At 46.5% G+C, this 144179-nt stretch overlaps 1 long non-coding RNA gene across 2 annotated transcripts; it reads left to right on the forward strand.

Moving 5' to 3' along the window:
- Nucleotides 1-13960: 13960 nt before the first annotated feature.
- On the forward strand, nucleotides 13961-97887 carry LOC136793491 (uncharacterized). Of its 2 annotated transcripts, XR_010838780.1 has the most exons (5): nucleotides 13976-14139; nucleotides 15268-15365; nucleotides 22399-22475; nucleotides 94232-94324; nucleotides 97817-97887. It is a non-coding gene; the product is annotated as an uncharacterized lncRNA (long non-coding RNA). The 2 variants fall into 2 exon arrangements; XR_010838779.1 differs by lacking the exon at nucleotides 22399-22475 and having other exon boundaries at nucleotides 13961-14139.
- Nucleotides 97888-144179: the final 46292 nt, after the last annotated feature.

Genomic DNA, 144179 nt, shown 5'->3' on the forward strand with positions numbered 1-144179 from the left:
AGTCTCTCATCTTTGGACACCCACATCAGGAAACTGAACAATATCGTTGTCATTAAACATTTCAACAGGCAAAACAGAAATGTTACCAGTGTCTCTGGCCATCTGATGGTCAGGATCCTCATGTGATCCAAGAATTTCTTAGAGTGCAGCCCAGTCTGCGGCCAGGCCAGACAAGAAGTGGCCTGATTCCAGCCTCCCAGGCTTCCAGAAGGAGGCGGCCACACAGGAGGCCCAGGCAGGACAGTTCTGCATGGTGCGGGCCAGGAGAGCCTGTCTGTCCATTCCACTGGCCGATTCCGCGTGGGGTGCTCAGGGCTGCTGAGAGCCCCGCGCTCAAGTCCTGCCTCCCTGAAGCATGTGCGTGTGCGTGTGCGTGTGCGTGTGTGTGTGTGTGTGTGTGTGTGTGTGTGTGTGTAGAGGGGGCAGTGGCTGACGGCTCCCACGGCTCCCGTCCCGGGCACCGTGCTGTCTTCGACGGGAGGCACGGGGAGAGGTAGGGGCACAGAAGCCGTTGGAGAGGAGAACCCACCGTGGAAACGCTTGCACACTGGCTGGCCCCACCCGGGGACCCGAGAGCCCATCGTGGGCCAAATGTCCCCCCCAGCCCCCACCCCCGAGGGCAGGGCACCTGCTCTTTCAACAGCACAGGGTCTCACATGAAGTAGACTCAGTGGGGACTTCACCCCTCCCACTCCTAATGCTCAGTTTGGGGAGAATGAACCCCCTTGACTGGGCGATGGGATCCTGTGATGAAACATGTGGTGCCCCATCCAAGTCGGGGTCTGGCTGACAGATGGGAACACAGGAGCCACGTGCATGGCCTGGAGGCTAGGCCAACAGGACGAGCACCTCCAGCCTTGGTCTAGCTCTCCAACTGTGACATTGTAGTTTATAGGGGACCTGGGGCAGGTGACTGAATGTAATGGGGGCCTCAGGTGGACCCTGAATGGGACTTAGAGAAGGTGGGAAGGATGTCACTCAGACAGTGACAGTCATTGGAAGACAGACCCTGTGTCAGGACATCCTGCTTCATCCATTTAAATCCCTGACAGCTCTGATCTTTATGTGGAAAAGCAGGAATGTTAGAGCAGATGCGTGCGGACATATCTGGGGCACAATTCAGTCTGCAACCAACTTCCAAGTGGTTGCAGAAAACACACAGGTGTGCACACAGGTAGACACAGCACACACACAAACATACGCACGTGCACAGCACAAATATATTCACACACTAGCATATGAACACACACGCACGCATGTACCCATGCACACACTAACGTGTGCCAGTGCACATACCTATGCACATGCACAGCATATGTAGGCAAACAGGCACATGCTCACACGTAGCACACACACAGGGAATAAAGTGAATCCGTAAAGCATTAATTCCTGAACACAGGTGAAGCTGACATGTATTTTCCCTTTTTCTTAGCTTTGATGTTGTTCACAGTAAAAAGTTTAAGAAAAGAGTTAATGGCAGATGACTTTAGATTCAAAGGACTTTCTGACGTTATTCCACAATTATTATGACATGAGAAATGAATGTAGATATTACACGTGTCCACTAATGGATGAATGGAGAAGAAAAACACGGTCCATCGATACAAGGGAATGTTGTTCAGCCTAAAAAGGAAGGCAATTCTGACACAGCCTTCAGCAGGGATGAGCCTCGAGGGCATTATGCTCAGTGATGTAAGCTAGACACAAAACAACACGCAGTGCTGGCTTCATTCACACGAGGCCCCTAGAGCAGTCAGAAACATAGAGACAGAAAGTAGCATGTTGAGTGCCAGGGGCTGAGGGAGGGAGCATGGGGAGTGCGTGTTTAATGGGGACTGTTTCAATGTTGCAAGATGAGAAAGTTCTGGAGGACGATGGCGGTAAGGTTTGCACAACAGCACCAATTACTTCTTGACCCTGAAATGGCATTTAAAAATGGTTAAGATACTAAATTTTATGTTATGTGTATTGAACCACAATTTTTAAAACTTTTTAAAAACGAACAGGAAATAGTGTATGAATACTACTAGATGCACAACTTCACTAACCACCGAGGGATTAAAACCATAAGAAAAATACTGTGCATACACCTATCAGAATGCAGACATGAAAGACATAGTATCAATTATCAGCAGGCTGTGGGGCAATGGAAAGCCTGGCACGCAGCGGGCCGATGCAACCGCTTCTGAAACAATCGGGCCTCAAAGAGCGAAGTCCGCGCACGCACGCAGACCCGCAGGGCTCCTCCCAGCTGAACACAAACCTACCGGCACTGCACCAGGACACACGGACATGGACTCCGCAGCCACAGGAGCCAAACTGGAAAGAACATGAAGGCCATCACAAGCGGATGCAGAAATGAACCATGCACGCTCCTATGAAGGAATATTCCACAGCAATGGAGTACATTTTGTTTAAAGTTCGTAAAACTATAAAAATTATTTTTTAAAAATCTCTATTCACAAGGTGAAGGAATCCCATGGACACGATGCTGCGCCATCAAGAGCAATAAGGCAGCATGCAGGGTACACGCATTTACCGACTTTGGAACTAGGCAAAGCTGGGCTGCGTTGCGCAGAGATGCGTCCCTGGGCGAAAACTCTGAGGACAAGTCACTGGCACAAAATCAGGAGAACAGCTCCCTCACGGTGGGGAGGAGGCTGTGACGAGGGAAGGGCACTCCTGGGTGTCCACTCATCGTGTTCTGTTCCTTGATCTTTATGATTATTCTTTACATGTCTATAACCTAAACCTTAATATGTACTTACAGCTTATCATTTTTGTTTAGTAAAAAGGGAGTCTCCCCAACAAAGTAGAAGGAGACCTGCTCCTCCCAGGGAAGAAAAGGAATAGTTTCTACCAGTGAAATCTAGATACCATGGCTGCTTCGACCATCAAGGCTGACAGCAACTCCCGTGAGAGGGACACCGGGGCCACGACCCTCAGAAGGACGCTCGGGGGCCTCAGTCCTGGGTCACTGCCTCTGAGGAGTCCGCGACACCTGTGCAAAAAAAAAAAGTCATTCGCCATTAACTCTTTTCTTAAAGTTTTTATTGTGAAAAACATCAAAGCTAAGAAAAAGGGAAAAATACATGTCAGCTTCACTTGCTTTCAGGAATTAATGCTTTATGGATTCACTTTATTCCCTGTGTGTGCGCTACGTGTGTGCATGTGCCTGTATGCGTACATGTGCTGTGCATGTGCATAGGTATGTGCACCGGCACACGTTAGTGTGTGCGTGGGTACACGCGAGCGTGTGTGTTCATAGGCTAGTGTGTGAATATATTTGTGCTGTGAGCATGCGTATGTTTGTGTGTGTGCTGTGTCTACCTTTGCGCACACCTGTGTGTTTTCTGGAACCACTTGCAAGTTGATTGCAGACTGAATTGTGCCCCAGATATGTCCGCACGCACCTGCTCTAACAATCCTGCGTAGCCACGTAAAGTTCAGAGATCGCAGGGATTTAAATGGATGGAGCAGGATGTCCTCACACAGCGTCTGTCTTCCAGTGACTGTCACTGTCTGAGTGACATCCTTCACACGTTCTCTTTAAGCCCCATTCAGGGTCCAGTTTAGACCCCATTACATTCAGTCACCTGCCTCAGGTCCCTTAATGCTACAATGTCACAGTTGGAGAGCTAGACCAAGGCTGGAGGTGCTTGTCCTGTTGGCCTGGCCTCCAGGCCCTGCACGTGGCTCCTGTGTTCCCATCTCTCAGGCAGGCCCTGACTTGGATGGGGCACCACATGTTTCTTCACAGGGTCCCATCGCCCAGTCAAGGGGGTTCATTCTCCCCAAACTGAGCATCAGGAGTGGGGGAGTGGGTGACATTCCCCACTGAGTCTCCTTCATGTGAGACCCTGTGCTGTTGAAAGAGCAGGCGCCCTGCCTTTGGGGGTGCGGGGCTGGGGGGTGGCATGTGGCCCACGATGGGTAGGCTGGTCCCCGGGTGGGGCGAGCCAGTGTGCAAGGAGCTCCGTGGTGGGTTCTCCTCTCCAATGGCTTCTGTGCCCCTACCTCTCCCCGTACCTACCCTCGAAGACAGCACGGTGCCCGGGACGGGAGCCGTGGGAGCCGTCAGCCACTGCCCCCTCTACACACACACACATACACACACACACACACACGCACACGCACATGCTGCAGGGAAGCAGGGCCTGAGCGCGGGGCTCTCAGCGGCCCTGAGCACCCCGCCCGGAATCGGCCAGTGGAATGGACAGACAGGCTCTCCTGGCCCGCACCATGCAGAACTGTCCTGCCTGGGCCTCCTGTGCGGCCGCCTCCTTCTGGAAGCCTGGGAGGCTGGAATCAGGCCACTTCTTGTCTGGCCTGGCCGCAGACTGGGCTGCACTCTAAGAAGTTCTTGCATCACATGTGGATCCTGACCACCAGGTGGCCAGAGACACTGGTAACATTTCTGTTTTGCCTGTTGAAATGTTTAATGACAATGATATCGTTCAGTTTCCTGATGTGGGTGTCCAAAGATGAGAGACCCATATGTGTGATCTGTACCTCCTATGAGCTCAGCCCTAAGCTAGTTGAAACATGATCAAGTTCTGTCTACACGGTAAATTTAGACCTCTCCATGTGCTGACTACTGTTTATGTTTAGAGCTGACCATGTGTTGTCTATAATAAGAAGATTTAGACCTGACCATGTTCCGTGTACGCTAAGAGTATGGAGAGATGGGAAGAGAGCCGGCCTGGCCTCAGTACTGGGAAGCTCCGTGCCTGCATTTGAAAGTCAGTGCTTAGATGTCTGGGTCTGGAGCCGAGGTGGGCTTGTCTAGGTAACACCCTCTCTTCTGAGTGTGGTGACCTGGTCCTCCCAAGGGCAGTGCTATGGGCAGGGCCTTTGTCTTTATTCCTGCAAGGTTCACCTTCCTTGGGGCTCGTGGATAATCCTCAGGAGGGCTACCTGCTGATTATTCCAATTTACCAGCACGTGCATGGTGCGAAGGGAGGCAGGTTTAGCTGGTGAATTGATTGCAGGGCACGCAGATCGGGCAAAAGGCCGATGGGTAACAGCTGAGGCTGCTGCTGAGCTCTCCTTCCTGTCTGCCGTCCCTAGTCAGCAGCGTCCAGAGCTGCCCTTCGGCTTTCAGCCCTGCTGTCCTGTGAGTTTTCTCAACAAGTAAGTGAGACAAGAAAGTGAGACTGTGCCTGCCAGAACCAAGTAATATGTTCAACTCTAGCATGAAAGCTTTAAAAAGAGGTAAAATCACACAGAACCAAAGTGAAAAGAGGAGGACTTCTGTGGGACAAGTGTGGGGACAGGAGACCCACCTTACACTTTTTCTCATCCCAGCAGAGCCCAGGAACCCAGGTTGTTTCTACATTAGGGGAGCAAGCAGCAGAGCCATGGTGCCCTGACCAAGGGGACATGTGACCCCAGGTGCACGGTCTGGTGAGGTGAGGTCACCCTGGAGGATGTGCACGTGTGACCCCAGTTGGGGACGTCTGCAGAGGGCGGTTCACCCTGGGACTGTGGACATGTGACCCAGGTGGAGTGGTCTGAGGAGGTGGGGTCACGTGTTGAGAGAGAACGTGTGACTTTAGGTGCAGGGTCTGGGGAGGTGGGTCACCCTGGTGAGTGTGGATGTGCTACACCAGCTATAGGGTACGGGCACTGTATGGGTCTCACCACATCTGCATGGGTCAGGATCACATGTATGGGGAGACCCCTATGTGCTCTTTGCCTGCAGTGTGTCTTTACCCCTTTGACATTTCCAACCTCTGCGTTAAGGGTGTTGCCCTGATTAACCGGTGGTTCCTTTTCTTCCCTTAATCTTGTCGCATTCATATGAGGTCATGCATGTTTGAGTGGGGTGCTGCTCTGTGTGCTGCTGAGTGACAATGTTCGGTGGTGTCATATGAATATCATAGCATATCATATGTCTAATCTATGGGGGTCACCACTGCCTGGGTCTCCCTGGACAGAGGTGAGGTGAGCACAGACTAGGCCCCCGTGAGAACGGTCTCCCATGTGCCATGTGAGGGCACCGTGATGGCCCCTAAGGTAGGGGAATGTGTTTGGGTCTCCGACATTTGTGATGAACGGGAGTCGAAATGGACTCTGATTTTAAAAGACATTATTTTATGAATTTAAGTGAAATAAAACACACGTCACATACCCTTTACCATCGTCACCATTTTAAGTGCACGTTTCTGAGGCATCAGATCTATTCACTTTCTCGTGGAGCCATCACCACCACGCCTAGAACTTTTCATCTTGCAAAACCAACATTCCACAACCATGAAAGTCTCCCTCCCCATCCCCTCACACTGGCCCTGGCACCGATGTCCCCTTCAGTCCCTGAGTTGTGGACTCCAGGGCCCCCACTGGAGCACAATCCTGCAGTGTTTGCTGACGGGTCATTTTGGAAGAGCTGACTTTCAGTCTGAGGCTCTGCCTGTTTGCATCTGAAGAATCTGCATTTCAGGAGGGGATGTATGAGGAAGGGGCGTAGGAGGGACAAAGGTGTCCGGGATGCAGTTGAGTCAGGACCTGATCAGCTGCCTTTTGTGTCCTCTGGTCGCATCTCTTGGTCTGGGCCTCATCTGCATCATCACTGTCCCCGCTGGCACCCCTGGGTGTTGTTGTCTGAGTGAGATTCCCCTGGTGCCCCTGCTCTCCTCCCCTCCTCCTGCTGGTTGGGGAGCGAACTGCTTGCTGGGTGGTCTCTACTCCTGAGGCAAGAAGGACCCTGTAGCATGGACCTGCAGAGTGTGGGTGTGGTCCCCACAGCATGGTGCCCACATAGGACACAACATCGGGGCGTGACAAGTGCTAGGTTGCCTCATCACTGACAGGGAATGTTGCCAAGATCCTGCTCGGGAGGGTGTGGTGTGGGTGGCCTGGGACCCCAGACGTCCATTAAACCAATAATGGCCCATTCCTATCCTGGAGCTTGGAGAGTGCATCCCCATGGGCTCCAGATTCACCCCTCATCTCAGCCATATCCCTCTGGCCCGTCTTTGAACTCAGGAAAATGAGCTCTCTTGTCTACAACATAGGCCTGGTCCTGTTGGTATTAGGATTCTTTAATTTAGGCGTCCTGGGATAGCAGCCCTTTTTAGGCCTGAGAAGGAACAAGCTCAGGAGTGTACAACAATTTCAGATGAAACTAATATTCTATGACTCTCTCTAACTCCGTGGTTGTTGACTTCTATTAGTCATTATTCTCCTGGTTTTAGCCCTGATGTGGGGATTACAGAGGAGCCAACATTTAAATCTTCATAATCTGTGTATTTGTAGCTTCAGTATCATTACTGACCCATCGATTTTATGGTTTGGGAAGAGTTATTGATTTCATGTATCATGTAAAGGATTCACAATGATGATAGAGCAATTAAGATTACAATAATGGCTGGTAAACTGTTCACATTTTCTCTACCTGTGCATCTATTATATGTATATGAGTTAGTTTAGTTGTCAATGTTAGAGAAATAATATAGAGAACTAGTTTCAAAAATCACTATTAATGTGTGATGATGAGAATGTAAATGTTCTTCCATAATCGGTGATGTTATATCTTGAGATCCTAGATGAAATTGATATGCCTTCGTGATATACAGGATTTTAGCCTCTGATTTAAGTTTGACAAAGCTACATCACTTTTTACTTTTCTCTCATTTATTGAGAAAGACATAATTGTTATGGTGTTGGCTTGAAAGTGGTTGAAAAGGACTTGAGACCTTCCTTATTTTATATTTACATAGGTAGGATCTTGAAACATAGGATATGGTGGAGGACATTTATGTAACAATTCTAGGTTAGGAGTATCCGTTTCTAGTGCTTAGCCTTCTTGTTTAGATGCAAATGCTTTTCAAAGTATGAAGATTATGATTAGCATTACTGCTGCTATTGAGATGAGTGAGCCAAAAGACACAATATTTCATGTTGTGTGTGCCTCCGAGTAGTGAGACTAAAGTAATGACATTCCTGAGAGGCCAGAAAGTGCTGCGGGAAGTCATATTTACTACTACAAATATACGCGTGAAGTGACTTTTTGCTCATGCTGAGTTCACTGTGTAACCTGAGAATAGTGGGAATCCGTGTAGGAAGCCTCCCGTAATAGTGAAGCCCGCTCCCATGGACATTAGGTCATGGAAGTGTGCTGCTACATAGTATGTATCCTGGAGGATAGTGTCCGGGGATGAGTTCACTAAGATGATTCCTGTGAAACCTCCTACTGTAAAAAGAAAAACTAAAGCCTAAAACTCATAATATATTGGAGGTCATATAATATTACCTCCGTGAACAGTTGCTAACCAGGGACTTCCCTGGTGGTGCAGTGGTTAAGAATTTGCCTGCCAATGCAGGGGACACGGGTTCGAGCCATCGTGTGGGAATATTCCACCTGCCGTGGAGCAAAAAGCCCATGTGCCACAACTACTGAGCCTGCCCTCTAGAGCGTGAAAGCCATGCTCTGCAATAAAGAAAGCCTTTTCAGTGAAAAGGCAATGCACCGCAGCGTAGAGTCGCTACTGCTCACTGCAACCAGAGAAAGCACACTCCTGTAGGGATAGAAGCAATTATGGTAGCTTTTGCAAAGTATGCTCCTGAGTGGACAGCTCTCCCTATGGTAAATATATGATGGGCCCACAAGAGAAATCCTAAAAAGCCAGTGGGCATGACTCATACTATTCCTAAATAGCTGAAAGGCACCTTTTGTCCTAAATAGTGTGTAATGATGTGTGAATTTATAACAAACCCTGGTAGACCATGAATACAGACTTCAGGGTGACCAAAGAATCAAAATAGGTGTTGGTATAGGATTCGGCCTCCTCCTGCAGGGTCAGAGAAAGTAGTGTTGAGATTTCTATCTCTTAAGAGTATGGCAATTCTGGCTGCTCGGACTGAGAGTGGTAATTATAGTAATATGGCTATAGTTGGTGAAGATTAAACAAATAATGGTGTTTGGTATTGGGTTATGACTGCTGGTTTTGTATGAAAGACTATAGTAATAAAAGCAATAGCACCAAGAATTGAGGAGACACCTGATAAATGTAAGGAGGAAATGGTTATGTCGACAGAGGCTCCTGCGTGGGCCAGGTTGCAGGCTAGAGCTGAATACACGGTCCACTGGTACCAGAACAAGCTTCTACTATTGGTGACATGAGTAGGAGTAAGAACGATGGGGGAAGTAGTCAAAAATTTACATGGTTTACTCGGGGAAATGCTACCTCAGGTGTGCGAGTTATTAGTGGCCCAAGTGAGTTTTCAAACCCTGCAATATAAGGGGTACAACAATAAAGAAAATTATTACAAGTGCAGGGACTGTTATGACCACGTTACAGATTTGTGCATCTCCAAGTAGCGCTCCAGGTTAGCATAGCTCAGCCTGGATTAATATTCTTAAGGTGCTGCCTGCTACTCCAGCTCAAGCACCAAATAGTAATTATAAGATGCCGATATCTTTGTGATTTGTTGAAAATAATCAACAGTGTATGAACAGAGGTAAAATGACTGAGCTAGCATTCGACTGTAAATCTGAAGACAGAGATTGAGCCCTCTTTCTCACAAACCCTGTGGTGAATCAACAAATTGAATTGTAATTTCAGAGAAGCAGCTTCAATTCTGCCAGAGATTTTCCTGCCTTTTTTCTTTTTTTCTTTCTCAAATGAAGAAGAAGCAGATTGAAGCCAGTTGACTAGAGGATTTGCCTGTTAACTAAAGTTTCCTGGGGTTAAAACTCATCAGTCTCGTAAAGATTTGGCTTAACTACAATGTTTGCTTTACATTCAATTGATGTAGGATGAAGTCTTTCAATCCTTATTTTTAGAAATTAAGTAAATTTTACTTGTTTTGGGTTATGAAAGCTCTTGGTCTGAACTAACCTAAATTCCTAGTCCAGCACGGATGGAATGGGTGTTATGTGGAATAATTGTCTGGGTTTTATGATTAGTAATGATAGGAAGGTTATTTCTTTGAATGTTCAATGTGATTTGTTTTTGTGTTGTTTCATGAAGGGAATACAGTTAGTGATGTGGAGTATGTTAGCTGCAAGTAGAAATATATGCTGAGCACTGCTGTGATGGCTATTAATGTTGGTAGAATGATGTTGTCATTTTCGTTATCTCTTGGATAAGTATTCATTTGGGTAAAAACCCTGATAGTGATGGACTATGTCCTAATGATACTATAATGGTGAGGAAAAGGATTGTGATGGGAGGTGTTTTACCTCATGTGTGTGATAATGACACTCTTGTAGTACAGGCTCTGGGCATAAATAATAAGAAGAGAGTACTGTTATGATATAAATTAGTATGTTTAGGATTGTTATAATCGGAATATACTTTATAACGGCTGTTATTCATCCTATATGGGCACTTGATGAGGAGGGTGTAATTTTTTCCAGGTGAGTCTGACTAAATCTCCCTCAGCCTCCAGCTATGATTTATAATATCACTATGATTAATAGTATATTTAGGTTGATGGATGGTGACATGTGGTATAAAACTGACAGGGGTGCACTTTTGTCATATTAATAGCATCAGGCCTGCTGTTCATGGGACGCCTTGTGTGACGTGAGGCACTCAGAAGTGAAATGGGGAAAGTCCTACTTTTGTGACAAGGGCGATTGTCATGAGGGTGGATGCTGCTGGATGAAAGATTTTTGTTATTCATTGTGTTCCATGACCAGAGTATATTAGATTAATGATACTAGCCATTATAAGTAGTATTGGTGTGGTGGATTGTTTTAGGAAATATTTGTTGGATGCTTCTGTAGCTTATGGGTTTGTGTTTTTTATTAGAATGGGGATACCATTAACCAGTGTGAGCTTCTTATACAATTATATTTCCTGTGATAATGGTCAGTAGAATGATAGTAAAAACAATGAGAGTTTATTAGTACAGGAAGGATCTACGACAACATGTTGGGGGTATGGGCCTGAAGCTTACCTAGTGAACCTTAGTATATAGCATGTGCTGTAATGTGGTAACATGGAGAATATAAAATTCTTAGGAAGAATTCAATTCCAGGAATAAGAGCATTGAAACCTCTATAATTTACTCTATCACAGTAACTCTTTTGTCAGACATATTTCTTAAGTTTGTGGTGGGTTGCTGGTATGATGACAGGTGGTGAAAACTCTCATATACATCGGGCTAATGTTAGTAGAAAAAAAATTTTTATACGAGATGTAGACGTTGATCATATCAAAATTGTGGGTAGGATGCTCAAATTCATAGAAAGGAGATTGTTAGATGTGTTTTAATGATGACTTGGGGTGTATATAATTCTGGCACCTAGGGATTGTCGAATGCTCCTACAAATGGATTGTTGTGGAAATGTTTATTATAAGGAAATTGACATATTGTCTAGCAAGGAAGAGGTGAATGGGCCTGCTACATCTTCTACATTGAAGTCATATACAGGTTTTGATTCTACTTCTGTTGAATCAAGTGGGGCTTCATTGAATTTCTGCTACTGCGGAGATAATAAAATTCTGAGTAGGGGTCAGAAGAAAATAGTCATAGGTGTTCCTGTGTAATAATTACTGTTGAAAGTGTAAATGATCCATTTATCAGTAAGATTGAGGATAGAATAACTGCTACATTACTTCATATGAGATTGTCTATGCTACTGTCCCTAGAGCTCCAGTGAGTGAGTATGGTGAATGTGAAGCTCATCCAGAACTGAGGATGGAATAAATGGCTAGGTGTGATATGGCTAATATAAAGAGTATGCCTACATTTATATTAATTAGTGGCTAAGATATGGGAAGAGGAATTCATGTTGTGAGAGCCAGGGTTAAGGCTAGCATTGGGGCAATAATATATAAATTGATGCTGTTGATGGACATAGTGGGTCTTTAATAAGTAATTTGAATGCCTCAGCAATGGGTTGTAATAATCCATGTGGGCAGATGATTTTTGGCCCTTTCTGGATTTGTATATAGCTTAGGATTTTCCATTTAGTTAATATGAGGAATGCTATGGTGAATTAAATTGGGTAACTTGTGAAAGAGTGTTGATTATAAACATATTCTTAGGAAGAGGACTTGAACCAGTGCAGATAAAAGTTTCAGTTTTACATAATTACCGGGCTCTGCCACCGTAACAAACCCTGCTCTACAGTAGGGTATGTATAAATTAATTGAATGTAGATTATGTCATCATTTAGTTTGAAGACATTGTGTAAAGTAAGCCGTATTGCTCTTGTCCTTTCATACTGGAAGAAATCTGCAATAGACAGAAACCAAGCAGGATGGCTCCAGTCTGAACTCAGATCATGTGAGACTTTAATCATTGAACAAAGAGACAATTAATAGCAGTTATACCATTGAAATGTCGTGATCCAGCATCAAGGTCAAAAACCATATTGCCGATATGAACTCTAGAATACAATTACACTCTTATCCCTAGTAAAACTTGTTCCATTGATCAGTGTTTGAGAAGAACAGGTGATAAAGAATTTTGACTAGCTGGTCTAAATTGTAATCACTCAGAGGTGATTTTATTCTCTAAAAATAAATGGCACACGGGCTCAAGGTGCACCAGCTTCAGTAGTTGTGGCACGCAGGCTCAGTAGTTGTGGCCCACTGGGTTAGTTGCTCCGTTGCACGTGGGATCTTCCCAGACTAGGGATCGAACCCGTGTCCCCTGAATTGGCAGGCGCAGTCTTAACCACTGCATCACCAGGGAAGTCCCAGAATCGCCGTCTCCCTTTTAATACACCTTAAGCCCAAAGAATCCATGGAAGATTGTTACAGATAATAAGAGAATAAAATATTGTAAGGACTATAACAGAAGCATATAGTACACTGTTCATATAGACACATCCCAAGCAGTTACAAAGTATATTATAAAGAAGGCTGCAATTTTCAAAGAATAACATAAATTATACCCACAAACTCCCAATATTTCCTGAATCGTTGCAATCTGAAACCCTATTGTAGGAAGCAGAACATTCCAGGAGACATTCTACAAATCAAGGCCTCTAAACCCTGTGGGTGGATAAGGAATTCTGGAAGGAAGGTATCCTCACTCAAGGAGAGCATGATCCTATACTTTTGTCACATCACATCCCTGTACAATTCCCATTGATCTCGGTCCAGGCATTCCCAGTTCTCTTGAGAGAAATCTATGGGCACATCCTGGGATGTCAGCAGTCCCTGAAATTAAAAGTACACATGACATGTGGCCACGGGAAGAGTTCATAATGTGACGCAAGAAGAAAAGAGCAAATTAAGAGAACTGGTTTTAATTTAGAAGAGTGTCTTCAATCATCCACTAATATATATATATATACATATATATTTTTTTTCACAAAGTAACTTTCTCTATTTCTAACTACAAAAAAGAGTATGTCATGTGATCCATAAAACCAGTATAGAGACTATAGTCATCTGGAAAGGAAATGATAAAATGGTGGTTTCAACACGGACATATGCATTTTTGAGTGTTTTATTTATATCAAACTGGATAAAATGTGCGTATTTCTCAGACAGAAGAGAAATGTCGAGGTAGAAATGTACCTTTCAACTATTCATGGGTCCACAAGTACACTGGAGAGAGTGTAAAATTGCAGATTCTGATACAGTAGGGCCGGTGGGCCTGAGTTCTATTTTTTAAACGAGCTCATTTTTAACTAGTGATGCCACAGTCTCTGATTCATTAACGACAATTGTGAATAGCAGAGACATAATAAGGAAAGGTAAACATTCATAGTTAACTTCTAACTTCAAGTGTGTTATGGATTTCCCACGTTTAATAGGATAGTAAGCACAGCAGCAACCACCGTTTGTGAACATTCACTGTAGACCGTGTGTATCTTTCTGACTTTTTGTGTAGGATTGCAGGAAAAAGGCCTGTGCTGCGGCCACAGTGGGCGAGGCCCTCAGGCCGGGCCGCCCCTCCAGGACCCCCGACGGGGCCCTGAGCTCCTGGCGGCTCCTCCCCCGGCGCCCCGCCCCCTCCCAGGAGGCCTCGGGGCAGAACGGCCCCACCCACTGCGTCCAGAACGGAGCCCGCGTTTCCTCAGAGCTGGAGTTCCCGGCTCGGGGTCTCTTCAGTCCGCCGTCACGGAGCTGCCCTGGAGCCCCAGGGGAGGGCGGCCTCACTGACGCTGCCGGCTGCGGAGGGGCCCCGGCGGCCGAAGCCGCGACAGTCGTGGGGACGGCGGGCCGGGTAAGTGGGTCTGGTGCCCGGGCGGCCGCGCAAGAGCAGCTTCTGAGGGGAAGGGTTTCGCGGCCACCCGCCGCTGCTGTGCAGAACGAGCAGCCTCGGGGTCTGGTCCCGGGGAACTTCGGCCCCTCCTCTCGTCCCTGCCCTCGGCCTGGCTCGCGGGGCCCGGGGGGCGTGGGGAGAGGGCGGCTGAACGTCCTGAGGGGACACGGGGCGAGGGAGGCGCAGGGTCCGGCCGCAGCGTCAGCGACCCTCCTCCCGACGGCGGGGAAAGCGGCCGAAAGTTCCTCCCGAGGCTCCCAGGCCTCTTGTTCAGCCGAGGCCCTGTGCGCCCCTTCCTCCGTGAGCTAAAGCACCCGGGGGGGGGGGAGGGGACAGGGCGGGGGGCTGGCGGAGGTGATGGGGGACGTGAAAAGGTGATTGTCAGCTAAGGAGAACCTGCTCTCCCAGGTTCTACAGGAATGCAGGGCTTTCCTTATGCGAAGATGCTGGAGTCAGGCTCACGAATTCCTTCCTTTGATATGCACCTCAGCTCTCTGGGGCCTGCATCCTGTATTTGCATATCCTGAGTTCCTCAGCCTGCCCGCTCACATTGGAGAGGATGACTGTGGCATCTTTTGTTTACTGAGGTGGCAAGAAATATTCCATTTCTCACAGGCTTGAGGGGCAGACAGTGAAGAAGCGTCGGAGAGTCTCACTTGGCATGTACTTTGGTTTACATATAGATAATAGTTATACTTACTTAACTGTGCTAATAGAGGCTCTGGAGTACAATCAACTTGTACTACTGCCCTCTATGTATTAATTTCATCAATATCATAAGATAAATGCCTGTAGAATTGACTTAATCCAGTTAAATAGCATAATGATTTTTAAAGGAAACATAATAGAAATATAACAACAAAACCTTTACCACTACAGGCTGGGTCTGGAACAAGGTAAATAAATGTTCCATTGTTAAAATATTGAAAGAGTATTCAATAGAAATATCAAGAAAAATGACAAATAATAAGGGCAGCAGAATGTTGAAATGTTCTATCTTTCTATCACTTTAAAGTGGCAGAAAATCATTTATGAGCAGGCACTGGGGCAGAAGATGCCTGATTTTATATCTTTGTCATATTTGTGCAGTTGTTTCAACAAGTAACTTAAAGACACAATGGAAAAGCCAGGAGGTTTGTGCCTGAGATCATGTTGATGTGAAACCCGGGATGGCCGCCTTGTGCCAGGTGAGTTAAGTTTACCTCGCAGGTAGACCCCAGAGCTCCTGAGAAACAAGGGCTGGAATTTTTCTTCTGCGATGAATAGGAGCTGTTGAGTCCAGTTCATTGAGCAAGGAGTAGGTCTTGTCTATTACATATTTGGTTTTTGGAACGGTATCTGTGCTAATTTCAAACTCTTGTTTTATGAAAACCCCCCCTCACCTTTCCCCTGAAGCAGGCATAAGTGTGTTTTCTAAAAGCGTGACTCTGTTCTGTTTTAATTCAGTTCTTTGTAGCCATGTTTACATTCCCTCTATAAGTGATATGTTTTGATAAATTTCTTTTTCTGTGTGACCTTTTTCACTTTGAATTATCGTACCTAAATCCACTCATTATGCTGCTACTAGCCTTATGACATTGATTTCATGGCTGAGTGATATTCCATTGTACATAAGTTTCACAACTTCTGTATCCATTTTTCTCTTTCCTGGGATATGGAACGGGTACCGAAGTCGAGGTTCTTGTAAACAGAGCAGCCCTAAGCTTTGGGGTGCCTGTGTCTTGTTGATTTTTAGTCTTCCCAAGATATACGCCCATGAGTGGAAGTGCCCTATGCTCTGTAGCTCTGTTGTTTAGATGTTTTAGGAAACACCATACACTTTTGTAGAGTGTCTGCGGCAATTTTCATCCCGCCCGTCAGCATAACAAGGTTTCCTGTTCTCCATGGCCTGTCCTGCATTTGTGGTTTTTTACACTTTTTTCAGATGGCCGTTTTGACCGGGGGGAAGTGAGACTTCTTTGTAGTGCTGATTTGCTCTCCCAGCTTGCTTGGTTGGCCAAAACGTGTGTATGCTTTTTTACCTGAATATATTCAGGAAGGAACACATACTCCCTTTTTGGCCAACTGCATCATTGTCCAAGTTCTGCCGCTTTTCATGTGCTTTCAAGGAAACTCCAATCTACCTCTTGAAATCTGTTTCCTGCAATTCTGCCTTGCTTTCAAATCCTCTTCGTTGCCTTAACTCAATGTATTTTTGGATGGTAGTTGTCATTTATCACTGTGCAGGTTTGTGAGTTGCAGTGCCCCTGAGCTCCATGTTTCAACTGCCCTTTTTGTGAGCTGGCCCAGAAAACCACAGCATCGCCTCAGGCCCTATCCTGGTTTCGGGGCGTCAGGCTGAGCCTTTGGTGAATTCTTCTTCGTGATGGGAAATGAGAGTAACATGTGCCCGACCAAACACCTCCAGCGAGTCTCTCATTGGTTCCCCCTTTTCCCGTTCATCCTCGGCACATATTGCAAACTGTTCGAAACAGGAGGTTAAAGGTGCTGATTCTCCAAGTGGGGAGATTGTTAGTAAAGCGGCTGGAATGGTGAACCCGAGCACCAGGAGATGAAAAATGAGGTGCACTGTCGAAACCTTTCATGATCACACGGTGTATCATCCTCTGGGCTTCCCATGCAGCTTTTAGCTGTAGGAAGGTTGCGTTGCACCTGGAGAGTTGGGACCCATGGAATGGGTAGCACACAGTATTACTTTAAAGGGTCTGCATTTGCTCACTCAACCTCACCAATCCTCTCAGTCCCAAGAGTGTCCAACCTTATGTCTCATCCTGCTGTGTGTCTAGGTGTGTTCAATCCATGTTGCATCATAGCCCCTGAGCAAAAGTTATAAGGGTTTTTATGTCTGTCACTGTCTTTTTCTACTATTGTTATATTGGTTACAGCTGATTTTCAACGCTGTTTGTTGCTGTTCTACATCCACTTGATTCACATAGAAACAGACATCAATAAATTCTTTTTCAGATTCTTAACAGTCGTATAGAATTTTTTCTGGTGACTTGAGTGTGCTGAGTGCAGTTCTTTGAGGTTCTGTGTAGGCCTCGTCTATTATCAATTTGGTATTTGGAACGGTATCTTTGCTAATTTCAACCTCCTGGATAATGCCTCACCCCTCCCCACCTTTCCCCTTTGGCAGCCTTATGTGTGTTTTCTACATATTTGACTATGTTTCTGTTTTGTAATTTGTTTCATGTGTAGCCATTGTTGATTCTACCTTTAAGTTATATCTTACGATATGTGTCTTTTTCTTTCTGACTTATGTTACCTAGAATGATCTTACATAACTCCTCCTGAGTTGATGCAACTGGCCTTATTTCATTGATTTCCTGGCTGAGTTATATTCCACTCTACATATGTACCACATCTCTTTTATCCATTTTTTCCTTCCAGGTATATTTAGGTTTTATCCAAGTCGAGGCTCTTTTAAACAGAGAGGCGGTAAACGTTGGGGTGCCTGTATCCTGACGATTTTTGTTTTTCCCAAGATATTCGCCCATGAGTGCAAGTGCCCTATGCTCTGTAGCTCATCTGTTTAGATGTTTTAGTAAACACAGTACACTTCTTCAGTGTGCCCGTTGGCAATTTACATTTCCACTATCAGCCTCACAGGGCTCCCTTCACTCCTCGCCCTGTCCTGCATTTCTGGTGTTTACACTTTATGAGGATGGCTCTTCTGACTGATGCGAAGTGTGATACTTTTTGTAGTATTGATTTGCAATGCCCACTGTTTGGTTGGCTAAAAAGGGTGTATGCCCTTTTCTTTAATATATTCAGGAAAAAAGCATACGCCCTTTTTGGCTAACTGCACCGTTGGCGATGTTCAGCCCCGTTTTTGTGCTTTCATGATGAGTCCTTTTTACCTCTTCAAATCCCTTTCCTGCCATTCTCCCTTGTTTACAATTCCTTTTCGGTGACTTCCCTCAAGACATTTTTCAATGATAGATATTTTCAACTCTGCAGTTTCGTGAATTTTAGTGATCCCGAGTTCCATTTTTCAACTTGTGTTTTTTGGAACTGGCCACAAAATAGTGGGATTTCCTCAAACCGTATTCTTTTTCCATGGGCAATCTTAGCCTTTGGTCATTTCGTCTTCCTGATTGGAAATGAGAGTGACATGTGCCTGTCCGAACACCTAGGACTTTTCTCTCATTGTTTCTCATCCTTCCGCTTCATCCTCTGGACAAATTCCAAACTGTGCGCAACAGGAGGTTGAAGGTGCTGACATCCCCAAGTGGGGAGATTGTTAGGAAAGACGCTGGAGGGGTGAACCCGACTCCCTGGAGATGAGGAGATGAGATGCCTTTTCCAAACTCTTCCCGATCAAATGGTGTACCACCTTCTGGGTGTCAGAGTCATGTTTTAGCTGTAGGAAGGGTCCCGTGCATGGTAAGAGAACACCAGGGATGTTTCCAAATCAGTGTCTCCCTGAACCCTAAACTGGGGAATTTTACGCTATGGCTACACGTATGTTCATTAAGGGCCTTGGGCAGTAGGCAGAGTCCGAACTTAAGATGATTAAAGTCTTCAGGGTCAGAAGCGCTGACCATCGGCCTCCCTTAGGGTACATTGTATCTGTCATTGATAGATGATGTCAATAAAAATATCTATTCGTTTTCAGATTATTTCCGCTTCTAGGTTATTACAAAATATTGAGTGTAGTTCCCTGTGCTGTACAGTAGTTCTGTGTTGATGATCTATTTATACATAGCAGTGTGTACGTGTTAATCCCAAACTGTTCATTTATCCCTCCCTGCACCTTTCCCCTTTGGTAATAATAAATTATAAGATTTTATGCTTCTCAGAAATGGGGGAGCTGAAAGAGAGGTATCATTTTCAATGGAAAAGCATTCAAAACTATATTGAAGCTTCAGTCAAGATTATTCGATGTACATCCTTGGAAAGAAATCACTTCATTTCTCCAATGTTGACCTGACAAATAAGACAATCCCCTTCACTGAACTTGCCTATACTAAAGTGATGGAAATATCAAATGGAAGTGTTGGAAACATCTTATTTTACCCGAGCCTTATACACGGCTCTAGGTTAATTACAGTTTGGCTCACACATCTGTTCATTGAAGTTACAATGTTCTCAATTTCTGTCACTGATCCTGCAGAGTGGGCCCCAACAAGGGTCCCCTGCCCCGTGTCATTGGAGCCAAGAGAACGAGACTGAGTTTGGTTCAGAAGCAAAGGAAACTTTAGATTCTGATCAGAGAACGGGGAGAGGTGAGAGCGTGCGCTCCCCCGAGGGCTGTGGGCGGGGCTGCTGTGTGGGGATCCCGGCAGCGTCAGCGGGACAGAAGGGGCGGAGTCTCGAGGGCCGGGTTGGCTGGAGCTCAGGCTCCATGTCGCGGAGTCTGCATGGGGCCCCGCGAGCTGAGGTGTCGGCCCAGCCATTTTGCACCAGGAAATAGGTTCTGAAGTGCCGGGTGTGGGACCTCTGCATGTGGAAACCTAGGAGCAAGTGAAATTAGACAAAGCACAAAGGAATCAACGTTAGACTTTACTTTATTGCCCGGATTCTATTTTTATCTCCCAGGATTTTTTCATGGGCTCTGCCGGTGACAAACCCCTCCTCTGCCTTTTGTCCCATTCCTCATTGTTGGGGCGCTGAGGGTGCAGACCCCGCTTCTGTAACTGCTTCGTGCTGAGTCGGGAGGCCTCATACTCGGGGGGAGGGGCAGAACTTCTCCCCAGCAGCCTCCAGGTGAGGTTGACTGTCCCCAGGGCTCTTCCCTCACTGCTCGTCCGCCTGAGCCCCAGCATTTGAAGTGTTATAGATTCTAATGACCTTTAAGGGTGCAGGAAAGAGATGCGCAGAGACGCTGGGGGGGCCGGTTTTACCCCGCCCACATTTGTTCGGCCACCTTAGGCAGACGGTTTCTGCCAGCCTAGATGCTCTGACCAGTAGTCTGCGCTTTCTTCAATTAGGCCCCTGAATTAACGTACAAACAGCACCAGGTGTCAGAACCCTGCCTGCTCAACTCCCACACAGTCCAGGGCCGGTGGTGATCCAGACCCATGACGGCCACTGAGTCAACGGCCTTTTCAAGTAGCCAGGAGTGCAGCCGGTCTCATCGGCCGCCGCCGTCACCGCGGTGTCTGTAGGCGTTTCTATGGTGACAGCGTTATTTAGGGTTCCCCCGCCAAGCTTATGAGCTCCGCTCTGGGTGCAGTAAGTCCTGCAAGCAGTAGTCTGCTCTTTTGGGGCACGCTCTTGTTGTTTTCTGAGAGAAGATCCACGTCAAGTGATGGTCACACGGGTCATCATGGGGACCCGTTGCCCCCAGTTGTCCCTCTGGAGGTTGGAGTTGGAGGGCTTCCTCACTCGAGGTCAGTGTGCCCACGGAGCGATGCCTGCAACTTCAGGGCATGGTGGGTGGTTAGGATCACCGTGTGCGGTCCTTTCCCCTTAGGAGGGAGTTGGCCTTGCGGGCTGCGGATTCCAGGTTTTTAGATACCCCCAGTATCTTGGCTGGATGGGGCGGCGGGCCAAGCCCTTGGTGACCGTACTTTCTCCTACCTGGAGGGCATTCTTGCATTGTTCCATTTCAAGAGGTCCCAGTTTTTGCACTAATACTCCAAGGGCGATTCACTTTCTACCCAGAATGTAAAGGTCAAAGGGTTTAGCTAAATTAGGGAGGTCCAGGGCAAGGGTCTGAATTAACTGCTCTTTCCATTCTTGAAAGACCGCTTCTGGATTCTATTCGAACAGATCATCTTTTCCTTTCAATGTTTCCTATAGAGGCCCAGCTATTAGACTGTAGTTAGGGATCCAGATGCAGCAAACCCCGACCTCCCTAGGAACCCTTAAGCTGTCTTCTAGGTTTAGAAGGGGTAAGGCTGCAAATGACTTCTTCCCTTTCCTGGGATGGGCTTCTCTGACCTTCTGTGAGAATGAAGCCCAGGCAGGTCACCTTAGTCTGTGATATTTGAGCCTTTGTCTTGGACACCTTCTATCCTTTATTGGCTAGGTAGTTCAGAGGCCTCCTTAGTAGGGCTGGGGATCAGAATGTCGTCTGCATATTGAAGGAGGGTTCCCTTCTCCAGAGGTAGATCTTTGAGGTTTTAGTTAAGTTTCCCCAAAGGTGGTGCGGGAAGTTTTGAACCCTTGGGGGAGGACGGCCCAGCAGTACTGTCTTCCTTGTATGTTGAGCCCTGCCAGTCACAAGCCAAAATCTCTGTGACCTCTGGGACTAATGGAATACAGAAGAAAGCATCATGTACGTCTCATACAGAATACTATGTCCTGGGGGATGGTACAATGACCAGCAGGGTGTAGGAATTAGGAACTATTGGATGCATATCCTCAGTGGCTTCACTGACTGTCCCGACATCTTTACCAGTTCCCCAGTAGCCCACGGGGCTCTCGTGGTCAGGCCCCTCGCAGGATATACAGCTCACCTGGGCAGGTACCCAGCAGCCCACGGGGCTCTCGTGGTCAGGCCCCTCCCAGGATATGGAGCTCACCTGTGCAGCTACCCAGCAGCCCACGGGGCTCTCGTGGTCAGGCCCCTCCTTGGATACGGAACACCCTTGTGCAGGTACCACGGCAGGGCTGGGCACACAGGAACCGTGCGCATAGCCCTCATTGCAGAGCACCCCCATCTCACCTGTCCCTCAGAGCTGACACAGAGCACCTCAGAGCAGGACTTGAACTAACAAACAGCAGCTCCGACAGGTCTGTGACCCTGGGCTTCACTCTGTGTGGCCTCCCTCCGCCTGGTCTTCCAGAGACTTCCACTGCAGCCGGGGCACCAGGTCTCTGTCTCCACCCACCACCCCTCCTCTCCCTGACTCCTGGGTTCCTCTTATTAGGAGAGGGTCTTCTTGAAGTTGTCTCCCACTCATGGGCCAGATAAAATGGTTAGAAAACAAGCCAGGGCTGCAGCCCCTTGTCTATCCTGACCCTCAGGACCTACACGTGTTCCTTGGAACTGACCGGTGCAGCAAGGTCCATTTTATGCAACTGTGAGCCCCTGAGGGGCGAGGAGTGGCTGACCTGGGCAGTCTGACCCGGCCGGCCAGTCCTCCCCAGGTGTGCCTGGGCTGAGGTCAATATAAACACCGCTCCAGGCAGCAAGAGCCCCTGCAGCTGTGCCTGACGCCATATTCTCTGCCCCATCGGCAGTCTCGGGGCTGGGCTGGTGGGAGGGAGTAGGGCCCACGGCTCTGTGCGTGGCCCGGTGCGAGTGGGGCTCTGGTGGACTTTCTGCAGGAGTTGCCGCGCTGCCACCTGCTAAAGAAGAGGATGTGTCACCCATACCTGCCGCTGGAATTTCTCCCCGGGCAGAGGTGAGGACGGAGAAAAGCGGTGGGGGCCGGGACAGGAGGGGTACATTGGGCAGGGAGATGGAAAGCTTCCAGAAGAGCGCCCGGGGCCAGGACCATGCTGGCTGGCCTGCAGGCCCCAAGTCGGCCTCCGTGCTGGTGTGGCTCCATGGCCCTTCCTCTAGGCTTTCAAGTCCTTGCACACATTCAGGTGTTTTAGCTGGGAAGGGTGGGAACAGTTCAGCAGCAGCTGGCCTTGGGGTCAGCTCATGTTTACTCAGGGACGCCTTGACATGGTCCCCCAGCTTTGCAATGAGGACGTTCCTTGCGGGGGGGCTGCTGGCTGCATGAGAGATGATTCCCCACCTCTGACCAACTTCAGAATTGTTTACCACTGGAGCAAGGGTTTTCCTGATAGGGTTTTCCTCTGTGTAACTAGTGGGTTCTTAATTGGCAGCGTGAACGGTGATATCAGAGGTCCCGAATCAGGATGGAAATACTTATCCCCAACTTGTACAGGCAGGCATAAAAACCTGGGGAGGCCGTGTGCAGCCGGCACCCTTAGGGATTGGCTTCCGACTGACCCCTCAACGTTCTGGTGTCCAGCCACTGCTTTAGAATTTCTGGGGCCCAGTGCTGACTCTAAGGGTTCTGTAACCCAGCCTCTGTTGGTCTTTAATGAGACCCGCACTTCCAGGGTCCCACAGAGCAGGGTCCGTGTGACTGTTCTGTGGCTTCTGTAACAAATGACCACAAGCTGGGTGGTTTAAAACAAGAGGAATTCATCCTCCCCCAGTCCTGGAGACCAGACATCTGAGATCAAGGTGTTCCAGGATGGACGTCCCTCCAGAGGCTCCAGGATAGGGCTCTTCCTGCCTTTTCCAGCTTTGGGGGGCTCCAGGCATCCCCAGGCTTGCGGCTGCAGCCCTCCTGTCTCTGCCTTCACGTGGCTTCTCCTCTATGTTTGTGTTTCTCCTCTTTTGTCTCATAAGGACTCTCTCAATTGGATTGGGGGCCACGCTAACCCCAGATGGCCTCACCTTGAGACCCTTAACTACATATACAAAGACGCTTTTCCCAGATATGGTCCGGTTCCTGTGTTCTGGGGGGAACATATTTTGGGACCAGCATTCAACCCATTACCTGTGTATAAAATAACCCTAATTTTAGATTACCAAGGTCCCGTATAGATAGCAGCCAGCAGCCATGTGGGTGGGGGTCTGGGGAGAATGAGGACCCTGGAATCACCTGGAAAGGATGAAGTCCTGGCTGCATTAGGTGAGCTCTTCCACCACGGGGCCCGTGGAAACAGCCACTCCACTCTGTCCGTGGAAAGGGACCCAGTGCCGAGTCCAGAAATGGTGATATTGCAAAGCTGGCTCTTCTGGGATGTCATCATCAGTAGCATCATGTAACCAGTAACTACGGGCTTGGAGGAGTCACCCTGTGGCACGTGATGACAGCACTGTCACTTTAGGCTCATCAAGCTTAGAATAGGAATGTTTGAAGGAGAAGAGTTTGGGAGATTGCGAAGCTTGGTTGTTAAGGAAACTGAGCAGGTTTGTCAAGGTTGTCAAGGAAACTTCTCGTTTAAACTGAAGGCAGGGCTGGGAGAGCTGAAATCCAGGGATCTTTTAAAGGGGCTGCTCTGAAACACCATCACCTGAGAGGTGGTCTCAGCGTGAGCTGGTGTTTGAGAAACGTGTGATGAGATGAAGCCTGACTTTCTGTGACAGCTGGGGAGGGGTTTGTAAAGCAACTTAGCGTTTAAGGCCAAGTTTGTTGCTGGAACATAGTGTCTCCCAAGACTGGGCTGAAGCTCAAGATGTCTCTGTCCCCTTCCTGTGAGAGTCCAGGGCAGGTGGGTGTCAGTTCCCAGGCTCTGCCCCCACTTTGTTTCTCCTCCCTGCTTCCAGGTGAGTGTTTCAACCAGCGGGGTGGGGTGACCACAGGGACATCGTGCCCTCCGTCCTAGGATGCAGGCTGGCCAAGGCCCTCACCACCTCCACCCCTTCCCCTTGGTAACACGAGACACTGTGCCCCAGCTGTAAGGGGTGGGAAGGCTGGGATGTGCAGGGTAGCTGTGCACAGGAAAAAGGGAAATGGGTTCTGATGGGCAGCTGTGCGGCTCTGTTGTGAGGGTCGCCCAGACACTAGCGCACAGATTCTGGGTTCTGTGAAGCTTCGATGCTCTGTGGTTCTGGAAATCCTATAGGAGATGGTCCACAGCAGGTGAAGCTAATGCTCGCAGTGGAGGTGGTGAAGCCAAAGGTCTGCAGTTCAGACTAAAGGTGCCGATGTACATGCAGGACAAAACCATCTCAGGTGAATGGACTTCAGGCACGTTTAACATGAATGCAGTCGTGTTAATGCCTAGCATCTTCTATCTTGTGCCTCCTCAGGGACCCCCTCCTCAGTGCCTGGGGCTCCTGTAACTCACGTACAAGGGGATGGAGAGCGGGGTCTGTCCAGTCTGAGCCCTGAGTTACCCTGTGAGTCTGCTCGGGACCACCGTAACAAATACCACAGACTGCGCAGCTTGAATAACAGGCCTATCTCCCAGTCCTGGATGCTGTCGGAGATCAAGGTGTCTGCACACTGGCTTCTCCTGAGGCCTCGCTCCTTGGTGCTTAGACAGCCACCTTCTCCCCAGGTCCTCACATGGTCTCCCCCTGTGCCTATCTGTGTCCTAATCTCTTCTTTTTTTTTTTTTTTTTTTTTTTTTTTTCGGTATGCGGGCCTCTCACTGTTGTGGCCTCTCCCGTTGCGGAGCACAGGCTCCGGACGCACAGGCTCAGCGGCCATGGCTCACGGGCTTAGTTGCTCCGCGGCATGTGGGATCTTCCCGGACCAGGGCACGAACCCGTGTCTCCTGCATCGGCAGGCAGATTCTCAACCATTGCGCCACCAGGGAAGCCCCCCTAATCTCTTCTTGTAGGACATCAATCCTATTGGATTAGGATCCACCCTAGTGACGTCATTTTTACTTTGATCATCTCTTTAAAAATCCCATCTCCAAATACAGACACATCCTGGGGTCCTGGGGGTTAGGCATTCAGCATGTGGATTTGGGGAGACATGACTGAGCCTATAGCATCCTCCTTAGGAAGCAAGTGTGCCTCGGTCCTTCCTTCCCTCAAGTCATACGAGGTGAGCTAATGGCTCAAGGAGAGGCCACTCGTGCAGAGTTTGTGTCCCAGCTGGGGAACCCTTCTCTGCTCTCTTTGATCAGGCAGTGGCAGTGCCAGCCCCCTCCTGAGGTGAGCAGTTCTGGGGTTTCCTGCCGTGTCACCTGGCCTGCTGAGGTGCTCAGTGTCTGGGAACCCAGGAGTCAGCAGCCTAGTGGGGCTGCCGGGGACTCTCAGGGCCTTGGCAGATACCCTAGCGAAAGTGGGGAAACTTTGGGGGATTACAGGAGGGAGAGAGTCACAGTCTCGTTTATGCTTCAGAAAGACCACGTTGGGGTGGGATGTGAGACGCACCGTGGGGCAGGGAGGTTTGTCAGGTCTGATGGAGGAACCAGGCACAAGATCGGGCTTGGGCCACGGCTGTGGGCGTAGAGGGGAATTAGTGTGGGAACTGGCCACAGGCTGTTGTCGAAATATCGGTTTCCCTGTGCACCAAGGCCGAACAGAAATACGGAGACAGGGGTTTTGGAGGAAGAGACAGATGGCTTTATTTTTCTGCCAGGCAGCAGGGAAGACACAGCTGGCTAGCACCTCAAGAACTGGGCACCCCTCTTTGAGAATCAGGGAAGATTTTATATGTGGGGCTTCTGCAGTCCAGGGTAGAGGATAAGGATCAAAGTAGTGAAGGTCTTGCATTCCTCCTTTCCTTTGCATTATTTCAAAACAGTCATCGCTGGCATCAGGTCGCCGGTAATTGGGGTCCAGCAGACTGGTAATTGCGTCCGTTTGCCTCTGGTTTATTGGCCAGTGACCTTGTTTCTGAAATGAAAAACTAGGGGGTGATTTGTTATGAGGAGCGTATAGAATCTAAGTGCGTTACATAATAAGGTTAGGGAGTGAGAAGCAGGGGCTGTAACACACACAGTGAGGGGTGATGGGTGCCGAAGGTAAATTCCATAGTGTCGGAGTGAGGTTAGCTTTGTAGAGTACAAATCTAGTTACTACAAATGAATGACAAAGTGAAACAAGGAGTGATGAGCTCTTTCAGGCCAGGTTACGTTTCTTCTCTAGTCTTTTCGCTGTCCCCTTGTTCTCAGGGCAGGGAAACTTCGTTTCTGTTTTTGCTGCAACAAGACTGTGGAGGAGGAGCTGACAGTCACTGGGGCACAAGGCGAGTGGGAGCCTGGGAGGCCCCAGTGTTACCGAACCGAACGTGGGTCCGCTCGCCCGAGGGCAGCAGAGCCAGTCTACTGACACCGGGGGTGGTGGAGGAAGGTGCAGCCTAAATTGTCAAAGTGCGGATACAAGGAGGCCAGGTGGCCTGTGCTCTAAAACCCCGAGCTCCCTGAAGGATTTCAGCAAAGCAATTTTCAAGGCCAAGTGAAGGAGGGGGGTCGCAGGGTATGTGATCAGCTGGTGCACAATTCTCTGATTGATGGTGAGGTAACGGGCGGTTAACGTTATAAATTCTTAAGCACCAGGAGCTCCGGGGTTACCTGTTCCTGATCATCAAGTAGTTAATTTCTTCCACTTGGTGGTGGAGGAAGCATGCATCGGGCACTGTTATCCAGGTACTTCAGAGAGGAGCTACAGCAGAGGGTGTGGGGGAGGGCTCTGTCCTGCGAAGGCCCCACAGGGTCCTGCTCGGTTACACCTGGTGCCTGGGCTCAGCAACCTGGGAAGGTGGGGCTGCTCCTGGGTGTGGGGAGCTGCAGGATCCCAGTCCTCTGAAACCCTGCTAAGCCCCCAAGGTGAGATGGGTGTGCAGTGACTGGACGGAGGCGTCTGGCCTGGGAGAGGGGTCCGGGCTGGAAATGTCACTGGAATCATGGCAGGGAGGGAGAGGAAAGGCAAAGTGGGGGCAGATGGGTCACAGCAGACTAATGCAGGTGACTGCGGTCTTGTTGGAAGCAACTCAGAGCCAGAAAGGAGTGGCCGTCAGGGGCTCAGCTCCATTCTCTTGTTCCTTTGTAAAACCACTGTGTCAGAGTTTGAGACGCCGCCAGGAGACGTCTGGGCCCAGTGCTGCCATGGCTTCATCAAAGGGCCCAGGGGGAACACAGAACCACTGCAGGCCCCGCCCATGTCCTCCCTGGGAATGAGTCCCATCGGGGCTCCTGGGCTCACAGACTTCAGGGCACCTCTGTCCTCAGGACTGGTCTTCCTCCTTCCTCTCACCTGCTGGTCAGAGGCCCAGGAACCCTCAACCTGGCTCCACCCCCAGGGCCTGGATTCAGAGGCCCAGGAGCCCCCAACTTGGCTCCACCCCCAGAGCCTGGATTCAGTGTCCCAGGAATCCCCAAACTGTCTCCACCCAGGGCCTAGATTCTGGGACAGCTTAGGGGTAAGCAAGACCCTCACGCTCCTTTATTTGCTTAGGGGTGAGAATGTCTTAAACGCTGCAGTTGACTGATTACGGAGTGCTGAGTGTTTCCAGCAGGTGTGGATGGAAAGATGGGGTGCGAAGTTCCTATGTCTGCAGGGTCTTCCCGGCGTGAAGATCTGTGTGTTCCCCCCGGCCAGTCGGCATCCTCCCAGGAAGCCCAGATCCAGGATTACGAGGGCAGAGGCTCTCCCCTTGCGTACCTGTAACTTCGCACTCCCACAGCAAGGAGCCTGGCTCCCACCATCTGCCATTTATCTATGCATTGCTCCTTTCCACATTACATGTGCAGAGGTTTCAGAATTGTTAGCTACTACACCCTGGAAAGAACTTCATAAAACAAAGCCCACTGTATATATACGGGCCATTTTGCCTTTAGCCTACAGATTCCATTCATTTCCAAAGGTAACTTAAGTCAGCAGCTTTTACCCCATCCCCTACAGTGAGTTGTTTCCATATATTTCTAATACAGTTAGATTCTGTCACATGACGTATTCCATCGTGCAACATCCTACACCCTAAATAACTAAATTTGAGTAGATTATGATTGGCCCCTTGGGCTACACACATCTATGGGCTTAGACAAATGCATAGTGACAGGTATCCATCCTAGAGTATCACATGGACTACTTCAAACCCCCCACCCCATGATCTGCTTATCATCTATGTAGCTTTGCCTTTCCCGGGATGTCATCAATGGGGTCATACTGTGTGCAGCCTGCTCAGGCTGGATTTTTCACTTAGCAGTACACGCTGAAGGTTTATCCATGTCTTTCCATAGGTGGATGGTGCATTCCTTTCTGCTGAGTAGTATTCCACTGCATGTGTATGGGAGGAAAAACAATTTTCCCTCTACTTTTCTAGGTTCTTGGTTGAGGCCCCCCCCCGCCCCTGTAATAAAAGACAGATTACCAGGAGAAAAGCAGAAGTTTAATAACATGTATACCTTCTGAATAGAGGGGGGATACCACGGAAAACTGAGTCACTCCCCAAACCATCCCCTTCAATACCGTCTTCAGCTAAAAACAGAAAAGATGCTGGGGAAGGGGGGAAGGCCAGTTATGGAAGGTTATCATGCAAAGCACAGTAAACAAGGGTATGGCTGTGTGCACATTTAAGTCAGGACTTCCCCATTGAAAAGAGTTACTTAAGATTTAATTATCCTTCTATGTTTGGTGCAAAGAGGGACATACCCTTATAAATGGAGATTTCTCTATTGTAAATGCCCTTCATAAAACGGCAATCTCAGTTTTCTGAGATTTTTTTAAAAAATAAATTTATTATTTTATTTTTGGCTTCATTGGGTCTTCGTTGCTGCGTGCAGTCTTTTCTCTGGGTGTTGGCGAGCAGGGGCTTCTCATTGTGGTGGCTTTTCTTGTCACGGAGCACAGGCTCTAGGCATGCAGGCTTCAGTAGTTGTGGCACACGGGCTCAGTAGTTGTGGCTCGCGGGCTCTAGAGCACAGGCTCAGTAGTTGTGGTGCACAGGCTTAGTTGCTCTGCGGCATGTGGGATCTTCCCGGACCGGGCCTCGAACCTGTGTCCCCTGAATCGGCAGGTGGACTCTTACTCACTGAGCCACCAGGGAAGCCCTATTCTTTTTAAAGCAGACCAATAACCCTTATGCCAGAGAGACATATTTTGAGGTGGCATATTCTACTCGCCTTGACATGGATGTATCCCAATTTGCTTATGCATTCATCTTTTGAAGGATATCCTGATTTCAAGTTTTTAGCCATTATGGAAGTGCTGCTGTGCATAATTGCATCCTTGTTTGCATTTGGACATAGATTTTCAAAGCAGTTGCCTAAATACTGGAAGTATGATTGTTGGATCCCAACGTGAGACTTGTTTAGCTTTGGAAAAAACTGCCAAATTGTCTTACAAAGTGGCTGCACAGGCATCCCCCCAGCTATGAGGGAGAGTTCCTTTTGTTCCTCACCCTCTAGCAATTGGTATTGTCATATTTTTGGAGCTTAGCAGTCCCAATTGGTGTGCTATGGTGTCTCATGATTTTAATTTGTAGTTCCCTAATGGTATATGATGTTGAGCTTTTTTCTGTATGACTTTTACTATCTGTAACTTTTTTGGCAGGATGTCTGTTCAGATCACGCTGTTCATGTTCATGCTGGGAGGAGCCCTGTCTCCTCGGGACCTGCTGGGGCTTTGGCTTCAGGAACACGCGGGGCTGAGTCCACGCTGATGGCCTGGCTTCGGTACAACCCGGGGTCAAGTCCACACTAACGGAAACCGGGTCTCCTCAGGACCCGCCGAGGCTTCAGCTCTGGGACACTGGGGGGTCCAGTTCAGGCTGACATGAGCCTGATCTCCTCAGGACCTGCTAGGAGGTGATGCCGCTGAGGGAGAAGGTGAGGAAAAGTGGGGAGAAGGTTCCTGTGCAGGGCTGACCGCTGTGGGTGTCTGTCTCCAGAGGACCCAGGAGAGGAAGGGCTTGATGTGGAAAACTGGGTTTTTGGCCCATTTTGTGTGGGGTGTAGACAGTTGAATGTTGTTCTTTGGCGTGTAGTGTCTGGTTTTCCCAGCACCGTTTATTGAGGGGCCTGTCCTTTCCCTGGTGTATGTTCTTGGCTCCTTTCTTGTGAATTAACTGATCACATACCTGTAGGTTGATTCCTGGGCTCTCTGCTCTATTCCTCTGGTCTGTGTGCCTGTTTTTCTGCCAATGCCACAATTTTGGGGGACTAGCTTCATAATGAAGTGTGAAGTCAGGGAACGAGATGCCTCCACACATTCCCCTGCCTCAGGGTCGCTTTGGTTCTTCTGGGTCCTTTGTGGTTCCACACACAACCTAAGATGGTTCGTCCTGTTTCTATGGAAAATGTCATTGGACTTTTGGTAAGGATTGCGTTGAATGTGTACATTAACAGGATCTTAGCTGGAGAAACTGTCAGGGCATGACTTAAGAGCAGCATCAGGGCCTTTGTTGGGTCAACATTATGGTCTCAGTGAAAGATATGATCAGAACCTGAGTTACTAAGAACATCAAGGCTTCATTTAGGAAAAGCTTCAGGGCCTGAGTTAGGCACAGCCTCAGGACTTCACTTAAGGACACTGACAGGGCTTTCTTTGGGACAGAGTCAGGAACGTGCATAGAAATGTGGCAGGAAATTATCTCAGGAGAGTGTCCAGATTTTAGTTATTGATTTCAACAGGTCCCATGTTAGGGACAGATTCCGGGCCTTAGTGAGAGCGAGTGTGAAGGACTTATTTAGGGTTAGTCAGGGCTTAGTTAGGGAGACTATTAGGGTTTCAGTTAGGATAAGATGCAGGATATTAGCTTGGGACAGAGTCAGGTTGCGGGCCAGGGATAGCGTCACGAAATGACCCAGGAGAAGCGTGAAGACCTTCGTTATTGAGAGCCTCAGGGCCGTAGTTAGGACCAGCGTGAGGGCCTAAATCAGGACCACTGCCAGGGCTTCCTATACAGACACCGTCAGAGCATAAGGAAGGTACAGCCAAAGGGCCTAAGTGAGGCTTATGTTTAGGGCCTGAGTTCGGGACACTGTCAGGGCATGACTTAGGAGCAGCAGAAGGTCCTCTGTGGGATCAGCGTCAGGTTCTTCATTAAAGACATTATCAGGGCCTCTGTTAGGGAGAGCCTCAGGGCCTCATTTATGGACAGCATCAAGGCTAACTTTGGGTAAGTTTCAGGACCTTGGTAAGACCTGGGTCAAGATATTAACTCAGGATAGTATCAGGACTCTAGATATTGGCGGCACTAGTGCCTTAGTTAGACACAGTGTCAGGGCCTGAGTTAGGAGTAGCATTATAGCCTTTGTTAGGTATAGTGTCAGGGACTGAGCTAGGAGGAGCCTCCAGGCCTAAGTTTGGGACAGATTCACAGCCTCCGGACTAATTTCAGGGCGTTATTTAGGGACAGCATCAGGGATTTAGTTAGCATAACAGGAGGAATTCCTACAAGCACCCTTTAAGCCAACACACTCAGATGCAGAAGTAAACCATGCACGCTGGTATAAAGGAATATTCCACAGAAGTTGAGTACATTTTGTTTAAGGTGCGTAAGAGTTTAAACATTATTTTTTTCAGAAAACTATATTCAGAAGATGAAGGAATTTCATCCTAAAGAATCTCTTTAGCTAAATTTAACATTAGCAAATGAGAAGTTTACGTTCAGGTCTAGGGCTAGTGTCAGGTAATGACCTAGGTTTGGAAACAAGCCCTTAGTTACGTAGAGAATCAGGGACTAATTTAGGACCTGTGCCAGGGCTTCGGGTAGGGACAGTGTCAGAGCCTGATATAGGGAGAATGTGAGAGCCTGAGTGAGGCCTAGCGTCAGGCACCTAGATGCAGACACTGTCAGGGCATGACTTAGGAGCAGCATCAGGGCGTTTGTGGAGTCAGCATTCAGATCATAGTGAAAGACATGAGCAGGGCTTGAGTGAGTCACAGAATCAAGGCCTCGGTTAAGGAATGCTTCAGGGCCTGAGTTAGGCACAGCCTCACGTCTTCAGTTAAGGAGAGCGACAGGGCTCTCTTTGGGACAGTGTCAGAACCTTGGATAGAAATGTGTCAGCATATTAGCTCAGGATAGTGTCCGGATTTTAGTTATTGATTGCAGCAGGACCCATGTTAGGGACAGATTCCAGGCCTTAGTGAGAGATAGTGTCAAGACCTTAGTTACTGAGAGCATCAGGGCCTTCTTTAGAAGCAATGTTAGGGCTTCGTGTAAAAATAGCATCACGGACTGGCTTCGGGCGAGCGACAGAGCCTGAGTGAGGCCTAGCGTCATTCCTGTAGGTGGGGACACTGTCAGGGCGTGACACAGGAGCAGCATCAGTGCCGTTGTTGGATCAGCATTATGGTCTTCGTTAAAGACATGAGCAGGCCTTCTGTTAGGGACAGCGTCACGGCTTACTTAGCGATATTTTCAGGACCTTAGTAAGAGATGGGATAGTAAATTAGCTGAGGATAGTGTGAGGACTTTAGATATTGATGGCATCAGGGACTTAGTTAGGGACAGTGTCAGGCTGTGAGTTAGGCCTAACATCCAGGCCTTAGTTAGGGACAGTGTCACGGCATGGGGACTCAATTCAGGTCCTGACATGGGCACAGCATAAAGGCTTCAGTTAGCATAAGAGGCAGGACATTAGCTAGGGACAGGGTTAGGGTAAAGTCTAGGGATTGTGTCAGCAAATGACCTCGGGATAGTGTCAAGACCTTAGTTACTGAGAACCTGAGGGCCTTATTTAGGACCAGCATCAGGGCCGGAATTGGGCAAGAAACAGGGCCTGAGTGAGGCCCAGCTTCAGGCCCCTAGCTGGAGACAGTGTCAGGGCATGACGTCGAAGCAGCATCAGGGCCTTTGTTGGGTCAGAATTCGGGTCATAGTTAAAGATATGAGCAGGGCCTGAGTGAGTCAGAGAATCGAGGCCTCCGTTAGGGAAAGCTTCAGGGTCTGAGTTAGGCACAGCCTCTCGTCTTCATTTAAGGACAGCGACAGGCCTTTCTTTGGGACTGTGTCAGGTCCGTGGATAGAAATGTGTCAGGATATTAGCTCAGGATAGTGTCGGGATTTTCATTATTGACTGGAGCACGGCCCATGTCAGGGACCAATTCTGGGCCTTAATGAGAGATAAGGTGAAAGTCTTAGTTAGGATCCGTGAGCGCCTTAGTTAGGGAGAGTATTAGGGTTTCAATTAGGATAAGATGCAGGACATTACCTTGGGACAGACTCATGATCCGAGCCAGGGATAGTGTCAGCCAATGACCTGGGTTGGTGTCAAGACCTTAGTTACTTAGAGAATCGGGGCCTAATTTAGGACCTGTGTCAGGGCTTCGGGTAGGGACAGCATCAGAGCCTGACTTAGGGAGAACGTCTAGGCCTGAGTGAGGCCTAGTGCCAGCCCACTAGCTGGAGATTCAGTCAGGGCATGACGTAGGAACAGCATCAGGGCCTTTGCTGGGTCAGCATTCGGGTCATAGTGAAAGACATGAGCAGGGCCTGTGTTAGTCACAGAATCAAGGCCTCAGTTAGGGAAAGTTTCAGGGCTTGAGTTAGGCACAGCCTCAGGTCTTCACTTAAGGACTGCAACAGGCTTTCTTTTGGAAAGTATCAGGACAGTGGATAGAAATGAGTCAGGGTAATAGCTCAGGACAGTGTCCGGATTTTAGTTATTGATTGCAGCAGGGACCATTAGGGATAGATTCTGGGTGTTGGTGACAGATAGTGTGAAGGCCTTTGTTAGGTTTAGTCGGGGCTTAGTTAGGGAGAGTACTAGGGTTTCATTTAGGATAAGATGCAGGACATGAGCTTGGGACAGAGTCAGGTTCCGGGCCAGGGATAGCGTCGCGAAATGACCCAGGAAAACCGTGAACACCTTCGTTATTGAGAGCATCAGGGCCTTACTTCGGACCAGCGTGAGGGCCTAAATCAGGACCACTGCCAGGGCTTCCTATACAGACAGCGTCAGAGCATAAGGAAGGTACAGCCAAAGGGCCTAAGTGAGGCTTATGTTTAGGGCCTGAGTTCGGGACACTGTCAGGGCATGACTTAGGAGCAGCAGAAGGGCCTCTGTGGGATCAGTGTCAGGTTCTTCATTAAAGACATTATCAGGGTCTCTGTTAGGGAGAGCCTCAGGGCCTTATTTATGGACAGCATCAAGGCTTACTTTTAGTCAGTTTCAGGACCTTGGTAAGACCTGGGTCAGGATATTAACTCAGGATAGTATCAGGATTTTAGATATTGGCGGCAGCTGGGCTTTAGTTAGAAACAGTGTCAGGGCCTGAGTTAGGACTAGCATTATAGCCTTTGTTAGGTATAGTCAGGGCCTTTTCTAGGGACAATGTCAGGTTCCGGGCCTTAGTGAGAAGTCGTGTCAAGGCCTTAGGCAGGATTATTCAGGGCCCTAGTTACGGAGAGTGTTAGGGTTTCATTTAGGATAAGATGCAGGACATGAGCTTGGGACAGAGTCAGGTTCCGGGCCAGGGATAGTGTCAGGAAACGACCAAGAGAAAGCGTTAAAACCTTAGTTATTGAGAGCATCGGGGCCTGACTTAGGACCAGAGTCAGGCCCTAAATCACGACCACTGCCCTGGCTTCATATAAGGACAGTATCAGAGCCTAAGTAAGGTACAGCCCAAGTGCCTAAGTGAGGCCTATCTTTAGGATCTGAGTTAGGGAAAGTGTCAGGGCATGACTTAGGAGCAGCACAAGGGCCTCTGTGGGATCAGCCTGAGGGTCTTCATTAAAGACATTATCAGGGCCTCTGTTAGGGAGAGCCTCAGGACCTCATTTTCGGACAGCATCAAGGCTTACTTTGGGTCAGTTTCAGGACCTTGGTAAGACCTGGGTCAGGATATTAACTCAGGATAGTATCAGGACTTTAGATATTGGCGGCAGTAGGGCCTTAGTTAGAGTCAGTGTCAGGGTCTGAGTTAGGAATATCATTATGGCCTTTGTCAGGTATAGTGTCAGGGAGTGAGCTAGGAGTAGTGTCAGGGTCCGAGTTACGTGTAATGTCAGGGTCTTGGTTAGGGACAGTGTCAGCGCCTGGGTTAGCACGAGTCTCCAGGCCGTAGTTAGGGAGCGGTTCACAGCATCGGGAGTAATTTCAGCGCCTTATTTATGTTCAGCATCAGGGATGATTTAGTTAGCATAAGAGGAACCATTCCTGCAAGAACCCTGAAGGCCAACACACAAGAATGTAAGAGTGAACCATGCACGCTGCTATGAAGGAATATTCCACAGCAGTTGAGTACACTTTGTTTAAGGTTAACAAGAGTTTAAAAATTATTGTTTTAAGAAACCAATATTCATATGATGAAAGAATTTCATCGTAAAGAATCTCTTTCCCTAAACTTGACATTAGCTAAAGTCAAGATTAGATTAAGGTCTAGGGGTAGTGTCAGTTAATGACCTGGATTTGGTGTCAAGACCTTAGTTACTTAGAGAATCAAGGCCTAAAATTTAGGACCTGCGTCAAGATTTTCGGTAGGGACAGATTCAGACCTGACTTATGGAGAACGTCAAGGCCTGAGTGAGGCGTAGCGTCAGCCCCCTAGCTGCAGACACAGTCAGGGTACGACTTAGGAGCAGCATAAACACCTTGGTTGGGTCAGCGAAAGGTCATAGTGAAAGACATGAGCAGGCCTTGAGTGAGTCACAGAATCAAGGCCTCCGTTAGGGAAAGCTTCAGGGCCTGAGTTAGGCACAGTGTCAGGTCTTCACTTAAAGACACCGACAGGTTTGGGACAGTGTCAGGATCGTGCATAGAAATGTGTCAGGAAATTATCTCAGGACAGTGTCCGCATTTTAGTTATTGATTGCAACAGGTGCCATATTAGGGACAGATTCCGGGCTTTAGTGAGAGATAGTGTCAAGGCCTTTGTTCGGATTGGTCAGGGCTTAGTTAGGGATACTATTAGGGTTTCATTTAGGATAAGATGCAGGACATGAGCTTGGGACAGAGTCAGGTTCCGGGCCAGGGATAGCGTCACGAAATGACCCAGGAAAAGCGTGAAGACCTTCGTTATTGAGAGCCTCGGGGCCTTACTTAGGACCAGCGTAAGGGCCTAAATCAGGACCACTGCCAGGGCTTCCTATACAGACAGCGTCATAGCATAAGGAAGGTACAGCCAAAGGGCCTAAGTGAGGCTTATGTTTAAGGCCTGAGTTCGGGACACTGTCAGGGCATGACTTAGGAGCAGCAGAAGGGCCTCTGTGGGATCAGCGTGAGGGTCTTCACTAAAGACATTATCAGGGCCTCTGTTAGGGAGAGCCTCAGGGCCTCATTTTCAGACAGCATCAAGGCTTACTTTGGGTCAGTTTCAGGACCTTGGTAAGACCTGGGTCAGGATATTAACTCAGGATAGCATCAGGACTTTAGATATTGGCGGCAGTAGGGCCTTAGTTAGAATCAGTGTCAGGGTCTGAGTTAGGAATATCATTATGGGCTTTGTTAGGTAATAGTGTCAGGGACTGAGCTAGGAGTAGTGTCAGGGTCCGAGTTACGTGTAATGTCAGGGTCTTGGTTTGGGACAGTGTCAGGGCCTGGTTTAGCACGAGTCTCCAGGCCGTAGTTAGGGACAGGTTCAGAGCATCGGGAGTAATTTCAGCGCCTTATTTATGTTCAGCATCAGGGATGATTTAGTTAGCATAAGAGGAGCCATTTCTGCAAGAACACTGAAGGCCAACACACAAGAATGTAAAAGTAAACCATGCACGCTGCTATGAAGGACTATTCCACAGCAGTTGAGTACACTTTGTTTAAGGTTAACAAGAGTTTAAAAATTATTGTTTTAAGAAACCAATATTCATATGATGAAAGAATTTCATCGTAAAGAATCTCTTTCCTGGGGATTCCCTGGTGGCGCAGTGGTTGAGAGTCCGCCTGCCGATGCAGGGGACACGGGTTCGTGCCCCGGTCCGGGAAGATCCCACATGCCGCGGAGCGGCTGGGCCCGTGAGCCATGGTCGCTGAGCCTGCGCGTCCGGAGCCTGTGCTCCGCAAAGGGAGAGGCCACAACAGAGAGAGGCCCGCGTACCACAAAAAAAAAAAAAAAAAAAAGAATCTCTTTCCCTAAACTTGACATTAGCTAAATTGAAGATTAGATTAAGGTCTAGGGGTAGTGTCAGTTAATGACCTAGATTTGGTGTCAAGACCTTAGTTACTTAGAGAATCAAGGCCTAAAATTTAGGACCTGCGTCAAGATTTTCGGTAGGGACAGATTCAGACCTGACTTATGGAGAACGTCAAGGCCTGAGTGAGGCCTAGCGTCAGCCCCCTAGCTGCAGACACAGTCAGGGTACGACTTAGGAGCAGCATAAACACCTTGGTTGGGTCAGCGAAAGTTCATAGTGAAAGACATGAGAAGGCCTTTAGTGAGTCACAGAATCAAGGCCTCCGTTAGGGAAAGCTTCAGGGCCTGAGTTAGGCACAGTGTCAGGTCTTCACTTAAAGACACCGACAGGTTTGGGACAGTGTCAGGATCGTGCATAGAAATGTGTCAGGAAATTATCTCAGGACAGTGTCCGGATTTTAGTTATTGATTGCAACAGGTGCCATGTTAGGGACAGATTCCGGGCTTTAGTGAGAGATAGTGTCAAGGCCTTTGTTCGGATTGGTCAGGGCTTAGTTAGGGATACTATTAGGGTTTCATTTAGGATAAGATGCAGGACATGAGCTTGGGACAGAGTCAGGTTCCGGGCCAGGGATAGCGTCACGAAATGACTCAGGAAAAGCTTGAAGACCTTCGTTATTGAGAGCCTCAGGGCCTTACTTAGGAACAGCGTGAGGGCCTAAATCAGGACCACTGCCAGGGCTTCCTATACAGACAGCGTCAGAGCATAAGGAAGGTACAGCCAAAGGGCCTAAGTGAGGCTTGTCTTTAGGGCCTGAGTTCGGGACACTGTCAGGGCATGACTTAGGAGCAGCAGAAGGGCCTCTGTGGGATCAGCGTGAGGGTCTTCACTAAAGACATTATCAGGGCCTCTGTTAGGGAGAGCCTCAGGGCCTCATTTTCAGACACCATCAAGGCTTACTTTGGGTCAGTTTCAGGACCTTGGTAAGACCTGGGTCAGGATATTAACTCAGGATAGTATCAGGATTTTAGATATTGGCGGCAGCTGGGCTGTAGTTAGAAACAGTGTCAGGGCCTGAGTTAGGACTAGCATTATAGCCTTTGTTAGGTATAGTGTCAGGGACTGAGCTAGGAGTTGTGTCAGGGCCTGAGCTAGGATGAGCCTCCAGGCCTCAGTTTGGGAAGGGTTCACAGCCTTGGGAGGAGTTTCCTGAATTTAATTAGGGAAAACATCAGGGATTTAGCATAATAAGAGTTAGTTCGTTAGCATAAGAGGAGGTATTCCTACAAGCACCCTGAAAGCCAACACAGGCAAATGCAGAAGTAAACCAGGCAGGCTGGTATAAAGGAATATTCCACAGAAGTTGAGTACATTTTGTTTAAGTTCAGTAAGAGTTTAAACATTATTTTTTTCAGAAAACTCTATTCAGAAGATGAAAGAATTTCATCCTAAAGAATCTCTTTAGCTAAATTTAACATTAGCAAAAGAGAAGTTTACGTTCAGGTCTAGGGCTAGTGTCAGGTAATGACCTAGGTTTGGAATCAAGCCCTTAGTTACTTATAGAATCAGGGCCTAATTTAGGATCTGTGCCAGGGCTTCGGGTAGGGACAGTGTCAGAGCCTGGTATAGGGAGAAAGTGAGGGCCTGAGTGAGGCCTAGCATCAGGCCCCTAGATGCAGACACTGTCAGGGCATGACTTAGGAGCAGCATCAGGGCGTTTGTGGAGTCAGCATTCGGGTCATAGTGAAAGACATGAGCAGGGCTTGAGTGAGTCACAGAATCAAGGCCTGGGTTAAGGAAAGCTTCAGGGCCTGAGTTAGGCACAGCCTCACGTCTTCAGTTAAGGAGAGCGACAGGGCTCTCTTTGGGACAGTGTCAGAACCTTGGATAGAAATGTGTCAGCATATTAGCTCAGGATAGTGTCCGGATTTTAGTTATTGATTGCAGCAGGACCCATGTTAGGGACAGATTCCAGGCCTTAGTGAGAGATAGTGTCAAGACCTTAGTTACTGAGAGCATCAGGGCCTTCTTTAGAAGCAATGTTAGGGCTTCATGTAAAAATCGCATCCCGGACTGGCTTGGGGTGAGCGACAGGGCCTGAGTGAGGCCTAGCGTCATTCCTGTAGGTGGGGACACTGTCAGGGCGTGACACAGGAGCAGCATCAGTGCCGTTGTTGGATCAGCATTATGGTCTTCGTTAAAGACATGAGCAGGCCTTCTGTTAGGGACAGCGTCACGGCTTACTTAGCGACATTTTCAGGACCTTAGTAAGAGATGGGATAGTAAATTAGCTGAGGATAGTGTGAGGACTTTAGATATTGATGGCATCAGGGCCTTAGTTAGGGACAGTGTCAGGCCTTGAGTTAGGCCTAACATCCAGGCCTTAGTTAGGGACAGTGTCAGGGCATGGGGACTCAATTCAGGTCCTGACATGGGCACAGCATAAGGGTTTCAGTTAGCATAAGAGGCAGGACATTAGCTAGGGACAGGGTTAGGGTAAAGTCTAGGGATTGTGTCAGCAAATGACCTCGGGATAGTGTCAAGACCTTAGTTACTGAGAACCTGAGGGCCTTATTTAGGACCAGCATCAGGGCCGGAATTGGGCAAGAAACAGGGCCTGAGTGAGGCCCAGCTTCAGGCCCCTAGCTGGAGACAGTGTCAGGGCATGACGTCGAAGCAGCATCCGGGCCTTTGTTGGGTCAGCATTCGGGTCATAGTTAAGGACATGAGCAGGGCCTGAGTGAGTCAGAGAATCGAGGCCTCCGTTAGGGAAAGCTTCAGGGCCTGAGTTAGGCACAGCCTCAGGTCTTCATTTAAGGACAGCGACAGGCCTTTCTTTGGGACTGTGTCAGGTCCGTGGATAGAAATGTGTCAGCATATTAGCTCAGGATAGTGTCCGGATTTTCATTATTGATTGCAGCAGGGCCCATGTTAGGGATAGATTCTGGGCCTTAGTGAGAGATAGGGTCAATGCCTTAATTAGGATTAGTCCGGGCCTTAGTTAGGGAGAGTATTAGGGTTTCAATTAGGATAAGATGCAGGACATTACCTTGGGACAGAGTCATGATCCGAGCCAGGGATAGTGTCAGAAAATGACCTGGGTTGGTGTCAAGACCTTAGTTATTTAGAGAATCAGGGCCTAATTTAGGACCTGTGTCAGGGCTTCGGGTAGGGACATCGTCAGAGCCTGACTTAGGGAGAACGTCTAGGCCTGAGTGAGGCCTAGTGCCAGCCCACCTGCTGGAGACACAGTCAGGGCATGACGTAGGAACAGCATCAGGGCCTTTGTGGGGTCAGCATGCAGGTCATAGTGAAAGACATGAACAGGGCCTGTGTTAGTCACAGAATCAAGGCCTCAGTTAGGGAAAGCTTCAGGGCCTGAGTTAGGAACAGCCTCAGGTCTTCACTTAAGGACGGCAACAGGCTTTCTTTTGGAAAGTATCAGGACAGTGGCTAGAAATGTGTCAGGATATTAGCTCAGGACAGTGTCCTTTTTTTAGTTATTAATTGCAGCAGGGACCATTAGGGACAGATTCCGGGCGCTCGTGAGAGATAGTGTGAAGGTTAGGTTTCTTCAGGGCTTAGTTAGGGAGAGTATTAGGGTTTCATTTAGGATAAGATGCAGGACATGAGCTTGGAACAGAGTCAGGTTCCGGGCCAGGGATAGCGTCACGAAATGACCCAGGAAAAGCGTGAAGACCTTCGTTATTGAGAGCCTCAGGGCCTTACTTAGGACCAGCGTAAGGGCCTAAATCAGGACCACTGCCAGGGCTTCCTATACAGACAGCGTCAGAGCATAAGGAAGGTACAGCCAAAGGGCCTAAGTGAGGCTTATGTTTAGGGCCTGAGTTCGGGACACTGTCAGGGCATGACATAGGAGCAGCAGAAGGGCCTCTGTGGGATCAGCGTGAGGGTCTTCACTAAAGACATTATCAGGGCCTCTGTTAGGGAGAGCCTCAGGGCCTCATTTTCAGACAGCATCAAGGTTTACTTTGGATCAGTTTCAGGACCTTGGTAAGACCTGGGTCAGGATATTAACTCAGGATAGCATCAGGACTTTAGATATTGGCGGCAGTAGGGCCTTAGTTAGAGTCAGTGTCAGGGTCTGAGTTAGGAATATCATTATGGCCTTTGTTAGGTAATAGTGTCAGGGAGTGAGCTAGGAGTAGTGTCGGGGTCCGAGTTACGTGTAATATCAGGGTCTTGGTTTGGGACAGTGTCAGGGCCTGGTTTAGCACGAGTCTCCAGGCCGTAGTTAGGGACAGGTTCAGAGCATCAGGAGTAATTTCAGCGCCTTATTTATGTTCAGCATCAGGGATTATTTAGTTAGCATAAGAGGAGCCATTCCTGCAAGAACACTGAAGGCCAACACACAAGAATGTAAAAGTAAACCATGCACGCTGCTATGAAGGACTATTCCACAGCAGTTGAGTACACTTTGTTTAAGGTTAACAAGAGTTTAAAAATTATTGTTTTAAGAAACCAATATTCATATGATGAAAGAATTTCATCGTAAAGAATCTCTTTCCCTAAACTTGACATTAGCTAAAGTCAAGATTAGATTAAGGTCTAGGGGTAGTGTCAGTTAATGACCTAGATTTGGTGTCAAGACCTTAGTTACTTAGAGAATCAAGGCCTAAAATTTAGGACCTGCGTCAAGATTTTCGGTAGGGACAGCGTCAGACCTGACTTATGGAGAACGTCAGGGCCTGAGTGAGGCCTAGCGTCAGCCCCCTAGCTGCAGACACAGTCAGGGTACGACTTAGGAGCAGCATAAACACCTTGGTTGGGTCAGCGAAAGGTCATAGTGAAAGACATGAGCAGGCCTTGAGTGAGTCACAGAATCAAGGCCTCACTTAGGGAAAGCTTCAGGGCCTGAGTTAGGCACAGCGTCAGGTCTTCACTTACAGACACCGACCGGTTTGGGACAGTGTCAGGATCGTGCATAGAAATGTGTCAGGAAATTACCTCAGGACAGTGTCCGGATTTTAGTTATTGATTGCAACAGGTGCCATGTTAGGGACAGATTCCGGGCTTTAGTGAGAGATAGTGTCAAGGCCTTTGTTCGGATTGGTCAGGGCTTAGTTAGGGATACTATTAGGGTTTCATTTAGGATAAGATGCAGGACATGAGCTTGGGACAGAGTCAGGTTCCAGGCCAGGGATAGCGTCACGAAAAGACCCAGGAAAAGCGTGAAGACCTTCGTTATTGAGAGCCTCAGGGCCTTACTTAGGACCAGCGTGAGGGCCTAAATCAGGACCACTGCCAGGGCTTCCTATACAGACAGCGTCAGAGCATAAGGAAGGTACAGCCAAAGGGCCTAAGTGAGGCTTATCTTTAGGGCCTGAGTTCGGGACACTGTCAGGGCATGACTTAGGAGCAGCAGAAGGGCCTCTGTGGGATCAGCGTGAGGGTCTTCACTAAAGACATTATCAGGGCCTCTGTTAGGGAGAGCCTCAGGGCCTCATTTTCAGACAGCATCAAGGCTTACTTTGGGTCAGTTTCAGGACCTTGGTAAGACCTGGGTCAGGATATTAACTCAGGATAATATCAGGATTTTAAATATTGGCGGCAGCTGGGCTTTAGTTAGAAACAGTGTCAGGGCCTGAGTTAGGACTAGCATTATAGCCTTTGTTAGGTATAGTCAGGGCCTTTTCTAGGGACAATGTCAGGTTCCGGGCCTTAGTGAGAAGTCGTGTCAAGGCCTTAGGCAGGATTATTCAGGGCCCTAGTTACGGAGAGTGTTAGGGTTTCATTTAGGATAAGATGCAGGACATGAGCTTGGGACAGAGTCAGGTTCCGGGCCAGGGATAGTGTCAGGAAACGACCAAGAGAAAGCGTTAAAGCCTTAGTTATTGAGAGCATCGGGGCCTGACTTAGGACCAGAGTCAGGCCCTAAATCACGACCACTGCCCTGGCTTCATATAAGGACAGCATCAGAGCCTAAGTAAGGTACAGCCCAAGTGCCTAAGTGAGGCCTATCTTTAGGATCTGAGTTAGGGAAAGTGTCAGGGCATGACTTAGGAGCAGCAGAAGGGCCTCTGTGGGATCAGCCTGAGGGTCTTCATTAAAGACATTATCAGGGCCTCTGTTAGGGAGAGCCTCAGGACCTCATTTTCGGACAGCATCAAGGCTTACTTTGGGTCAGTTTCAGGACCTTGGTAAGACCTGGGTCAGGATATTAACTCAGGATAGTATCAGGACTTTAGATATTGGCGGCAGTAGGGCCTTAGTTAGAGTCAGTGTCAGGGTCTGAGTTAGGAATATCATTATGGCCTTTGTCAGGTATAGTGTCAGGGAGTGAGCTAGGAGTAGTGTCAGGGTCCGAGTTACGTGTAATGTCAGGGTCTTGGTTAGGGACAGTGTCAGGGCCTGGGTTAGCACGAGTCTCCAGGCCGTAGTTAGGGAGCGGTTCACAGCATCGGGAGTAATTTCAGCGCCTTATTTATGTTCAGCATCAGGGATGATTTAGTTAGCATAAGAGGAACCATTCCTGCAAGAACCCTGAAGGCCAACACACAAGAATGTAAGAGTGAACCATGCACGCTGCTATGAAGGAATATTCCACAGCAGTTGAGTACACTTTGTTTAAGGTTAACAAGAGTTTAAAAATTATTGTTTTAAGAAACCAATATTCATATGATGAAAGAATTTCATCGTAAAGAATCTCTTTCCCTAAACTTGACATTAGCTAAAGTCAAGATTAGATTAAGGTCTAGGGGTAGTGTCAGTTAATGACCTGGATTTGGTGTCAAGACCTTAGTTACTTAGAGAATCAAGGCCTAAAATTTAGGACCTGCGTCAAGATTTTCGGTAGGGACAGATTCAGACCTGACTTATGGAGAACGTCAAGGCCTGAGTGAGGCCTAGCGTCAGCCCCCTAGCTGCAGACACAGTCAGGGTACGACTTAGGAGCAGCAGAAACACCTTGGTTGGGTCAGCGAAAGGTCATAGTGAAAGACATGAGCAGGCCTTGAGTGAGTCACAGAATCAAGGCCTCACTTAAGGAAAGCTTCAGGGCCTGAGTTAGGCACAGTGTCAGGTCTTCACTTAAAGACACCGACAGGTTTGGGACAGTGTCAGGATCGTGCATAGAAATGTGTCAGGAAATTATCTCAGGACAGTGTCCGGATTTTAGTTATTGATTGCAACAGGTGCCATGTTAGGGACAGATTCCGGGCTTTAGTGAGAGATAGTGTCAAGGCCTTTGTTCGGATTGGTCAGGGCTTAGTTAGGGATACTATTAGGGTTTCATTTAGGATAAGATGCAGGACATGAGCTTGGGACAGAGTCAGGTTCCGGGCCAGGGATAGCGTCATGAAATGACCCAGGAAAAGCGTGAAGACCTTCGTTATTGAGAGCCTCAGGGCCTTACTTAGGACCAGCGTGAGGGCCTAAATCAGGACCACTGCCAGGGCTTCCTATACAGACAGCGTCAGAGCATAAGGAAGGTACAGCCAAAGGGCCTAAGTGAGGCTTATCTTTAGGGCCTGAGTTCGGGACACTGTCAGGGCATGACTTAGGAGCAGCAGAAGGGCCTCTGTGGGATCAGCGTCAGGTTCTTCATTAAAGACATTATCAGGGCCTCTGTTAGGGAGAGCCTCAGGGCCTCATTTATGGACAGCATCAAGGCTTACTTTGGGTCAGTTTCAGGACCTTGGTAAGACCTGGGTCAGGATATTAACTCAGGATAGTATCAGGATTTTAGATATTGGCGGCAGCTGGGCTGTAGTTACAAACAGTGTCAGGGCCTGAGTTAGGACTAGCATTATAGCCTTTGTTAGGTATAGTGTCAGGGACTGAGCTAGGAGTTGTGTCAGGGCCTGAGCTAGGATGAGCCTCCAGGCCTCAGTTTGGGAGGGGTTCACAGCCTTGGGAGGAGTTTCCTTAATTTAACTAGGGAAAACATCAGGGATTTAGCATAATAAGAGTTAGTTCGTTAGCATAAGAGGAGGTATTCCTACAAGCACCCTGAAAGCCAACACAGGCAAATGCAGAAGTAAACCAGGCAGGCTGGTATAAAGGAATATTCCACAGAAGTTGAGTACATTTTGTTTAAGTTCAGTAAGAGTTTAAACATTATTTTTTTCAGAAAACTCTATTCAGAAGATGAAAGAATTTCATCCTAAAGAATCTCTTTAGCTAAATTTAACATTAGCAAAAGAGAAGTTTACGTTCAGGTCTAGGGCTAGTGTCAGGTAATGACCTAGGTTTGGAATCAAGCCCTTAGTTACTTATAGAATCAGGGCCTAATTTAGGATCTGTGCCAGGGCTTCGGGTAGGGACAGTGTCAGAGCCTGGTATAGGGAGAAAGTGAGGGCCTGAGTGAGGCCTAGCATCAGGCCCCTAGATGCAGACACTGTCAGGGCATGACTTAGGAGCAGCATCAGGGCGTTTGTGGAGTCAGCATTCGGGTCATAGTGAAAGACATGAGCAGGGCTTGAGTGAGTCACAGAATCAAGGCCTGGGTTAAGGAAAGCTTCAGGGCCTGAGTTAGGCACAGCCTCACGTCTTCAGTTAAGGAGAGCGACAGGGCTCTCTTTGGGACAGTGTCAGAACCTTGGATAGAAATGTGTCAGCATATTAGCTCAGGATAGTGTCCGGATTTTAGTTATTGATTGCAGCAGGACCCATGTTAGGGACAGATTCCAGGCCTTAGTGAGAGATAGTGTCAAGACCTTAGTTACTGAGAGCATCAGGGCCTTCTTTAGAAGCAATGTTAGGGCTTCATGTAAAAATCGCATCCCGGACTGGCTTGGGGTGAGCGACAGGGCCTGAGTGAGGCCTAGCGTCATTCCTGTAGGTGGGGACACTGTCAGGGCGTGACACAGGAGCAGCATCAGTGCCGTTGTTGGATCAGCATTATGGTCTTCGTTAAAGACATGAGCAGGCCTTCTGTTAGGGACAGCGTCACGGCTTACTTAGCGACATTTTCAGGACCTTAGTAAGAGATGGGATAGTAAATTAGCTGAGGATAGTGTGAGGACTTTAGATATTGATGGCATCAGGGCCTTAGTTAGGGACAGTGTCAGGCCTTGAGTTAGGCCTAACATCCAGGCCTTAGTTAGGGACAGTGTCAGGGCATGGGGACTCAATTCAGGTCCTGACATGGGCACAGCATAAGGGTTTCAGTTAGCATAAGAGGCAGGACATTAGCTAGGGACAGGGTTAGGGTAAAGTCTAGGGATTGTGTCAGCAAATGACCTCGGGATAGTGTCAAGACCTTAGTTACTGAGAACCTGAGGGCCTTATTTAGGACCAGCATCAGGGCCGGAATTGGGCAAGAAACAGGGCCTGAGTGAGGCCCAGCTTCAGGCCCCTAGCTGGAGACAGTGTCAGGGCATGACGTCGAAGCAGCATCCGGGCCTTTGTTGGGTCAGCATTCGGGTCATAGTTAAGGACATGAGCAGGGCCTGAGTGAGTCAGAGAATCGAGGCCTCCGTTAGGGAAAGCTTCAGGGCCTGAGTTAGGCACAGCCTCAGGTCTTCATTTAAGGACAGTGACAGGCCTTTCTTTGGGACTGTGTCAGGTCCGTGGATAGAAATGTGTCAGCATATTAGCTCAGGATAGTGTCCGGATTTTCATTATTGATTGCAGCAGGGCCCATGTTAGGGATAGATTCTGGGCCTTAGTGAGAGATAGGGTCAATGCCTTAATTAGGATTAGTCCGGGCCTTAGTTAGGGAGAGTATTAGGGTTTCAATTAGGATAAGATGCAGGACATTACCTTGGGACAGAGTCATGATCCGAGCCAGGGATAGTGTCAGAAAATGACCTGGGTTGGTGTCAAGACCTTAGTTATTTAGAGAATCAGGGCCTAATTTAGGACCTGTGTCAGGGCTTCGGGTAGGGACATCGTCAGAGCCTGACTTAGGGAGAACGTCTAGGCCTGAGTGAGGCCTAGTGCCAGCCCACCTGCTGGAGACACAGTCAGGGCATGACGTAGGAACAGCATCAGGGCCTTTGTGGGGTCAGCATGCAGGTCATAGTGAAAGACATGAACAGGGCCTGTGTTAGTCACAGAATCAAGGCCTCAGTTAGGGAAAGCTTCAGGGCCTGAGTTAGGAACAGCCTCAGGTCTTCACTTAAGGACGGCAACAGGCTTTCTTTTGGAAAGTATCAGGACAGTGGCTAGAAATGTGTCAGGATATTAGCTCAGGACAGTGTCCTTTTTTTAGTTATTAATTGCAGCAGGGACCATTAGGGACAGATTCCGGGCGCTCGTGAGAGATAGTGTGAAGGCCTTTGTTAGGTTTCTTCAGGGCTTAGTTAGGGAGAGTATTAGGGTTTCATTTAGGATAAGATGCAGGACATGAGCTTGGAACAGAGTCAGGTTCCGGGCCAGGGATAGCGTCACGAAATGACCCAGGAAAAGCGTGAAGACCTTCGTTATTGAGAGCCTCAGGGCCTTACTTAGGACCAGCGTAAGGGCCTAAATCAGGACCACTGCCAGGGCTTCCTATACAGACAGCGTCAGAGCATAAGGAAGGTACAGCCAAAGGGCCTAAGTGAGGCTTATGTTTAGGGCCTGAGTTCGGGACACTGTCAGGGCATGACATAGGAGCAGCAGAAGGGCCTCTGTGGGATCAGCGTGAGGGTCTTCACTAAAGACATTATCAGGGCCTCTGTTAGGGAGAGCCTCAGGGCCTCATTTTCAGACAGCATCAAGGTTTACTTTGGGTCAGTTTCAGGACCTTGGTAAGACCTGGGTCAGGATATTAACTCAGGATAGCATCAGGACTTTAGATATTGGCGGCAGTAGGGCCTTAGTTAGAGTCAGTGTCAGGGTCTGAGTTAGGAATATCATTATGGCCTTTGTTAGGTAATAGTGTCAGGGAGTGAGCTAGGAGTAGTGTCGGGGTCCGAGTTACGTGTAATATCAGGGTCTTGGTTTGGGACAGTGTCAGGGCCTGGTTTAGCACGAGTCTCCAGGCCGTAGTTAGGGACAGGTTCAGAGCATCAGGAGTAATTTCAGCGCCTTATTTATGTTCAGCATCAGGGATTATTTAGTTAGCATAAGAGGAGCCATTCCTGCAAGAACACTGAAGGCCAACACACAAGAATGTAAAAGTAAACCATGCACGCTGCTATGAAGGACTATTCCACAGCAGTTGAGTACACTTTGTTTAAGGTTAACAAGAGTTTAAAAATTATTGTTTTAAGAAACCAATATTCATATGATGAAAGAATTTCATCGTAAAGAATCTCTTTCCCTAAACTTGACATTAGCTAAAGTCAAGTTTAGATTAAGGTCTAGGGGTAGTGTCAGTTAATGACCTAGATTTGGTGTCAAGACCTTAGTTACTTAGAGAATCAAGGCCTAAAATTTAGGACCTGCGTCAAGATTTTCGGTAGGGACAGCGTCAGACCTGACTTATGGAGAACGTCAGGGCCTGAGTGAGGCCTAGCGTCAGCCCCCTAGCTGCAGACACAGTCAGGGTACGACTTAGGAGCAGCATAAACACCTTGGTTGGGTCAGCGAAAGGTCATAGTGAAAGACATGAGCAGGCCTTGAGTGAGTCACAGAATCAAGGCCTCACTTAGGGAAAGCTTCAGGGCCTGAGTTAGGCACAGCGTCAGGTCTTCACTTACAGACACCGACCGGTTTGGGACAGTGTCAGGATCGTGCATAGAAATGTGTCAGGAAATTATCTCAGGACAGTGTCCGGATTTTAGTTATTGATTGCAACAGGTGCCATGTTAGGGACAGATTCCGGGCTTTAGTGAGAGATAGTGTCAAGGCCTTTGTTCGGATTGGTCAGGGCTTAGTTAGGGATACTATTAGGGTTTCATTTAGGATAAGATGCAGGACATGAGCTTGGGACAGAGTCAGGTTCCAGGCCAGGGATAGCGTCACGAAAAGACCCAGGAAAAGCGTGAAGACCTTCGTTATTGAGAGCCTCAGGGCCTTACTTAGGACCAGCGTGAGGGCCTAAATCAGGACCACTGCCAGGGCTTCCTATACAGACAGCGTCAGAGCATAAGGAAGGTACAGCCAAAGGGCCTAAGTGAGGCTTATCTTTAGGGCCTGAGTTCGGGACACTGTCAGGGCATGACTTAGGAGCAGCAGAAGGGCCTCTGTGGGATCAGCGTGAGGGTCTTCACTAAAGACATTATCAGGGCCTCTGTTAGGGAGAGCCTCAGGGCCTCATTTTCAGACAGCATCAAGGCTTACTTTGGGTCAGTTTCAGGACCTTGGTAAGACCTGGGTCAGGATATTAACTCAGGATAATATCAGGATTTTAGATATTGGCGGCAGCTGGGCTTTAGTTAGAAACAGTGTCAGGGCCTGAGTTAGGACTAGCATTATAGCCTTTGTTAGGTATAGTCAGGGCCTTTTCTAGGGACAATGTCAGGTTCCGGGCCTTAGTGAGAAGTCGTGTCAAGGCCTTAGGCAGGATTATTCAGGGCCCTAGTTACGGAGAGTGTTAGGGTTTCATTTAGGATAAGATGCAGGACATGAGCTTGGGACAGAGTCAGGTTCCGGGCCAGGGATAGTGTCAGGAAACGACCAAGAGAAAGCGTTAAAACCTTAGTTATTGAGAGCATCGGGACCTGACTTAGGACCAGAGTCAGGCCCTAAATCACGACCACTGCCCTGGCTTCATATAAGGACAGCATCAGAGCCTAAGTAAGGTACAGCCCAAGTGCCTAAGTGAGGCCTATCTTTAGGATCTGAGTTAGGGAAAGTGTCAGGGCATGACTTAGGAGCAGCAGAAGGGCCTCTGTGGGATCAGCCTGAGGGTCTTCATTAAAGACATTATCAGGGCCTCTGTTAGGGAGAGCCTCAGGACCTCATTTTCGGACAGCATCAAGGCTTACTTTGGGTCAGTTTCAGGACCTTGGTAAGACCTGGGTCAGGATATTAACTCAGGATAGTATCAGGACTTTAGATATTGGCGGCAGTAGGGCCTTAGTTAGAGTCAGTGTCAGGGTCTGAGTTAGGAATATCATGATGGCCTTTGTTAGGTATAGTGTCAGGGAGTGAGCTAGGAGTAGTGTCAGGGTCCGAGTTACGTGTAATGTCAGGGTCTTGGTTAGGGACAGTGTCAGCGCCTGGGTTAGCACGAGTCTCCAGGCCGTAGTTAGGGAGCGGTTCACAGCATCGGGAGTAATTTCAGCGCCTTATTTATGTTCAGCATCAGGGATGATTTAGTTAGCATAAGAGGAGCCATTCCTGCAAGAACCCTGAAGGCCAACACACAAGAATGTAAAAGTGAACCATGCACGCTGCTATGAAGGAATATTCCACAGCAGTTGAGTACACTTTGTTTAAGGTTAACAAGAGTTTAAAAATTATTGTTTTAAGAAACCAATATTCATATGATGAAAGAATTTCATCGTAAAGAATCTCTTTCCCTAAACTTGACATTAGCTAAAGTCAAGATTAGATTAAGGTCTAGGGGTAGTGTCAGTTAATGACCTGGATTTGGTGTCAAGACCTTAGTTACTTAGAGAATCAAGGCCTAAACTTTAGGACCTGCGTCAAGATTTTCGGTAGGGACAGATTCAGACCTGACTTATGGAGAACGTCAAGGCCTGAGTGAGGCCTAGCGTCAGCCCCCTAGCTGCAGACACAGTCAGGGTACGACTTAGGAGCAGCAGAAACACCTTCGTTGGGTCAGCGAAAGGTCATAGTGAAAGTCATGAGCAGGCCTTGAGTGAGTCACAGAATCAAGGCCTCACTTAGGGAAAGCTTCAGGGCCTGAGTTAGGCACAGCGTCAGGTCTTCATTTAATTACACCGACAGGTTTGGGACAGTGTCAGGATCGTGCATAGAAATGTGTCAGGAAATTACCTCAGGACAGTTTCCGGATTTTAGTTATTGATTGCAACAGGTCCCATGTTAGGGACAGATTCCGGGCTTTAGTGAGAGATAGTATCAAGGCCTTTGTTCGGATTAGTCAGGGCTTAGTTAGGGATACTATTAGGGTTTCATTTAGGATAAGATGCAGGACATGAGCTTGGGACAGACTCATGGTCCGAGCCAGGGATAGTGTCAGAAAATGACCTGGGTTGGTGTCATGACCTTAGTTATTTAGAGAATCAGGGCCTAATTTAGGACCTGTGTCAGGGCTTCGGGTAGGGACAGCGTCAGAGCCTGACTTAGGGAGAACGTCTAGGCCTGAGTGAGGCCTAGTGCCAGCCCACCTGCTGGAGACACAGTCAGGGCATGACGTAGGAACAGCATCAGGGCCTTTGTGGGGTCAGCATGCAGGTCATAGTGAAAGACATGAACAGGGCCTGTGTTAGTCACAGAATCAAGGCCTCAGTTAGGGAAAGCTTCAGGGCCTGAGTTAGGCACAGCCTCAGGTCTTCACTTAAGGACGGCAACAGGCTTTCTTTTGGAAAGTATCAGAACAGTGGATAGAAATGAGTCAGGATATTAGCTCAGGACAGTGTCCGGGTTTTAGTTATTGATTGCAACAGGTCCCATGTTAGGGACAGATTCCGGGCTTTAGTGAGAGATAGTGTCAAGGCCTTTGTTCGGATTAGTCAGGGCTTAGTTAGGGATACTATTAGGGTTTCATTTAGGATAAGATGCAGGACATGAGCTTGGGACAGAGTCAGGTTCCGGGCCAGGGATAGCGTCACGAAATGACCCAGGAAAAGCGTGAAGACCTTCGTTATTGAGAGCCTCAGGGCCTTACTTAGGACCAGCGTGAGGGCCTAAATCAGGACCACTGCCAGGGCTTCCTATACAGACAGCGTCAGAGCATAAGGAAGGTACAGCCAAAGGGCCTAAGTGAGGCTTATGTTTAGGGCCTGAGTTCGGGACACTGTCAGGGCATGACTTAGGAGCAGCAGAAGGGCCTCTGTGGGATCAGCGTGAGGGTCTTCACTAAAGACATTATCAGGGCCTCTGTTAGGGAGAGCCTCAGGGCCTCATTTTCAGACAGCATCAAGGCTTACTTTGGGTCAGTTTCAGGACCTTGGTAAGACCTGGGTCAGGATATTAACTCAGGATAGCATCAGGACTTTAGATATTGGCGGCAGTAGGGCCTTAGTTAGAGTCAGTGTCAGGGTCTGAGTTAGGAATATCATTATGGGCTTTGTTAGGTAATAGTGTCAGGGACTGAGCTAGGAGTAGTGTCAGGGTCCGAGTTACGTGTAATGTCAGGGTCTTGGTTTGGGACAGTGTCAGGGCCTGGTTTAGCACGAGTCTCCAGGCCGTAGTTAGGGACAGGTTCAGAGCATCGGGAGTAATTTCAGCACCTTATTTATGTTCAGCATCAGGGATGATTTAGTTAGCATAAGAGGAGCCATTCCTGCAAGAACCCTGAAGGCCAACACACAAGAATGTAAAAGTGAACCATGCACGCTGCTATGAAGGAATATTCCACAGCAGTTGAGTACACTTTGTTTAAGGTTAACAAGAGTTTAAAATTTATTTTTTTAAGAAACCAATATTCATATGATGAAAGAATTTCGTCATAAAGAATCTCTTTCCCTAAACTTGACATTAGCTAAAGTCAAGATTAGATTAAGGTCTAGGGGTAGTGTCAGTTAATGACCTAGATTTAGTGTCAAGACCTTAGTTACTTAGAGAATCAAGGCCTAAAATTTAGGACCTGCGTCAAGATTTTCGGTAGGGACAGCGTCAGACCTGACTTATGGAGAACGTCAGGGCCTGAGTGAGGCCTAGCGTCAGCCCCCTAGCTGCAGACACAGTCAGGGTACGACTTAGGAGCAGCATAAACACCTTGGTTGGGTCAGCGAAAGGTCATAGTGAAAGACATGAGCAGGCCTTGAGTGAGTCACAGAATCAAGGCCTCACTTAGGGAAAGCTTCAGGGCCTGAGTTAGGCACAGCGTCAGGTCTTCACTTACAGACACCGACCGGTTTGGGACAGTGTCAGGATCGTGCATAGAAATGTGTCAGGAAATTATCTCAGGACAGTGTCCGGATTTTAGTTATTGATTGCAACAGGTGCCATGTTAGGGACAGATTCCGGGCTTTAGTGAGAGATAGTGTCAAGGCCTTTGTTCGGATTGGTCAGGGCTTAGTTAGGCATACTATTAGGGTTTCATTTAGGATAAGATGCAGGACATGAGCTTGGGACAGAGTCAGGTTCCGGGCCAGGGATAGCGTCACGAAATGACCCAGGAAAAGCGTGAAGACCTTCGTTATTGAGAGCCTCAGGGCCTTACTTAGGACCAGCGTGAGGGCCTAAATCAGGACCACTGCCAGGGCTTCCTATACAGACAGCGTCAGAGCATAAGGAAGGTACAGCCAAAGGGCCTAAGTGAGGCTTATGTTTAGGGCCTGAGTTCGGGACACTGTCAGGGCATGACTTAGGAGTAGCAGAAGGGCCTCTGTGGGATCAGCGTCAGGTTCTTCATTAAAGACATTATCAGGGCCTCTGTTAGGGAGAGCCTCAGGGCCTCATTTATGGACAGCATCAAGGCTTACTTTGGGTCAGTTTCAGGACCTTGGTAAGACCTGGGTCAGGATATTAACTCAGGATAGTATCAGGATTTTAGATATTGGCGGCAGCTGGGCTTTAGTTAGAAACAGTGTCAGGGCCTGAGTTAGGACTAGCATTATAGCCTTTGTTAGGTATAGTGTCAGGGACTGAGCTAGGAGTTGTGTGAGGGCCTTTGCTAGGGACAGTGTCAGGGCCTGAGCTAGGATGAGCCTCCAGGCCTCAGTTTGGGACAGGTTCACAGCCTTGAGACTAATTTCAGGACGTTATTTAGGGACAGCATCAGGGATTTAGTTAGCATAACAGTAGGCATTCCTACAAGCACCCTTTAAGCCAACACACGCAGATGCAGAAGGAAACCATACACGCTGGTATAAAGGAATATTCCGCAGAAGTTGAGTACATTTTGTTTAAGGTCAGTAAGAGTTTAAACATTATTTTTTTCAGAAAACTCTATTCAGAAGATGAAAGAATTTCATCCTAAAGAATCTCTTTAGATAAATTTGACATTAGCAACGGACAAGGTTACATTCAGGTCTAGGGCTAGTGTCAGGTAATAACCTAGGTTTGGAATCAAGCCCTTAGGTACTTAGAGAATCAGGGCCTAATTTAAGACCTGTGCCAGGGCTTCGGGTAGGGACAGCGTCAGAGCCTGATATAGGGAGAAGGTGAGGGCCTGAGTGAGGCCCCTAGATGCAGACACTGTCAGGGCATGACTTAGGAGCAGCGTTCAGGGCGTTTGTGGAGTCAGCATTCGGGTCATAGTGAAAGACATGAGCAGGGCCTGAGTGAGTCAGAGAATCGAGGCCTCAGTTAGGGAAATCTTGAGGTCCTGAGTTAGGCACAGCCTCTCGTCTTCAGTTAAGGACAGCGACAGGCCTTTCTTTGGGACTGTGTCTGGTGGGTGGATAGAAATGTGTCAGGATATTAGCTCAGGATAGTGTCCGGATTTTCATTATTGACTGCAGAAGGTCCCATGTTAGGGACAGATTCTGGGCCTTAGTGAGAGATAGGGTGAAAGTCTTAGTTAGGATCAGTGAGCGACTTAGTTAGGGAGAGTATTAGGGTTTCAATTAGGATAAGATGCAGGACATTAGCTTGGGACAGAGTCACGATCCGAGCCAGGGATAGTGTCAGCCAATGACCTGGGTTGGTGTCAAGACCTCAGTTACTTAGAGAATCAGGGCCTAATTTAGGACCTGTGTCAGGGTTTCGGGTAGGGACAGCGTCAGAGCCTGACTTAGGGAGAACATCTAGGCCTGAGTGCGGCCTAGTGTCAGCCAGTCACTAGCTGGAGACACAGGGCATGACGTAGGAATAGCATCAGGGCCTTTGTTGGGTCAGCATTCGGGTCATAGTGAAAGAAATGAGCAGGGCCTGTGTTAGTCACAGAATCAAGGCCTCAGTTAGGGAAAGTTTCAGGGCCTGAGTTAGGCACAGCCTCAGGTCTTCACCTAAGGACGGCAACAGGCTTTCTTTTGGAAAGTATCAGGACAGTGGATAGAAAGGAGTCAGGGTAATAGCTCAGGACAGTGTCCGGATTTTAGTTATTGATTGCAGCAGGGACCATTAGGGATATATTCTGGGTGTTGGTGAGAGATAGTGTGAAGGCCCTTGTTAGGTTTAATCAGGGCTTAGTTAGGGATACTATTAGGGTTTCATTTAGGATAAGATGCAGGACATGAGCTTGGGACAGAGTCAGGTTCCGGGCCAGGGATAGCGTCGCGAAATGACCCAGGAAATGCGTGAAGACCTTCGTTATTGAGAGCATCAGGGCCTTACTTAGGACCAGCATCAGGGCCTAAATCAGGACCACTGCCAGGTCTTCCTATACAGACAGCGTCAGAGCATAAGGAAGGTATAGCCCAAGTGCCTAAGTGAGGTCTATCTTTAGGATCTGAGTTAGGGAAAGAGTCAGGGCATGACTTAGGAGCAGCAGAAGGGCCTCTGTGGGATCAGCCTGAGGGTCTTCATTAAAGACATTATCAGGGCCTCTGTTAGGGAGAGCCTCAGGACCTCATTTTCGGACAGCATCAAGGCTTACTTTGGGTCAGTTTCAGGACCTTGGTAAGACCTGGGTCAGGATATTAACTCAGGATAGTATCAGGACTTTAGATATTGGCGGCAGTAGGGCCTTAGTTAGAGTCAGTGTCAGGGTCTGAGTTAGGAATATCATGATGGCCTTTGTTAGGTATAGTGTCAGGGAGTGAGCTAGGAGTAGTGTCAGGGTCCGAGTTACGTGTAATGTCAGGGTCTTGGTTAGGGACAGTGTCAGCGCCTGGGTTAGCACGAGTCTCCAGGCCGTAGTTAGGGAGCGGTTCACAGCATCGGGAGTAATTTCAGCGCCTTATTTATGTTCAGCATCAGGGATGATTTAGTTAGCATAAGAGGAGCCATTCCTGCAAGAACCCTGAAGGCCAACACACAAGAATGTAAAAGTGAACCATGCACGCTGCTATGAAGGAATATTCCACAGCAGTTGAGTACACTTTGTTTAAGGTTAACAAGAGTTTAAAAATTATTGTTTTAAGAAACCAATATTCATATGATGAAAGAATTTCATCGTAAAGAATCTCTTTCCCTAAACTTGACATTAGCTAAAGTCAAGATTAGATTAAGGTCTAGGGGTAGTGTCAGTTAATGACCTGGATTTGGTGTCAAGACCTTAGTTACTTAGAGAATCAAGGCCTAAACTTTAGGACCTGCGTCAAGATTTTCGGTAGGGACAGATTCAGACCTGACTTATGGAGAACGTCAAGGCCTGAGTGAGGCCTAGCGTCAGCCCCCTAGCTGCAGACACAGTCAGGGTACGACTTAGGAGCAGCAGAAACACCTTCGTTGGGTCAGCGAAAGGTCATAGTGAAAGTCATGAGCAGGCCTTGAGTGAGTCACAGAATCAAGGCCTCACTTAGGGAAAGCTTCAGGGCCTGAGTTAGGCACAGCGTCAGGTCTTCATTTAATTACACCGACAGGTTTGGGACAGTGTCAGGATCGTGCATAGAAATGTGTCAGGAAATTACCTCAGGACAGTTTCCGGATTTTAGTTATTGATTGCAACAGGTCCCATGTTAGGGACAGATTCCGGGCTTTAGTGAGAGATAGTATCAAGGCCTTTGTTCGGATTAGTCAGGGCTTAGTTAGGGATACTATTAGGGTTTCATTTAGGATAAGATGCAGGACATGAGCTTGGGACAGACTCATGGTCCGAGCCAGGGATAGTGTCAGAAAATGACCTGGGTTGGTGTCATGACCTTAGTTATTTAGAGAATCAGGGCCTAATTTAGGACCAGTGTCAGGGCTTCGGGTAGGGACAGCGTCAGAGCCTGACTTAGGGAGAACGTCTAGGCCTGAGTGAGGCCTAGTGCCAGCCCACCTGCTGGAGACACAGTCAGGGCATGACGTAGGAACAGCATCAGGGCCTTTGTGGGGTCAGCATGCAGGTCATAGTGAAAGACATGAACAGGGCCTGTGTTAGTCACAGAATCAAGGCCTCAGTTAGGGAAAGCTTCAGGGCCTGAGTTAGGCACAGCCTCAGGTCTTCACTTAAGGACGGCAACAGGCTTTCTTTTGGAAAGTATCAGAACAGTGGATAGAAATGAGTCAGGATATTAGCTCAGGACAGTGTCCGGGTTTTAGTTATTGATTGCAACAGGTCCCATGTTAGGGACAGATTCCGGGCTTTAGTGAGAGATAGTGTCAAGGCCTTTGTTCGGATTAGTCAGGGCTTAGTTAGGGATACTATTAGGGTTTCATTTAGGATAAGATGCAGGACATGAGCTTGGGACAGAGTCAGGTTCCGGGCCAGGGATAGCGTCACGAAATGACCCAGGAAAAGCGTGAAGACCTTCGTTATTGAGAGCCTCAGGGCCTTACTTAGGACCAGCGTGAGGGCCTAAATCAGGACCACTGCCAGGGCTTCCTATACAGACAGCGTCAGAGCATAAGGAAGGTACAGCCAAAGGGCCTAAGTGAGGCTTATGTTTAGGGCCTGAGTTCGGGACACTGTCAGGGCATGACTTAGGAGCAGCAGAAGGGCCTCTGTGGGATCAGCGTGAGGGTCTTCACTAAAGACATTATCAGGGCCTCTGTTAGGGAGAGCCTCAGGGCCTCATTTTCAGACAGCATCAAGGCTTACTTTGGGTCAGTTTCAGGACCTTGGTAAGACCTGGGTCAGGATATTAACTCAGGATAGCATCAGGACTTTAGATATTGGCGGCAGTAGGGCCTTAGTTAGAGTCAGTGTCAGGGTCTGAGTTAGGAATATCATTATGGGCTTTGTTAGGTAATAGTGTCAGGGACTGAGCTAGGAGTAGTGTCAGGGTCCGAGTTACGTGTAATGTCAGGGTCTTGGTTTGGGACAGTGTCAGGGCCTGGTTTAGCACGAGTCTCCAGGCCGTAGTTAGGGACAGGTTCAGAGCATCGGGAGTAATTTCAGCGCCTTATTTATGTTCAGCATCAGGGATGATTTAGTTAGCATAAGAGGAGCCATTCCTGCAAGAACCCTGAAGGCCAACACACAAGAATGTAAAAGTGAACCATGCACGCTGCTATGAAGGAATATTCCACAGCAGTTGAGTACACTTTGTTTAAGGTTAACAAGAGTTTAAAATTTATTTTTTTAAGAAACCAATATTCATATGATGAAAGAATTTCGTCATAAAGAATCTCTTTCCCTAAACTTGACATTAGCTAAAGTCAAGATTAGATTAAGGTCTAGGGGTAGTGTCAGTTAATGACCTAGATTTAGTGTCAAGACCTTAGTTACTTAGAGAATCAAGGCCTAAAATTTAGGACCTGCGTCAAGATTTTCGGTAGGGACAGCGTCAGACCTGACTTATGGAGAACGTCAGGGCCTGAGTGAGGCCTATCGTCAGCCCCGTAGCTGTAGACACAGTCAGGGCATGACTTAGGAGCAGCATAAACACCTTGGTTGGGTCAGCGAAAGGTCATAGTGAAAGACATGAGCAGGCCTTGAGTGAGTCACAGAATCAAGGCCTCCGTTAGGGAAAGCTTCAGGGCCTGAGTTAGGTACAGTGTCTGGTCTTCACTTAAAGACACCGACCGGTTTGGGACAGTGTCAGGATCGTGCATAGAAATGTGTCAGGAAATTATCTCAGGACAGTGTCCGGATTTTAGTTATTGATTGCAACAGGTGCCATGTTAGGGACAGATTCCGGGCTTTAGTGAGAGATAGTGTCAAGGCCTTTGTTCGGATTGGTCAGGGCTTAGTTAGGCATACTGTTAGGGTTTCATTTAGGATAAGATGCAGGACATGAGCTTGGGACAGAGTCAGGTTCCGGGCCAGGGATAGCGTCACGAAATGACCCAGGAAAAGCGTGAAGACCTTCGTTATTGAGAGCCTCAGGGCCTTACTTAGGACCAGCGTGAGGGCCTAAATCAGGACCACTGCCAGGGCTTCCTATACAGACAGCGTCAGAGCATAAGGAAGGTACAGCCAAAGGGCCTAAGTGAGGCTTATCTTTAGGGCCTGAGTTCGGGACACTGTCAGGGCATGACTTAGGAGTAGCAGAAGGGCCTCTGTGGGATCAGCGTCAGGTTCTTCATTAAAGACATTATCAGGGCCTCTGTTAGGGAGAGCCTCAGGGCCTCATTTATGGACAGCATCAAGGCTTACTTTGGGTCAGTTTCAGGACCTTGGTAAGACCTGGGTCAGGATATTAACTCAGGATAGTATCAGGATTTTAGATATTGGCGGCAGCTGGGCTTTAGTTAGAAACAGTGTCAGGGCCTGAGTTAGGACTAGCATTATAGCCTTTGTTAGGTATAGTGTCAGGGACTGAGCTAGGAGTTGTGTGAGGGCCTTTGCTAGGGACAGTGTCAGGGCCTGAGCTAGGATGAGCCTCCAGGCCTCAGTTTGGGACAGGTTCACAGCCTTGAGACTAATTTCAGGACGTTATTTAGGGACAGCATCAGGGATTTAGTTAGCATAACAGTAGGCATTCCTACAAGCACCCTTTAAGCCAACACACGCAGATGCAGAAGGAAACCATACACGCTGGTATAAAGGAATATTCCGCAGAAGTTGAGTACATTTTGTTTAAGGTCAGTAAGAGTTTAAACATTATTTTTTTCAGAAAACTCTATTCAGAAGATGAAAGAATTTCATCCTAAAGAATCTCTTTAGATAAATTTGACATTAGCAACGGACAAGGTTACATTCAGGTCTAGGGCTAGTGTCAGGTAATAACCTAGGTTTGGAATCAAGCCCTTAGGTACTTAGAGAATCAGGGCCTAATTTAAGACCTGTGCCAGGGCTTCGGGTAGGGACAGCGTCAGAGCCTGATATAGGGAGAAGGTGAGGGCCTGAGTGAGGCCCCTAGATGCAGACACTGTCAGGGCATGACTTAGGAGCAGCATTCAGGGCGTTTGTGGAGTCAGCATTCGGGTCATAGTGAAAGACATGAGCAGGGCCTGAGTGAGTCAGAGAATCGAGGCCTCAGTTAGGGAAATCTTGAGGTCCTGAGTTAGGCACAGCCTCTCGTCTTCAGTTAAGGACAGCGACAGGCCTTTCTTTGGGACTGTGTCTGGTGGGTGGATAGAAATGTGTCAGGATATTAGCTCAGGATAGTGTCCGGATTTTCATTATTGACTGCAGAAGGTCCCATGTTAGGGACAGATTCTGGGCCTTAGTGAGAGATAGGGTGAAAGTCTTAGTTAGGATCAGTGAGCGACTTAGTTAGGGAGAGTATTAGGGTTTCAATTAGGATAAGATGCAGGACATTAGCTTGGGACAGAGTCACGATCCGAGCCAGGGATAGTGTCAGCCAATGACCTGGGTTGGTGTCAAGACCTCAGTTACTTAGAGAATCAGGGCCTAATTTAGGACCTGTGTCAGGGTTTCGGGTAGGGACAGCGTCAGAGCCTGACTTAGGGAGAACATCTAGGCCTGAGTGCGGCCTAGTGTCAGCCAGTCACTAGCTGGAGACACAGGGCATGACGTAGGAATAGCATCAGGGCCTTTGTTGGGTCAGCATTCGGGTCATAGTGAAAGAAATGAGCAGGGCCTGTGTTAGTCACAGAATCAAGGCCTCAGTTAGGGAAAGTTTCAGGGCCTGAGTTAGGCACAGCCTCAGGTCTTCACCTAAGGACGGCAACAGGCTTTCTTTTGGAAAGTATCAGGACAGTGGATAGAAAGGAGTCAGGGTAATAGCTCAGGACAGTGTCCGGATTTTAGTTATTGATTGCAGCAGGGACCATTAGGGATATATTCTGGGTGTTGGTGAGAGATAGTGTGAAGGCCCTTGTTAGGTTTAATCAGGGCTTAGTTAGGGATACTATTAGGGTTTCATTTAGGATAAGATGCAGGACATGAGCTTGGGACAGAGTCAGGTTCCGGGCCAGGGATAGCGTCGCGAAATGACCCAGGAAATGCGTGAAGACCTTCGTTATTGAGAGCATCAGGGCCTTACTTAGGACCAGCATCAGGGCCTGAATCAGGACCACTGCCAGGTCTTCCTATACAGACAGCGTCAGAGCATAAGGAAGGTATAGCCCAAGTGCCTAAGTGAGGTCTATCTTTAGGATCTGAGTTAGGGAAAGAGTCAGGGCATGACTTAGGAGCAGCAGAAGGGCCTCTGTGGGATCAGCCTGAGGGTCTTCATTAAAGACATTATCAGGGCCTCTGTTAGGGAGAGCCTCAGGACCTCATTTTCGGACAGCATCAAGGCTTACTTTGGGTCAGTTTCAGGACCTTGGTAAGACCTGGGTCAGGATATTAACTCAGGATAGTATCAGGACTTTAGATATTGGCGGCAGTAGGGCCTTAGTTAGAGTCAGTGTCAGGGTCTGAGTTAGGAATATCATGATGGCCTTTGTTAGGTATAGTGTCAGGGAGTGAGCTAGGAGTAGTGTCAGGGTCCGAGTTACGTGTAATGTCAGGGTCTTGGTTAGGGACAGTGTCAGCGCCTGGGTTAGCACGAGTCTCCAGGCCGTAGTTAGGGAGCGGTTCACAGCATCGGGAGTAATTTCAGCGCCTTATTTATGTTCAGCATCAGGGATGATTTAGTTAGCATAAGAGGAGCCATTCCTGCAAGAACCCTGAAGGCCAACACACAAGAATGTAAAAGTGAACCATGCACGCTGCTATGAAGGAATATTCCACAGCAGTTGAGTACACTTTGTTTAAGGTTAACAAGAGTTTAAAAATTATTGTTTTAAGAAACCAATATTCATATGATGAAAGAATTTCATCGTAAAGAATCTCTTTCCCTAAACTTGACATTAGCTAAAGTCAAGATTAGATTAAGGTCTAGGGGTAGTGTCAGTTAATGACCTGGATTTGGTGTCAAGACCTTAGTTACTTAGAGAATCAAGGCCTAAACTTTAGGACCTGCGTCAAGATTTTCGGTAGGGACAGATTCAGACCTGACTTATGGAGAACGTCAAGGCCTGAGTGAGGCCTAGCGTCAGCCCCCTAGCTGCAGACACAGTCAGGGTACGACTTAGGAGCAGCAGAAACACCTTCGTTGGGTCAGCGAAAGGTCATAGTGAAAGTCATGAGCAGGCCTTGAGTGAGTCACAGAATCAAGGCCTCACTTAGGGAAAGCTTCAGGGCCTGAGTTAGGCACAGCGTCAGGTCTTCATTTAATTACACCGACAGGTTTGGGACAGTGTCAGGATCGTGCATAGAAATGTGTCAGGAAATTACCTCAGGACAGTTTCCGGATTTTAGTTATTGATTGCAACAGGTCCCATGTTAGGGACAGATTCCGGGCTTTAGTGAGAGATAGTATCAAGGCCTTTGTTCGGATTAGTCAGGGCTTAGTTAGGGATACTATTAGGGTTTCATTTAGGATAAGATGCAGGACATGAGCTTGGGACAGACTCATGGTCCGAGCCAGGGATAGTGTCAGAAAATGACCTGGGTTGGTGTCATGACCTTAGTTATTTAGAGAATCAGGGCCTAATTTAGGACCTGTGTCAGGGCTTCGGGTAGGGACAGCGTCAGAGCCTGACTTAGGGAGAACGTCTAGGCCTGAGTGAGGCCTAGTGCCAGCCCACCTGCTGGAGACACAGTCAGGGCATGACGTAGGAACAGCATCAGGGCCTTTGTGGGGTCAGCATGCAGGTCATAGTGAAAGACATGAACAGGGCCTGTGTTAGTCACAGAATCAAGGCCTCAGTTAGGGAAAGCTTCAGGGCCTGAGTTAGGCACAGCCTCAGGTCTTCACTTAAGGACGGCAACAGGCTTTCTTTTGGAAAGTATCAGAACAGTGGATAGAAATGAGTCAGGATATTAGCTCAGGACAGTGTCCGGGTTTTAGTTATTGATTGCAACAGGTCCCATGTTAGGGACAGATTCCGGGCTTTAGTGAGAGATAGTGTCAAGGCCTTTGTTCGGATTAGTCAGGGCTTAGTTAGGGATACTATTAGGGTTTCATTTAGGATAAGATGCAGGACATGAGCTTGGGACAGAGTCAGGTTCCGGGCCAGGGATAGCGTCACGAAATGACCCAGGAAAAGCGTGAAGACCTTCGTTATTGAGAGCCTCAGGGCCTTACTTAGGACCAGCGTGAGGGCCTAAATCAGGACCACTGCCAGGGCTTCCTATACAGACAGCGTCAGAGCATAAGGAAGGTACAGCCAAAGGGCCTAAGTGAGGCTTATGTTTAGGGCCTGAGTTCGGGACACTGTCAGGGCATGACTTAGGAGCAGCAGAAGGGCCTCTGTGGGATCAGCGTGAGGGTCTTCACTAAAGACATTATCAGGGCCTCTGTTAGGGAGAGCCTCAGGGCCTCATTTTCAGACAGCATCAAGGCTTACTTTGGGTCAGTTTCAGGACCTTGGTAAGACCTGGGTCAGGATATTAACTCAGGATAGCATCAGGACTTTAGATATTGGCGGCAGTAGGGCCTTAGTTAGAGTCAGTGTCAGGGTCTGAGTTAGGAATATCATTATGGGCTTTGTTAGGTAATAGTGTCAGGGACTGAGCTAGGAGTAGTGTCAGGGTCCGAGTTACGTGTAATGTCAGGGTCTTGGTTTGGGACAGTGTCAGGGCCTGGTTTAGCACGAGTCTCCAGGCCGTAGTTAGGGACAGGTTCAGAGCATCGGGAGTAATTTCAGCACCTTATTTATGTTCAGCATCAGGGATGATTTAGTTAGCATAAGAGGAGCCATTCCTGCAAGAACCCTGAAGGCCAACACACAAGAATGTAAAAGTGAACCATGCACGCTGCTATGAAGGAATATTCCACAGCAGTTGAGTACACTTTGTTTAAGGTTAACAAGAGTTTAAAATTTATTTTTTTAAGAAACCAATATTCATATGATGAAAGAATTTCGTCATAAAGAATCTCTTTCCCTAAACTTGACATTAGCTAAAGTCAAGATTAGATTAAGGTCTAGGGGTAGTGTCAGTTAATGACCTAGATTTAGTGTCAAGACCTTAGTTACTTAGAGAATCAAGGCCTAAAATTTAGGACCTGCGTCAAGATTTTCGGTAGGGACAGCGTCAGACCTGACTTATGGAGAACGTCAGGGCCTGAGTGAGGCCTAGCGTCAGCCCCCTAGCTGCAGACACAGTCAGGGTACGACTTAGGAGCAGCATAAACACCTTGGTTGGGTCAGCGAAAGGTCATAGTGAAAGACATGAGCAGGCCTTGAGTGAGTCACAGAATCAAGGCCTCACTTAGGGAAAGCTTCAGGGCCTGAGTTAGGCACAGCGTCAGGTCTTCACTTACAGACACCGACCGGTTTGGGACAGTGTCAGGATCGTGCATAGAAATGTGTCAGGAAATTATCTCAGGACAGTGTCCGGATTTTAGTTATTGATTGCAACAGGTGCCATGTTAGGGACAGATTCCGGGCTTTAGTGAGAGATAGTGTCAAGGCCTTTGTTCGGATTGGTCAGGGCTTAGTTAGGCATACTATTAGGGTTTCATTTAGGATAAGATGCAGGACATGAGCTTGGGACAGAGTCAGGTTCCGGGCCAGGGATAGCGTCACGAAATGACCCAGGAAAAGCGTGAAGACCTTCGTTATTGAGAGCCTCAGGGCCTTACTTAGGACCAGCGTGAGGGCCTAAATCAGGACCACTGCCAGGGCTTCCTATACAGACAGCGTCAGAGCATAAGGAAGGTACAGCCAAAGGGCCTAAGTGAGGCTTATCTTTAGGGCCTGAGTTCGGGACACTGTCAGGGCATGACTTAGGAGTAGCAGAAGGGCCTCTGTGGGATCAGCGTCAGGTTCTTCATTAAAGACATTATCAGGGCCTCTGTTAGGGAGAGCCTCAGGGCCTCATTTATGGACAGCATCAAGGCTTACTTTGGGTCAGTTTCAGGACCTTGGTAAGACCTGGGTCAGGATATTAACTCAGGATAGTATCAGGATTTTAGATATTGGCGGCAGCTGGGCTTTAGTTAGAAACAGTGTCAGGGCCTGAGTTAGGACTAGCATTATAGCCTTTGTTAGGTATAGTGTCAGGGACTGAGCTAGGAGTTGTGTGAGGGCCTTTGCTAGGGACAGTGTCAGGGCCTGAGCTAGGATGAGCCTCCAGGCCTCAGTTTGGGACAGGTTCACAGCCTTGAGACTAATTTCAGGACGTTATTTAGGGACAGCATCAGGGATTTAGTTAGCATAACAGTAGGCATTCCTACAAGCACCCTTTAAGCCAACACACGCAGATGCAGAAGGAAACCATACACGCTGGTATAAAGGAATATTCCGCAGAAGTTGAGTACATTTTGTTTAAGGTCAGTAAGAGTTTAAACATTATTTTTTTCAGAAAACTCTATTCAGAAGATGAAAGAATTTCATCCTAAAGAATCTCTTTAGATAAATTTGACATTAGCAACGGACAAGGTTACATTCAGGTCTAGGGCTAGTGTCAGGTAATAACCTAGGTTTGGAATCAAGCCCTTAGGTACTTAGAGAATCAGGGCCTAATTTAAGACCTGTGCCAGGGCTTCGGGTAGGGACAGCGTCAGAGCCTGATATAGGGAGAAGGTGAGGGCCTGAGTGAGGCCCCTAGATGCAGACACTGTCAGGGCATGACTTAGGAGCAGCATTCAGGGCGTTTGTGGAGTCAGCATTCGGGTCATAGTGAAAGACATGAGCAGGGCCTGAGTGAGTCAGAGAATCGAGGCCTCAGTTAGGGAAATCTTGAGGTCCTGAGTTAGGCACAGCCTCTCGTCTTCAGTTAAGGACAGCGACAGGCCTTTCTTTGGGACTGTGTCTGGTGGGTGGATAGAAATGTGTCAGGATATTAGCTCAGGATAGTGTCCGGATTTTCATTATTGACTGCAGAAGGTCCCATGTTAGGGACAGATTCTGGGCCTTAGTGAGAGATAGGGTGAAAGTCTTAGTTAGGATCAGTGAGCGACTTAGTTAGGGAGAGTATTAGGGTTTCAATTAGGATAAGATGCAGGACATTAGCTTGGGACAGAGTCACGATCCGAGCCAGGGATAGTGTCAGCCAATGACCTGGGTTGGTGTCAAGACCTCAGTTACTTAGAGAATCAGGGCCTAATTTAGGACCTGTGTCAGGGTTTCGGGTAGGGACAGCGTCAGAGCCTGACTTAGGGAGAACATCTAGGCCTGAGTGCGGCCTAGTGTCAGCCAGTCACTAGCTGGAGACACAGGGCATGACGTAGGAATAGCATCAGGGCCTTTGTTGGGTCAGCATTCGGGTCATAGTGAAAGAAATGAGCAGGGCCTGTGTTAGTCACAGAATCAAGGCCTCAGTTAGGGAAAGTTTCAGGGCCTGAGTTAGGCACAGCCTCAGGTCTTCACCTAAGGACGGCAACAGGCTTTCTTTTGGAAAGTATCAGGACAGTGGATAGAAAGGAGTCAGGGTAATAGCTCAGGACAGTGTCCGGATTTTAGTTATTGATTGCAGCAGGGACCATTAGGGATATATTCTGGGTGTTGGTGAGAGATAGTGTGAAGGCCCTTGTTAGGTTTAATCAGGGCTTAGTTAGGGATACTATTAGGGTTTCATTTAGGATAAGATGCAGGACATGAGCTTGGGACAGAGTCAGGTTCCGGGCCAGGGATAGCGTCGCGAAATGACCCAGGAAATGCGTGAAGACCTTCGTTATTGAGAGCATCAGGGCCTTACTTAGGACCAGCATCAGGGCCTAAATCAGGACCACTGCCAGGTCTTCCTATACAGACAGCGTCAGAGCATAAGGAAGGTATAGCCCAAGTGCCTAAGTGAGGTCTATCTTTAGGATCTGAGTTAGGGAAAGAGTCAGGGCATGACTTAGGAGCAGCAGAAGGGCCTCTGTGGGATCAGCCTGAGGGTCTTCATTAAAGACATTATCAGGGCCTCTGTTAGGGAGAGCCTCAGGACCTCATTTTCGGACAGCATCAAGGCTTACTTTGGGTCAGTTTCAGGACCTTGGTAAGACCTGGGTCAGGATATTAACTCAGGATAGTATCAGGACTTTAGATATTGGCGGCAGTAGGGCCTTAGTTAGAGTCAGTGTCAGGGTCTGAGTTAGGAATATCATGATGGCCTTTGTTAGGTATAGTGTCAGGGAGTGAGCTAGGAGTAGTGTCAGGGTCCGAGTTACGTGTAATGTCAGGGTCTTGGTTAGGGACAGTGTCAGCGCCTGGGTTAGCACGAGTCTCCAGGCCGTAGTTAGGGAGCGGTTCACAGCATCGGGAGTAATTTCAGCGCCTTATTTATGTTCAGCATCAGGGATGATTTAGTTAGCATAAGAGGAGCCATTCCTGCAAGAACCCTGAAGGCCAACACACAAGAATGTAAAAGTGAACCATGCACGCTGCTATGAAGGAATATTCCACAGCAGTTGAGTACACTTTGTTTAAGGTTAACAAGAGTTTAAAAATTATTGTTTTAAGAAACCAATATTCATATGATGAAAGAATTTCATCGTAAAGAATCTCTTTCCCTAAACTTGACATTAGCTAAAGTCAAGATTAGATTAAGGTCTAGGGGTAGTGTCAGTTAATGACCTGGATTTGGTGTCAAGACCTTAGTTACTTAGAGAATCAAGGCCTAAACTTTAGGACCTGCGTCAAGATTTTCGGTAGGGACAGATTCAGACCTGACTTATGGAGAACGTCAAGGCCTGAGTGAGGCCTAGCGTCAGCCCCCTAGCTGCAGACACAGTCAGGGTACGACTTAGGAGCAGCAGAAACACCTTGGTTGGGTCAGCGAAAGGTCATAGTGAAAGTCATGAGCAGGCCTTGAGTGAGTCACAGAATCAAGGCCTCACTTAGGGAAAGCTTCAGGGCCTGAGTTAGGCACAGCGTCAGGTCTTCATTTAATTACACCGACAGGTTTGGGACAGTGTCAGGATCGTGCATAGAAATGTGTCAGGAAATTACCTCAGGACAGTTTCCGGATTTTAGTTATTGATTGCAACAGGTCCCATGTTAGGGACAGATTCCGGGCTTTAGTGAGAGATAGTATCAAGGCCTTTGTTCGGATTAGTCAGGGCTTAGTTAGGGATACTATTAGGGTTTCATTTAGGATAAGATGCAGGACATGAGCTTGGGACAGACTCATGGTCCGAGCCAGGGATAGTGTCAGAAAATGACCTGGGTTGGTGTCATGACCTTAGTTATTTAGAGAATCAGGGCCTAATTTAGGACCTGTGTCAGGGCTTCGGGTAGGGACAGCGTCAGAGCCTGACTTAGGGAGAACGTCTAGGCCTGAGTGAGGCCTAGTGCCAGCCCACCTGCTGGAGACACAGTCAGGGCATGACGTAGGAACAGCATCAGGGCCTTTGTGGGGTCAGCATGCAGGTCATAGTGAAAGACATGAACAGGGCCTGTGTTAGTCACAGAATCAAGGCCTCAGTTAGGGAAAGCTTCAGGGCCTGAGTTAGGCACAGCCTCAGGTCTTCACTTAAGGACGGCAACAGGCTTTCTTTTGGAAAGTATCAGAACAGTGGATAGAAATGAGTCAGGATATTAGCTCAGGACAGTGTCCGGGTTTTAGTTATTGATTGCAACAGGTCCCATGTTAGGGACAGATTCCGGGCTTTAGTGAGAGATAGTGTCAAGGCCTTTGTTCGGATTAGTCAGGGCTTAGTTAGGGATACTATTAGGGTTTCATTTAGGATAAGATGCAGGACATGAGCTTGGGACAGAGTCAGGTTCCGGGCCAGGGATAGCGTCACGAAATGACCCAGGAAAAGCGTGAAGACCTTCGTTATTGAGAGCCTCAGGGCCTTACTTAGGACCAGCGTGAGGGCCTAAATCAGGACCACTGCCAGGGCTTCCTATACAGACAGCGTCAGAGCATAAGGAAGGTACAGCCAAAGGGCCTAAGTGAGGCTTATGTTTAGGGCCTGAGTTCGGGACACTGTCAGGGCATGACTTAGGAGCAGCAGAAGGGCCTCTGTGGGATCAGCGTGAGGGTCTTCACTAAAGACATTATCAGGGCCTCTGTTAGGGAGAGCCTCAGGGCCTCATTTTCAGACAGCATCAAGGCTTACTTTGGGTCAGTTTCAGGACCTTGGTAAGACCTGGGTCAGGATATTAACTCAGGATAGCATCAGGACTTTAGATATTGGCGGCAGTAGGGCCTTAGTTAGAGTCAGTGTCAGGGTCTGAGTTAGGAATATCATTATGGGCTTTGTTAGGTAATAGTGTCAGGGACTGAGCTAGGAGTAGTGTCAGGGTCCGAGTTACGTGTAATGTCAGGGTCTTGGTTTGGGACAGTGTCAGGGCCTGGTTTAGCACGAGTCTCCAGGCCGTAGTTAGGGACAGGTTCAGAGCATCGGGAGTAATTTCAGCGCCTTATTTATGTTCAGCATCAGGGATGATTTAGTTAGCATAAGAGGAGCCATTCCTGCAAGAACCCTGAAGGCCAACACACAAGAATGTAAAAGTGAACCATGCACGCTGCTATGAAGGAATATTCCACAGCAGTTGAGTACACTTTGTTTAAGGTTAACAAGAGTTTAAAATTTATTTTTTTAAGAAACCAATATTCATATGATGAAAGAATTTCGTCATAAAGAATCTCTTTCCCTAAACTTGACATTAGCTAAAGTCAAGATTAGATTAAGGTCTAGGGGTAGTGTCAGTTAATGACCTAGATTTAGTGTCAAGACCTTAGTTACTTAGAGAATCAAGGCCTAAAATTTAGGACCTGCGTCAAGATTTTCGGTAGGGACAGCGTCAGACCTGACTTATGGAGAACGTCAGGGCCTGAGTGAGGCCTATCGTCAGCCCCGTAGCTGTAGACACAGTCAGGGCATGACTTAGGAGCAGCATAAACACCTTGGTTGGGTCAGCGAAAGGTCATAGTGAAAGACATGAGCAGGCCTTGAGTGAGTCACAGAATCAAGGCCTCCGTTAGGGAAAGCTTCAGGGCCTGAGTTAGGTACAGTGTCTGGTCTTCACTTAAAGACACCGACCGGTTTGGGACAGTGTCAGGATCGTGCATAGAAATGTGTCAGGAAATTATCTCAGGACAGTGTCCGGATTTTAGTTATTGATTGCAACAGGTGCCATGTTAGGGACAGATTCCGGGCTTTAGTGAGAGATAGTGTCAAGGCCTTTGTTCGGATTGGTCAGGGCTTAGTTAGGCATACTGTTAGGGTTTCATTTAGGATAAGATGCAGGACATGAGCTTGGGACAGAGTCAGGTTCCGGGCCAGGGATAGCGTCACGAAATGACCCAGGAAAAGCGTGAAGACCTTCGTTATTGAGAGCCTCAGGGCCTTACTTAGGACCAGCGTGAGGGCCTAAATCAGGACCACTGCCAGGGCTTCCTATACAGACAGCGTCAGAGCATAAGGAAGGTACAGCCAAAGGGCCTAAGTGAGGCTTATCTTTAGGGCCTGAGTTCGGGACACTGTCAGGGCATGACTTAGGAGTAGCAGAAGGGCCTCTGTGGGATCAGCGTCAGGTTCTTCATTAAAGACATTATCAGGGCCTCTGTTAGGGAGAGCCTCAGGGCCTCATTTATGGACAGCATCAAGGCTTACTTTTAGTCAGTTTCAGGACCTTGGTAAGACCTGGGTCAGGATATTAACTCAGGATAGTATCAGGATTTTAGATATTGGCGGCAGCTGGGCTTTAGTTAGAAACAGTGTCAGGGCCTGAGTTAGGACTAGCATTATAGCCTTTGTTAGGTATAGTGTCAGGGACTGAGCTAGGAGTTGTGTGAGGGCCTTTGCTAGGGACAGTGTCAGGGCCTGAGCTAGGATGAGCCTCCAGGCCTCAGTTTGGGACAGGTTCACAGCCTTGAGACTAATTTCAGGACGTTATTTAGGGACAGCATCAGGGATTTAGTTAGCATAACAGTAGGCATTCCTACAAGCACCCTTTAAGCCAACACACGCAGATGCAGAAGGAAACCATACACGCTGGTATAAAGGAATATTCCGCAGAAGTTGAGTACATTTTGTTTAAGGTCAGTAAGAGTTTAAACATTATTTTTTTCAGAAAACTCTATTCAGAAGATGAAAGAATTTCATCCTAAAGAATCTCTTTAGATAAATTTGACATTAGCAACGGACAAGGTTACATTCAGGTCTAGGGCTAGTGTCAGGTAATAACCTAGGTTTGGAATCAAGCCCTTAGGTACTTAGAGAATCAGGGCCTAATTTAAGACCTGTGCCAGGGCTTCGGGTAGGGACAGCGTCAGAGCCTGATATAGGGAGAAGGTGAGGGCCTGAGTGAGGCCCCTAGATGCAGACACTGTCAGGGCATGACTTAGGAGCAGCATTCAGGGCGTTTGTGGAGTCAGCATTCGGGTCATAGTGAAAGACATGAGCAGGGCCTGAGTGAGTCAGAGAATCGAGGCCTCAGTTAGGGAAATCTTGAGGTCCTGAGTTAGGCACAGCCTCTCGTCTTCAGTTAAGGACAGCGACAGGCCTTTCTTTGGGACTGTGTCTGGTGGGTGGATAGAAATGTGTCAGGATATTAGCTCAGGATAGTGTCCGGATTTTCATTATTGACTGCAGAAGGTCCCATGTTAGGGACAGATTCTGGGCCTTAGTGAGAGATAGGGTGAAAGTCTTAGTTAGGATCAGTGAGCGACTTAGTTAGGGAGAGTATTAGGGTTTCAATTAGGATAAGATGCAGGACATTAGCTTGGGACAGAGTCACGATCCGAGCCAGGGATAGTGTCAGCCAATGACCTGGGTTGGTGTCAAGACCTCAGTTACTTAGAGAATCAGGGCCTAATTTAGGACCTGTGTCAGGGTTTCGGGTAGGGACAGCGTCAGAGCCTGACTTAGGGAGAACATCTAGGCCTGAGTGCGGCCTAGTGTCAGCCCACTAGCTGGAGACACAGGGCATGACGTAGGAATAGCATCAGGGCCTTTGTTGGGTCAGCATTCGGGTCATAGTGAAAGAAATGAGCAGGGCCTGTGTTAGTCACAGAATCAAGGCCTCAGTTAGGGAAAGTTTCAGGGCCTGAGTTAGGCACAGCCTCAGGTCTTCACCTAAGGACGGCAACAGGCTTTCTTTTGGAAAGTATCAGGACAGTGGATAGAAAGGAGTCAGGGTAATAGCTCAGGACAGTGTCCGGATTTTAGTTATTGATTGCAGCAGGGACCATTAGGGATATATTCTGGGTGTTGGTGAGAGATAGTGTGAAGGCCCTTGTTAGGTTTAATCAGGGCTTAGTTAGGGATACTATTAGGGTTTCATTTAGGATAAGATGCAGGACATGAGCTTGGGACAGAGTCAGGTTCCGGGCCAGGGATAGCGTCGCGAAATGACCCAGGAAATGCGTGAAGACCTTCGTTATTGAGAGCATCAGGGCCTTACTTAGGACCAGCATCAGGGCCTAAATCAGGACCACTGCCAGGTCTTCCTATACAGACAGCGTCAGAGCATAAGGAAGGTATAGCCCAAGTGCCTAAGTGAGGTCTATCTTTAGGATCTGAGTTAGGGAAAGAGTCAGGGCATGACTTAGGAGCAGCAGAAGGGCCTCTGTGGGATCAGCCTGAGGGTCTTCATTAAAGACATTATCAGGGCCTCTGTTAGGGAGAGCCTCAGGACCTCATTTTCGGACAGCATCAAGGCTTACTTTGGGTCAGTTTCAGGACCTTGGTAAGACCTGGGTCAGGATATTAACTCAGGATAGTATCAGGACTTTAGATATTGGCGGCAGTAGGGCCTTAGTTAGAGTCAGTGTCAGGGTCTGAGTTAGGAATATCATGATGGCCTTTGTTAGGTATAGTGTCAGGGAGTGAGCTAGGAGTAGTGTCAGGGTCCGAGTTACGTGTAATGTCAGGGTCTTGGTTAGGGACAGTGTCAGCGCCTGGGTTAGCACGAGTCTCCAGGCCGTAGTTAGGGAGCGGTTCACAGCATCGGGAGTAATTTCAGCGCCTTATTTATGTTCAGCATCAGGGATGATTTAGTTAGCATAAGAGGAGCCATTCCTGCAAGAACCCTGAAGGCCAACACACAAGAATGTAAAAGTGAACCATGCACGCTGCTATGAAGGAATATTCCACAGCAGTTGAGTACACTTTGTTTAAGGTTAACAAGAGTTTAAAAATTATTGTTTTAAGAAACCAATATTCATATGATGAAAGAATTTCATCGTAAAGAATCTCTTTCCCTAAACTTGACATTAGCTAAAGTCAAGATTAGATTAAGGTCTAGGGGTAGTGTCAGTTAATGACCTGGATTTGGTGTCAAGACCTTAGTTACTTAGAGAATCAAGGCCTAAACTTTAGGACCTGCGTCAAGATTTTCGGTAGGGACAGATTCAGACCTGACTTATGGAGAACGTCAAGGCCTGAGTGAGGCCTAGCGTCAGCCCCCTAGCTGCAGACACAGTCAGGGTACGACTTAGGAGCAGCATAAACACCTTCGTTGGATCAGCGAAAGGTCATAGTGAAAGTCATGAGCAGGCCTTGAGTGAGTCACAGAATCAAGGCCTCACTTAGGGAAAGCTTCAGGGCCTGAGTTAGGCACAGCGTCAGGTCTTCATTTAATTACACCGACAGGTTTGGGACAGTGTCAGGATCGTGCATAGAAATGTGTCAGGAAATTACCTCAGGACAGTTTCCGGATTTTAGTTATTGATTGCAACAGGTCCCATGTTAGGGACAGATTCCGGGCTTTAGTGAGAGATAGTATCAAGGCCTTTGTTCGGATTAGTCAGGGCTTAGTTAGGGATACTATTAGGGTTTCATTTAGGATAAGATGCAGGACATGAGCTTGGGACAGACTCATGGTCCGAGCCAGGGATAGTGTCAGAAAATGACCTGGGTTGGTGTCATGACCTTAGTTATTTAGAGAATCAGGGCCTAATTTAGGACCTGTGTCAGGGCTTCGGGTAGGGACAGCGTCAGAGCCTGACTTAGGGAGAACGTCTAGGCCTGAGTGAGGCCTAGTGCCAGCCCACCTGCTGGAGACACAGTCAGGGCATGACGTAGGAACAGCATCAGGGCCTTTGTGGGGTCAGCATGCAGGTCATAGTGAAAGACATGAACAGGGCCTGTGTTAGTCACAGAATCAAGGCCTCAGTTAGGGAAAGCTTCAGGGCCTGAGTTAGGCACAGCCTCAGGTCTTCACTTAAGGACGGCAACAGGCTTTCTTTTGGAAAGTATCAGAACAGTGGATAGAAATGAGTCAGGATATTAGCTCAGGACAGTGTCCGGGTTTTAGTTATTGATTGCAACAGGTCCCATGTTAGGGACAGATTCCGGGCTTTAGTGAGAGATAGTGTCAAGGCCTTTGTTCGGATTAGTCAGGGCTTAGTTAGGGATACTATTAGGGTTTCATTTAGGATAAGATGCAGGACATGAGCTTGGGACAGAGTCAGGTTCCGGGCCAGGGATAGCGTCACGAAATGACCCAGGAAAAGCGTGAAGACCTTCGTTATTGAGAGCCTCAGGGCCTTACTTAGGACCAGCGTGAGGGCCTAAATCAGGACCACTGCCAGGGCTTCCTATACAGACAGCGTCAGAGCATAAGGAAGGTACAGCCAAAGGGCCTAAGTGAGGCTTATGTTTAGGGCCTGAGTTCGGGACACTGTCAGGGCATGACTTAGGAGCAGCAGAAGGGCCTCTGTGGGATCAGCGTGAGGGTCTTCACTAAAGACATTATCAGGGCCTCTGTTAGGGAGAGCCTCAGGGCCTCATTTTCAGACAGCATCAAGGCTTACTTTGGGTCAGTTTCAGGACCTTGGTAAGACCTGGGTCAGGATATTAACTCAGGATAGCATCAGGACTTTAGATATTGGCGGCAGTAGGGCCTTAGTTAGAGTCAGTGTCAGGGTCTGAGTTAGGAATATCATTATGGGCTTTGTTAGGTAATAGTGTCAGGGACTGAGCTAGGAGTAGTGTCAGGGTCCGAGTTACGTGTAATATCAGGGTCTTGGTTTGGGACAGTGTCAGGGCCTGGTTTAGCACGAGTCTCCAGGCCGTAGTTAGGGACAGGTTCAGAGCATCGGGAGTAATTTCAGCGCCTTATTTATGTTCAGCATCAGGGATGATTTAGTTAGCATAAGAGGAGCCATTCCTGCAAGAACCCTGAAGGCCAACACACAAGAATGTAAAAGTGAACCATGCACGCTGCTATGAAGGAATATTCCACAGCAGTTGAGTACACTTTGTTTAAGGTTAACAAGAGTTTAAAATTTATTTTTTTAAGAAACCAATATTCATATGATGAAAGAATTTCGTCATAAAGAATCTCTTTCCCTAAACTTGACATTAGCTAAAGTCAAGATTAGATTAAGGTCTAGGGGTAGTGTCAGTTAATGACCTAGATTTAGTGTCAAGACCTTAGTTACTTAGAGAATCAAGGCCTAAAATTTAGGACCTGCGTCAAGATTTTCGGTAGGGACAGCGTCAGACCTGACTTATGGAGAACGTCAGGGCCTGAGTGAGGCCTAGCGTCAGCCCCCTAGCTGCAGACACAGTCAGGGCATGACTTAGGAGCAGCATAAACACCTTGGTTGGGTCAGCGAAAGGTCATAGTGAAAGACATGAGCAGGCCTTGAGTGAGTCACAGAATCAAGGCCTCCGTTAGGGAAAGCTTCAGGGCCTGAGTTAGGTACAGTGTCTGGTCTTCACTTAAAGACACCGACCGGTTTGGGACAGTGTCAGGATCGTGCATAGAAATGTGTCAGGAAATTATCTCAGGACAGTGTCCGGATTTTAGTTATTGATTGCAACAGGTGCCATGTTAGGGACAGATTCCGGGCTTTAGTGAGAGATAGTGTCAAGGCCTTTGTTCGGATTGGTCAGGGCTTAGTTAGGCATACTATTAGGGTTTCATTTAGGATAAGATGCAGGACATGAGCTTGGGACAGAGTCAGGTTCCGGGCCAGGGATAGCGTCACGAAATGACCCAGGAAAAGCGTGAAGACCTTCGTTATTGAGAGCCTCAGGGCCTTACTTAGGACCAGCGTGAGGGCCTAAATCAGGACCACTGCCAGGGCTTCCTATACAGACAGCGTCAGAGCATAAGGAAGGTACAGCCAAAGGGCCTAAGTGAGGCTTATCTTTAGGGCCTGAGTTCGGGACACTGTCAGGGCATGACTTAGGAGTAGCAGAAGGGCCTCTGTGGGATCAGCGTCAGGTTCTTCATTAAAGACATTATCAGGGCCTCTGTTAGGGAGAGCCTCAGGGCCTCATTTATGGACAGCATCAAGGCTTACTTTGGGTCAGTTTCAGGACCTTGGTAAGACCTGGGTCAGGATATTAACTCAGGATAGTATCAGGATTTTAGATATTGGCGGCAGCTGGGCTTTAGTTAGAAACAGTGTCAGGGCCTGAGTTAGGACTAGCATTATAGCCTTTGTTAGGTATAGTGTCAGGGACTGAGCTAGGAGTTGTGTGAGGGCCTTTGCTAGGGACAGTGTCAGGGCCTGAGCTAGGATGAGCCTCCAGGCCTCAGTTTGGGACAGGTTCACAGCCTTGAGACTAATTTCAGGACGTTATTTAGGGACAGCATCAGGGATTTAGTTAGCATAACAGTAGGCATTCCTACAAGCACCCTTTAAGCCAACACACGCAGATGCAGAAGGAAACCATACACGCTGGTATAAAGGAATATTCCGCAGAAGTTGAGTACATTTTGTTTAAGGTCAGTAAGAGTTTAAACATTATTTTTTTCAGAAAACTCTATTCAGAAGATGAAAGAATTTCATCCTAAAGAATCTCTTTAGATAAATTTGACATTAGCAACGGACAAGGTTACATTCAGGTCTAGGGCTAGTGTCAGGTAATAACCTAGGTTTGGAATCAAGCCCTTAGGTACTTAGAGAATCAGGGCCTAATTTAAGACCTGTGCCAGGGCTTCGGGTAGGGACAGCGTCAGAGCCTGATATAGGGAGAAGGTGAGGGCCTGAGTGAGGCCCCTAGATGCAGACACTGTCAGGGCATGACTTAGGAGCAGCATTCAGGGCGTTTGTGGAGTCAGCATTCGGGTCATAGTGAAAGACATGAGCAGGGCCTGAGTGAGTCAGAGAATCGAGGCCTCAGTTAGGGAAATCTTGAGGTCCTGAGTTAGGCACAGCCTCTCGTCTTCAGTTAAGGACAGCGACAGGCCTTTCTTTGGGACTGTGTCTGGTGGGTGGATAGAAATGTGTCAGGATATTAGCTCAGGATAGTGTCCGGATTTTCATTATTGACTGCAGAAGGTCCCATGTTAGGGACAGATTCTGGGCCTTAGTGAGAGATAGGGTGAAAGTCTTAGTTAGGATCAGTGAGCGACTTAGTTAGGGAGAGTATTAGGGTTTCAATTAGGATAAGATGCAGGACATTAGCTTGGGACAGAGTCACGATCCGAGCCAGGGATAGTGTCAGCCAATGACCTGGGTTGGTGTCAAGACCTTAGTTACTTAGAGAATCAGGGCCTAATTTAGGACCTGTGTCAGGGTTTCGGGTAGGGACAGCGTCAGAGCCTGACTTAGGGAGAACATCTAGGCCTGAGTGCGGCCTAGTGTCAGCCCACTAGCTGGAGACACAGGGCATGACGTAGGAATAGCATCAGGGCCTTTGTTGGGTCAGCATTCGGGTCATAGTGAAAGAAATGAGCAGGGCCTGTGTTAGTCACAGAATCAAGGCCTCAGTTAGGGAAAGTTTCAGGGCCTGAGTTAGGCACAGCCTCAGGTCTTCACCTAAGGACGGCAACAGGCTTTCTTTTGGAAAGTATCAGGACAGTGGATAGAAAGGAGTCAGGGTAATAGCTCAGGACAGTGTCCGGATTTTAGTTATTGATTGCAGCAGGGACCATTAGGGATATATTCTGGGTGTTGGTGAGAGATAGTGTGAAGGCCCTTGTTAGGTTTAATCAGGGCTTAGTTAGGGATACTATTAGGGTTTCATTTAGGATAAGATGCAGGACATGAGCTTGGGACAGAGTCAGGTTCCGGGCCAGGGATAGCGTCGCGAAATGACCCAGGAAATGCGTGAAGACCTTCGTTATTGAGAGCCTCAGGGCCTTACTTAGGACCAGCGTCAGGGCCTAAATCAGGACCACTGCCAGGTCTTCCTATACAGACAGCGTCAGAGCATAAGGAAGGTACAGCCAAAGGGCCTAAGTGAGGTCTATCTTTAGGATCTGAGTTAGGGACACTGTCAGGGCATGTCTTAGGAGCAGCAGAAGGGCCTCTGTGGGATCAGCCTGAGGGTCTTCATTAAAGACATTATCAGGGCCTCTGTTAGGGAGAGCCTCAGGACCTCATTTTCGGACAGCATCAAGGCTTACTTTGGGTCAGTTTCAGGACCTTGGTAAGACCTGGGTCAGGATATTAACTCAGGATAGTATCAGGACTTTAGATATTGGCGGCAGTAGGGCCTTAGTTAGAGTCAGTGTCAGGGTCTGAGTTAGGAATATCATGATGGCCTTTGTTAGGTATAGTGTCAGGGAGTGAGCTAGGAGTAGTGTCAGGGTCCGAGTTACGTGTAATGTCAGGGTCTTGGTTAGGGACAGTGTCAGCGCCTGGGTTAGCACGAGTCTCCAGGCCGTAGTTAGGGAGCGGTTCACAGCATCGGGAGTAATTTCAGCGCCTTATTTATGTTCAGCATCAGGGATGATTTAGTTAGCATAAGAGGAGCCATTCCTGCAAGAACCCTGAAGGCCAACACACAAGAATGTAAAAGTGAACCATGCACGCTGCTATGAAGGAATATTCCACAGCAGTTGAGTACACTTTGTTTAAGGTTAACAAGAGTTTAAAAATTATTGTTTTAAGAAACCAATATTCATATGATGAAAGAATTTCATCGTAAAGAATCTCTTTCCCTAAACTTGACATTAGCTAAAGTCAAGATTAGATTAAGGTCTAGGGGTAGTGTCAGTTAATGACCTGGATTTGGTGTCAAGACCTTAGTTACTTAGAGAATCAAGGCCTAAACTTTAGGACCTGCGTCAAGATTTTCGGTAGGGACAGATTCAGACCTGACTTATGGAGAACGTCAAGGCCTGAGTGAGGCCTAGCGTCAGCCCCCTAGCTGCAGACACAGTCAGGGTACGACTTAGGAGCAGCAGAAACACCTTGGTTGGGTCAGCGAAAGGTCATAGTGAAAGTCATGAGCAGGCCTTGAGTGAGTCACAGAATCAAGGCCTCACTTAGGGAAAGCTTCAGGGCCTGAGTTAGGCACAGCGTCAGGTCTTCATTTAATTACACCGACAGGTTTGGGACAGTGTCAGGATCGTGCATAGAAATGTGTCAGGAAATTACCTCAGGACAGTTTCCGGATTTTAGTTATTGATTGCAACAGGTCCCATGTTAGGGACAGATTCCGGGCTTTAGTGAGAGATAGTATCAAGGCCTTTGTTCGGATTAGTCAGGGCTTAGTTAGGGATACTATTAGGGTTTCATTTAGGATAAGATGCAGGACATGAGCTTGGGACAGACTCATGGTCCGAGCCAGGGATAGTGTCAGAAAATGACCTGGGTTGGTGTCATGACCTTAGTTATTTAGAGAATCAGGGCCTAATTTAGGACCTGTGTCAGGGCTTCGGGTAGGGACAGCGTCAGAGCCTGACTTAGGGAGAACGTCTAGGCCTGAGTGAGGCCTAGTGCCAGCCCACCTGCTGGAGACACAGTCAGGGCATGACGTAGGAACAGCATCAGGGCCTTTGTGGGGTCAGCATGCAGGTCATAGTGAAAGACATGAACAGGGCCTGTGTTAGTCACAGAATCAAGGCCTCAGTTAGGGAAAGCTTCAGGGCCTGAGTTAGGCACAGCCTCAGGTCTTCACTTAAGGACGGCAACAGGCTTTCTTTTGGAAAGTATCAGAACAGTGGATAGAAATGAGTCAGGATATTAGCTCAGGACAGTGTCCGGATTTTAGTTATTGATTGCAACAGGTCCCATGTTAGGGACAGATTCCGGGCTTTAGTGAGAGATAGTGTCAAGGCCTTTGTTCGGATTAGTCAGGGCTTAGTTAGGGATACTATTAGGGTTTCATTTAGGATAAGATGCAGGACATGAGCTTGGGACAGAGTCAGGTTCCGGGCCAGGGATAGCGTCACGAAATGACCCAGGAAAAGCGTGAAGACCTTCGTTATTGAGAGCCTCAGGGCCTTACTTAGGACCAGCGTGAGGGCCTAAATCAGGACCACTGCCAGGGCTTCCTATACAGACAGCGTCAGAGCATAAGGAAGGTACAGCCAAAGGGCCTAAGTGAGGCTTATGTTTAGGGCCTGAGTTCGGGACACTGTCAGGGCATGACTTAGGAGCAGCAGAAGGGCCTCTGTGGGATCAGCGTGAGGGTCTTCACTAAAGACATTATCAGGGCCTCTGTTAGGGAGAGCCTCAGGGCCTCATTTTCAGACAGCATCAAGGCTTACTTTGGGTCAGTTTCAGGACCTTGGTAAGACCTGGGTCAGGATATTAACTCAGGATAGCATCAGGACTTTAGATATTGGCGGCAGTAGGGCCTTAGTTAGAGTCAGTGTCAGGGTCTGAGTTAGGAATATCATTATGGGCTTTGTTAGGTAATAGTGTCAGGGACTGAGCTAGGAGTAGTGTCAGGGTCCGAGTTACGTGTAATGTCAGGGTCTTGGTTTGGGACAGTGTCAGGGCCTGGTTTAGCACGAGTCTCCAGGCCGTAGTTAGGGACAGGTTCAGAGCATCGGGAGTAATTTCAGCACCTTATTTATGTTCAGCATCAGGGATGATTTAGTTAGCATAAGAGGAGCCATTCCTGCAAGAACCCTGAAGGCCAACACACAAGAATGTAAAAGTGAACCATGCACGCTGCTATGAAGGAATATTCCACAGCAGTTGAGTACACTTTGTTTAAGGTTAACAAGAGTTTAAAATTTATTTTTTTAAGAAACCAATATTCATATGATGAAAGAATTTCGTCATAAAGAATCTCTTTCCCTAAACTTGACATTAGCTAAAGTCAAGATTAGATTAAGGTCTAGGGGTAGTGTCAGTTAATGACCTAGATTTAGTGTCAAGACCTTAGTTACTTAGAGAATCAAGGCCTAAAATTTAGGACCTGCGTCAAGATTTTCGGTAGGGACAGCGTCAGACCTGACTTATGGAGAACGTCAGGGCCTGAGTGAGGCCTAGCGTCAGCCCCCTAGCTGCAGACACAGTCAGGGTACGACTTAGGAGCAGCATAAACACCTTGGTTGGGTCAGCGAAAGGTCATAGTGAAAGACATGAGCAGGCCTTGAGTGAGTCACAGAATCAAGGCCTCACTTAGGGAAAGCTTCAGGGCCTGAGTTAGGCACAGCGTCAGGTCTTCACTTACAGACACCGACCGGTTTGGGACAGTGTCAGGATCGTGCATAGAAATGTGTCAGGAAATTATCTCAGGACAGTGTCCGGATTTTAGTTATTGATTGCAACAGGTGCCATGTTAGGGACAGATTCCGGGCTTTAGTGAGAGATAGTGTCAAGGCCTTTGTTCGGATTGGTCAGGGCTTAGTTAGGCATACTATTAGGGTTTCATTTAGGATAAGATGCAGGACATGAGCTTGGGACAGAGTCAGGTTCCGGGCCAGGGATAGCGTCACGAAATGACCCAGGAAAAGCGTGAAGACCTTCGTTATTGAGAGCCTCAGGGCCTTACTTAGGACCAGCGTGAGGGCCTAAATCAGGACCACTGCCAGGGCTTCCTATACAGACAGCGTCAGAGCATAAGGAAGGTACAGCCAAAGGGCCTAAGTGAGGCTTATCTTTAGGGCCTGAGTTCGGGACACTGTCAGGGCATGACTTAGGAGTAGCAGAAGGGCCTCTGTGGGATCAGCGTCAGGTTCTTCATTAAAGACATTATCAGGGCCTCTGTTAGGGAGAGCCTCAGGGCCTCATTTATGGACAGCATCAAGGCTTACTTTGGGTCAGTTTCAGGACCTTGGTAAGACCTGGGTCAGGATATTAACTCAGGATAGTATCAGGATTTTAGATATTGGCGGCAGCTGGGCTTTAGTTAGAAACAGTGTCAGGGCCTGAGTTAGGACTAGCATTATAGCCTTTGTTAGGTATAGTGTCAGGGACTGAGCTAGGAGTTGTGTGAGGGCCTTTGCTAGGGACAGTGTCAGGGCCTGAGCTAGGATGAGCCTCCAGGCCTCAGTTTGGGACAGGTTCACAGCCTTGAGACTAATTTCAGGACGTTATTTAGGGACAGCATCAGGGATTTAGTTAGCATAACAGTAGGCATTCCTACAAGCACCCTTTAAGCCAACACACGCAGATGCAGAAGGAAACCATACACGCTGGTATAAAGGAATATTCCGCAGAAGTTGAGTACATTTTGTTTAAGGTCAGTAAGAGTTTAAACATTATTTTTTTCAGAAAACTCTATTCAGAAGATGAAAGAATTTCATCCTAAAGAATCTCTTTAGATAAATTTGACATTAGCAACGGACAAGGTTACATTCAGGTCTAGGGCTAGTGTCAGGTAATAACCTAGGTTTGGAATCAAGCCCTTAGGTACTTAGAGAATCAGGGCCTAATTTAAGACCTGTGCCAGGGCTTCGGGTAGGGACAGCGTCAGAGCCTGATATAGGGAGAAGGTGAGGGCCTGAGTGAGGCCCCTAGATGCAGACACTGTCAGGGCATGACTTAGGAGCAGCATTCAGGGCGTTTGTGGAGTCAGCATTCGGGTCATAGTGAAAGACATGAGCAGGGCCTGAGTGAGTCAGAGAATCGAGGCCTCAGTTAGGGAAATCTTGAGGTCCTGAGTTAGGCACAGCCTCTCGTCTTCAGTTAAGGACAGCGACAGGCCTTTCTTTGGGACTGTGTCTGGTGGGTGGATAGAAATGTGTCAGGATATTAGCTCAGGATAGTGTCCGGATTTTCATTATTGACTGCAGAAGGTCCCATGTTAGGGACAGATTCTGGGCCTTAGTGAGAGATAGGGTGAAAGTCTTAGTTAGGATCAGTGAGCGACTTAGTTAGGGAGAGTATTAGGGTTTCAATTAGGATAAGATGCAGGACATTAGCTTGGGACAGAGTCACGATCCGAGCCAGGGATAGTGTCAGCCAATGACCTGGGTTGGTGTCAAGACCTCAGTTACTTAGAGAATCAGGGCCTAATTTAGGACCTGTGTCAGGGTTTCGGGTAGGGACAGCGTCAGAGCCTGACTTAGGGAGAACATCTAGGCCTGAGTGCGGCCTAGTGTCAGCCAGTCACTAGCTGGAGACACAGGGCATGACGTAGGAATAGCATCAGGGCCTTTGTTGGGTCAGCATTCGGGTCATAGTGAAAGAAATGAGCAGGGCCTGTGTTAGTCACAGAATCAAGGCCTCAGTTAGGGAAAGTTTCAGGGCCTGAGTTAGGCACAGCCTCAGGTCTTCACCTAAGGACGGCAACAGGCTTTCTTTTGGAAAGTATCAGGACAGTGGATAGAAAGGAGTCAGGGTAATAGCTCAGGACAGTGTCCGGATTTTAGTTATTGATTGCAGCAGGGACCATTAGGGATATATTCTGGGTGTTGGTGAGAGATAGTGTGAAGGCCCTTGTTAGGTTTAATCAGGGCTTAGTTAGGGATACTATTAGGGTTTCATTTAGGATAAGATGCAGGACATGAGCTTGGGACAGAGTCAGGTTCCGGGCCAGGGATAGCGTCGCGAAATGACCCAGGAAATGCGTGAAGACCTTCGTTATTGAGAGCATCAGGGCCTTACTTAGGACCAGCATCAGGGCCTAAATCAGGACCACTGCCAGGTCTTCCTATACAGACAGCGTCAGAGCATAAGGAAGGTATAGCCCAAGTGCCTAAGTGAGGTCTATCTTTAGGATCTGAGTTAGGGAAAGAGTCAGGGCATGACTTAGGAGCAGCAGAAGGGCCTCTGTGGGATCAGCCTGAGGGTCTTCATTAAAGACATTATCAGGGCCTCTGTTAGGGAGAGCCTCAGGACCTCATTTTCGGACAGCATCAAGGCTTACTTTGGGTCAGTTTCAGGACCTTGGTAAGACCTGGGTCAGGATATTAACTCAGGATAGTATCAGGACTTTAGATATTGGCGGCAGTAGGGCCTTAGTTAGAGTCAGTGTCAGGGTCTGAGTTAGGAATATCATGATGGCCTTTGTTAGGTATAGTGTCAGGGAGTGAGCTAGGAGTAGTGTCAGGGTCCGAGTTACGTGTAATGTCAGGGTCTTGGTTAGGGACAGTGTCAGCGCCTGGGTTAGCACGAGTCTCCAGGCCGTAGTTAGGGAGCGGTTCACAGCATCGGGAGTAATTTCAGCGCCTTATTTATGTTCAGCATCAGGGATGATTTAGTTAGCATAAGAGGAGCCATTCCTGCAAGAACCCTGAAGGCCAACACACAAGAATGTAAAAGTGAACCATGCACGCTGCTATGAAGGAATATTCCACAGCAGTTGAGTACACTTTGTTTAAGGTTAACAAGAGTTTAAAAATTATTGTTTTAAGAAACCAATATTCATATGATGAAAGAATTTCATCGTAAAGAATCTCTTTCCCTAAACTTGACATTAGCTAAAGTCAAGATTAGATTAAGGTCTAGGGGTAGTGTCAGTTAATGACCTGGATTTGGTGTCAAGACCTTAGTTACTTAGAGAATCAAGGCCTAAACTTTAGGACCTGCGTCAAGATTTTCGGTAGGGACAGATTCAGACCTGACTTATGGAGAACGTCAAGGCCTGAGTGAGGCCTAGCGTCAGCCCCCTAGCTGCAGACACAGTCAGGGTACGACTTAGGAGCAGCAGAAACACCTTGGTTGGGTCAGCGAAAGGTCATAGTGAAAGTCATGAGCAGGCCTTGAGTGAGTCACAGAATCAAGGCCTCACTTAGGGAAAGCTTCAGGGCCTGAGTTAGGCACAGCGTCAGGTCTTCATTTAATTACACCGACAGGTTTGGGACAGTGTCAGGATCGTGCATAGAAATGTGTCAGGAAATTACCTCAGGACAGTTTCCGGATTTTAGTTATTGATTGCAACAGGTCCCATGTTAGGGACAGATTCCGGGCTTTAGTGAGAGATAGTATCAAGGCCTTTGTTCGGATTAGTCAGGGCTTAGTTAGGGATACTATTAGGGTTTCATTTAGGATAAGATGCAGGACATGAGCTTGGGACAGACTCATGGTCCGAGCCAGGGATAGTGTCAGAAAATGACCTGGGTTGGTGTCATGACCTTAGTTATTTAGAGAATCAGGGCCTAATTTAGGACCTGTGTCAGGGCTTCGGGTAGGGACAGCGTCAGAGCCTGACTTAGGGAGAACGTCTAGGCCTGAGTGAGGCCTAGTGCCAGCCCACCTGCTGGAGACACAGTCAGGGCATGACGTAGGAACAGCATCAGGGCCTTTGTGGGGTCAGCATGCAGGTCATAGTGAAAGACATGAACAGGGCCTGTGTTAGTCACAGAATCAAGGCCTCAGTTAGGGAAAGCTTCAGGGCCTGAGTTAGGCACAGCCTCAGGTCTTCACTTAAGGACGGCAACAGGCTTTCTTTTGGAAAGTATCAGAACAGTGGATAGAAATGAGTCAGGATATTAGCTCAGGACAGTGTCCGGATTTTAGTTATTGATTGCAACAGGTCCCATGTTAGGGACAGATTCCGGGCTTTAGTGAGAGATAGTGTCAAGGCCTTTGTTCGGATTAGTCAGGGCTTAGTTAGGGATACTATTAGGGTTTCATTTAGGATAAGATGCAGGACATGAGCTTGGGACAGAGTCAGGTTCCGGGCCAGGGATAGCGTCACGAAATGACCCAGGAAAAGCGTGAAGACCTTCGTTATTGAGAGCCTCAGGGCCTTACTTAGGACCAGCGTGAGGGCCTAAATCAGGACCACTGCCAGGGCTTCCTATACAGACAGCGTCAGAGCATAAGGAAGGTACAGCCAAAGGGCCTAAGTGAGGCTTATGTTTAGGGCCTGAGTTCGGGACACTGTCAGGGCATGACTTAGGAGCAGCAGAAGGGCCTCTGTGGGATCAGCGTGAGGGTCTTCACTAAAGACATTATCAGGGCCTCTGTTAGGGAGAGCCTCAGGGCCTCATTTTCAGACAGCATCAAGGCTTACTTTGGGTCAGTTTCAGGACCTTGGTAAGACCTGGGTCAGGATATTAACTCAGGATAGCATCAGGACTTTAGATATTGGCGGCAGTAGGGCCTTAGTTAGAGTCAGTGTCAGGGTCTGAGTTAGGAATATCATTATGGGCTTTGTTAGGTAATAGTGTCAGGGACTGAGCTAGGAGTAGTGTCAGGGTCCGAGTTACGTGTAATGTCAGGGTCTTGGTTTGGGACAGTGTCAGGGCCTGGTTTAGCACGAGTCTCCAGGCCGTAGTTAGGGACAGGTTCAGAGCATCGGGAGTAATTTCAGCGCCTTATTTATGTTCAGCATCAGGGATGATTTAGTTAGCATAAGAGGAGCCATTCCTGCAAGAACCCTGAAGGCCAACACACAAGAATGTAAAAGTGAACCATGCACGCTGCTATGAAGGAATATTCCACAGCAGTTGAGTACACTTTGTTTAAGGTTAACAAGAGTTTAAAATTTATTTTTTTAAGAAACCAATATTCATATGATGAAAGAATTTCGTCATAAAGAATCTCTTTCCCTAAACTTGACATTAGCTAAAGTCAAGATTAGATTAAGGTCTAGGGGTAGTGTCAGTTAATGACCTAGATTTAGTGTCAAGACCTTAGTTACTTAGAGAATCAAGGCCTAAAATTTAGGACCTGCGTCAAGATTTTCGGTAGGGACAGCGTCAGACCTGACTTATGGAGAACGTCAGGGCCTGAGTGAGGCCTATCGTCAGCCCCGTAGCTGTAGACACAGTCAGGGCATGACTTAGGAGCAGCATAAACACCTTGGTTGGGTCAGCGAAAGGTCATAGTGAAAGACATGAGCAGGCCTTGAGTGAGTCACAGAATCAAGGCCTCCGTTAGGGAAAGCTTCAGGGCCTGAGTTAGGTACAGTGTCTGGTCTTCACTTAAAGACACCGACCGGTTTGGGACAGTGTCAGGATCGTGCATAGAAATGTGTCAGGAAATTATCTCAGGACAGTGTCCGGATTTTAGTTATTGATTGCAACAGGTGCCATGTTAGGGACAGATTCCGGGCTTTAGTGAGAGATAGTGTCAAGGCCTTTGTTCGGATTGGTCAGGGCTTAGTTAGGCATACTATTAGGGTTTCATTTAGGATAAGATGCAGGACATGAGCTTGGGACAGAGTCAGGTTCCGGGCCAGGGATAGCGTCACGAAATGACCCAGGAAAAGCGTGAAGACCTTCGTTATTGAGAGCCTCAGGGCCTTACTTAGGACCAGCGTGAGGGCCTAAATCAGGACCACTGCCAGGGCTTCCTATACAGACAGCGTCAGAGCATAAGGAAGGTACAGCCAAAGGGCCTAAGTGAGGCTTATCTTTAGGGCCTGAGTTCGGGACACTGTCAGGGCATGACTTAGGAGTAGCAGAAGGGCCTCTGTGGGATCAGCGTCAGGTTCTTCATTAAAGACATTATCAGGGCCTCTGTTAGGGAGAGCCTCAGGGCCTCATTTATGGACAGCATCAAGGCTTACTTTGGGTCAGTTTCAGGACCTTGGTAAGACCTGGGTCAGGATATTAACTCAGGATAGTATCAGGATTTTAGATATTGGCGGCAGCTGGGCTTTAGTTAGAAACAGTGTCAGGGCCTGAGTTAGGACTAGCATTATAGCCTTTGTTAGGTATAGTGTCAGGGACTGAGCTAGGAGTTGTGTGAGGGCCTTTGCTAGGGACAGTGTCAGGGCCTGAGCTAGGATGAGCCTCCAGGCCTCAGTTTGGGACAGGTTCACAGCCTTGAGACTAATTTCAGGACGTTATTTAGGGACAGCATCAGGGATTTAGTTAGCATAACAGTAGGCATTCCTACAAGCACCCTTTAAGCCAACACACGCAGATGCAGAAGGAAACCATACACGCTGGTATAAAGGAATATTCCGCAGAAGTTGAGTACATTTTGTTTAAGGTCAGTAAGAGTTTAAACATTATTTTTTTCAGAAAACTCTATTCAGAAGATGAAAGAATTTCATCCTAAAGAATCTCTTTAGATAAATTTGACATTAGCAACGGACAAGGTTACATTCAGGTCTAGGGCTAGTGTCAGGTAATAACCTAGGTTTGGAATCAAGCCCTTAGGTACTTAGAGAATCAGGGCCTAATTTAAGACCTGTGCCAGGGCTTCGGGTAGGGACAGCGTCAGAGCCTGATATAGGGAGAAGGTGAGGGCCTGAGTGAGGCCCCTAGATGCAGACACTGTCAGGGCATGACTTAGGAGCAGCATTCAGGGCGTTTGTGGAGTCAGCATTCGGGTCATAGTGAAAGACATGAGCAGGGCCTGAGTGAGTCAGAGAATCGAGGCCTCAGTTAGGGAAATCTTGAGGTCCTGAGTTAGGCACAGCCTCTCGTCTTCAGTTAAGGACAGCGACAGGCCTTTCTTTGGGACTGTGTCTGGTGGGTGGATAGAAATGTGTCAGGATATTAGCTCAGGATAGTGTCCGGATTTTCATTATTGACTGCAGAAGGTCCCATGTTAGGGACAGATTCTGGGCCTTAGTGAGAGATAGGGTGAAAGTCTTAGTTAGGATCAGTGAGCGACTTAGTTAGGGAGAGTATTAGGGTTTCAATTAGGATAAGATGCAGGACATTAGCTTGGGACAGAGTCACGATCCGAGCCAGGGATAGTGTCAGCCAATGACCTGGGTTGGTGTCAAGACCTTAGTTACTTAGAGAATCAGGGCCTAATTTAGGACCTGTGTCAGGGTTTCGGGTAGGGACAGCGTCAGAGCCTGACTTAGGGAGAACATCTAGGCCTGAGTGCGGCCTAGTGTCAGCCCACTAGCTGGAGACACAGGGCATGACGTAGGAATAGCATCAGGGCCTTTGTTGGGTCAGCATTCGGGTCATAGTGAAAGAAATGAGCAGGGCCTGTGTTAGTCACAGAATCAAGGCCTCAGTTAGGGAAAGTTTCAGGGCCTGAGTTAGGCACAGCCTCAGGTCTTCACCTAAGGACGGCAACAGGCTTTCTTTTGGAAAGTATCAGGACAGTGGATAGAAAGGAGTCAGGGTAATAGCTCAGGACAGTGTCCGGATTTTAGTTATTGATTGCAGCAGGGACCATTAGGGATATATTCTGGGTGTTGGTGAGAGATAGTGTGAAGGCCCTTGTTAGGTTTAATCAGGGCTTAGTTAGGGATACTATTAGGGTTTCATTTAGGATAAGATGCAGGACATGAGCTTGGGACAGAGTCAGGTTCCGGGCCAGGGATAGCGTCGCGAAATGACCCAGGAAATGCGTGAAGACCTTCGTTATTGAGAGCCTCAGGGCCTTACTTAGGACCAGCGTCAGGGCCTAAATCAGGACCACTGCCAGGTCTTCCTATACAGACAGCGTCAGAGCATAAGGAAGGTACAGCCAAAGGGCCTAAGTGAGGTCTATCTTTAGGATCTGAGTTAGGGACACTGTCAGGGCATGTCTTAGGAGCAGCAGAAGGGCCTCTGTGGGATCAGCCTGAGGGTCTTCATTAAAGACATTATCAGGGCCTCTGTTAGGGAGAGCCTCAGGACCTCATTTTCGGACAGCATCAAGGCTTACTTTGGGTCAGTTTCAGGACCTTGGTAAGACCTGGGTCAGGATATTAACTCAGGATAGTATCAGGACTTTAGATATTGGCGGCAGTAGGGCCTTAGTTAGAGTCAGTGTCAGGGTCTGAGTTAGGAATATCATTATGGCCTTTGTTAGGTATAGTGTCAGGGAGTGAGCTAGGAGTAGTGTCAGGGTCCGAGTTACGTGTAATGTCAGGGTCTTGGTTAGGGACAGTGTCAGCGCCTGGGTTAGCACGAGTCTCCAGGCCGTAGTTAGGGAGCGGTTCACAGCATCGGGAGTAATTTCAGCGCCTTATTTATGTTCAGCATCAGGGATGATTTAGTTAGCATAAGAGGAGCCATTCCTGCAAGAACCCTGAAGGCCAACACACAAGAATGTAAAAGTAAACCATGCACGCTGCTATGAAGGAATATTCCACAGCAGTTGAGTACACTTTGTTTAAGGTTAACAAGAGTTTAAAAATTATTGTTTTAAGAAACCAATATTCATATGATGAAAGAATTTCATCGTAAAGAATCTCTTTTTCTAAACTTGACATTAGCTAAAGTCAAGATTAGATTAAGGTCTAGGGGTAGTGTCAGTTAATGACCTAGATTTGGTGTCAAGACCTTAATTACTTAGAGAATCAAGGCCTAATTTAGGATCTGGGTCAGTGTTTTGGGTAGGGACAGATTCAGACCTGACTTATGTAGAACGTCAAGGCCTGAGTGAGGCCTAGCGTCAGCCCTCCAGCTGCAGACACTGTCAGGGCATGACTTAGGAGCAGCATCAGGGCCTTGTTTGGGTCAGCGAAAGGTTATAGTGAAAGACATGAGCAGGGCTTGAGTGAGTCACAGAATCAAGGCCTCGGTTAAGGAAAGCTTCAGGGCCTGAGTTAGGCACAGCCTCAGGTCTTCACTTAAGGATACCGACAGGGCTTTTTTTGGGACAGTCAGGATGGTGCATAGAAATGTGTCAGGAAATTACCTCAGGACAGTGTCCGCATTTTAGTTATTGTTTGCAGCAGGGACCATTAGGGACAGATTCTGGGCCGTAGTGAGATATAGTGTTAAGGCCTTAGTTAGGATTAGTCTGTGCCTTTGTCATGGAGTGTATTAGGGTTTCAGTTAGGAAAAGATGCAGGACATTAGCTTGGGACAGAGTTAGGTCCGTTCCAGGCATAGTGCCAGAAAATTATTGAGAGCATCAGGACCTTAGTTAGGCCCAGTGACAGGGCCCTAAATCCGGACGTCTTCCAGCGTTTTGTATACAGATAGCGTCAGAGCCAATCTAAAGTACAGCTAAAGGGCCTAAGTGAGGCCTGTCTTTAGGGCCTGAGTTAGTGCCACTGTCAGGACATGTCTTAGGAGCAGCATAAGGGCCTCTGTGGGATCAATGTGAGGATCTTTGAAGAGATTATCAGGGATTCTATTAGGGATAGCCTCATGCCCCCATTTATGGACAGCATCAAGGCTTACTTTGGGTCAGTTTCAGGAGCTTGGTAAGACCTGGGTCAGGATATTAGCTCAGGATAATGTCAGGACTTTAGATATTGTTGGCATCTGGGCCTTAGTTAGAGACAGCGTCAGGGACTGAGTTAGGGAGAATTTCAGGGCCTTAGTTATGCTAGAGACTCTAAGACCTTCCCTGAGTTCTAAAGGGCAGATTCGAACAGTTGCTAATCATGGAAAGGAGGGACTGCACAGACCAAAGAAGAACAGAATAGAATGAACAGTGCAGCCTTGGGCCAAGATTCTGGTTTTGCCTCAAGGGATACAGTTAAGAGCATCTTTGGGCTCTTTAGCAACCTAAACCCCCCCACAAAATAGAAGATTTTAGTCTTCATTCCAGAGAAGGTCCTCAAGAGACCATCTGAGGTCAGGTTATATTTAGTTAAGGCCCTGTACACACAGTAATCCTTAGGACACCTGTCTCTTTAAACCATTGCTGTAAAACTCCTCACCAGATCCTCCTGCATTGGGACACACGGTTTTTGAGGGTCGGAGTTTTCTGTGTCCCCCTTTGGCTGCCAAAGGAGTAAAGCTATTCTTCTCTACTTCCTGCAAACCTCTCTCTCTGAGATTTGATTTGGCACTGGTGCACAGAGGTTGAGTTTTCGACATCAAATTTAGTACCCAATGTGGGGCTGACTTGGGGATCCCCCTGTGGGTCCCCTGACTTGATCGGACACTGAGATTTTCTCCACACTAGTCTCTTTCGAGAGAGTGTAAGGTTGGAGAATTCCTTTAGAGGCCAAACCACCTGGGACCCTTGCCTGGAAAGGCCAAGCCCCAGTCATCCCAGCAGTTAGAACTCTAGGGCAGGAGTAGATGGTGGAAGAGGAACCACCCTAGCAGCTGCCGAGGCCGTCTTTGCCTTGAGGACGTTCCTCTGTTCCTCCTGCCTGGACTGCCCTGAATGTCCTACTCCAAGGGATTATTTTGGGGAACCAGAAAAATAGCATTTGGGATGTTGCAGCACCTCAGCCAGTGTGTGGTAACTCCCCTGGCAAGCAGTCTGAGGTCCTTTTAGCCCTGTACATTTGGGGGAACCTTGGTTCCCATTTGGGTGACTTTTCATTCCAGGAAATCTCATTTGGAAGCTGAACCACTTGGACAGAGGTCACAGGCTAAGTTGAGACTTGGAAGCTGATTTGAGTCTTGTGCTGTTTGGTTGTTGGTTTCTCTTTGGTTTCTGGTTCCTTTGGTGTGAGGCTTCCATTGGTGTTTAGGATTTTGTTGTGTTCTTAGTCCGTGGTGTGAGTGTTCCATGGTTCAAACGTAAGAAGTGCTTCTTCTTCAGTTCCATCTGAGAGCCAATGGGCAAAATCCTGGCAGACTGGTCAACCTATAGTTGTAAACCTAAGAGTAAGAAAAGAATGAAATTCTATTGTAATTTTGTCTGGCCAATGTATGGATACATTCTTGAAAAATGAGGAAAGGTGGTCTTTGAATGATAGCCTAAATGACTATACTACCCTTCAGCTAGAGTTATTTTGTCACAGGAGGAGAAAGACAAAAGAAATTCCATACGTTCAAGCATTTATGAAACTACGTAATAAAGAAGGTGAGCGGCTAGGTAACAGGCTGATGGTACAAAGAGAAAAGAAAGTCACTTTGTACTAGAGCTCGTTGTGTCTGAATGCAGAAAAAAATAAGGGACAACATAAGATGGATACAGAAGGTGGTGAACATTTGTGAAAAGGGAACATGGAGGGAAGAGTTGTGCCTGACCACGCTATTCTAAGATGGATTTTGTTGGAAGTGGGTTAGGGCAAGCCTGCATTTTGTTTCTCCCTCCAAAGTTTTCTTAGAATGCTGCTTTTGATTGTGAACAGCTGGTGAGTTCCTTTGCCTGTGTCTGTGATCTGTATTTTTGTTTGAAATCTCTTTACTTTGGTTCAGTGAATAAGTGTTTTTTGGCCAATTCTAACCGTTCTTTTGATCTCCAGCTAACTTTGGGATGCTTTAGAAGGCCCTTGAGCTATCTCAGAGAGAAATGTTTGATTAGTATATTAAATTACATGGAATTCCTAAAAATCTAGTATGTCCTGGTAAAATTGGAAGTCCTTCCCCTCAAGCTACTTAGGACTTGGAGCAATTGGATAAATGACACCTCTGTATTGAAGTGTGTATTTATGAAAGTTACTGTGTTGGCTTCATTTTGCCCCGATGTTTAAGAGGAAAGGAAAATTACATAGTGAAGTTATCAGAATGTAATGACTCATGATGTATCACTGTTTGCTTTAGGTCTACTGCTAAAAGCACATGTACAATGCTTGTGTGACAATTGGGTATGAATAATAAAATGTATGGCCTATAGAAAGCGTTTTGTCATTAACATACCTCTGAGCATGTTCGCGATACCTGATCAGTATTCCCCCAAAGTGGATTAACTAGGCAAATAACAAGGAGGCCTAGCACTGAGGGAAATGATCTACACCAGGGCCAAACAGCTGAATCATTCTGGCACTGAGGGATTGACATTTTGATCATCAGTGCTTTCTATTGAAAGACTTGGAATCAAAAGGAAAAAAACTTCACGTATTGAGGTGTGAGGAAATCTCTCTGGCTTATACATGGTTTAACTTAAATTATACTGACCAGAGTGGCCTGTTTTGTGGCCTTTTAGATACGAATTGTACATCTGCTTTGGCATTGAGGAAGGGAATGCATTTTACAGTCAAAAAGGAGTAGTAACTATGGTTCAGACATCCAAGATAAACCTAAGTGACCTTTGTAGATGTGATTTAGATGCATTCCTGAATTCTTTTTCTGTTTTCTTTTTAAGTTTTTTTTGGATGTGGACCATTTTTTAAGTCTATTGAATTTGTTACAATATTGTTTCTGTTTCATGTTTTGGTTTTTAGGCCACGAGGCATGTGAGATCTTAGCTCCCTGCCCAGGGCTCAAACCGGCACCCTCTGTGTTAGAAGGCAAAGTCTTAACCATTGAGCCACCAGGTAAGTCCCCGCATAACTGTATTGTTGAAATTGAATTTCTGAGCTACATCAGACTCAGGATGCCACTAGCCATTCTGAAAACAATGCCTGCTGGTAGCTGCAACCGTACGTTTTCAAGGACTCCTATCTTAACTATTAAATTTCAAACAGTGACTTTAGATCAGATACTATTAGAAAGATGAGACATATGTGTAGTGTTCAGTAGCTCCTGTTATGGATATGTCAATACTACATCAGAAGTTAAAACCTACTTAGGTAGAATTAGACAACTTGCTACGAAATCTCTCTGAAGTGCCAGTTCCAGACCAGGTTTCAGGCTTATTCTGCTGAATTCCTAAGGGGATGCACACTTTGGGATGGCATCAGGACTTTAGTAAGGACAGTGTCAGGACCATGGTAAGAGATGGATCAAGATATTAGCTCAGGATAGTGTCAGCACGTTAGTTATTGGCGGCAGCAAGGCTGATGTTAGGGACAGCTTTAGGGCCTTAGTTAGGGACAGCATCAGAACCTGAGATAGACCAAATATCAAGGCCTAGGCTAAGACTAGGGTCAGGGCCTTTGTTAGGGACAATGACAAGGCCAGGGTTAGGCCTAGCATGAGGATGTGAGTTAGGGACAACCTCAGGGCCTCACTTCGGGACAGTGTCAGGGCTTACTTAGGGAAAGGGTCAGTTAGGGTTAGGGTTAGGGCACAGGTTAGGATTAGGGTAAAGATTAGGCTATGGATACCAGTTAGGGTTTTAAGGGTTAGGGCATGGTTTAGGATTAGGGTATGGCTTAGGTTTAAGCATTTGGGTTAGGGTTAGGGCACAGGTTAGGATTAGGGTAAAGATTGGGGTATGGATACGTGTTAGTGTACGAGTTAGGATTAGCGTACAGGTTAGAGTTAAGTTTAGGGTTAGGGCACGGGTTAGGATTAGGGTATAGTTTAAGGTATGTCTATGGGTTAGAGTTAGTGTATGGGTTAGGTTTAGGGTATGCTTTAGGGTTGGGGTATTTATGAAACCTCTCCCACTCTCCCGATATCACTTAGCAGGTAAAGTAATATTATTTCGACTCCAGGAATGGAGAATAATATAGACGCTAGGATAAGACAAATAACACACACATTATAAATAAATCTCATTAGGATTTTGTTTGTAACCAAATCTCATTAGGATTTTGTTTGTAACCTGTACATTAAAACACTAGTGCTTGGGAAATCTATTGGAGGCAGAAGCAGTAAAGGGTAGTTTTATGGGAATAACATCACAGATTTTCTGTAGAATACACAGATTTTGACTGGTTAGCAAGTCAAGGAGGCATGCTTTTGTTCTGAAGATATAAACCCTCTTCTAAATTGAGCTCTTATTGGAAGTTAGACATTTTCTCTTGCTGTTGTATTGTTTTGTATTTGCATGATTATTCTGCTTCCATCTCCCTTGTTAAACCGTTGATTTGGGGAAGAGTGCCATTACTGAAAGGAGGTAACAGAATTTTTCTCAAAAAAAGAAGGAAATGGTTCTCACCTAACTATTAAGAAATAATCTCTATACTGGTGTACTGACAGAATTATGATTCAGGGATAATAATCCTATGTTGTAACAAGGGAAATTTAAAAAGATTAAGGGAAAAGATAATATTTTACCACTTGCCATCCTTTCCCACTCTCTGAAATGACTAGTATAATGTGGAGAATTCTCATTTCATCTGTAAGGAATGCATGAATTAGGATATGGGGGTTAACAGATAAGTACTGATATATATGAAAGACATAATCAAAAAACACCTAAGGAATACAGAGAGAGGTCTACTCAACACTCTGTAATAACCTACACGGGAAAGGATCCAAAGATGAATAGATTGATACATACATATGATGAACCAGATGCAGTACACCTAGAACACACACCACATTTTTATCCAATTGGCTGTGATACTAGATAACAATTAAATTTTAAAAAACACACAAGAAGTAAGGAGTTATAAGCTCTTGGGGGTTTGCCCTGGCACACTGCACTCTCATTTGCAGCCTACTAACACAATTTCCAGGAAGCCTCTGTTGCAGGAAAACCCAGAGTTGGAAATGGAGAAATGCTGCCGCCTTGTGGCCGTTTCCCGCAAGAGCGGCTTTAAACGGATAGCTATGGGTCACTTAACATTCACAAGGACTCAGGCCTCTAAAAGACACTTGCCCTCAAAAAAAAAAAAAATGTCCTGAGCTCGGCAGTGGTGAAAAAAATTCAAAGCAGGCAAATGTGTCAAAGAGATAGTATGATAGAGGTAAGTTTTACTCACTCTTTATCAAAAAAAGCAAAATGGAGAAAAGCTCAACCTCAGGAATGATCAGACTCCTCTAATCTACAAAAAGCTTTCAGCTCACCCAAGTTAACTACCGTCAGCCAAAAGACTACAAACAATAAATGCTGAAGGGGTTTTAGAGAACTCTGTTCCCTCTGTCTGCGGAGGACATGTCTAGTTGTAACAGCCAATAATGAGAACAGAAAGGAGCTGCGTTTTCAATTAAAAATTGAGCCACCCTTCCATCCAGAACACCCACAGCTGAGCCTCTCACCTGAGAAGACAGGCTGCAAGAGCTGCACTCCACGAGTTTTCACAGTAGCCAAGACACCGAAGCAACCCAAATGTCCATCAACAGATGAATGGATAAGAGCTGGTCCGTGGACACAGTGGACTATTAGCCATGGAAAACAAGGAAACACTGCTCTTTGAGGCACCCGAGATGAGCCTAGAGATCATCACAGAACATGAGTTAAGTCGGAAAGCAAAAGGCATACCGTATGACATCACCTATAGGCGTTATCTAACAGCTGACACAAATGAACATATTTCCACAAAGAAAGACACTCACACACTTAGAAAACAAACTAAGCTGATGTAAAATGAAAGGTGGGGGGAATGGATAAATTAAGATTAGTGTCACCATATGTGTACAAATACGTATTAAATATATATATCAAACAGACCGACCATATAGCAAGGGAGGTCACCAGAACACTCTGCAATAATTTACATGGGAAGGGGATCTGTACAAGAATATATATATATATAAAACGTACAAATGAACCAGATTCTGTACATATAGGACCAACAGTATTCTAATCATTACCCCGATTTAAACAAATTAAAAGAGCGAACAAGAAGTAATGTGACATACACTTCTGGGGTTTTTTCCTGGCACATTCCATTCTAATTGACAACCTGGGAACAGGACTTCCAGAAGGCTCTGCTGCCCTAGTAGCCAGATGTGGGAATGTAGCAATGCTGACGCCTTGTGGCCGTTTCCCACAGCAGCAGCTTTAAAGTCAGTGCTAATGGTCACTCAATATTCACACCCATTGCAGGCTTGTAAATGACACCTGCCCTCCAAAACAAAATCCTGGGGTCGAAAATCGACCAAAAAAGTCCAAAGAGGGCAACCTTCCAAGAAGACAATTTCGAGAGGTGTATTGTACTCACGGGTTTTTTTTTTCTGTTTTGGTTTAACAGAATAAAAAAAGGCGTGGAAAAATGCTGAACCTTAGGAATTATTAGACACGAAACTACACGTTACAAAAACCTATCATGTCACACGACTCAGCATGGCCAGCAGCAAAACTTCTGCAAACAAGAAATGCTGACGGGGTGGTGAAGAAATGCGTACCCTCGGTTCTAAGTGGGACGTGGTAAGAGCCCCTAAGGAAAACACAGTGGAGTTGCCTGGAAAGGGTCAACATTGAGCGACCGTTCAATCAAGCATAGCCACTGCTGGGTCTATCACCTGAGAGGATGAGAATCAAAAAGACACGGGCTGGCAATCCTGCAATCCAGCAATGTTTACCATAGCCAACACTTGGAAGCAATGAAAATGCCCAGCCACAGAGGAATGCAGAAAGGAGCAGTGGTCCATGGACACAATGGAAGAGTACTCCAGTGAAAAGTAGAAATTCCATTTTAAAAACAGATATAAGTAAGGAGACATCAGCTTTGGGGGGTTTCTCCAGACACATCCCACCGTCATTGATAACCAAGGAACACCACTGGCAGGAAGGCCTGTTTCACTAGTTACCAGAGTGGGAAACGCAGAAATGCTGCAGCCCTGTGGCCGTTACCTGCAACGGCAGCTTGAAAACCCGTGCTAATGGTCACTTCGTGTGCACAAGTCCTGGAGGGCTGTCAATGAAACCTGCCCTCAAAATGTCTTGAGGGAGGTAGTGGCCAAAATATTTCAAAAGGCGGCACATAGTTCAAGAAAAGAATGTGATGAGGTAAGCTACACACACAGTTTGAAGAAAAAAAGGGCATCCCTGAAAGCTCAATTTCAAGGCTTTATGAGACGCATGCAAATCCAACCACAGAGGTATCGGCTCACACCAGTCAGAAGAACCATCAGCAACAAGACTACCAACAATTCATGCTGAAGGGGTTGTGGAGAAGTGCATACCCTCTAGGTTAAGTGGGACTTTGCCGCCAGCCGCGGCGGGTCCTCAAAGTGTAGCAACAACCGACGAGAGGGGGTAGGGAACTGAACGCACCAAGGTATGGGATCAGAAGGGCACAAGCAACTGACGCTTGCAAGGCAAGTTTAATAACAAAGCATAGCCGTATATATACCCCTAAAGCAGGGAATTTGCTTCGTCACGCCTTATCGGCATCAGCTGGTTGGTTGGCTTCTCGGCTTAGTCACACCTTATCGGCATCAGCTGGTTGGTTGGCTGCTCGGCTTCTCCCTCAAAGGCACCAATTTCCCCTCCAGGGTTGCTTTTCCTAGCTTTAGGGAACAACCAGGGACTCCCAGTAACTGAGCAGGTCCCTGGAGCGATTTGGCCAAAGACCATCTCCTTTTGTATGTTCATACCATAAAGTCCAGGATGCATACCAAGGAGAGTACAGTCGGGCCCTGAGGCTTAGGAGGGTCTCAGTGGCGCCTTCCTCAGAGGGCAGTGCTCGCCACAGGACTTCACCTGGTAAGAGGCACTAATGGGAACAGAATGGAGGTGCCTTTACAAGGTAAACACTGAGTTACGATATGATCCAGCAGGCCCACTCCTGGGCCTATAACCTAAGAAAGAAGACAGAAGTGGAAAGACACAGGCAGGCAAATCTGCATTGCAGGAGTATTACAATAGCCAGGACATGGAAGCAAGCAGAAAGTCCATCAACAGATGAGTGGACAAAGAAGAACAGGGACCTGAGCAGATGGAATATTAGCCAAGGAACAAAAGGAAACAATGCCATCAACAGCACCATCGGTGAGGCTAGAGTTCATCACGCACCTTGCAGTAAGTCACAGAGCGAAAGATACATAGCCTACGATATCACTTATAGGTGTTCCCTGAAAATTGATATCACTGAAGATATTTCCACAGAGAAAGGCAATCACAGATGCAATAAACAGATTTATGGTTCACCCATGGACAGGTGTGAGAATTGTGTACATTAGGAAATTGGGTTTAAGAGCGAGATACAAACACAGGTGAAATACAAAATCACCAAAGGCCTACGGAATACCAAGAGAAGAGTACTCAACATTGTGTCATAAGCTACATGGGAAAAGGATCCAAAGAAGACTAGATACGTGTTTATGTGTAAAAGAGCCACATCTTTCACACCTACAACAAGCAAAACATTGTAATCAAACTTGCTGTGAGAAAAAATAAACATTGAATTAAAAAACGAACAGGTCAGTCGTGAGACACAAACTTAAGGGGCTTTTTCCTGGCACAGTCCATTCTAATTGACAACCGAGAATACGACTTCCACGGAGGCTCTGTTGCCCGAGTAACCAGGTTTGGTAAAGGAGACCTGCTGCCGCCTTGTGGCCGTTTCTCAAAACAGCAGCTTTAAACCCAGTGCTAATGGTCACTTGATATTCAAAATCATTGCAGGCCTATAAATGACACCTGCCCTCAAAAACAATTCTTGGGTCGTCCATCGAGGAAAACAACTCAAAAGACGTGCACACTTCAAAACGACAATTTCAAGAGGCATATTTTGCGCACATTTTGTCATCTCTTTCTTTCTTTCTCTTGTGATAAATAAAAGGGCATGGAAAAATGCTCAACATCAGGAATTAATAAAGCCATGCAAATCCAGTCGACAAAAACGTTCACCCACCGTCGTCAGAATGATCATCAGCCACAGAGTCTACAAAGAATAAATGCTCAAGGTGTTTTAGAGAACTCTGTGCCCTCTAGCGGCCGCTGGGACGTAACCTGGGAACAGCTAGTAGTGAGAACACCGTGGAGGTGCGTTGAAAGGTAAAAATTGAGCTAACTGATGGGCCTATCTCCCGAGTAGGCCAAAATCAAAAAAACACAGCTGGCCGTCCTGCACTGCAGCAACATGTACCATCGCCAAGACTTGGAAGAAACCCAAATGTCCATCAACAGAACAATGCACCAAGAAGAAGGGGGCCCATGTGCACAATGGAACATGAGCCACGGAAGAGCATGCAACAGTGCCGCTGGCACCACCGTAGAAGGATCTAGAGATACCCACCCAAAAGGAAGTACGAAAGAAACCGAAATAGAAATATCCTATGACATCACTTATAGCTGTTACTTCAACATTGATACCCATGAAGTCATTTCCAAGAGAAGGCCGTGCATAGATGCAGAAAACCAACTATGCTTAACCAAGTGGAAAGGTGTAAGGAATGTATGAATTTGGATATGGGGGTTTACAGACATGTACTGATACATATGAAATATATAATCACAAAATACCTAAGGAATACCAGGAGAGGTCGACTCAACACTCTGTAATAACCTACACGGGAAAGGATCCAAAGATGAATAGATTGATACATACATATGATGAACCAGATGCAGTACACCTAGAACACACACCACATTTTTATCCAATTGGCTGTGATACTAGATAACAATTAAATTTTAAAAAACACACAAGAAGTAAGGAGATATAAGCTCTTGGGGGTTTGCCCTGACACACTGCACTCTCATTTGCAGCCTACTAACACAATTTCCAGGAAGCCTCTGTTGCAGGAAAACCCAGAGTTGGAAATGGAGAAATGCTGCCGCCTTGTGGCCGTTTCCCGCAAGAGCGGCTTCAAACGCATAGCTATGGGTCACTTAACATTCATAAGGACTCAGGCCTCTAAAAGACACCTGCCCTCAAAAAAAACAATGTCCTGAGCTCGGCCGTGGCCAAAAAAATTCAAAGCAGGCAAATGTGTCAAAGAGATAGTATGATAGAGGTAAGTTTTACTCACTCTTTATCAAAAAAAGGAAAATGGAGAAAAGCTCAACATCAGGAATCATCAGACTCCTCTAACCTACAAAAAGCTTTCAGCTCACCCAAGTTAACTACCGTCAGCCAAAAGACTACAAACAATAAATGCTGAAGGGGTTTTAGAGAACTCTGTTCCCTCTGTCTGTGGAGGACATGTCTAGTTGTAACAGCCAATAATGAGAACAGAAAGGAGCTGCGTTTTCAATTAAAAATTGAGCCACCCTTCCATCCAGAACACCCACAGCCGAGCCTCTCACCTGAGAAGACAGGCTGCAAGAGCTGCACTCCACGAGTTTTCACAGTAGCCAAGACACCGAAGCAACCCAAATGTCCATCAACAGAAGAATGGATAAGAAGAGCTGGTCCGTGGACACAGTGGACTATTAGCCATGGAAAACAAGGAAACACTGCTCTTTGAGGCACCCGAGATGAGCCTAGAGATCATCACAGAACATGAGTTAAGTCGGAAAGCAAAAGGCATACCGTATGACATCACCTATAGGCGTTATCTAACAGCTGACACAAATGAACATATTTCCACAAAGAAAGACACTCAGAGACTTAGAAAACAAACTAAGCTGATGTAAAATGAAAGGTGGGGGGAATGGATAAATTAAGATTAGTGTCACCATATGTGTACAAATACGTATTAAATATATATATCAAACAGACCGACCATATAGCAAGGGAGGTCACCAGAACACTCTGCAATAATTTACATGGGAAGAGGATCTGTACAAGAATATATATATATATAAAACGTACAAATGAACCAGATTCTGTACATATAGGACCAACAGTATTCTAATCATTACCCCGATTTAAACAAATTAAAAGAGCGAACAAGAAGTAATGTGACATACACTTCTGGGGTTTTTTCCTGGCACATTCCATTCTAATTGACAACCTGGGAACAGGACTTCCAGAAGGCTCTGCTGCCCTAGTAGCCAGATGTGGGAATGTAGCAATGCTGACGCCTTGTGGCCGTTTCCCACAGCAGCAGCTTTAAAGTCAGTGCTAATGGTCACTCAATATTCACACCCATTGCAGGCTTGTAAATGACACCTGCCCTCCAAAACAAAATCCTGGGGTCGAAAATCGACCAAAAAAGTCCAAAGAGGGCAACCTTCCAAGAAGACAATTTCGAGAGGTTTATTGTACTCACGGGTTTTTTTTTTCTGTTTTTGTTTAACAGAATAAAAAAAGGCGTGGAAAAATGCTGAACCTTAGGAATTATTAGACACGAAAATACACGTTACAAAAACCTATCATGTCACACGACTCAGCATGGCCAGCAGCAAAACTTCTGCAAACAAGAAATGCTGACGGGGTGGTGAAGAAATGCGTACCCTCGGTTCTAAGTGGGACGTGGTAAGAGCCCCTAAGGAAAACACAGTGGAGTTGCCTGGAAAGGGTCAACATTGAGCGACCGTTCAATCAAGCATAGCCACTGCTGGGTCTATCACCTGAGAGGATGAGAATCAAAAAGACACGGGCTGGCAATCCTGCAATCCAGCAATGTTTACCATAGCCAACACTTGGAAGCAATGAAAATGCCCAGCCACAGAGGAATGCAGAAAGGAGCAGTGGTCCATGGACACAATGGAAGAGTACTCCAGTGAAAAGTAGAAATTCCATTTTAAAAACAGATATAAGTAAGGAGACATCAGCTTTGGGGGGTTTCTCCAGACACATCCCACCGTCATTGATAACCAAGGAACACCACTGGCAGGAAGGCCTGTTTCACTAGTTACCAGAGTGGGAAACGCAGAAATGCTGCAGCCCTGTGGCCGTTACCTGCAACGGCAGCTTGAAAACCCGTGCTAATGGTCACTTCGTGTGCACAAGTCCTGGAGGGCTGTCAATGAAACCTGCCCTCAAAATGTCTTGAGGGAGGTAGTGGCCAAAATATTTCAAAAGGCGGCACATAGTTCAAGAAAAGAATGTGATGAGGTAAGCTACACACACAGTTTGAAGAAAAAAAGGGCATCCCTGAAAGCTCAATTTCAAGGCTTTATGAGACGCATGCAAATCCAACCACAGAGGTATCGGCTCACACCAGTCAGAAGAACCATCAGCAACAAGACTACCAACAATTCATGCTGAAGGGGTTGTGGAGAAGTGCATACCCTCTAGGTTAAGTGGGACTTTGCCGCCAGCCGCGGCGGGTCCTCAAAGTGTAGCAACAACCGACGAGAGGGGGTAGGGAACTGAACGCACCAAGGTATGGGATCAGAAGGGCACAAGCAACTGACGCTTGCAAGGCAAGTTTAATAACAAAGCATAGCCGTATATATACCCCTAAAGCAGGGAATTTGCTTCGTCACGCCTTATCGGCATCAGCTGGTTGGTTGGCTTCTCGGCTTAGTCACACCTTATCAGCATCAGCTGGTTGGTTGGCTGCTCGGCTTCTCCCTCAAAGGCACCAATTTCCCCTCCAGGGTTGCTTTTCCTAGCTTTAGGGAACAACCAGGGACTCCCAGTAACTGAGCAGGTCCCTGGAGCGATTTGGCCAAAGACCATCTCCTTTTGTATGTTCATACCATAAAGTCCAGGATGCATACCAAGGAGAGTACAGTCGGGCCCTGAGGCTTAGGAGGGTCTCAGTGGCGCCTTCCTCAGAGGGCAGTGCTCGCCACAGGACTTCACCTGGTAAGAGGCACTAATGGGAACAGAATGGAGGTGCCTTTACAAGGTAAACACTGAGTTACGATATGATCCAGCAGGCCCACTCCTGGGCCTATAACCTAAGAAAGAAGACAGAAGTGGAAAGACACAGGCAGGCAAATCTGCATTGCAGGAGTATTACAATAGCCAGGACATGGAAGCAAGCAGAAAGTCCATCAACAGATGAGTGGACAAAGAAGAACAGGGACCTGAGCAGATGGAATATTAGCCAAGGAACAAAAGGAAACAATGCCATCAACAGCACCATCGGTGAGGCTAGAGTTCATCACGCACCTTGCAGTAAGTCACAGAGCGAAAGATACATAGCCTACGATATCACTTATAGGTGTTCCCTGAAAATTGATATCACTGAAGATATTTCCACAGAGAAAGGCAATCACAGATGCAATAAACAGATTTATGGTTCACCCATGGACAGGTGTGAGAATTGTGTACATTAGGAAATTGGGTTTAAGAGCGAGATACAAACACAGGTGAAATACAAAATCACCAAAGGCCTACGGAATACCAAGAGAAGAGTACTCAACATTGTGTCATAAGCTACATGGGAAAAGGATCCAAAGAAGACTAGATACGTGTTTATGTGTAAAAGAGCCACATCTTTCACACCTACAACAAGCAAAACATTGTAATCAAACTTGCTGTGAGAAAAAATAAACATTGAATTAAAAAACGAACAGGTCAGTCGTGAGACACAAACTTAAGGGGCTTTTTCCTGGCACAGTCCATTCTAATTGACAACCGAGAATACGACTTCCACGGAGGCTCTGTTGCCCGAGTAACCAGGTTTGGTAAAGGAGACCTGCTGCCGCCTTGTGGCCGTTTCTCAAAACAGCAGCTTTAAACCCAGTGCTAATGGTCACTTGATATTCAAAATCATTGCAGGCCTATAAATGACACCTGCCCTCAAAAACAATTCTTGGGTCGTCCATCGAGGAAAACAACTCAAAAGACGTGCACACTTCAAAACGACAATTTCAAGAGGCATATTTTGCGCACATTTTGTCATCTCTTTCTTTCTTTCTCTTGTGATAAATAAAAGGGCATGGAAAAATGCTCAACATCAGGAATTAATAAAACCATGCAAATCCAGTCGACAAAAACGTTCACCCACCGTCGTCAGAATGATCATCAGCCACAGAGTCTACAAAGAATAAATGCTCAAGGTGTTTTAGAGAACTCTGTGCCCTCTAGCTGCCGCTGGGACATAACCTGGGAACAGCTAGTAGTGAGAACACCGTGGAGGTGCGTTGAAAGGTAAAAATTGAGCTAACTGATGGGCCTATCTCCCGAGTAGGCCAAAATCAAAAAGACACAGCTGGCCGTCCTGCACTGCAGCAACATGTACCATCGCCAAGACTTGGAAGAAACCCAAATGTCCATCAACAGAACAATGCACCAAGAAGAAGGGGGCCCATGTGCACAATGGAACATGAGCCACGGAAGAGCATGCAACAGTGCCGCTGGCACCACCGTAGAAGGATCTAGAGATACCCACCCAAAAGGAAGTACGAAAGAAACCGAAATAGAAATATCCTATGACATCACTTATAGCTGTTACTTCAACATTGATACCCATGAAGTCATTTCCAAGAGAAGGCCGTGCATAGATGCAGAAAACCAACTATGCTTAACCAAGTGGAAAGGTGTAAGGAATGTATGAATTTGGATATGGGGGTTTACAGACATGTACTGATACATATGAAATATATAATCACAAAATACCTAAGGAATACCAGGAGAGGTCGACTCAACACTCTGTAATAACCTACACGGGAAAGGATCCAAAGATGAATAGATTGATACATACATATGATGAACCAGATGCAGTACACCTAGAACACACACCACATTTTTATCCAATTGGCTGTGATACTAGATAACAATTAAATTTTAAAAAACACACAAGAAGTAAGGAGATATAAGCTCTTGGGGGTTTGCCCTGACACACTGCACTCTCATTTGCAGCCTACTAACACAATTTCCAGGAAGCCTCTGTTGCAGGAAAACCCAGAGTTGGAAATGGAGAAATGCTGCCGCCTTGTGGCCGTTTCCCGCAAGAGCGGCTTCAAACGCATAGCTATGGGTCACTTAACATTCATAAGGACTCAGGCCTCTAAAAGACACCTGCCCTCAAAAAAAAAAATGTCCTGAGCTCGGCCGTGGCCAAAAAAATTCAAAGCAGGCAAATGTGTCAAAGAGATAGTATGATAGAGGTAAGTTTTACTCACTCTTTATCAAAAAAAGGAAAATGGAGAAAAGCTCAACATCAGGAATCATCAGACTCCTCTAACCTACAAAAAGCTTTCAGCTCACCCAAGTTAACTACCGTCAGCCAAAAGACTACAAACAATAAATGCTGAAGGGGTTTTAGAGAACTCTGTTCCCTCTGTCTGTGGAGGACATGTCTAGTTGTAACAGCCAATAATGAGAACAGAAAGGAGCTGCGTTTTCAATTAAAAATTGAGCCACCCTTCCATCCAGAACACCCACAGCCGAGCCTCTCACCTGAGAAGACAGGCTGCAAGAGCTGCACTCCACGAGTTTTCACAGTAGCCAAGACACCGAAGCAACCCAAATGTCCATCAACAGAAGAATGGATAAGAAGAGCTGGTCCGTGGACACAGTGGACTATTAGCCATGGAAAACAAGGAAACACTGCTCTTTGAGGCACCCGAGATGAGCCTAGAGATCATCACAGAACATGAGTTAAGTCGGAAAGCAAAAGGCATACCGTATGACATCACCTATAGGCGTTATCTAACAGCTGACACAAATGAACATATTTCCACAAAGAAAGACACTCAGAGACTTAGAAAACAAACTAAGCTGATGTAAAATGAAAGGTGGGGGGAATGGATAAATTAAGATTAGTGTCACCATATGTGTACAAATACGTATTAAATATATATATCAAACAGACCGACCATATAGCAAGGGAGGTCACCAGAACACTCTGCAATAATTTACATGGGAAGAGGATCTGTACAAGAATATATATATATATAAAACGTACAAATGAACCAGATTCTGTACATATAGGACCAACAGTATTCTAATCATTACCCCGATTTAAACAAATTAAAAGAGCGAACAAGAAGTAATGTGACATACACTTCTGGGGTTTTTTCCTGGCACATTCCATTCTAATTGACAACCTGGGAACAGGACTTCCAGAAGGCTCTGCTGCCCTAGTAGCCAGATGTGGGAATGTAGCAATGCTGACGCCTTGTGGCCGTTTCCCACAGCAGCAGCTTTAAAGTCAGTGCTAATGGTCACTCAATATTCACACCCATTGCAGGCTTGTAAATGACACCTGCCCTCCAAAACAAAATCCTGGGGTCGAAAATCGACCAAAAAAGTCCAAAGAGGGCAACCTTCCAAGAAGACAATTTCGAGAGGTTTATTGTACTCACAGGTTTTTTTTTTCTGTTTTTGTTTAACAGAATAAAAAAAGGCGTGGAAAAATGCTGAACCTTAGGAATTATTAGACACGAAAATACACGTTACAAAAACCTATCATGTCACACGACTCAGCATGGCCAGCAGCAAAACTTCTGCAAACAAGAAATGCTGACGGGGTGGTGAAGAAATGCGTACCCTCGGTTCTAAGTGGGACGTGGTAAGAGCCCCTAAGGAAAACACAGTGGAGTTGCCTGGAAAGGGTCAACATTGAGCGACCGTTCAATCAAGCATAGCCACTGCTGGGTCTATCACCTGAGAGGATGAGAATCAAAAAGACACGGGCTGGCAATCCTGCAATCCAGCAATGTTTACCATAGCCAACACTTGGAAGCAATGAAAATGCCCAGCCACAGAGGAATGCAGAAAGGAGCAGTGGTCCATGGACACAATGGAAGAGTACTCCAGTGAAAAGTAGAAATTCCATTTTAAAAACAGATATAAGTAAGGAGACATCAGCTTTGGGGGGTTTCTCCAGACACATCCCACCGTCATTGATAACCAAGGAACACCACTGGCAGGAAGGCCTGTTTCACTAGTTACCAGAGTGGGAAACGCAGAAATGCTGCAGCCCTGTGGCCGTTACCTGCAACGGCAGCTTGAAAACCCGTGCTAATGGTCACTTCGTGTGCACAAGTCCTGGAGGGCTGTCAATGAAACCTGCCCTCAAAATGTCTTGAGGGAGGTAGTGGCCAAAATATTTCAAAAGGCGGCACATAGTTCAAGAAAAGAATGTGATGAGGTAAGCTACACACACAGTTTGAAGAAAAAAAGGGCATCCCTGAAAGCTCAATTTCAAGGCTTTATGAGACGCATGCAAATCCAACCACAGAGGTATCGGCTCACACCAGTCAGAAGAACCATCAGCAACAAGACTACCAACAATTCATGCTGAAGGGGTTGTGGAGAAGTGCATACCCTCTAGGTTAAGTGGGACTTTGCCGCCAGCCGCGGCGGGTCCTCAAAGTGTAGCAACAACCGACGAGAGGGGGTAGGGAACTGAACGCACCAAGGTATGGGATCAGAAGGGCACAAGCAACTGACGCTTGCAAGGCAAGTTTAATAACAAAGCCTAGCCGTATATATACCCCTAAAGCAGGGACTTTGCTTCGTCACGCCTTATCGGCATCAGCTGGTTGGTTGGCTTCTCGGCTTAGTCACACCTTATCAGCATCAGCTGGTTGGTTGGCTGCTCGGCTTCTCCCTCAAAGGCACCAATTTCCCCTCCAGGGTTGCTTTTCCTAGCTTTAGGGAACAACCAGGGACTCCCAGTAACTGAGCAGGTCCCTGGAGCGATTTGGCCAAAGACCATCTCCTTTTGTATGTTCATACCATAAAGTCCAGGATGCATACCAAGGAGAGTACAGTCGGGCCCTGAGGCTTAGGAGGGTCTTAGTGGCGCCTTCCTCAGAGGGCAATGCTCGCCACAGGACTTCACCTGGTAAGAGGCACTAATGGGAACAGAATGGAGGTGCCTTTACAAGGTAAACACTGAGTTACGATATGATCCAGCAGGCCCACTCCTGGGCCTATAACCTAAGAAAGAAGACAGAAGTGGAAAGACACAGGCAGGCAAATCTGCATTGCAGGAGTATTACAATAGCCAGGACATGGAAGCAAGCAGAAAGTCCATCAACAGATGAGTGGACAAAGAAGAACAGGGACCTGAGCAGATGGAATATTAGCCAAGGAACAAAAGGAAACAATGCCATCAACAGCACCATCGGTGAGGCTAGAGTTCATCACGCACCTTGCAGTAAGTCACAGAGCGAAAGATACATAGCCTACGATATCACTTATAGGTGTTCCCTGAAAATTGATATCACTGAAGATATTTCCACAGAGAAAGGCAATCACAGATGCAATAAACAGATTTATGGTTCACCCATGGACAGGTGTGAGAATTGTGTACATTAGGAAATTGGGTTTAAGAGAGAGATACAAACACAGGTGAAATACAAAATCACCAAAGGCCTACGGAATACCAAGAGAAGAGTACTCAACATTGTGTCATAAGCTACATGGGAAAAGGATCCAAAGAAGACTAGATACGTGTTTATGTGTAAAAGAGCCACATCTTTCACACCTACAACAAGCAAAACATTGTAATCAAACTTGCTGTGAGAAACAATAAACATTGAATTAAAAAACGAACAAGTCAGTCGTGAGGCACAAACATAAGGGTTTTTTTCCTGGCACAGTCCATTCTAATTGACAACCTAGAATACGACTTCCACGGAGGCTCTGTTGCCCGAGTAACCAGGTTTGGTAAAGGAGACCTGCTGCCGCCTTGTGGCCGTTTCTCAAAACAGCAGCTTTAAACCCAGTGCTAATGGTCACTTGATATTCAAAATCATTGCAGGCCTATAAATGACACCTGCCCTCAAAAACGATTCTTGGGTCGTCCATCGAGGAAAAAAACTCAAAAGATGTGCACACTTCAAAACGACAATTTCAAGAGGCATATTTTGCACACATTTTGTCTTCCCTTTCTTTCTTTCTCTTGTGATAAATAAAAGGGCATGGAAAAATGCTCAACATCAGGAATTAATAAAGCCATGCAAATCCAGTCGACAGAAACGTTCACCCACCGTCGTCAGAATGATCATCAGCCACAGAGTCTACAAAGAATAAATGCTCAAGGTGTTTTAGAGAACTCTGTGCCCTCTAGCGGCCGCTGGGACGTAACCTGGGAACAGCTAGTAGTGAGAACACCGTGGAGGTGCACTGAAAGGTAAAAATTGAGCTAACCTGTAATCGGGTAGGCCCACTGATGGGCCTATCTCCCGAGTAGACCAAAATCAAAAAGACACAGGCTGGCCATCCTGCACTGCAGCAACATGTACCATCGCCAAGACTTGGAAGAAACCCAAATGTCCATCAACAGAACAATGCACCAAGAAGAAGGGGGCCCATGTGCACAATGGAACATGAGCCACGGAAGAGCATGCAACAGTGCCGCTGGCACCACCGTAGAAGGATCTACAGATACCCACCCAAAAGGAAGTACGAAAGAAACCGAAATAGAAATATCCTATGACATCACTTATAGCTGTTACTTCAACATTGATACCCATGAAGTCATTTCCAAGAGAAGGCCGTGCATAGATGCAGAAAACCAACTATGCTTAACCAAGTGGAAAGGTGTAAGGAATGTATGAATTTGGATATGGGGGTTTACAGACATGTACTGATACATATGAAATATATAATCACAAAATACCTAAGGAATACCAGGAGAGGTCGACTCAACACTCTGTAATAACCTACACGGGAAAGGATCCAAAGATGAATAGATTGATACATACATATGATGAACCAGATGCAGTACACCTAGAACACACACCACATTTTTATCCAATTGGCTGTGATACTAGATAACAATTAAATTTTTAAAAACACACAAGAAGTAAGGAGATATAAGCTCTTGGGGGTTTGCCCTGACACACTGCACTCTCATTTGCAGCCTACTAACACAATTTCCAGGAAGCCTCTGTTGCAGGAAAACCCAGAGTTGGAAATGGAGAAATGCTGCCGCCTTGTGGCCGTTGCCCGCAAGAGCGGCTTCAAACGCATAGCTATGGTTCACTTAACATTCATAAGGACTCAGGCCTCTAAAAGACACCTGCCCTCAAAAAAAAAAAAATGTCCTGAGCTCGGCCGTGGCCAAAAAAATTCAAAGCAGGCAAATGTGTCAAAGAGATAGTATGATAGAGGTAAGTTTTACTCACTCTTTATCAAAAAAAGGAAAATGGAGAAAAGCTCAACATCAGGAATCATCAGACTCCTCTAAGCTACAAAAAGCTTTCAGCTCACCCAAGTTAACTACCGTCAGCCAAAAGACTACAAACAATAAATGCTGAAGGGGTTTTAGAGAACTCTGCTCCCTCTGTCTCCGGAGGACATGTCTAGTTGTAACAGCCAATAATGAGAACAGAAAAGAGCTGCGTTTTCAATTAAAAATTGAGCCACCCTTCCATCCAGAACACCCACAGCTGAGCCTCTCACCTGAGAAGACAGGCTGCAAGAGCTGCACTCCACGAGTTTTCACAGTAGCCAAGACACCGAAGCAACCCAAATGTCCATCAACAGATGAATGGATAAGAAGAGCTGGTCCGTGGACACAGTGGACTATTAGCCATGGAAAACAAGGAAACACTGCTCTTTGAGGCACCCGAGATGAGCCTAGAGATCATCACAGAACATCAGTTAAGTCGGAAAGCAAAAGGCATACCGTATGACATCACCTATAGGCGTTATCTAACAGCTGACACAAATGAACATATTTCCACAAAGAAAGACACTCACAGACTTAGAAAGCAAACTAAGCTTATGTAAAATGAAAGGTGGGGGGAATGGATAAATTAAGATTAGTGTCACCATATGTGTACAAATACGTATTAAATATATATATCAAACAGACCGACCATATAGCAAGGGAGGTCACCAGAACACTCTGCAATAATTTACATGGGAAGAGGATCTGTACAAGAATATATATATATATATATAAAACGTACAAATGAACCAGATTCTGTACATATAGGACCAACAGTATTCTAATCATTACCCCGATTTAAACAAATTAAAAGAGCGAACAAGAAGTAATGTGACATACACTTCTGGGGTTTTTTCCTGGCACATTCCATTCTAATTGACAACCTGGGAACAGGACTTCCAGAAGGCTCTGCTGCCCTAGTAACCAGATGTGGGAATGTAGCAATGCTGACGCCTTGTGGCCGTTTCCCACAGCAGCAGCTTTAAAGTCAGTGCTAATGGTCACTCAATATTCACACCCATTGCAGGCTTGTAAATGACACCTGCCCTCCAAAACAAAATCCTGGGGTCGAAAATCGACCAAAAAAGTCCAAAGAGGGCAACCTTCCAAGAAGACAATTTCGAGAGGTTTATTGTACTCAGGGGGTTTTTTTTTCTGTTTTTGTTTAACAGAATAAAAAAAGGCGTGGAAAAATGCTGAACCTTAGGAATTATTAGACACGAAAATACACGTTACAAAAACCTATCATGTCACACGACTCAGCATGGCCAGCAGCAAAACTTCTGCAAACAAGAAATGCTGAAAGGGTGGTGAAGAAATGCATACCCTCGGTTCTAAGTGGGACGTGGTAAGAGCCCCTAAGGAAAACACAGTGGAGTTGCCTGGAAAGGGTCAACATTGAGCGACCGTTCAATCAAGCATAGCCACTGCTGGGTCTATCACCTGAGAGGATGAGAATCAAAAAGACACGGGCTGGCAATCCTGCAATCCAGCAATGTTTACCATAGCCAACACTTGGAAGCAATGAAAATGCCCAGCCACAGAGGAATGCAGAAAGGAGCAGTGGTCCATGGACACAATGGAAGGGTACTCCAGTGAAAAGTAGAAATTCCATTTTAAAAACAGATATAAGTAAGGAGACATCAGCTTTGGGGGGTTTCTCCAGACACATCCCACCGTCATTGATAACCAAGGAACACCACTGGCAGGAAGGCCTGTTTCACTAGTTACCAGAGTGGGAAACGCAGAAATGCTGCAGCCCTGTGGCCGTTACCTGCAACGGCAGCTTGAAAACCCGTGCTAATGGTCACTTCGTGTGCACAAGTCCTGGAGGGCTGTCAATGAAACCTGCCCTCAAAATGTCTTGAGGGAGGTAGTGGCCAAAATATTTCAAAAGGCGGCACATAGTTCAAGAAAAGAATGTGATGAGGTAAGCTACACACAGTTTGAAGAAAAAAAGGGCATCCCTGAAAGCTCAATTTCAAGGCTTTATGAGACGCATGCAAATCCAACCACAGAAGTATCGGCTCACACCAGTCAGAAGAACCATCAGCAACAAGACTACCAACAATTCATGCTGAAGGGGTTGTGGAGAAGTGCATACCCTCTAGGTTAAGTGGGACTTTGCCGCCAGCCGCGGCGGGTCCTCAAAGTGTAGCAACAACCGACGAGAGGGGGTAGGGAACTGAACGCACCAAGGTATGGGATCAGAAGGGCACAAGCAACTGACGCTTGCAAGGCAAGTTTAATAACAAAGCCTAGCCGTATATATACCCCTAAAGCAGGGACTTTGCTTCGTCACGCCTTATCGGCATCAGCTGGTTGGTTGGCTTCTCGGCTTAGTCACACCTTATCAGCATCAGCTGGTTGGTTGGCTGCTCGGCTTCTCCCTCAAAGGCACCAATTTCCCCTCCAGGGTTGCTTTTCCTAGCTTTAGGGAACAACCAGGGACTCCCAGTAACTGAGCAGGTCCCTGGAGCGATTTGGCCAAAGACCATCTCCTTTTGTATGTTCATACCATAAAGTCCAGGATGCATACCAAGGAGAGTACAGTCGGGCCCTGAGGCTTAGGAGGGTCTTAGTGACGCCTTCCTCAGAGGGCAATGCTCGCCACAGGACTTCACCTGGTAAGAGGCACTAATGGGAACAGAATGGAGGTGCCTTTACAAGGTAAACACTGAGTTACGATATGATCGAGCAGGCCCACTCGTGGGCCTATAACCTAAGAAAGAAGACAGAAGTGGAAAGACACAGGCAGGCAAATCTGCATTGCAGGAGTATTACAATAGCCAGGACATGGAAGCAAGCAGAAAGTCCATCAACAGATGAGTGGACAAAGAAGAACAGGGACCTGAGCAGATGGTATATTAGCCAAGGAACAGAAGGAAACAATGCCATCAACAGCACCATCGGTGAGGCTAGAGTTCATCACGCACCTTGCAGTAAGTCACAGAGCGAAAGATACATAGCCTACGATATCACTTATAGGTGTTCCCTAAAAATTGATATCACTGAAGATATTTCCACAGAGAAAGGCAATCACAGATGCAATAAACAGATTTATGGTTCACCCATGGACAGGTGTGAGAATTGTGTACATTAGGAAATTGGGTTTAAGAGAGAGATACAAACACAGGTGAAATACAAAATCACCAAAGGCCTACGGAATACCAAGAGAAGAGTACTCAACATTGTGTCATAAGCTACATGGGAAAAGGATCCAAAGAAGATTAGATACATGTTTATGTGTAAAAGAGCCACATCTTTCACACCTACAACAAGCAAAACATTGTAATCAAACTTGCTGTGAGAAACAATAAACGTTGAATTAAAAAACGAACAAGTCAGTCGTGAGGCACAAACATAAGGGGCTTTTTCCTGGCACAGTCCATTCTAATTGACAACCGAGAATACGACTTCCACGGAGGCTCTGTTGCCCGAGTAACCAGGTTTGGTAAAGGAGACCTGCTGCCGCCTTGTGGCCGTTTCTCAAAACAGCAGCTTTAAACCCAGTGCTAATGGTCACTTGATATTCAAAATCATTGCAGGCCTATAAATGACACCTGCCCTCAAAAACGATTCTTGGGTCGTCCATCGAGGAAAAAAACTCAAAAGACGTGCACATTTCAAAACGACAATTTCAAGAGGCATATTTTGTGCACATTTTGTCTTCTCTTTCTTTCTTTCTCTTGTGATAAATAAAAGGGCATGGAAAAATGCTCAACATCAGGAATTAATAAAGCCATGCAAATCCAGTCGACAGAAACGTTCACCCACCGTCGTCAGAATGATCATCAGCCACAGAGTCTACAAAGAATAAATGCTCAAGGTGTTTTAGAGAACTCTGTGCCCTCTAGCTGCCGCTGGGACGTAACCTGGTAACAGCTAGTATTGAGGACACCGTGGAGGTGCGTTGAAAGGTAAAAATTGAGCTAACCTGTAATCGGGTAGGCCCACTGATGGGCCTATCTCCCGAGTAGACCAAAATCAAAAAGACACAGGCTGGCCATCCTGCACTGCAGCAACATGTACCATCGCCAAGACTTGGAAGAAACCCAAATGTCCATCAACAGAACAATGCACCAAGAAGAAGGGGGCCCATGTGCACAATGGAACATGAGCCACGGAAGAGCATGCAACAGTGCCGCTGGCACCACCGTAGAAGGATCTAGAGATACCCACCCAAAAGGAAGTACGAAAGAAACCGAAATAGAAATATCCTATGACATCACTTATAGCTGTTACTTCAACATTGATACCCATGAAGTCATTTCCAAGAGAAGGCCGTGCATAGATGCAGAAAACCAACTATGCTTAACCAAGTGGAAAGGTGTAAGGAATGTATGAATTTGGATATGGGGGTTTACAGACATGTACTGATACATATGAAATATATAATCACAAAATACCTAAGGAATACCAGGAGAGGTCGACTCAACACTCTGTAATAACCTACACGGGAAAGGATCCAAAGATGAATAGATTGATACATACATATGATGAACCAGATGCAGTACACCTAGAACACACACCACATTTTTATCCAATTGGCTGTGATACTAGATAACAATTAAATTTTAAAAAACACACAAGAAGTAAGGAGATATAAGCTCTTGGGGGTTTGCCCTGACACACTGCACTCTCATTTGCAGCCTACTAACACAATTTCCAGGAAGCCTCTGTTGCAGGAAAACCCAGAGTTGGAAATGGAGAAATGCTGCCGCCTTGTGGCCGTTGCCCGCAAGAGCGGCTTCAAACGCATAGCTATGGTTCACTTAACATTCATAAGGACTCAGGCCTCTAAAAGACACCTGCCCTCAAAAAAAAAAAATGTCCTGAGCTCGGCCGTGGCCAAAAAAATTCAAAGCAGGCAAATGTGTCAAAGAGATAGTATGATAGAGGTAAGTTTTACTCACTCTTTATCAAAAAAAGGAAAATGGAGAAAAGCTCAACATCAGGAATCATCAGACTCCTCTAACCTACAAAAAGCTTTCAGCTCACCCAAGTTAACTACCGTCAGCCAAAAGACTACAAACAATAAATGCTGAAGGGGTTTTAGAGAACTCTGTTCCCTCTGTCTGTGGAGGACATGTCTAGTTGTAACAGCCAATAATGAGAACAGAAAGGAGCTGCATTTTCAATTAAAAATTGAGCCACCCTTCCATCCAGAACACCCACAGCTGAGCCTCTCACCTGAGAAGACAGGCTGCAAGAGCTGCACTCCACGAGTTTTCACAGTAGCCAAGACACCGAAGCAACCCAAATGTCCATCAACAGATGAATGGATAAGAAGAGCTGGTCCGTGGACACAGTGGACTATTAGCCATGGAAAACAAGGAAACACTGCTCTTTGAGGCACCCGAGATGAGCCTAGAGATCATCACAGAACATGAGTTAAGTCGGAAAGCAAAAGGCATACCGTATGACATCACCTATAGGCGTTATCTAACAGCTGACACAAATGAACATATTTCCACAAAGAAAGACACTCACAGACTTAGAAAGCAAACTAAGCTTATGTAAAATGAAAGGTGGGGGGAATGGATAAATTAAGATTAGTGTCACCATATGTGTACAAATACGTATTAAATATATATATCAAACAGACCGACCATATAGCAAGGGAGGTCACCAGAACACTCTGCAATAATTTACATGGGAAGAGGATCTGTACAAGAATATATATATATATATATAAAACGTACAAATGAACCAGATTCTGTACATATAGGACCAACAGTATTCTAATCATTACCCCGATTTAAACAAATTAAAAGAGCGAACAAGAAGTAATGTGACATACACTTCTGGGGTTTTTTCCTGGCACATTCCATTCTAATTGACAACCTGGGAACAGGACTTCCAGAAGGCTCTGCTGCCCTAGTAACCAGATGTGGGAATGTAGCAATGCTGACGCCTTGTGGCCGTTTCCCACAGCAGCAGCTTTAAAGTCAGTGCTAATGGTCACTCAATATTCACACCCATTGCAGGCTTGTAAATGACACCTGCCCTCCAAAACAAAATCCTGGGGTCGAAAATCGACCAAAAAAGTCGAAAGAGGGCAACCTTCCAAGAAGACAATTTCGAGAGGTTTATTGTACTCACGGGGTTTTTTTTTCTGTTTTTGTTTAACAGAATAAAAAAAGGCGTGGAAAAATGCTGAACCTTAGGAATTATTAGACACGAAAATACACGTTACAAAAACCTATCATGTCACACGACTCAGCATGGCCAGCAGCAAAACTTCTGCAAACAAGAAATGCTGACGGGGTGGTGAAGAAATGCGTACCCTCGGTTCTAAGTGGGACGTGGTAAGAGCCCCTAAGGAAAACACAGTGGAGTTGCCTGGAAAGGGTCAACATTGAGCGACCGTTCAATCAAGCATAGCCACTGCTGGGTCTATCACCTGAGAGGATGAGAATCAAAAAGACACGGGCTGGCAATCCTGCAATCCAGCAATGTTTACCATAGCCAACACTTGGAAGCAATGAAAATGCCCAGCCACAGAGGAATGCAGAAAGGAGCAGTGGTCCATGGACACAATGGAAGAGTACTCCAGTGAAAAGTAGAAATTCCATTTTAAAAACAGATATAAGTAAGGAGACATCAGCTTTGGGGGGTTTCTCCAGACACATCCCACCGTCATTGATAACCAAGGAACACCACTGGCAGGAAGGCCTGTTTCACTAGTTACCAGAGTGGGAAACGCAGAAATGCTGCAGCCCTGTGGCCGTTACCTGCAACGGCAGCTTGAAAACCCGTGCTAATGGTCACTTCGTGTGCACAAGTCCTGGAGGGCTGTCAATGAAACCTGCCCTCAAAATGTCTTGAGGGAGGTAGTGGCCAAAATATTTCAAAAGGCGGCACATAGTTCAAGAAAAGAATGTGATGAGGTAAGCTACACACACAGTTTGAAGAAAAAAAGGGCATCCCTGAAAGCTCAATTTCAAGGCTTTATGAGACGCATGCAAATCCAACCACAGAGGTATCGGCTCACACCAGTCAGAAGAACCATCAGCAACAAGACTACCAACAATTCATGCTGAAGGGGTTGTGGAGAAGTGCATACCCTCTAGGTTAAGTGGGACTTTGCCGCCAGCCGCGGCGGGTCCTCAAAGTGTAGCAACAACCGACGAGAGGGGGTAGGGAACTGAACGCACCAAGGTATGGGATCAGAAGGGCACAAGCAACTGACGCTTGCAAGGCAAGTTTAATAACAAAGCATAGCCGTATATATACCCCTAAAGCAGGGAATTTGCTTCGTCACGCCTTATCGGCATCAGCTGGTTGGTTGGCTTCTCGGCTTAGTCACACCTTATCAGCATCAGCTGGTTGGTTGGCTGCTCGGCTTCTCCCTCAAAGGCACCAATTTCCCCTCCAGGGTTGCTTTTCCTAGCTTTAGGGAACAACCAGGGACTCCCAGTAACTGAGCAGGTCCCTGGAGCGATTTGGCCAAAGACCATCTCCTTTTGTATGTTCATACCATAAAGTCCAGGATGCATACCAAGGAGAGTACAGTCGGGCCCTGAGGCTTAGGAGGGTCTCAGTGGCGCCTTCCTCAGAGGGCAATGCTCGCCACAGGACTTCACCTGGTAAGAGGCACTAATGGGAACAGAATGGAGGTGCCTTTACAAGGTAAACACTGAGTTACGATATGATCCAGCAGGCCCACTCCTGGGCCTATAACCTAAGAAAGAAGACAGAAGTGGAAAGACACAGGCAGGCAAATCTGCATTGCAGGAGTATTACAATAGCCAGGACATGGAAGCAAGCAGAAAGTCCATCAACAGATGAGTGGACAAAGAAGAACAGGGACCTGAGCAGATGGAATATTAGCCAAGGAACAAAAGGAAACAATGCCATCAACAGCACCATCGGTGAGGCTAGAGTTCATCACGCACCTTGCAGTAAGTCACAGAGCGAAAGATACATAGCCTACGATATCACTTATAGGTGTTCCCTAAAAATTGATATCACTGAAGATATTTCCACAGAGAAAGGCAATCACAGATGCAATAAACAGATTTATGGTTCACCCATGGACAGGTGTGAGAATTGTGTACATTAGGAAATTGGGTTTAAGAGAGAGATACAAACACAGGTGAAATACAAAATCACCAAAGGCCTACGGAATACCAAGAGAAGAGTACTCAACATTGTGTCATAAGCTACATGGGAAAAGGATCCAAAGAAGACTAGATACGTGTTTATGTGTAAAAGAGCCACATCTTTCACACCTACAACAAGCAAAACATTGTAATCAAACTTGCTGTGAGAAAAAATAAACATTGAATTAAAAAACGAACAGGTCAGTCGTGAGACACAAACTTAAGGGGCTTTTTCCTGGCACAGTCCATTCTAATTGACAACCGAGAATACGACTTCCACGGAGGCTCTGTTGCCCGAGTAACCAGGTTTGGTAAAGGAGACCTGCTGCCGCCTTGTGGCCGTTTCTCAAAACAGCAGCTTTAAACCCAGTGCTAATGGTCACTTGATATTCAAAATCATTGCAGGCCTATAAATGACACCTGCCCTCAAAAACGATTCTTGGGTCGTCAATCGAGGAAAAAAACTCAAAAGACGTGCACACTTCAAAACGACAATTTCAAGAGGCATATTTTGCGCACATTTTGTCTTCTCTTTCTTTCTTTCTCTTGTGATAAATAAAAGGGCATGGAAAAATGCTCAACATCAGGAATTAATAAAGCCATGCAAATCCAGTCGACAGAAACGTTCACCCACCGTCGTCAGAATGATCATCAGCCACAGAGTCTACAAAGAATAAATGCTCAAGGTGTTTTAGAGAACTCTGTGCCCTCTAGCGGCCGCTGGGACGTAACCTGGGAACAGCTAGTAGTGAGAACACCGTGGAGGTGCACTGAAAGGTAAAAATTGAGCTAACCTGTAATCGGGTAGGCCCACTGATGGGCCTATCTCCCGAGTAGACCAAAATCAAAAAGACACAGGCTGGCCATCCTGCACTGCAGCAACATGTACCATCGCCAAGACTTGGAAGAAACCCAAATGTCCATCAACAGAACAATGCACCAAGAAGAAGGGGGCCCATGTGCACAATGGAACATGAGCCACGGAAGAGCATGCAACAGTGCCGCTGGCACCACCGTAGAAGGATCTACAGATACCCACCCAAAAGGAAGTACGAAAGAAACCGAAATAGAAATATCCTATGACATCACTTATAGCTGTTACTTCAACATTGATACCCATGAAGTCATTTCCAAGAGAAGGCCGTGCATAGATGCAGAAAACCAACTATGCTTAACCAAGTGGAAAGGTGTAAGGAATGTATGAATTTGGATATGGGGGTTTACAGACATGTACTGATACATATGAAATATATAATCACAAAATACCTAAGGAATACCAGGAGAGGTCGACTCAACACTCTGTAATAACCTACACGGGAAAGGATCCAAAGATGAATAGATTGATACATACATATGATGAACCAGATGCAGTACACCTAGAACACACACCACATTTTTATCCAATTGGCTGTGATACTAGATAACAATTAAATTTTAAAAAACACACAAGAAGTAAGGAGATATAAGCTCTTGGGGGTTTGCCCTGACACACTGCACTCTCATTTGCAGCCTACTAACACAATTTCCAGGAAGCCTCTGTTGCAGGAAAACCCAGAGTTGGAAATGGAGAAATGCTGCCGCCTTGTGGCCGTTTCCCGCAAGAGCGGCTTCAAACGCATAGCTATGGGTCACTTAACATTCATAAGGACTCAGGCCTCTAAAAGACACCTGCCCTCAAAAAAAAAAATGTCCTGAGCTCGGCCGTGGCCAAAAAAATTCAAAGCAGGCAAATGTGTCAAAGAGATAGTATGATAGAGGTAAGTTTTACTCACTCTTTATCAAAAAAAGGAAAATGGAGAAAAGCTCAACATCAGGAATCATCAGACTCCTCTAACCTACAAAAAGCTTTCAGCTCACCCAAGTTAACTACCGTCAGCCAAAAGACTACAAACAATAAATGCTGAAGGGGTTTTAGAGAACTCTGTTCCCTCTGTCTGTGGAGGACATGTCTAGTTGTAACAGCCAATAATGAGAACAGAAAGGAGCTGCGTTTTCAATTAAAAATTGAGCCACCCTTCCATCCAGAACACCCACAGCCGAGCCTCTCACCTGAGAAGACAGGCTGCAAGAGCTGCACTCCACGAGTTTTCACAGTAGCCAAGACACCGAAGCAACCCAAATGTCCATCAACAGAAGAATGGATAAGAAGAGCTGGTCCGTGGACACAGTGGACTATTAGCCATGGAAAACAAGGAAACACTGCTCTTTGAGGCACCCGAGATGAGCCTAGAGATCATCACAGAACATGAGTTAAGTCGGAAAGCAAAAGGCATACCGTATGACATCACCTATAGGCGTTATCTAACAGCTGACACAAATGAACATATTTCCACAAAGAAAGACACTCACAGACTTAGAAAGCAAACTAAGCTTATGTAAAATGAAAGGTGGGGGGAATGGATAAATTAAGATTAGTGTCACCATATGTGTACAAATACGTATTAAATATATATATCAAACAGACCGACCATATAGCAAGGGAGGTCACCAGAACACTCTGCAATAATTTACATGGGAAGAGGATCTGTACAAGAATATATATATATATATATAAAACGTACAAATGAACCAGATTCTGTACATATAGGACCAACAGTATTCTAATCATTACCCCGATTTAAACAAATTAAAAGAGCGAACAAGAAGTAATGTGACATACACTTCTGGGGTTTTTTCCTGGCACATTCCATTCTAATTGACAACCTGGGAACAGGACTTCCAGAAGGCTCTGCTGCCCTAGTAACCAGATGTGGGAATGTAGCAATGCTGACGCCTTGTGGCCGTTTCCCACAGCAGCAGCTTTAAAGTCAGTGCTAATGGTCACTCAATATTCACACCCATTGCAGGCTTGTAAATGACACCTGCCCTCCAAAACAAAATCCTGGGGTCGAAAATCGACCAAAAAAGTCCAAAGAGGGCAACCTTCCAAGAAGACAATTTCGAGAGGTTTATTGTACTCACGGGGTTTTTTTTTCTGTTTTTGTTTAACAGAATAAAAAAAGGCGTGGAAAAATGCTGAACCTTAGGAATTATTAGACACGAAAATACACGTTACAAAAACCTATCATGTCACACGACTCAGCATGGCCAGCAGCAAAACTTCTGCAAACAAGAAATGCTGACGGGGTGGTGAAGAAATGCGTACCCTCGGTTCTAAGTGGGACGTGGTAAGAGCCCCTAAGGAAAACACAGTGGAGTTGCCTGGAAAGGGTCAACATTGAGCGACCGTTCAATCAAGCATAGCCACTGCTGGGTCTATCACCTGAGAGGATGAGAATCAAAAAGACACGGGCTGGCAATCCTGCAATCCAGCAATGTTTACCATAGCCAACACTTGGAAGCAATGAAAATGCCCAGCCACAGAGGAATGCAGAAAGGAGCAGTGGTCCATGGACACAATGGAAGAGTACTCCAGTGAAAAGTAGAAATTCCATTTTAAAAACAGATATAAGTAAGGAGACATCAGCTTTGGGGGGTTTCTCCAGACACATCCCACCGTCATTGATAACCAAGGAACACCACTGGCAGGAAGGCCTGTTTCACTAGTTACCAGAGTGGGAAACGCAGAAATGCTGCAGCCCTGTGGCCGTTACCTGCAACGGCAGCTTGAAAACCCGTGCTAATGGTCACTTCGTGTGCACAAGTCCTGGAGGGCTGTCAATGAAACCTGCCCTCAAAATGTCTTGAGGGAGGTAGTGGCCAAAATATTTCAAAAGGCGGCACATAGTTCAAGAAAAGAATGTGATGAGGTAAGCTACACACACAGTTTGAAGAAAAAAAGGGCATCCCTGAAAGCTCAATTTCAAGGCTTTATGAGACGCATGCAAATCCAACCACAGAGGTATCGGCTCACACCAGTCAGAAGAACCATCAGCAACAAGACTACCAACAATTCATGCTGAAGGGGTTGTGGAGAAGTGCATACCCTCTAGGTTAAGTGGGACTTTGCCGCCAGCCGCGGCGGGTCCTCAAAGTGTAGCAACAACCGATGAGAGGGGGTAGGGAACTGAACGCACCAAGGTATGGGATCAGAAGGGCACAAGCAACTGACGTTTGCAAGGCAAGTTTAATAACAAAGCATAGCCGTATATATACCCCTAAAGCAGGGAATTTGCTTCGTCACGCCTTATCGGCATCAGCTGGTTGGTTGGCTTCTCGGCTTAGTCACACCTTATCAGCATCAGCTGGTTGGTTGGCTGCTCGGCTTCTCCCTCAAAGGCACCAATTTCCCCTCCAGGGTTGCTTTTCCTAGCTTTAGGGAACAACCAGGGACTCCCAGTAACTGAGCAGGTCCCTGGAGCGATTTGGCCAAAGACCATCTCCTTTTGTATGTTCATACCATAAAGTCCAGGATGCATACCAAGGAGAGTACAGTCGGGCCCTGAGGCTTAGGAGGGTCTTAGTGGCGCCTTCCTCAGAGGGCAATGCTCGCCACAGGACTTCACCTGGTAAGAGGCACTAATGGGAACAGAATGGAGGTGCCTTTACAAGGTAAACACTGAGTTACGATATGATCCAGCAGGCCCACTCCTGGGCCTATAACCTAAGAAAGAAGACAGAAGTGGAAAGACACAGGCAGGCAAATCTGCATTGCAGGAGTATTACAATAGCCAGGACATGGAAGCAAGCAGAAAGTCCATCAACAGATGAGTGGACAAAGAAGAACAGGGACCTGAGCAGATGGAATATTAGCCAAGGAACAAAAGGAAACAATGCCATCAACAGCACCATCGGTGAGGCTAGAGTTCATCACGCACCTTGCAGTAAGTCACAGAGCGAAAGATACATAGCCTACGATATCACTTATAGGTGTTCCCTAAAAATTGATATCACTGAAGATATTTCCACAGAGAAAGGCAATCACAGATGCAATAAACAGATTTATGGTTCACCCATGGACAGGTGTGAGAATTGTGTACATTAGGAAATTGGGTTTAAGAGAGAGATACAAACACAGGTGAAATACAAAATCACCAAAGGCCTACGGAATACCAAGAGAAGAGTACTCAACATTGTGTCATAAGCTACATGGGAAAAGGATCCAAAGAAGACTAGATACGTGTTTATGTGTAAAAGAGCCACATCTTTCACACCTACAACAAGCAAAACATTGTAATCAAACTTGCTGTGAGAAACAATAAACATTGAATTAAAAAACGAACAAGTCAGTCGTGAGGCACAAACATAAGGGGCTTTTTCCTGGCACAGTCCATTCTAATTGACAACCGAGAATACGACTTCCACGGAGGCTCTGTTGCCCGAGTAACCAGGTTTGGTAAAGGAGACCTGCTGCCGCCTTGTGGCCGTTTCTCAAAACAGCAGCTTTAAACCCAGTGCTAATGGTCACTTGATATTCAAAATCATTGCAGGCCTATAAATGACACCTGCCCTCAAAAACGATTCTTGGGTCGTCAATCGAGGAAAAAAACTCAAAAGACGTGCACACTTCAAAACGACAATTTCAAGAGGCATATTTTGCGCACATTTTGTCTTCTCTTTCTTTCTTTCTCTTGTGATAAATAAAAGGGCATGGAAAAATGCTCAACATCAGGAATTAATAAAGCCATGCAAATCCAGTCGACAGAAACGTTCACCCACCGTCGTCAGAATGATCATCAGCCACAGAGTCTACAAAGAATAAATGCTCAAGGTGTTTTAGAGAACTCTGTGCCCTCTAGCGGCCGCTGGGACGTAACCTGGGCACAGCTAGTAGTGAGAACACCGTGGAGGTGCACTGAAAGGTAAAAATTGAGCTAACCTGTAATCAGGTAGGCCCACTGATGGGCCTATCTCCCGAGTAGACCAAAATCAAAAAGACACAGGCTGGCCATCCTGCACTGCAGCAACATGTACCATCGCCAAGACTTGGAAGAAACCCAAATGTCCATCAACAGAACAATGCACCAAGAAGAAGGGGGCCCATGTGCACAATGGAACATGAGCCACGGAAGAGCATGCAACAGTGCCGCTGGCACCACCGTAGAAGGATCTAGAGATACCCACCCAAAAGGAAGTACGAAAGAAACCGAAATAGAAATATCCTATGACATCACTTATAGCTGTTACTTCAACATTGATACCCATGAAGTCATTTCCAAGAGAAGGCCGTGCATAGATGCAGAAAACCAACTATGCTTAACCAAGTGGAAAGGTGTAAGGAATGTATGAATTTGGATATGGGGGTTTACAGACATGTACTGATACATATGAAATATATAATCACAAAATACCTAAGGAATACCAGGAGAGGTCGACTCAACACTCTGTAATAACCTACACGGGAAAGGATCCAAAGATGAATAGATTGACACATACATATGATGAACCAGATGCAGTACACCTAGAACACACACCACATTTTTATCCAATTGGCTGTGATACTAGATAACAATTAAATTTTAAAAAACACACAAGAAGTAAGGAGATATAAGCTCTTGGGGGTTTGCCCTGACACACTGCACTCTCATTTGCAGCCTACTAACACAATTTCCAGGAAGCCTCTGTTGCAGGAAAACCCAGAGTTGGAAATGGAGAAATGCTGCCGCCTTGTGGCCGTTTCCCGCAAGAGCGGCTTCAAACGCATAGCTATGGTTCACTTAACATTCATAAGGACTCAGGCCTCTAAAAGACACCTGCCCTCAAAAAAAAAAAATGTCCTGAGCTCGGCCGTGGCCAAAAAAATTCAAAGCAGGCAAATGTGTCAAAGAGATAGTATGATAGAGGTAAGTTTTACTCACTCTTTATCAAAAAAAGGAAAATGGAGAAAAGCTCAACATCAGGAATCATCAGACTCCTCTAACCTACAAAAAGCTTTCAGCTCACCCAAGTTAACTACCGTCAGCCAAAAGACTACAAACAATAAATGCTGAAGGGGTTTTAGAGAACTCTGTTCCCTCTGTCTGTGGAGGACATGTCTAGTTGTAACAGCCAATAATGAGAACAGAAAGGAGCTGCGTTTTCAATTAAAAATTGAGCCACCCTTCCATCCAGAACACCCACAGCCGAGCCTCTCACCTGAGAAGACAGGCTGCAAGAGCTGCACTCCACGAGTTTTCACAGTAGCCAAGACACCGAAGCAACCCAAATGTCCATCAACAGATGAATGGATAAGAAGAGCTGGTCCGTGGACACAGTGGACTATTAGCCATGGAAAACAAGGAAACACTGCTCTTTGAGGCACCCGAGATGAGCCTAGAGATCATCACAGAACATGAGTTAAGTCGGAAAGCAAAAGGCATACCGTATGACATCACCTATAGGCGTTATCTAACAGCTGACACAAATGAACATATTTCCACAAAGAAACACACTCAGAGACTTAGAAAACAAACTAAGCTGATGTAAAATGAAAGGTGGGGGGAATGGATAAATTAAGATTAGTGTCACCATATGTGTACAAATACGTATTAAATATATATATCAAACAGACCGACCATATAGCAAGGGAGGTCACCAGAACACTCTGCAATAATTTACATGGGAAGAGGATCTGTACAAGAATATATATATATATAAAACGTACAAATGAACCAGATTCTGTACATATAGGACCAACAGTATTCTAATCATTACCCCGATTTAAACAAATTAAAAGAGCGAACAAGAAGTAATGTGACATACACTTCTGGGGTTTTTTCCTGGCACATTCCATTCTAATTGACAACCTGGGAACAGGACTTCCAGAAGGCTCTGCTGCCCTAGTAACCAGATGTGGGAATGTAGCAATGCTGACGCCTTGTGGCCGTTTCCCACAGCAGCAGCTTTAAAGTCAGTGCTAATGGTCACTCAATATTCACACCCATTGCAGGCTTGTAAATGACACCTGCCCTCCAAAACAAAATCCTGGGGTCGAAAATCGACCAAAAAAGTCCAAAGAGGGCAACCTTCCAAGAAGACAATTTCGAGAGGTTTATTGTACTCACGGGGTTTTTTTTTCTGTTTTTGTTTAACAGAATAAAAAAAGGCGTGGAAAAATGCTGAACCTTAGGAATTATTAGACACGAAAATACACGTTACAAAAACCTATCATGTCACACGACTCAGCATGGCCAGCAGCAAAACTTCTGCAAACAAGAAATGCTGACGGGGTGGTGAAGAAATGCGTACCCTCGGTTCTAAGTGGGACGTGGTAAGAGCCCCTAAGGAAAACACAGTGGAGTTGCCTGGAAAGGGTCAACATTGAGCGACCGTTCAATCAAGCATAGCCACTGCTGGGTCTATCACCTGAGAGGATGAGAATCAAAAAGACACGGGCTGGCAATCCTGCAATCCAGCAATGTTTACCATAGCCAACACTTGGAAGCAATGAAAATGCCCAGCCACAGAGGAATGCAGAAAGGAGCAGTGGTCCATGGACACAATGGAAGAGTACTCCAGTGAAAAGTAGAAATTCCATTTTAAAAACAGATATAAGTAAGGAGACATCAGCTTTGGGGGGTTTCTCCAGACACATCCCACCGTCATTGATAACCAAGGAACACCACTGGCAGGAAGGCCTGTTTCACTAGTTACCAGAGTGGGAAACGCAGAAATGCTGCAGCCCTGTGGCCGTTACCTGCAACGGCAGCTTGAAAACCCGTGCTAATGGTCACTTCGTGTGCACAAGTCCTGGAGGGCTGTCAATGAAACCTGCCCTCAAAATGTCTTGAGGGAGGTAGTGGCCAAAATATTTCAAAAGGCGGCACATAGTTCAAGAAAAGAATGTGATGAGGTAAGCTACACACAGAGTTTGAAGAAAAAAAGGGCATCCCTGAAAGCTCAATTTCAAGGCTTTATGAGACGCATGCAAATCCAACCACAGAGGTATCGGCTCACACCAGTCAGAAGAACCATCAGCAACAAGACTACCAACAATTCATGCTGAAGGGGTTGTGGAGAAGTGCATACCCTCTAGGTTAAGTGGGACTTTGCCGCCAGCCGCGGCGGGTCCTCAAAGTGTAGCAACAACCGACGAGAGGGGGTAGGGAACTGAACGCACCAAGGTATGGGATCAGAAGGGCACAAGCAACTGACGCTTGCAAGGCAAGTTTAATAACAAAGCATAGCCGTATATATACCCCTAAAGCAGGGAATTTGCTTCGTCACGCCTTATCGGCATCAGCTGGTTGGTTGGCTTCTCGGCTTAGTCACACCTTATCAGCATCAGCTGGTTGGTTGGCTGCTCGGCTTCTCCCTCAAAGGCACCAATTTCCCCTCCAGGGTTGCTTTTCCTAGCTTTAGGGAACAACCAGGGACTCCCAGTAACTGAGCAGGTCCCTGGAGCGATTTGGCCAAAGACCATCTCCTTTTGTATGTTCATACCATAAAGTCCAGGATGCATACCAAGGAGAGTACAGTCGGGCCCTGAGGCTTAGGAGGGTCTTAGTGGCGCCTTCCTCAGAGGGCAATGCTCGCCACAGGACTTCACCTGGTAAGAGGCACTAATGGGAACAGAATGGAGGTGCCTTTACAAGGTAAACACTGAGTTACGATATGATCCAGCAGGCCCACTCCTGGGCCTATAACCTAAGAAAGAAGACAGAAGTGGAAAGACACAGGCAGGCAAATCTGCATTGCAGGAGTATTACAATAGCCAGGACATGGAAGCAAGCAGAAAGTCCATCAACAGATGAGTGGACAAAGAAGAACAGGGACCTGAGCAGATGGAATATTAGCCAAGGAACAAAAGGAAACAATGCCATCAACAGCACCATCGGTGAGGCTAGAGTTCATCACGCACCTTGCAGTAAGTCACAGAGCGAAAGATACATAGCCTACGATATCACTTATAGGTGTTCCCTAAAAATTGATATCACTGAAGATATTTCCACAGAGAAAGGCAATCACAGATGCAATAAACAGATTTATGGTTCACCCATGGACAGGTGTGAGAATTGTGTACATTAGGAAATTGGGTTTAAGAGAGAGATACAAACACACGTGAAATACAAAATCACCAAAGGCCTACGGAATACCAAGAGAAGAGTACTCAACATTGTGTCATAAGCTACATGGGAAAAGGATCCAAAGAAGACTAGATACGTGTTTATGTGTAAAAGAGCCACATCTTTCACACCTACAACAAGCAAAACATTGTAATCAAACTTGCTGTGAGAAACAATAAACATTGAATTAAAAAACGAACAAGTCAGTCGTGAGGCACAAACATAAGGGGCTTTTTCCTGGCACAGTCCATTCTAATTGACAACCGAGAATACGACTTCCACGGAGGCTCTGTTGCCCGAGTAACCAGGTTTGGTAAAGGAGACCTGCTGCCGCCTTGTGGCCGTTTCTCAAAACAGCAGCTTTAAACCCAGTGCTAATGGTCACTTGATATTCAAAATCATTGCAGGCCTATAAATGACACCTGCCCTCAAAAACGATTCTTGGGTCGTCAATCGAGGAAAAAAACTCAAAAGACGTGCACACTTCAAAACGACAATTTCAAGAGGCATATTTTGCGCACATTTTGTCTTCTCTTTCTTTCTTTCTCTTGTGATAAATAAAAGGGCATGGAAAAATGCTCAACATCAGGAATTAATAAAGCCATGCAAATCCAGTCGACAGAAACGTTCACCCACCGTCGTCAGAATGATCATCAGCCACAGAGTCTACAAAGAATAAATGCTCAAGGTGTTTTAGAGAACTCTGTGCCCTCTAGCGGCCGCTGGGACGTAACCTGGGAACAGCTAGTAGTGAGAACACCGTGGAGGTGCACTGAAAGGTAAAAATTGAGCTAACCTGTAATCGGGTAGGCCCACTGATGGGCCTATCTCCCGAGTAGACCAAAATCAAAAAGACACAGGCTGGCCATCCTGCACTGCAGCAACATGTACCATCGCCAAGACTTGGAAGAAACCCAAATGTCCATCAACAGAACAATGCACCAAGAAGAAGGGGGCCCATGTGCACAATGGAACATGAGCCACGGAAGAGCATGCAACAGTGCCGCTGGCACCACCGTAGAAGGATCTAGAGATACCCACCCAAAAGGAAGTACGAAAGAAACCGAAATAGAAATATCCTATGACATCACTTATAGCTGTTACTTCAACATTGATACCCATGAAGTCATTTCCAAGAGAAGGCCGTGCATAGATGCAGAAAACCAACTATGCTTAACCAAGTGGAAAGGTGTAAGGAATGTATGAATTTGGATATGGGGGTTTACAGACATGTACTGATACATATGAAATATATAATCACAAAATACCTAAGGAATACCAGGAGAGGTCGACTCAACACTCTGTAATAACCTACACGGGAAAGGATCCAAAGATGAATAGATTGATACATACATATGATGAACCAGATGCAGTACACCTAGAACACACACCACATTTTTATCCAATTGGCTGTGATACTAGATAACAATTAAATTTTTAAAAACACACAAGAAGTAAGGAGATATAAGCTCTTGGGGGTTTGCCCTGACACACTGCACTCTCATTTGCAGCCTACTAACACAATTTCCAGGAAGCCTCTGTTGCAGGAAAACCCAGAGTTGGAAATGGAGAAATGCTGCCGCCTTGTGGCCGTTTCCCGCAAGAGCGGCTTCAAACGCATAGCTATGGGTCACTTAACATTCATAAGGACTCAGGCCTCTAAAAGACACCTGCCCTCAAAAAAAAAAAATGTCCTGAGCTCGGCCGTGGCCAAAAAAATTCAAAGCAGGCAAATGTGTCAAAGAGATAGTATGATAGAGGTAAGTTTTACTCACTCTTTATCAAAAAAAGGAAAATGGAGAAAAGCTCAACATCAGGAATCATCAGACTCCTCTAACCTACAAAAAGCTTTCAGCTCACCCAAGTTAACTACCGTCAGCCAAAAGACTACAAACAATAAATGCTGAAGGGGTTTTAGAGAACTCTGTTCCCTCTGTCTGTGGAGGACATGTCTAGTTGTAACAGCCAATAATGAGAACAGAAAGGAGCTGCGTTTTCAATTAAAAATTGAGCCACCCTTCCATCCAGAACACCCACAGCCGAGCCTCTCACCTGAGAAGACAGGCTGCAAGAGCTGCACTCCACGAGTTTTCACAGTAGCCAAGACACCGAAGCAACCCAAATGTCCATCAACAGAAGAATGGATAAGAAGAGCTGGTCCGTGGACACAGTGGACTATTAGCCATGGAAAACAAGGAAACACTGCTCTTTGAGGCACCCGAGATGAGCCTAGAGATCATCACAGAACATGAGTTAAGTCGGAAAGCAAAAGGCATACCGTATGACATCACCTATAGGCGTTATCTAACAGCTGACACAAATGAACATATTTCCACAAAGAAAGACACTCAGAGACTTAGAAAACAAACTAAGCTGATGTAAAATGAAAGGTGGGGGGAATGGATAAATTAAGATTAGTGTCACCATATGTGTACAAATACGTATTAAATATATATATCAAACAGACCGACCATATAGCAAGGGAGGTCACCAGAACACTCTGCAATAATTTACATGGGAAGAGGATCTGTACAAGAATATATATATATATAAAACGTACAAATGAACCAGATTCTGTACATATAGGACCAACAGTATTCTAATCATTACCCCGATTTAAACAAATTAAAAGAGCGAACAAGAAGTAATGTGACATACACTTCTGGGGTTTTTTCCTGGCACATTCCATTCTAATTGACAACCTGGGAACAGGACTTCCAGAAGGCTCTGCTGCCCTAGTAACCAGATGTGGGAATGTAGCAATGCTGACGCCTTGTGGCCGTTTCCCACAGCAGCAGCTTTAAAGTCAGTGCTAATGGTCACTCAATATTCACACCCATTGCAGGCTTGTAAATGACACCTGCCCTCCAAAACAAAATCCTGGGGTCGAAAATCGACCAAAAAAGTCCAAAGAGGGCAACCTTCCAAGAAGACAATTTCGAGAGGTTTATTGTACTCACGGGGTTTTTTTTTCTGTTTTTGTTTAACAGAATAAAAAAAGGCGTGGAAAAATGCTGAACCTTAGGAATTATTAGACACGAAAATACACGTTACAAAAACCTATCATGTCACACGACTCAGCATGGCCAGCAGCAAAACTTCTGCAAACAAGAAATGCTGACGGGGTGGTGAAGAAATGCGTACCCTCGGTTCTAAGTGGGACGTGGTAAGAGCCCCTAAGGAAAACACAGTGGAGTTGCCTGGAAAGGGTCAACATTGAGCGACCGTTCAATCAAGCATAGCCACTGCTGGGTCTATCACCTGAGAGGATGAGAATCAAAAAGACACGGGCTGGCAATCCTGCAATCCAGCAATGTTTACCATAGCCAACACTTGGAAGCAATGAAAATGCCCAGCCACAGAGGAATGCAGAAAGGAGCAGTGGTCCATGGACACAATGGAAGAGTACTCCAGTGAAAAGTAGAAATTCCATTTTAAAAACAGATATAAGTAAGGAGACATCAGCTTTGGGGGGTTTCTCCAGACACATCCCACCGTCATTGATAACCAAGGAACACCACTGGCAGGAAGGCCTGTTTCACTAGTTACCAGAGTGGGAAACGCAGAAATGCTGCAGCCCTGTGGCCGTTACCTGAAACGGCAGCTTGAAAACCCGTGCTAATGGTCACTTCGTGTGCACAAGTCCTGGAGGGCTGTCAATGAAACCTGCCCTCAAAATGTCTTGAGGGAGGTAGTGGCCAAAATATTTCAAAAGGCGGCACATAGTTCAAGAAAAGAATGTGATGAGGTAAGCTACACACACAGTTTGAAGAAAAAAAGGGCATCCCTGAAAGCTCAATTTCAAGGCTTTATGAGACGCATGCAAATCCAACCACAGAGGTATCGGCTCACACCAGTCAGAAGAACCATCAGCAACAAGACTACCAACAATTCATGCTGAAGGGGTTGTGGAGAAGTGCATACCCTCTAGGTTAAGTGGGACTTTGCCGCCAGCCGCGGCGGGTCCTCAAAGTGTAGCAACAACCGACGAGAGGGGGTAGGGAACTGAACGCACCAAGGTATGGGATCAGAAGGGCACAAGCAACTGACGCTTGCAAGGCAAGTTTAATAACAAAGCATAGCCGTATATATACCCCTAAAGCAGGGAATTTGCTTCGTCACGCCTTATCGGCATCAGCTGGTTGGTTGGCTTCTCGGCTTAGTCACACCTTATCAGCATCAGCTGGTTGGTTGGCTGCTCGGCTTCTCCCTCAAAGGCACCAATTTCCCCTCCAGGGTTGCTTTTCCTAGCTTTAGGGAACAACCAGGGACTCCCAGTAACTGAGCAGGTCCCTGGAGCGATTTGGCCAAAGACCATCTCCTTTTGTATGTTCATACCATAAAGTCCAGGATGCATACCAAGGAGAGTACAGTCGGGCCCTGAGGCTTAGGAGGGTCTTAGTGGCGCCTTCCTCAGAGGGCAGTGCTCGCCACAGGACTTCACCTGGTAAGAGGCACTAATGGGAACAGAATGGAGGTGCCTTTACAAGGTAAACACTGAGTTACGATATGATCCAGCAGGCCCACTCCTGGGCCTATAACCTAAGAAAGAAGACAGAAGTGGAAAGACACAGGCAGGCAAATCTGCATTGCAGGAGTATTACAATAGCCAGGACATGGAAGCAAGCAGAAAGTCCATCAACAGATGAGTGGACAAAGAAGAACAGGGACCTGAGCAGATGGAATATTAGCCAAGGAACAAAAGGAAACAATGCCATCAACAGCACCATCGGTGAGGCTAGAGTTCATCACGCACCTTGCAGTAAGTCACAGAGCGAAAGATACATAGCCTACGATATCACTTATAGGTGTTCCCTAAAAATTGATATCACTGAAGATATTTCCACAGAGAAAGGCAATCACAGATGCAATAAACAGATTTATGGTTCACCCATGGACAGGTGTGAGAATTGTGTACATTAGGAAATTGGGTTTAAGAGCGAGATACAAACACAGGTGAAATACAAAATCACCAAAGGCCTACGGAATACCAAGAGAAGAGTACTCAACATTGTGTCATAAGCTACATGGGAAAAGGATCCAAAGAAGACTAGATACGTGTTTATGTGTAAAAGAGCCACATCTTTCACACCTACAACAAGCAAAACATTGTAATCAAACTTGCTGTGAGAAACAATAAACATTGAATTAAAAAACGAACAGGTCAGTCGTGAGACACAAACTTAAGGGGCTTTTTCCTGGCACAGTCCATTCTAATTGACAACCGAGAATACGACTTCCACGGAGGCTCTGTTGCCCGAGTAACCAGGTTTGGTAAAGGAGACCTGCTGCCGCCTTGTGGCAGTTTCTCAAAACAGCAGCTTTAAACCCAGTGCTAATGGTCACTTGATATTCAAAATCATTGCAGGCCTATAAATGACACCTGCCCTCAAAAACAATTTTTGGGTCGTCCATCGAGGAAAACAACTCAAAAGACGTGCACACTTCAAAACGACAATTTCAAGAGGCATATTTTGCGCACATTTTGTCATCTCTTTCTTTCTTTCTCTTGTGATAAATAAAAGGGCATGGAAAAATGCTCAACATCAGGAATTAATAAAGCCATGCAAATTCAGTCGACAAAAACGTTCACCCACCGTCGTCAGAATGATCATCAGCCACAGAGTCTACAAAGAATAAATGCTCAAGGTGTTTTAGAGAACTCTGTGCCCTCTAGCTGCCGCTGGGACGTAACCTGGGAACAGCTAGTAGTGAGAACACCGTGGAGGTGCATTGAAAGGTAAAAATTGAGCTAACTGATGGGCCTATCTCCCGAGTAGGCCAAAATCAAAAAGACACAGCTGGCCGTCCTGCACTGCAGCAACATGTACCATCGCCAAGACTTGGAAGAAACCCAAATGTCCATCAACAGAACAATGCACCAAGAAGAAGGGGGCCCATGTGCACAATGGAACATGAGCCACGGAAGAGCATGCAACAGTGCCGCTGGCACCACCGTAGAAGGATCTAGAGATACCCACCCAAAAGGAAGTACGAAAGAAACCGAAATAGAAATATCCTATGACATCACTTATAGCTGTTACTTCAACATTGATACCCATGAAGTCATTTCCAAGAGAAGGCCGTGCATAGATGCAGAAAACCAACTATGCTTAACCAAGTGGAAAGGTGTAAGGAATGTATGAATTTGGATATGGGGGTTTACAGACATGTACTGATACATATGAAATATATAATCACAAAATACCTAAGGAATACCAGGAGAGGTCGACTCAACACTCTGTAATAACCTACACGGGAAAGGATCCAAAGATGAATAGATTGATACATACATATGATGAACCAGATGCAGTACACCTAGAACACACACCACATTTTTATCCAATTGGCTGTGATACTAGATAACAATTAAATTTTAAAAAACACACAAGAAGTAAGGAGATATAAGCTCTTGGGGGTTTGCCCTGACACACTGCACTCTCATTTGCAGCCTACTAACACAATTTCCAGGAAGCCTCTGTTGCAGGAAAACCCAGAGTTGGAAATGGAGAAATGCTGCCGCCTTGTGGCCGTTTCCCGCAAGAGCGGCTTCAAACGCATATAGCTATGGGTCACTTAACATTCATAAGGACTCAGGCCTCTAAAAGACACCTGCCCTCAAAAAAAAAAATGTCCTGAGCTCGGCCGTGGCCAAAAAAATTCAAAGCAGGCAAATGTGTCAAAGAGATAGTATGATAGAGGTAAGTTTTACTCACTCTTTATCAAAAAAAGGAAAATGGAGAAAAGCTCAACATCAGGAATCATCAGACTCCTCTAACCTACAAAAAGCTTTCAGCTCACCCAAGTTAACTACCGTCAGCCAAAAGACTACAAACAATAAATGCTGAAGGGGTTTTAGAGAACTCTGTTCCCTCTGTCTGTGGAGGACATGTCTAGTTGTAACAGCCAATAATGAGAACAGAAAGGAGCTGCGTTTTCAATTAAAAATTGAGCCACCCTTCCATCCAGAACACCCACAGCCGAGCCTCTCACCTGAGAAGACAGGCTGCAAGAGCTGCACTCCACGAGTTTTCACAGTAGCCAAGACACCGAAGCAACCCAAATGTCCATCAACAGAAGAATGGATAAGAAGAGCTGGTCCGTGGACACAGTGGACTATTAGCCATGGAAAACAAGGAAACACTGCTCTTTGAGGCACCCGAGATGAGCCTAGAGATCATCACAGAACATGAGTTAAGTCGGAAAGCAAAAGGCATACCGTATGACATCACCTATAGGCGTTATCTAACAGCTGACACAAATGAACATATTTCCACAAAGAAAGACACTCAGAGACTTAGAAAACAAACTAAGCTGATGTAAAATGAAAGGTGGGGGGAATGGATAAATTAAGATTAGTGTCACCATATGTGTACAAATACGTATTAAATATATATATCAAACAGACCGACCATATAGCAAGGGAGGTCACCAGAACACTCTGCAATAATTTACATGGGAAGAGGATCTGTACAAGAATATATATATATATAAAACGTACAAATGAACCAGATTCTGTACATATAGGACCAACAGTATTCTAATCATTACCCCGATTTAAACAAATTAAAAGAGCGAACAAGAAGTAATGTGACATACACTTCTGGGGTTTTTTCCTGGCACATTCCATTCTAATTGACAACCTGGGAACAGGACTTCCAGAAGGCTCTGCTGCCCTAGTAACCAGATGTGGGAATGTAGCAATGCTGACGCCTTGTGGCCGTTTCCCACAGCAGCAGCTTTAAAGTCAGTGCTAATGGTCACTCAATATTCACACCCATTGCAGGCTTGTAAATGACACCTGCCCTCCAAAACAAAATCCTGGGGTCGAAAATCGACCAAAAAAGTCCAAAGAGGGCAACCTTCCAAGAAGACAATTTCGAGAGGTTTATTGTACTCACGGGGTTTTTTTTTCTGTTTTTGTTTAACAGAATAAAAAAAGGCGTGGAAAAATGCTGAACCTTAGGAATTATTAGACACGAAAATACACGTTACAAAAACCTATCATGTCACACGACTCAGCATGGCCAGCAGCAAAACTTCTGCAAACAAGAAATGCTGACGGGGTGGTGAAGAAATGCGTACCCTCGGTTCTAAGTGGGACGTGGTAAGAGCCCCTAAGGAAAACACAGTGGAGTTGCCTGGAAAGGGTCAACATTGAGCGACCGTTCAATCAAGCATAGCCACTGCTGGGTCTATCACCTGAGAGGATGAGAATCAAAAAGACACGGGCTGGCAATCCTGCAATCCAGCAATGTTTACCATAGCCAACACTTGGAAGCAATGAAAATGCCCAGCCACAGAGGAATGCAGAAAGGAGCAGTGGTCCATGGACACAATGGAAGAGTACTCCAGTGAAAAGTAGAAATTCCATTTTAAAAACAGATATAAGTAAGGAGACATCAGCTTTGGGGGGTTTCTCCAGACACATCCCACCGTCATTGATAACCAAGGAACACCACTGGCAGGAAGGCCTGTTTCACTAGTTACCAGAGTGGGAAACGCAGAAATGCTGCAGCCCTGTGGCCGTTACCTGCAACGGCAGCTTGAAAACCCGTGCTAATGGTCACTTCGTGTGCACAAGTCCTGGAGGGCTGTCAATGAAACCTGCCCTCAAAATGTCTTGAGGGAGGTAGTGGCCAAAATATTTCAAAAGGCGGCACATAGTTCAAGAAAAGAATGTGATGAGGTAAGCTACACACACAGTTTGAAGAAAAAAAGGGCATCCCTGAAAGCTCAATTTCAAGGCTTTATGAGACGCATGCAAATCCAACCACAGAGGTATCGGCTCACACCAGTCAGAAGAACCATCAGCAACAAGACTACCAACAATTCATGCTGAAGGGGTTGTGGAGAAGTGCATACCCTCTAGGTTAAGTGGGACTTTGCCGCCAGCCGCGGCGGGTCCTCAAAGTGTAGCAACAACCGACGAGAGGGGGTAGGGAACTGAACGCACCAAGGTATGGGATCAGAAGGGCACAAGCAACTGACGCTTGCAAGGCAAGTTTAATAACAAAGCATAGCCGTATATATACCCCTAAAGCAGGGAATTTGCTTCGTCACGCCTTATCGGCATCAGCTGGTTGGTTGGCTTCTCGGCTTAGTCACACCTTATCAGCATCAGCTGGTTGGTTGGCTGCTCGGCTTCTCCCTCAAAGGCACCAATTTCCCCTCCAGGGTTGCTTTTCCTAGCTTTAGGGAACAACCAGGGACTCCCAGTAACTGAGCAGGTCCCTGGAGCGATTTGGCCAAAGACCATCTCCTTTTGTATGTTCATACCATAAAGTCCAGGATGCATACCAAGGAGAGTACAGTCGGGCCCTGAGGCTTAGGAGGGTCTTAGTGGCGCCTTCCTCAGAGGGCAATGCTCGCCACAGGACTTCACCTGGTAAGAGGCACTAATGGGAACAGAATGGAGGTGCCTTTACAAGGTAAACACTGAGTTACGATATGATCCAGCAGGCCCACTCCTGGGCCTATAACCTAAGAAAGAAGACAGAAGTGGAAAGACACAGGCAGGCAAATCTGCATTGCAGGAGTATTACAATAGCCAGGACATGGAAGCAAGCAGAAAGTCCATCAACAGATGAGTGGACAAAGAAGAACAGGGACCTGAGCAGATGGAATATTAGCCAAGGAACAAAAGGAAACAATGCCATCAACAGCACCATCGGTGAGGCTAGAGTTCATCACGCACCTTGCAGTAAGTCACAGAGCGAAAGATACATAGCCTACGATATCACTTATAGGTGTTCCCTAAAAATTGATATCACTGAAGATATTTCCACAGAGAAAGGCAATCACAGATGCAATAAACAGATTTATGGTTCACCCATGGACAGGTGTGAGAATTGTGTACATTAGGAAATTGGGTTTAAGAGAGAGATACAAACACACGTGAAATACAAAATCACCAAAGGCCTACGGAATACCAAGAGAAGAGTACTCAACATTGTGTCATAAGCTACATGGGAAAAGGATCCAAAGAAGACTAGATACGTGTTTATGTGTAAAAGAGCCACATCTTTCACACCTACAACAAGCAAAACATTGTAATCAAACTTGCTGTGAGAAACAATAAACATTGAATTAAAAAACGAACAAGTCAGTCGTGAGGCACAAACATAAGGGGCTTTTTCCTGGCACAGTCCATTCTAATTGACAACCGAGAATACGACTTCCACGGAGGCTCTGTTGCCCGAGTAACCAGGTTTGGTAAAGGAGACCTGCTGCCGCCTTGTGGCCGTTTCTCAAAACAGCAGCTTTAAACCCAGTGCTAATGGTCACTTGATATTCAAAATCATTGCAGGCCTATAAATGACACCTGCCCTCAAAAACGATTCTTGGGTCGTCAATCGAGGAAAAAAACTCAAAAGACGTGCACACTTCAAAACGACAATTTCAAGAGGCATATTTTGCGCACATTTTGTCTTCTCTTTCTTTCTTTCTCTTGTGATAAATAAAAGGGCATGGAAAAATGCTCAACATCAGGAATTAATAAAGCCATGCAAATCCAGTCGACAGAAACGTTCACCCACCGTCGTCAGAATGATCATCAGCCACAGAGTCTACAAAGAATAAATGCTCAAGGTGTTTTAGAGAACTCTGTGCCCTCTAGCTGCCGCTGGGACGTAACCTGGGAACAGCTAGTAGTGAGAACACCGTGGAGGTGCATTGAAAGGTAAAAATTGAGCTAACTGATGGGCCTATCTCCCGAGTAGGCCAAAATCAAAAAGACACAGCTGGCCGTCCTGCACTGCAGCAACATGTACCATCGCCAAGACTTGGAAGAAACCCAAATGTCCATCAACAGAACAATGCACCAAGAAGAAGGGGGCCCATGTGCACAATGGAACATGAGCCACGGAAGAGCATGCAACAGTGCCGCTGGCACCACCGTAGAAGGATCTAGAGATACCCACCCAAAAGGAAGTACGAAAGAAACCGAAATAGAAATATCCTATGACATCACTTATAGCTGTTACTTCAACATTGATACCCATGAAGTCATTTCCAAGAGAAGGCCGTGCATAGATGCAGAAAACCAACTATGCTTAACCAAGTGGAAAGGTGTAAGGAATGTATGAATTTGGATATGGGGGTTTACAGACATGTACTGATACATATGAAATATATAATCACAAAATACCTAAGGAATACCAGGAGAGGTCGACTCAACACTCTGTAATAACCTACACGGGAAAGGATCCAAAGATGAATAGATTGATACATACATATGATGAACCAGATGCAGTACACCTAGAACACACACCACATTTTTATCCAATTGGCTGTGATACTAGATAACAATTAAATTTTAAAAAACACACAAGAAGTAAGGAGATATAAGCTCTTGGGGGTTTGCCCTGACACACTGCACTCTCATTTGCAGCCTACTAACACAATTTCCAGGAAGCCTCTGTTGCAGGAAAACCCAGAGTTGGAAATGGAGAAATGCTGCCGCCTTGTGGCCGTTTCCCGCAAGAGCGGCTTCAAACGCATATAGCTATGGGTCACTTAACATTCATAAGGACTCAGGCCTCTAAAAGACACCTGCCCTCAAAAAAAAAAATGTCCTGAGCTCGGCCGTGGCCAAAAAAATTCAAAGCAGGCAAATGTGTCAAAGAGATAGTATGATAGAGGTAAGTTTTACTCACTCTTTATCAAAAAAAGGAAAATGGAGAAAAGCTCAACATCAGGAATCATCAGACTCCTCTAACCTACAAAAAGCTTTCAGCTCACCCAAGTTAACTACCGTCAGCCAAAAGACTACAAACAATAAATGCTGAAGGGGTTTTAGAGAACTCTGTTCCCTCTGTCTGTGGAGGACATGTCTAGTTGTAACAGCCAATAATGAGAACAGAAAGGAGCTGCGTTTTCAATTAAAAATTGAGCCACCCTTCCATCCAGAACACCCACAGCCGAGCCTCTCACCTGAGAAGACAGGCTGCAAGAGCTGCACTCCACGAGTTTTCACAGTAGCCAAGACACCGAAGCAACCCAAATGTCCATCAACAGAAGAATGGATAAGAAGAGCTGGTCCGTGGACACAGTGGACTATTAGCCATGGAAAACAAGGAAACACTGCTCTTTGAGGCACCCGAGATGAGCCTAGAGATCATCACAGAACATGAGTTAAGTCGGAAAGCAAAAGGCATACCGTATGACATCACCTATAGGCGTTATCTAACAGCTGACACAAATGAACATATTTCCACAAAGAAAGACACTCAGAGACTTAGAAAACAAACTAAGCTGATGTAAAATGAAAGGTGGGGGGAATGGATAAATTAAGATTAGTGTCACCATATGTGTACAAATACGTATTAAATATATATATCAAACAGACCGACCATATAGCAAGGGAGGTCACCAGAACACTCTGCAATAATTTACATGGGAAGAGGATCTGTACAAGAATATATATATATATAAAACGTACAAATGAACCAGATTCTGTACATATAGGACCAACAGTATTCTAATCATTACCCCGATTTAAACAAATTAAAAGAGCGAACAAGAAGTAATGTGACATACACTTCTGGGGTTTTTTCCTGGCACATTCCATTCTAATTGACAACCTGGGAACAGGACTTCCAGAAGGCTCTGCTGCCCTAGTAACCAGATGTGGGAATGTAGCAATGCTGACGCCTTGTGGCCGTTTCCCACAGCAGCAGCTTTAAAGTCAGTGCTAATGGTCACTCAATATTCACACCCATTGCAGGCTTGTAAATGACACCTGCCCTCCAAAACAAAATCCTGGGGTCGAAAATCGACCAAAAAAGTCCAAAGAGGGCAACCTTCCAAGAAGACAATTTCGAGAGGTTTATTGTACTCACGGGGTTTTTTTTTCTGTTTTTGTTTAACAGAATAAAAAAAGGCGTGGAAAAATGCTGAACCTTAGGAATTATTAGACACGAAAATACACGTTACAAAAACCTATCATGTCACACGACTCAGCATGGCCAGCAGCAAAACTTCTGCAAACAAGAAATGCTGACGGGGTGGTGAAGAAATGCGTACCCTCGGTTCTAAGTGGGACGTGGTAAGAGCCCCTAAGGAAAACACAGTGGAGTTGCCTGGAAAGGGTCAACATTGAGCGACCGTTCAATCAAGCATAGCCACTGCTGGGTCTATCACCTGAGAGGATGAGAATCAAAAAGACACGGGCTGGCAATCCTGCAATCCAGCAATGTTTACCATAGCCAACACTTGGAAGCAATGAAAATGCCCAGCCACAGAGGAATGCAGAAAGGAGCAGTGGTCCATGGACACAATGGAAGAGTACTCCAGTGAAAAGTAGAAATTCCATTTTAAAAACAGATATAAGTAAGGAGACATCAGCTTTGGGGGGTTTCTCCAGACACATCCCACCGTCATTGATAACCAAGGAACACCACTGGCAGGAAGGCCTGTTTCACTAGTTACCAGAGTGGGAAACGCAGAAATGCTGCAGCCCTGTGGCCGTTACCTGCAACGGCAGCTTGAAAACCCGTGCTAATGGTCACTTCGTGTGCACAAGTCCTGGAGGGCTGTCAATGAAACCTGCCCTCAAAATGTCTTGAGGGAGGTAGTGGCCAAAATATTTCAAAAGGCGGCACATAGTTCAAGAAAAGAATGTGATGAGGTAAGCTACACACACAGTTTGAAGAAAAAAAGGGCATCCCTGAAAGCTCAATTTCAAGGCTTTATGAGACGCATGCAAATCCAACCACAGAGGTATCGGCTCACACCAGTCAGAAGAACCATCAGCAACAAGACTACCAACAATTCATGCTGAAGGGGTTGTGGAGAAGTGCATACCCTCTAGGTTAAGTGGGACTTTGCCGCCAGCCGCGGCGGGTCCTCAAAGTGTAGCAACAACCGACGAGAGGGGGTAGGGAACTGAACGCACCAAGGTATGGGATCAGAAGGGCACAAGCAACTGACGCTTGCAAGGCAAGTTTAATAACAAAGCATAGCCGTATATATACCCCTAAAGCAGGGAATTTGCTTCGTCACGCCTTATCGGCATCAGCTGGTTGGTTGGCTTCTCGGCTTAGTCACACCTTATCAGCATCAGCTGGTTGGTTGGCTGCTCGGCTTCTCCCTCAAAGGCACCAATTTCCCCTCCAGGGTTGCTTTTCCTAGCTTTAGGGAACAACCAGGGACTCCCAGTAACTGAGCAGGTCCCTGGAGCGATTTGGCCAAAGACCATCTCCTTTTGTATGTTCATACCATAAAGTCCAGGATGCATACCAAGGAGAGTACAGTCGGGCCCTGAGGCTTAGGAGGGTCTTAGTGGCGCCTTCCTCAGAGGGCAATGCTCGCCACAGGACTTCACCTGGTAAGAGGCACTAATGGGAACAGAATGGAGGTGCCTTTACAAGGTAAACACTGAGTTACGATATGATCCAGCAGGCCCACTCCTGGGCCTATAACCTAAGAAAGAAGACAGAAGTGGAAAGACACAGGCAGGCAAATCTGCATTGCAGGAGTATTACAATAGCCAGGACATGGAAGCAAGCAGAAAGTCCATCAACAGATGAGTGGACAAAGAAGAACAGGGACCTGAGCAGATGGAATATTAGCCAAGGAACAAAAGGAAACAATGCCATCAACAGCACCATCGGTGAGGCTAGAGTTCATCACGCACCTTGCAGTAAGTCACAGAGCGA

The sequence above is a fragment of the Kogia breviceps genome, unplaced genomic scaffold (genome assembly GCF_026419965.1).
Source record: "Kogia breviceps isolate mKogBre1 unplaced genomic scaffold, mKogBre1 haplotype 1 scaffold_81, whole genome shotgun sequence".
Classification (NCBI taxonomy): domain Eukaryota; kingdom Metazoa; phylum Chordata; class Mammalia; order Artiodactyla; family Physeteridae; genus Kogia; species Kogia breviceps.